The following is a 131,333-nucleotide window of genomic DNA, read 5'->3' as shown; positions in this document are numbered from 1 at the left end:
TTGGGCTAAATACATGCCTTGAATGCAAATCAGATGCAAATTATGTATTAGTCCCTAATCTAAAATTTGAATGCAAATTGAAGCACATGGATGCAGCTAGCCATAAGTATACGTACATGAGTTTTGTACAGCAGGAGACATTGGCAGCGCTTCCAAAAAGAGGCTACACCCGAATTGACTACATGCAACAGATGTGCAGAACTCCACAATGTGGACAAAATTACGCAGCTTGCCTTGCATGCAGGGCCGGGCCGAGGCATAGGCTGGAGAGGCTCCTGCCTCAGGGCGCAGTGTAGGAGGGGGCGCACAATTCATTCAGCTGTCATTCCTAATTGTGTATGAAGCAGGAAGAAATAAGAAATGGGGATACATGGCAGTGACTGCAAGCCAGATAACTAGATATTGAGGTGTTGGGGAGGTTGTGGGCCCTGTGGCCCTCTTAGTCTAATAGCAATCAGTGTGTGACGGCTGGGGTGGGAGGGATGGAGGGGCGCACTTTGGTGTCTCAGCCTTGGGTGCTGGAGGACCTTGTCCCTGCTCTGCTTGCATGCATTTGCTGTACTTGTTTTGAATGCAAGTTGTGTAATTTTGTCCACATTGGGCTCTATTCATAAAAAAACTTGTGGCGTAAATACTCGTAGAGGTAAAATGCCGCAGCGGTATTTTACACTTCTGGGTGGTCATTCAAAAAAATCTTGCCAGCTGCGATGCAACAGCGGAGATCTCCCGCTGAAAGCTGTCGGTAAGCTGTCGGAAGGCATGCGGAAACACTTCAGCCGGCAGAGTCCCTCCATGCGCTGCTCTCTCTGGGAGGTCTGTCCCATTCACTTGTATGTAATCCTCAGGCTTCTCGCTAAATCAGAGGAAGCGGTATTTCCCGTCCACATACCGCTTCCTCTAATCTTTATGAATGGCCATTTTGTTACTTTTTTCTAGATAAATCTAGAAAAACACTGGAGAAGGCAAAAATTTCTCGCTCTGCTGGGGGATTGTAGATTTTCATGCGGGAACAGCTTTTATGAATGCCCACTTTGCTAAATGGATGGGAAAATCCGCTGTTTTGAGCGGAAAACTTGCGGTAAGGTTTTATGAATAGAGCCCATTGTGAAGCTCTGCACATCTATTGCAGGTAGTCAATTGGGGTGCAGCCTCTTTTTATAAGATTTGTAGACAGTCCTTATTCAGTGTTCAGCAGGCTCTTCTGTACAATGCCCTGCCCCCAACCTCTCTACCCACAGCTTTTCTACCCTTTCCCAAGTGCTGTGAACTGTAGTAATGCTTCAGGGCCCGTTTCTACTATTGCGAATCTGCATGCGTTTCCTGCATGCAGATTCGCACAGCCAATACAAGTGGATGGGCCTGTTTCCACTTGTCAGTTTTCCTGAGCGTTTTTCTGTGCAGGATTTTTCTGCACGGCAGAGCTCTCAGAATTCGCCTGCGTGTGGAATGCATGTGAATCGCCGCTAATGTATTTAATAGGGAAATCGCCTGCGGCTTTGGTATGCGAATTTTCATGCGAATTTGCATGGAAATCAATGGAAAAGCACACCGGCACTGCCATGGTTAAATTCGCATACAGCGTCATCCATGCGAATTTTCATGCAAATTCGTACGAAAATTCGCATACATTCGCACGCGAAATTCGCATCCGCATGCGAATTTTACAGCGGCGATTCGCACCGCACAAGTGGAAACGGGCCCTCAGGAGTCTGGGCACGGAGAGAAAAAGATTTCTGCTCTCTGCACGATTGTTCTAATGACTGCATCTGCTCAGCCACTGATAAAAAAAATCATACAAAGTTTTGTAGACATATATTTGTAGACAGTCCCTAGTCAGTGTGCAGCCAGCTCTTATGTATAAAGCCCTGCCCCCAGCCTCTCTACCCCTCCCCAAGCTCTGTGTACTGTAGTGATGCTGGAGGAGTCTGCAGAGCCAGTTCCGCTCCATCAGAGATGGCCAGAGTGAGTGTAATAAGCTGAGGCTGGGAGCACACTCGTCTGTCAGGTTGCTGAATGCGTTTTCTGCACACCATGTGTGTCTGTATGTGTGAAATGCACGCTTTATCACAGAAGCTAATGTAATTGATAGAGAAAATGTCCCCAGTGCTTCACTGCTGTCTGTTTTTACCTGTATGGGGATAACACATTCAAGTGTTCACTAGCAAATTGAATTGATTAAAATTGGTTCTCAGTTTACCTGTGCAGAAAGTGAGGAGGAGCGCATCCAAAGTTTTTTTTGCAGGGGGGGGGGGGAGGTAGGAGCAGTGATTTCTAGTTACGCCCCCTGCCCCGTATCATATTTACTGGCAGGTTTACAGCACTGAGGCTGCCTCCTGGAAGGTAACTGACCCGGCGGTGATCATCTGTTTTGCTTTCTAAACTGTAACCTTCGGAATTCCCTTTCTATGTGAGCCGCATACATGGCCTGAGCTGCGTGTGGCAGCCTGCAGCAAATCTACGGTTGGGAAAAAAGGGGCTTCTCCCACTCCGCAGAGGGGAGTGCTGTGTTCCTATTTCAGTCATTGCTTCCTAAATTTAAAGGATATCTGAAGTGAGAGGGATATGGAGGCTGCCATATTTATTTCCTTTTAAACAATACCAGTTCACTGGCAGCCCTGCTGGTCTATTTGGCTGCAGTAGTGTCTGAATCACACCAGAAACCCGCATGCAGCTAATCTTATCACATCTGACAATAATGTCAGAAACACCTGATCTGCTGCATGCTTGTTCAGGGTCTATGGCTAAAAGTATTAGAGGGAGAGGATCAGCAGGGCTGCCAGGCAACTGGTATTGCTTAAGGCTGGTTTCACAGTGGGACGTTAAAGTCCCACGTTACAGCAGCCAGTAACACAGCCTAACTCACAGCACTGTAAAATCAATGTTGCTGTTCACAGTAACACGTTGCGTTACATCGTAACGCAGCACGTTAAAAACAAAGTGCTGCATGCTGTACGTTATGCTGGGCTAAGCCACGTTAGACTGTTTGCACATGCTCAGTAATGTTGGAGGAGGAGGTCTCCCCTCCTCCTCCATGGCCAGCCACATGGCTAATTAATATTTACTGCACTGTGGTGACTCATGGTGAGACTGTAGTGTTGTCCGGATCATGAACGAATCGTTCCGGATCTTTTTTGTGAGTCGAATCATCCGGATCATCACAATGAAAGATTCAGTTCACAGTGGATGTCTGTCTGGAAGAAACAGGAACATACAGAATGTACAGTGCAGGGAAAGTCCTGTCCTGCTAGTCATTTCACCCAGTCTGCTTCCCTAGTAAAATGATTCAAATGATTTGGTTCAGAGATCCGGATCTTTTCAATGATCCGATTCAAATGATCCGAATCCTTAAAAAGATCCGGACTTCCTATCACTAACCTGGAGCGGCTGCTTTGAGAGCCGCATAACGCAGCTCAATCTGACGTCCAACTTCAACATCACCATACATTGCGTTAGGGGCACGTTATGCGACTATAACGTCCCCTAAAACGCAACGTCTTGGTGTGTAAGTAGCCTAAAGGAAATAAATATGGCAGCCTCTAACCACACAAAGTGGGTTTTTTAATTATTTTTTTTTAATAATAATCTTTATGTTAAAATGTTTTTGTATAAAAATACATTATTTAAAAAAACCCGTAAATAAGCAAAATAGGAAATCCGGATTTACCTGGGGCTTTCTCCAGCCCCCTGTAGCCCGGGAGGTCCCCCGGCATCCTCTGGGTCCCTCCACGGTCCCGCTGCACTTTTCCTGAGACCTCGTTGATCCTCCTTGGTTTTAACATGACCTCTGGATGTCCCTGAGACAGGATAAAAAAGATGGGCGGGACTTGTAACTTCTCCCCTTAAAGAAAGCCCAAGGTGGGCTCATTTAATTAAAAAATACCTAGGCTGCCTGATCCGGGGGGCTGAGCGGATTAGGTAGCTGCAATCCCCACTGCTCTCCGCTGCTCCTGTGGGTCTCACTGCCCGACTTTCACTTTCGTAACCTCTGGGTCACGACGCTGGAAGGAGAGAGATCGCTCTCAGCGTGTAGGGAGGTGGGGGAGCCCCATGACCTGACACGCACGTGTCATAAGAGGGCGACAGTAAACAAGGCTGTACGGAAGCCTCAGAGGACTCTGTCGCTATCGCGGCTGAATTTACTTGTGGGCTGAGATCACGCTGATTACCGGGCACTAAACAAAGGATCAAAGGGCCAGCATTGCGGGCAATTACAGCGGCTGCTAATGTCGCTTTGAAGCACTGTGAATAGCGCTGCTGGGGGCTGATGTCGGACATAATGGAGGAGGAGGATCAAAGGGCGAGCATTGCAGGACATTACAGCGGCTGCTCCAATGCGCCAGGATGGGTAAGAATGCTACATTCGGACTATAAGACGCAGTCACTTTTTCTCCCCACTTTTGGGGGAGAAAAAGCGTGTCTTATAGTCCGAAAAATACGGTATGTATTTTTCTACTGAAAATTTGTGTTTAATTGGCTCCAAACTTTATTCCCATCCTTTAAATTGGTATATTTCTCATTTTCAAATGTTAATATGAAGGAGGAACACTAATGATGATAGAGTGGACCAGTGTGGTTTGAATTCTAAAATCCCATCTTTTGCTTATGAATTTTTAGTGGTTTTCTGGCTAGGGGTGTGGTGGGGGCATGATTACAGGTGGGGCAGGGGTGTGTCTTAATGTGTCCCTCTTTCTCATCTCAAAAAGTTGTGAGGTATGTGCACTTCCATTCACGGCCACTGCTGTGCTTTGTTACAGGAGCCGATGGTCTAGTGGGAGGGGCCATGGCTCCGTCATTGGGGCCAATCACTGCACTCGCCGAGACTCAGTGAGTGCAGTGATTAGCCACAGTGGCGGAGCCGTAGTCCCACACGCAAGACCATCGGCTCCAGTAACAAAGGCAGCCTCTTAGATACTAACTTAAACATGATCAGCCACCGCTGCCGGGACAGAGGGTGAGCCGAGAGAGGCGAGATGCAGACTGCTACTGTACATTTGCACTATAAGACGCACTGACTTTCTCTCTTCATTTTTATGGGAGAAAAAGTTTGTCATAGGCCGATGTATGACGATGCTCTTGCATTTTGAAAAGACTGTCATGTCAGATCTAATTGGATCTATTCACTCAGGCTGGTTTCAGACTGCACATTGGTGGCTGCACCGTCAAAAACAGGCCTTCAAGGATTACCGCGTTAGTATGCAGTAATACCCTTCTGGCGGTCATCCAAACAGGAAATGATGCTCGCTTGCGTTCACTTCCTGTTTTGGAAGTGCGTGGAAGTTTATTGTAGGAACAGTAGATGTAGAACTGCACCGACCCCTAAATGGTGAGTTGGATGTGCCACGGCTAGCCCAGCACCACCTGGGCGAAAATCTTCAGAAAGGATGAAGCCGGCACCATCGAGTTGCTCTTAAGTAATTTATTAAAAGACTGCCATCAAGTCAAGATGAATACAGTGTGCGACGTTTCGTTTCATTGGTTAAGACTTCATGTAACAAGTTCCCCATTAGGTCCACTTCATACATAGTGGATGGGGATTGGCTAGTGAATTAGATAGCCTGTGATTGGTAGGTCTGAATATGATGTACTATCTAAACTCATTACTCCTATGATAGATTGAGACTGTCATGGCTTGATAAAGGGACATGTCTTTACGCTCCGAAACGTTGCACACTGTATTCATCTTGACTTGATGGCAGTCTTTTAATAAATTACTTAAGAGCAACTCGATGGTGCCGGCTTCATCCTTTCTGGAAGTTTATTGTAAGAATAAGCTTCCACGCATGTGTGCCTCAACGCCCCCTCACATTTGTAAAATCCCCTGCGTCGCCAAAGACTTACATGATCGCCGAAGGTCACTGCAGAAGCCGCATGGTAACGTAGGTATGAGCACGCGTTAGAGCACTTCCGGCGCCGGGTAAAGCACCGTGAGTAGTGTGAACTACCCCACAGACTTTCATAAGGCTGCGGTGGGTTGCGGTAAAATGACCGCCCTGCCCCGGTGTGAAAGGGCCCTCAATGTCCCCCCGTGTGTACAGAGCTTTAAAATATTGTTCCGCTAAAGACTACGGAACTGTCCCCTGTATCCTTCATCGTTTAATGATCCTATCGTTGGTAATCTTCTTGCGGCCTATAGCTGTTGTCCACATAACATCATTTAGGCTACTTTCACAGTAGGACGTTGCGGTTTGATGCGACGTTAAAGTCGCAACGCAAACTAACAACGCAACGTCCCAAAAATGTCACAACGCAACTTAATGCCCTGTTATCGTCGTATACAGTAGGCATACAGGCAATGAAAAGTATGCTTCCAGGTCATTACTGAGCATGTGCAAACAGTCTAACGCAGCTAATAACGTGTATAACGCACAGCATGCAGCACTTTCTAATAACGCGACACGTTACACACAAACGCGACGTGTGCACTGTGCATGTCACACAGACTTAGCATTGCTGCGTGTTAGTCTGCGTTAAAACTTTTTCTAACGTGCGACTTTAATGTCACACTGTGAAAGAGGCCTTAGTGTAAAGATCGTGGAAACTTCATTCATCAGCAGTTTGCAGCAATTCCTCCCCCCCCCCCCCCCCATTTTTTTCTAGCCATTCATTTAACCATGTTCAGGGGCTTTGCAAATACCTTGAACAGCATCACAGAAACAGCCGCCTGTAGACTTCTACGGAGATTGATGGGAAATGAAATTCAAGCTCATATATTTGACAGATTTGGGCCCTTAATCCTGACGAATTTGCCCCCCTCAGACAGCAATGCAACGTGGTCAAAGTACCATAGCTCCCAAATGTACCTCTTTGGGAGCCCTGTCCCTCTTTCCTCCTCATTTGTCCCCCTTTCAGGACTTTGTCCCTCTTTCTATGTATATATATATATATATATATATATATATATATATATATATATATATATGTATATATATATATATATATATATATATATATATATATATATATATATATATATATATATATATATTTCTCTACTAAAAAATGTGATTGACTCTAAACTTTATTCCCATCTTTTAATTGATATATTACTAATTTTAAAATGTTAATATGAAGGAAAATGAACCAGGATAGAAAGGACCAGTGTGGTTTGAATTATGAAACAACCTATTTTGCTTATGAAATCTTTATGGTATGCGTCACTAGGGGGCAGGGGCGTGATCGGGGGTGTGACAGGGGCGTGGCTTAAGTGTCCCTCTTTCTCATATCAAAAAGTTGGTAGGTATGAGTAACACTCAGGCAGGGAACACACTTGACACGCGTTTTCTGTACGGAAAAACTGAGAACTCATGTTAATCAATGGGCTAGTACACACTTAATATGTTGGTCGCGCGCAGAAAAAAACCTGACATTCTGCATGAGGACTGCACATTTTGTCAGTTTTCTGTATCAATTACATTAGCTGCTGTGAAAAAACGCGTGCGTTTTCCTGAATAGAAACACACTTGCTGTGCAGAAAAAGTATGCAGGAAAACACGTGCAGAAAACTGAAAGACAAGTGTGTTCCCTGCCTTAATCAGTTGGTAGTTTTTTTTTTTCTTTTTTCCCTTCTCCAGTAGAGATGTCCCGACCGGTTCGCCAGCGAAAGGCTCCCGGCGAACTTCGGTGGTTCGCGTTCGCCTGCCGAAGGCGAACTTTCCCGGAAGTTCGATTCGCCCCATAATGCTCCTCTATTGAGCAAAACTTTGACCCTCTACATCACAGTCAGCAGGCACATTGTTGCCAATCAGACTGCACTCACTCTTGGAGCCCCCCCCCCCCCCCTTATACAAGGCAAGGTCCTTGTGCCATTTGACTCACTTGTCTGCCTACACTAATTAGTTAAGGGACAGCTGCTACACACACTCTGCTAGGGAGAGTTTAATTAGCCTCTCCTCCCTGAGGGAGGAGGGTCTTATCTGCCAGGGAATTACAGTATTTCAAAAACCAGCTTACATACCGTGGCTGGGAATTGAACCCAGGTCTCAGTGTATGGTAGGTAACTAACATATCCATTATAACACCAACACTACTAGCTGAAGCTAGCCTAGCATGTACCATTTATGCTCAATCCAAAAGAAAAATTAGACAAGACAAATAACATTTATATCACGCTTTCTCCTGGCGGACTCAAAGCGCCAGAGCTGCAGCCACTAGGGCACGCTCTATAGGCAGTAGCAGTGTTAGGAAGACTTGCCTAAGGTCTCCTACTGAATAGGTGCTGGCTTACTGAATAGACAGAGCCGAGATTCAAACCCTGGTCTCCTGTGTCAGAGGCAGAGCCCTTAACCATTACACCATCCAGCCACTGCTTAAAGGGATACTGTAGGGGGGTCGGGGGAAAATGAGCTGAACTTACCCGGGGCTTCTAATGGTCCCCCGCAGACATCCTGTGTTGGCGCAGCCACTCCCCGATGCTCTGGCCCCGCCTCCGGTTCACTTCTGGAATTTCTGACTTTAAAGTCAGAAAACCACTCCGCCTGCGTTGCCGTGTCCTCGATCCCGCTGATGGCACCAGGAGCGTTCTGCGCAGTCCCAGTATGGTCTGTGTCTGCGCAGTACACTCCGGGTAAGTTCAGCTCATTTTCCCCCGACCCCCCCTACAGTATACCTTTAAGGATTCGTAGCCAGGCATGGCCTTGCCTTTTGTGTTCAACAGTTGTCCAAAGAGAACCCCAGATAGCCAGAAGATTCATCTCTCTCTCTCTCTCTCTCTTTCTCTCTTTCTCTCTCTCTCTCTCTCTAGTAGGGATGGTCACCATTTTACATGCTAGGCTGGCTTCAGCATGTAGTGTTGGTGGTACAGTGGCCCTGTACCACCAACACTACATGCTGAAGCCAGCCTAGCATGTACCATTTATGCTCAATCCATTTATGCTCAAAAATACAATTCCGCGGAAAGCGTTGACCATCCCTACTAGAGAGAGAGAGAGAGAGAGAGAGAGAGAGAGATGAATCTACCTGGCTATCTGGGGTTCTCTTTGGACAACTGTTGAACACAAAAGGCAAGGCCATGCCTGGCTACGAATCCTTAAGCAGTGGCTGGATGGTGTAATGGTTAAGGGCTCTGCCACTGACACAGGAGACCAGGGTTCGAATCTCGGCTCTGTCTGTTCAGTAAGCCAGCACCTATTCAGTAGGAGACCTTAGGCAAGTCTCCCTAACACTGCTACTGCCTATAGAGTGTGCCCTAGTGGCTGCAGCTCTGGCGCTTTGAGTCTACCAGGAGAAAAACGTGATAGAAATGTTATTTGTCTTGTCTAATTTTTCTCTTGGACAACTGTTGAACACAAAAGGCAAGGCCATGTCTGGCTACATATCCTTAAGCAGTGGCTGGATGGTATAATGGTTAAGGGCTCTGACACAGGAGACCAGAGTTCAAATCTCGGCTCTGTCTGTTCAGTAAGCCAGCACCTATTTAGTAGGAGACCTTAGGCAAGTCTCCCTAACACTGCTACTGCCTATAGAGTGTGCCCTAGTGGCTGCAGCTCTGGCACTTTGAGTCCGCCAGGAGAAAAGTGTGATATAAATGTTATTTGTCTTGTCTAATTTTTCTCTTGGATTGAGCAAAAATGGTACATGCTAGGGTCATTTCAGCTAGTAGTGTTGGTGGTATAATGGATATGTTAGTTACCTACCATACACTGAGACCTGGGTTCAATTCCCAGCCATGGTATGTAAGCTGCCTTTTGAAATACTATAATTCCCTGGCAGATGAGACCCTCCTCCCTAATAGGTAGAAAGGGAGGAGGGAGGAGGGAGGTCCTCCAGGTATTAGAGCTCTTGAAATATGTTTTACATCATTTTTCCAGCCAGTAGAAATTTTTCAAAATTTTGAAGTTCGCCTCCCCATTGAAGTCTATTGCGGTTCGCGAACTTTTTCGTGAACCGAACTTTCCGCGGAGGTTTGCAAACAGGGTTCAAGAACCGAAAATCGGAGGTTCGCGACATCACTACTCTCCAGTGCATTATAAAAAATCTTTCAGTTAAAACGCGTATACTGTAAACTGAGCCATAGGAAAACATGGCCATTACTTTGAAAATCTGTTTTCTTTCAGTTATAACAGATCAACTGATTAAGTGTAAATGGGGCCTAATAAGTGGGAATTATGGTCGGAAATTAAATGGTTTCAGAAGAGATAATTAAGATGCAATGCAGCTCTAGGCAAGGTAGAAGATTTGGGCCCCCTTGTGGTCCTTTTGGTAAGCTGAAGTGGAGAGAGGTCAAAGAAGGTCGCAGGTGGATCACTTGACACCTCGTAGGCCCCGAGCACCTGCCCAGCCTGCCTGGTGAATGATCCTTTCGGTGGAACACTGTCAGAATTGTAAAGTGCCAAATCCAATGATCTCTGCTTATTCATTTTTAAATATAACATTTCAATATTTTTAGCACATAATGTAATGATTAACAATTCGCAGTGCGTTCTGTAAACATTTAGTAAAGCAGAAGTATGTGAAGTATTCGCCGCCGCGGGTTCGGTGAGGCAGAACTGGCGGGCTCCAGATAGTCAGTGAGTTTATACGGTCTTATATTATGGGAGCGCTGCAGTGTGCAGAACGTACAATGGCTGCTGGGGAGATGCTCTGTACTAGTATCGATCTCACAAAGATTGGCAACGTTTTATTGGCCGTTAAACCTTTCCCACGAGACCGGCGTGAAAGGCCAACCTAGCAATGAATTTCAGCCTGTTATTGTTTACAAGTCCTTTTTCTTTCACAGAATGAACCAGCAGCATGGACTCTGGACAGAAAACATTCTCCCATTCTCTTGCTGAACACACTTCGCTGACCTCTGTGTCGTTTTCTGTGTCATTGACAGACTTCAAGGCCGCAACCCTTCTCCGCTCTTCCCTTCTGTCCACTTCATTAAAGAGGAACTCTAATCCAGGATTGAACTTCATCTTAAAGAGGAACTCCAGTGAACATTTTCACTGTTGGAAGCTGCTGCATGTTTTTTTGGCAGTTGGAAACAGCTGTAAACAGCTATTTCCCACAATGCAGCAAGGTTCACAGACAGGAAACTGCCAGGAGTACATTCCCAAGAGTTTCTTGTGGGAGGGGTTTCACCACAATATCAGTCATACAGCACCCCCTGATGGTCTGTTTGTGAAAAGGAAAAGATTTCTCATGTAAAAGGGGGCATCACCGCTCACTCCGCTCCTCCAATGAACTTCACCTAACCGTCCCCCGCATCACCCAGTACCATGCACGCCTCCAGGACTTCTCAAGAGCCGCTCCAACACTATGGACAGGGCCGGCCCGAGGCAGAGGCTGGAGAGGCTCCAGCCTCAGGGCGCAGTGTAGGAGGGAGCGCACAATTCATTCAGCTGTCATTCCCAATTGTGTTTGAAGCAGAAATAAATAAGAAAAGGGGATACATGACAGTGACTGCAAGCCAGATAACTAGAGATTAAGGTGTTGGGGAGGTTGGGGGCCTTGGGGCACCTATTAGTCTAATAGCAATCAGTGTGTGAAGGCTGGGGTGGGAGGGATGGGGGGGCGCACTTTGGTGTCTCAGCCTTGGGTGCTGAAGGACCTTGTCCCGCCTCTGACTATGGAACTCCCTACCTCCACCCATTAGGGCAGCCCCCTCCTTCAAGATCTTCAAGAAGGCCCTCAAAACTCACCTTTTCACTCTGGCCTACTACCCCTCACAATTGCTCTAAACCCACAGCTGAACTCTGGTCCCCTACCTTTTGTGTCCTTACCTCTCCCTCTAGATTGTAAGCCTTTGGGCAGGGTCCTCCTCCTTTTGTGTCCTACCTGATCATGCACCACCATTACTATGTACCTATGCTATGCATTTGACTGAACCTAACCTGCTCCATTGCTCCATGCTCCCATCCAGGAGATGAATAGAGATGTAGCGAACGGTTCGCCGGCGAACGGTTCCAGGCGAACTTTGGGGGTGCGGAAGTTCGATTCGCCCCATAATGCACTATGAGGGTCAACTTTGACCCTCTGCATCACAGTCAGCAGGCACATTGTAGCCATTCAGGCTACACTAAACCCTGGAGCCCCACCCCCCCTTATATAAGGCAGGCTCGCTGGCCATGACACTCACTCGTGTGCCTGCTAGACAGACTAGGGACAGCTGCTGCAGACTTGTTCTCCTAGGGAAAGATTAGTTATTATTATTATTATTATTTATTTATATAGCGCCAACATATTCCGCAGCGCTTTACAAAGCACAATAAGATGACAAGGGGAACATAGGTATACTAACAAATGTACAGCAGAGTTCCAAGCAGCACAAGAACAGTAAACATTAGGAGGATGAAGCCCCCCTTGCGAGCTTACAATCTAATGGGTTGTGGGGGACACACTAGGTAGGGGGGTGGAGGATGGATGAGGCAGTGATTCTTTGCCTCTGATTACATTGTGACAGAGAAGTAAATAAGGGCTATAGAATGTTATAAGCTTGTCTGAAAAGGTGTGTTTTAAGAGTGCGTTTGAAGATGCCCAGGTTTGGAGCATGACGTACAGGCTGTGGAAGAGAGTTCCAGATAAGGGGTGATGCTCGTGTAAAGTCCTGGATGCGAGCATGAGAGGAGGTGATCAGCTTAGAGGCCAGGAGAATTTCTTGGGAGGAGCGGCGGTTGCGGGAGGGACAATATCTTGAGATTAGTGAGGAGATGTATGGAGGAGACAACTCGTGGAGGGCTTTGTATGTTAGAGTCAGGAGTTTGAACTGGATCCTCTGGGTAATGGGTAACCAGTGGAGAGAATGGCACAGTGGGGCTGCATCGGAAGAGCGTGTGGAGAGGTGAATGAGGCGGGCCGCTGAATTTAGAAGGGATTGGAGAGGTGCTAGCCTGTTTTTTTTGGTAGGCCACAGAGCAGGGTGTTGCAGTAGTCTAGGCGGGAGATGATTAAGGCATGAACAAGCATTTTGGTGGCTTCTTGTGTGAGGAAGGGACGGATACGGAATATATTTTTGAGCTGGAAATAGCAAGTGGTGGTTAATGAGGCAATGTGAGGTTTAAAGGAGAGCTCTGAGTCAAGTATAATCTCCAAGCAGTGGTTAGTGGTTGAGGTTATTGGGGTGTTGTCTACCGTTATGGTTGCAATTGGTGGGGGTGAAGATAGCGATGGTGGAAAAAAATCACAATTTCCGTTTTAGTCATGTTGAGTTTGAGGAAGCAGGAGGACATGAATGCAGAAACGGCACGTAGACAGTCGGGGACTCTGGATAGTAGTGAGGACAGGTCAGGAGCTGAGAGATAGATTTGGGTGTCATCCGCATAGAGGTGATACTGGAAGCCAAAAGAGTTAATTAGTTGTCCCAGGCCACGGGTGTAGATTGAGAAAAGAAGTGGCCCAAGAACAGAGCCTTGAGGTACACCAACAGACACTGGGTGTGGAGAGGAATTGGTGTTAGAGAAGGAGACAGTGTAAGAGCATCCAGAGAGATAAGAGGAGATCCAGGAATGTGCTTGTCCCTTGATTCCTAAAGATGACAGTGTCTGCAGAAGCAGAGCATGATCAACCGTGTCAAAGGCAGAGGAAAGGTCAAGGAGTATTAGAATGGAGAACTGGCCTTTGGATTTAGCTACCAGTAGGTCATTAGCAACTTTCGTGAGGACAGTTTCAGTGGAATGGTGTGTGCGGAATCCAGATTGAAAGGGGTCAAGTAAGGAGTTGGTAGAGAGAAAGGCAGACAATTCTGAGTGGTTAGGCTCTTGGCTTGCTCCTGGCTGATTGTTATTGCTAAAATAGCACCCCTCAGCTCTCTTTTGAGAGATAATGTTTTCCTGATGTGTTTTTTTGTGTGTGTTGCTCGCTGACACTGACATTATACAGCCCTATCTGTTGCAGCTGGACCTTGGTAATTGCTATTACTGTGCCAGCCAGGCCCTGCCTAACTATCTATACTGGGACACCTACCTATGCCTACCTAACTACTGGGACACCTACCTATGCCTACCTAACTACTGGGGAACCTACTTACCTATATGGGGACACCTACCTACCTATACTAGGGGACCTACCTATGCCTACCTACCTATACTTGGTCTCCTACCTATGCCTACCTACCTATACTGGGACTCCTACCTATGCCTAGCTAACTACTGAGGCACCTACCTATGCCTACCTACCTATACTGGAACTCCTACCTATGCCTAGCTAACTACTGAGGCACCTATCTATGCCTACCTACCTATACTGGGACTCCTACCTATGCCTAGCTAACTACTGAGGCACCTACCTATGCCTACCTACCTATACTGGAACTCCTACCTATGCCTAGCTAACTACTGAGGCACCTACCTATGCCTACCTACCTATACTGGGACTCCTACCTATGCCTACCTACCTATACTGGGACTCCTACCTATGCCTACCTACATACAAGAAGATAATAAGGTCCTTGCTTCATTGTGGACAGACCAAATTCGATCAGCTGGACAGTCACTGTTGTTCTATCATTGAGCTACCACAGCCCGGCGACCATATGGGCTGGAAAACTGCCACGGCCTACACTCTGGCCATGGTGCGCACCAGTCCAGCACGGCCGTCACTACGCAAACAGCTGTTTGCGGTGTGCTACACAGTGAGTTTGGTGTGTCAGTGTGAAGCAGAACTCTAATTACACTCCCTGATTGATGTATACACATGCAAGATGTTTGAAAGCACTTTAGCCCTGCAATTTAGCATTCAATGTGATTTCTGCCCTTAAAATGCTGCTTTGCGTCAAATCCAGATTTTTCCCTGGGGCTTTTGGTGTCTATCCCACTCCGCCATGCCCCCCTCCAGGTGTTAGACCCCTCGAAACATCTTTTCCATCACTTTTCTGGCCAGCATAATTTTTTCTATTTTTCAAAGTTCGCCTCATCTCTATTAATGAAGAAATACAGTGGGGTTGATTCACTAAACAGCGCTATTTCATAACGCGTGTACGCGTAATGCTGTGTGCGGTATCGGCATAACGCCACAGGTGCTATCAGCAAGTACGGTGGAGCGCGTTCCTTAGATAGGGGTTGGTAGGGAAATAATCAGCAGCGGTGATGTTTTCAATGCGCGTAATACTTTGCGCCGTTAAAGTATTACGCACATACAAAATTATGTGTTATTAATTTAAATAGTGTGTAGTTTAACCACTTCAGGATTCTGCGTACGCTTAAGTACACCCCTGAATCTTGAAGTGGATTCCAACGAGCGGCCGTTCCATGTCAGTTCACGGAGGGTGTCTCGCAGGGTAAATGTAAACACACGGGGAAGGTCTTCCCCTCTTTCTACATATATACGGCGCTGCTGCGGAGCAGCGCCGTAGCGGAGATCGGCGATCCCCGGCCTCTGATTGGCCGGGGATCGCCGGCACCTGATAGGCTGAAGCCTGTCTTCACAGGGGGAGGGAGAGGGAGGGAAGGGGAAGGAGGCCAGAAAGCGCTGCAGAGGGGGGCTTTGAGGAGCCCCCCCCCCCGCAAGCGCAAACAGCCGGCGGCGATCAGACCCCCCCCCCACCAGGACATCCCCCTAGTGGGGAAAAAAGGGGGGTAGTCTGATCGCCCTTGCTGCTATCTGATCTGTGCTGCGGGCTGGAGAGCCCACGCAGCACCGATCAGGCAAACCACCCCCTGGCACAGAAGTGGTTAATAGTGTATGCTTTAAAAACATAGTAAAGTTAGCATTCATTACTTTCCATGCACTCATCCAGCCAAACCTCAAACGGTTCCATCACTGAAGGAAATTTTAAACAAAAATATAGAAAAAAAGATTAACATTTGTCCAGGACTATTCATACTTTTTAAATGTCATAAATACTAATTTATGTGATGGAGTATCTGTAAAGGGCCAACAACACCATGTAAATTTATTTATTTTAAGTATTTATATAGCGCCGACATATTACGCAGCGCTGTACAGAGTATATGGTGTTGCCACTAACTGTCCCTCAGAGGAGCTCACAATCTAATCCCTACCATAGTCATGTGTCTATGTATGTATCATGTAGTGCATGCATCATAGTCTAGGGCCAATTTAGGGGGTAGCCAATTAACTTATCTGTATGTTTTTGGAATGTGGGAGGAAACTGGAGTGCCTGGAGGAAACCCACACAGACACGGGGAGAACATAGAAACTCCTTGCAGTTGTTAACCTGGCTGGGATTTGAACTAGGGACCCAGTGCTGCAAGGGAACAGTGCTAACCACTACGCCACCATGCTGCCCGGTAAATACATGTTCCCTATGGGGTGAACCTGGGGTGCAGGAGGAGGGACAGGCGACTTGGGGTCCAGCAGTGCAGGTGCCCCTGCAGAGTGTCCCCAGCAGTGTACTGCAGCTTCACAGTCAGGGACGGATTCTTACTTTCCAGTGCCCTAGGCCTGCTGTCACCTACCTGATAGTGTAGCAATGAAAGGGAAGCAAACTACATTTTTATTCCTGCAGTTCTCATAGATGGTAGGAGCAGGACAGAAAATGAGTCAGGAAAGAGTTAACTGAGACCACTGATGGCTAGGAAGAGAAAAACCTAAAGCCATAAATTAGGTAGAGATAAGAAAGTGTAATTTACAGCTGCTGGGGTCAGTGTGACAGCTGTAAAAGAGAAGGTGAAGAAACTAGCAGAGCTCACTGATGTTTGGGAATGCCTGCATTGAAACTCAGCAGAACTTAGTTCTATCTGCTTTGTAATGTAAATATGTAAATCCCTGATATTTCTCACATCACACGAGGAATTGTGAGAGAGATGTAGGGATTGGGGAACTCTGGAATTCAGCTATTAGTGCAGAGCAGGGCGTTGGCTGGCTGCGCTGCGGGACCAGAAAACATGATTTACTTTGACATATGACCTCTTCTCTCTTCAAGTCTGCCGCCCTTCTGATTTTATCTGATTTTATCGCCCTAGGCCATGGCCTTTGTGGCCTTCCCAGAAATCCGCCCCTGTTCAGTGTCCCCAGAAGTGTTCTGCAACTTCACAGTGTCCCCAGCAGTGTGCTGCAGCTTCACAGTGTCCCTAGCAGTGTGCTGCAGCTTCACAGTGTCCCCAGCAGTGTGCTGCAGCTTCACAGTGTCCCCAGCAGTGTGCTGCAGCATCACAGTGTCCCCAGCAGTGTGCCGCAGCTTCACAGTGTCCCCAGCAGTGTGCTGCAACTTCACAGTGTCCCCAGCAGTGTGCTGCAACTTCAGTGTCCCCAGAAGTGTGCTGCAACTTCACAGTGTCCCCAGTAGTGTGCTGCAGCTTTACAGTGTCCCCAGCAGTGTGCTGCAACTTCACAGTGTCCCCAGAAGTGTGCTGCAACTTCACAGTGTCCCCAGAAGTGTGCTGCAACTTCAGTGTCCCCAGCAGTGTGCTGCAACTTCACAGTGTCCCCAGAAGTGTGCTGCAACTTCACAGTGTCCCCAGAAGTGTGCTGCAACTTCAGTGTCCCCAGCAGTGTGCTGCAACTTCACAGTGTCCCCAGCAGTGTGCTGCGGCTTCACGGTGTCCCCAGCAGTGTGCTGCAGCATCACAGTGTCCCCAGCAGTGTGCTGCAGCTTCACAGTGTCCCCAGCAGTGTGCTGCAGCTTCACAGTGTCCCCAGCAGTGTGCTGCAGCTTCACAGTGTCCCCAGCAGTGTCCTGCAGCTTCACAGTACACACACATTACACAGCACACAACACTACACAGTATCTACATGTTACAATGCATACAGTGATATACAATTGATAAAAGTTATGGTTGCTTGGCATTGTACAGATGACCAACACAATTTAATTACTACTTTAAAAAAATCAAAAACTACACAGAGGCCAAAAACAGTTGAAAATTGTAAAGGACACATACAAACAAATAACACTTACTTGCCTGGTCTCAAACGATTCTGAAGCAGGTGCTGCTGGGCAAAGCTTATATAGGCAAACAGCTGACAAATGTTAACATTACACGCTTAAACTTCTACGCGCTCAAATTAATGCCCGCTATCAGTTTTAAAGTTTACGTGCACAATTCATAATTCATGTAGCGCTATAGCGCTATTCAATAGCACTGTCTAGTGAATCAACTATATTGTATTTATTCATTTCCGGGACAAAGAGTTCACTTCCTGAGTGACGTCAGGAAGTGAAGAAAAAACATCGCTCCACAAAGCGCTTAGAAAAGCGATTTTCCAAGGAAAAAATCGCTCAGAAATCGCTTGTAAAAGCTCTTAAAAAAACCCCTATAAATTGCTCAGTGCTTGCAATAGCGCTGGCGATTTACAATGTGAACAAGGCCTTAAACTGATTACACTGGGAGGACATTGGTTTGATGTCACACAAAGATCAGTGGGACCTGTGAACTTCTGCAATGAAATCCACAAGGTGGCAGAAGTGCTCAACTCAAAGCAATCCACAGCCAGAGAGCCTGAACTCGTACCATTATAGAGATAATATCCACAGCGGAAATACATATCTGCAGCTGCACCCACTTTTTTGTTCTAGAAGTTGTTTCATCACTCCTGCAGACAACTCATTCAAGTCTTATGGGGGGGATTGGTAAACCTGTATGAATAAACTAATACTTTACTAACTTCAGCAAACGATCGTCTGGATCGGGTGTCATTAATGGCGCTGATCGACGACTATCATTGATTCTGCTGATCCGAATTTTGGAATGCTTCATTGGGTCTTATTGGATAGCTTATCATTTTCCCCTCCGTTAGTGCGCACAAACGCAACAAAAAAGGCAATTGTGGTTTAATATAGGTTGCAATAAAAAGTACAGTAAAGTACACTCACTTTTGTGGGTCCTAAACCAATTAGGACCCACCAGCAAATAGCGCTTCCCACGTCAGTGGTACTATGATAAACGTCATCCAAATCACCAGACAGTCATGCCCGCGCTCAGCCCGACCGGTTTTGGCATCCTTTCATTGCCAGGGGTGCTGAGACCAAGCTGGCAAATGTCCTTGTATAATAATTTCCTAATTACTTACTGTCCCCCCCCCCCCCATATGTTCCAGCATGTGCTTTCCAGCACATAATCGCTGTCACCACGCCGGTGGCATCAAGGCCACGAAACTCGGCGCCCGCTAATCCAGCACCTCTAACCTCTCATTGTTGACAAGCTGCCGAAACCGGTCGAGATGAGAGTGGGCATTACTGTCTAGTGATTTGGATGACTTTTATCATAGTACTACTGGTGTGAGTAGCGCGATTTGCGGGTGGGTCCTAAATGGTTTAGGACCCACAAAAGTGAATGTACTTTACTGTACTTTTTATTTCAACCTTTATTAAAGAACAATTGCCTTTTTACTCAACACTGAGGGAGTCCCCTTTCTCTTTTTGTCTCCCAGAGGCGTAGCAATCAATATAGCAACCATAGCGGTTGCTATGGGGCCCGCGGCAGCCCTACGTCAAAGGGGGCCCGGAGTCAGAGGACTTTTTTTTAAACTATTATAATAATGCCGGCCCACGGCCCTGGAAGGTCGTGAGGGGGGAGGGGGCATAAAAATGCTTTGCTATGGGGCCCAGTCATTTCTGGCTACGCCCCTGTTGTCTCCATACATGCTTTGTATAACTTTATAACAAAAGTCAAGGGGGGCATCCTGAGGACAGTGAAAGGACTAGCTACATCTATTGGTAGAGGCAACAGGGCGACAGAGTGTTTTTATGGTGTGAAGGTAAGTATCAGACTTTCTTTTTCCAGCTTCAGTTTTACTTTAACATTTCTCAAAGTTGTATAAAACTAATCAGAAAATTTGGTTGGAGTTCCACTTAAACGCCCACCTGTTCCCACCGTCCCATTTACAGTTAATCTAAGCGGAACTGAAATCGGATATTGCGGTGTAATGGGCTGACCTCTTTAGGGACGACCTGGATGCGCTTGGCGCTGTGAGGAACGTCGTCTCATGTTTACATGCTTGGTGCCAACGTAACTGGAGATGACCCAGTGCCATCCATCATCTCCTTATGGCATGAGATGGAAGGAAAGCTGAGCCACTTCTGCAGACACCTCTGTCCTCAGGCACCTCATGGGAATAATAGACCATTCTCTGCAGATGCAGAGGCACCATGGTAACTGGGAGAGGAAGAGCGGGGACTGTGAACAACTTTGTGGGTATCATCTCCGCTCAGTCTTACTGGGGCAGCCGTGTCCACCGCCACTCCAGCCATGAAGTATCACTGTCTTTGCCCGCTGCTCATCCTGCACTTTACGGCGCTAATTGGTGAGTTATGTTTCTGCTTTCTCCTCTAAGAAAACTCTAGAGTGTCCTGTTGAGTTAATGTCTTTGTGTGCATGGGGTGGCTTTGTCTAGGAGGACTACTTAGGGTTTCCACCAAAGGATAGGTTTATTAAGATTCTCCATGGCAAGGAGACTTGAGGACTAGTTCAGATGGACAGTTGGTCTGCACAGTCAATGTACGTATCACCTGTCCAGCAGTCTTCAACAGGCAACCAAGTTGATGCATCAATCATGGGTGATTGGAGCTAGCAGTTTCCAGGTGGTGATCAACCACGTACAGATACCATGGTTTTCACTCCATGGTGACTGATGGTGGGTGGTTGGTGACCACCTGTTAGCACTGTACTACCGACATCTATAGTCGCCAGAGACTGCCGCACACATAGGAATGACTGACAGGCGGTGCATCTGCAAAGCTTTACCGTCCATACAAACTAGCCCTTAGAGATGTGCAAACTTGGCCTGTATTTATTAAAAATGACCTGCTATTTTCAAAGTTCATAGGTTACATCAGTCCATAATAATAGCGGGTGAAAGATTAGAGGAGTAGCGGCGGGGTGGTCGTGTAAAGCAACGCAAGGTTTTTTTTAATAAAATTCAGCCAGTTTTCAATTCTTTTTTGAGCAGTTGTTCTCACGGGTGCTGCATGTTTGCATTTATACCACCGCAAATTCACCGACCTGTCATCTGTCACTCTCTGCTTACTGCTTTTGTGTTCCAGTGTGTCATGTGAGGCATTGTAACCAATGGGAGACTGAGGAAGGACAGCCCACTTTTACCATCACAGCACGAAAGAGGAGATGAGTCTGTGAGCACCCACTGGGCTTGATTCACTAAATGTGATAACTCAAATATCACACCTTATGAAAAGATTTCACACCTTAGGAAAATATATCACACCTTCTGAAAATATATCACACCTTATGAAAAGCTATCACACCTTATCAAAGATAGCACACCTTATGAAAAGATATCACACCTTATGAAAAGATATCACACCTACAAACGTATGCCTGCTAATTGGCAATGGCACTTGTTCTGCCTTGAGCCCCTGCGGGTTCGTAGCGCTCGCTATGCTACTCTGATAAGGCGGGTTAACTTTGATAAGTTGTGATATCTTTTCATAAGGTGTTTTATATTTTCATAAGGTGTGATATCTTTGATAAGGTGTGATATTTCAGTTATCACGGTTTAGTGACTCAAGCCCACTGATTGGAGCTCTCGACCCACTGAAATGTGACATCTGCTGTGTGGTCAAGTGAGTTCTGGACTACAAGACAGGCTAAAATAATAGACAGATGCAGTAATAATTATCTCTGAGCAATATCAGTGGTGAATAATCCTTCACTTCAGTAGCTTATGGCCGGCAAAGAATTTTGCTGAGTTTTGTGCAAAAAAGCACTAAGATAGTGCTTTAGCCACATTTATATATACTGTCCCCCCAAAACATACTACATTATCATGTTAGACTATGACTATGGTAGACCATTACACTTGGGCTATGGTGGGACAATAGACTGAGACTGTGGTAGGACATTAGAGTAGGACTATTGTAGAACATTATAATTGAGCTATGGTAGAACAATAGACTGGGGCTGTGGTAGAACATTAAAGTTCTATGGTAAGACATTATTGGGCTATGGTAGGACTGTTGTTGGGCTATGGTAGGACATCAGGCATGGGCTATTGTGGGACTTCAGTAGTACAACAGGTTTTTTTCGCTTAAAAACCAAAACAATTTTCACTTTTCAGCGCTCCTTTTTTTCTGTAAAGGTGATTATGCTGTTGCTTATATTTTAGAGCAGAGAGGAAGCTCGGATATTCAGGTCCACTTTAACAATGGCATCCGGCTCTCCCTTTATCCTCAGTATCTGCATCTGAAGAGCTCTTCTCCACCTCATTATCCCCCACCTCCCCACCCGCGCTCTGCCAGCCTGTTTCTCACCTGGCGGAGACCTGTGTGAAGGGAGAATGAACACACTGGGGTGCCTGATAGGAGAAATTCCTGGAATCTTGGCCAGCGCCAGCCTGAACATTTCCAGGAATAAAGAGCGGAACGGTTATCGTAACGGGAGATTAGTCGGCTCAGAAGAACGTCTTTGTGTTTCTCGACGTGCAACGCTCCAGATATCGTCTTCTGCGGAGGGATCGCCCTCTGCATCTCAATCGTTTTCATATACCTCCTGGTGACTTGTCACCCAGACAATGAGAAGAAGACGTCGGCGGATTGTGTTCCCACACAGACAACTGTTTGCAGAACAGTAAATGTGGCCACACATGATACAATGAAATGATCCAAATTACAGCAATTCAATAAAAACACTCAGTTGTATGCAGGGCCGGTTTAAGCAACAATGGGGCCCCAGGGCAAAATAAACCTGGGGGGCCCCCCAGCATATACCCCGGAACAAAAATCGGCACTAGGGGACCTTTTTTGCAGCTGGTATAACAGGGTGTGAAGCCCCAATCGGTCGGAGCTCCACATTCTGGCTACCCCAGCCTGCATCGGGGACAAGGGGTTAAAAAGTTTCAGGAGGGGGGACCCCACATAATTTTTTTTTTAAATTCCCACACTCCAGGGATCTTCATACAGCCATATTGCGGCTGTATAGCAATCCCTGGCCAAAGCGCTGCGGCTGCGTATAGACCCCTGGAAACCCCGTCAGGAAATTTATTGCTTTCTTTTGATGCATGTAAAATTACACTACCGTTAGGTTTGCTACTAAAAGTGACATTTACCGCATTTAAAAGTATACTTTTTTCCTTCTAAACTTTAAAATCGATTTTCTCAAAAACTATAAGGTCTTTTTGAAAAATTATTTTTTCCTCTTATTCCTAATGAACTCCTTAACATATCCTGCAAATTTAGGGTTTCTAGAATTTAAGGTGGATTTGCTATTAACCATTAAAGTCGACAGGTTTTTAAATGTTTTTCTTTTCCTTTGAAACTTTAAAATTGATTTTCTCAAAAACTATAAGGCCGATTTGCAAATTTTTTTTTTCCTCTTGTAGCCACTGGGGGCCCCTACAAGCTCTGGGGCCCTGGGGCAGCTGCCTCCTTTGCCTTAATGGTAGCGCCGGCCCTGGTTGTATGCATGAAAAATTTAATTCATTTTTGTTGTTGTTCATCTGAGGAATTTGATTGAATTGCTGTTTATCTCAAGAATTAGATTATTTTGTCCACAAATGAAGTGGCGTGTGGTAGGTTGTATGAAAGTCATTCAATCAAAAAAACTGTATGGTTAAATTCAAGATAAAAGAAACTTTATTAGCTGTAGAAGTTAGAAACAAACAAACAATAATAGTAAAGAAGAATGTTATTGTAATAGATACTGTATAATGTTTTTTGGCCCATACTCACGGGCTACAATTGTCGCCCGTGAGTATGGGCCGTTGCATGGGCGCGCACCCTGAACCGTCGCTCGTCGCTGCTGTCGCCGGGCGATTGGCGCGGTCAATCGCCTGGGGCCAGTTGCCGCCGCAACTCCGCCGCAGCTGTCGCTAGTCCGCGTGAGTATGCGGACTAGCGATAGCAACCTCTTACAACAATACAGCGGTTCCGGCGGCGGGGAAGGAACGTCGGCGACAGCTTCCGTCGCAGAGCTGGTCCCTCTTCCGCGTGTGTACCCGGAGGGACCTGGCGACAAGCTGTCGCCGGCCTGTCGTGCACATGCTCACGTGTGCTGGCGACAGGCCACTTTTTCCGCCCCGTGAGTATGGGCCATGAGAGAAAAGTTGAAGGTGAATGGGAAAAATTATTTATTGTGTGTGGCATGGGGTGAGATGATAGAACGGTGAAGACTTATTTGAAAAATGCAATACTTCTGGCCAAGTTATACATTTTCCCCAAACTGGAGTTTTCCTCAGGCATTCTGTGCCGCGATGAGGGATAGTGCCAAAACTGTTTTTGCATTCATTTTTGCAAAAATAACGTTAAATTCGACTTTAGAGTGAAAATGCCATTGAAAATCCTTTTGTAATAAGTCTGGGATTTTTCACGTTAAAAACAAGCGTTTATGCGCTTTTCATGAACTTGTTTCCCTTGAGCGTTTTGCAAAAATACAATGTATCTTCGTGAATATTTTTCTGGAACCCGAAAATTACATTTTCAATATGAAAATGACTTTGGCAACAATTCTCAACCAGCACTGATTCTGAGGAAGTTCTGGTAATAAGTTGGATTCTCATTCCTAGGCTCTCATAAGAAAGGCATATGGGAGAATTGGTCTCTATTTCTCAGCCAGATTTTGCTCCACATCGTTTTGGCTTTACCTGGTAAACAAACAAAGCAAAAAATAGCCTCACCTGTTGCAATGACTTGCTGTGTGATATCTTGGAATTATTCCCAATGGAACATGCAAAAAAGACCAATCTTTTCACTGCCGACACACTCCCTGCCTACCATGAACTCCCCTGCCTACTATGCTCTCTCTCTCCCTGCCTACCATGTACTCTCCCTGCCTACCACTCACTCTCCCTGCCTACCACTCACTCTCTCTGCCTACCACTCACACTCCCTGCCTACCACACACTCTCCCTACCGATCATGCACACTCCCTGACTACCATGCACTTTCCCTGCTGATCATGCATACTCCCTGACTACCATGCACTCTCCCTCCCTGACAATCATGCACACTCCCTGCTTACCATGCACACTCCCTGCTTACCATGCACTCTTTCTGCCTACCATGCATTCTCCCTGCCTACCATGCTCTCTCCCTGCTTACCACGCACATTCCCTGCCTACCATGCACTCTCCCTGCCTACCATGCACTCTCCCTGCCTACCACGCACTCTCCCTGCCTACCACGCACTCTCCCTGCCTACCACGCACTCTCCCTGCCTACCATGCACACTCCCTGCCTACTACGCACTCTCCCTGCCTACCATGCACTCTCCCTTCCTACCACGCACACTCCCTGCCCACCACGCACTCTCTCTGCCTACCACGCACTCTCCCTGCCTACCATGCACTCTCCCTTCCTACCACGCACATTCCCTGCCTACCATGCACTCTCCCTGCCCACCACGCACTCTCCCTGCCTACCACGCACTCTCCCTGCCTACCATGCACTCTCCCTGCCTACCATGCACTCTCCCTGCCTACCACGCACTCTCCCTGCCTACCACGCACTCTCCCTGGCCACCATGCACACTCCCTGCCTACCACGCACTCTCCCTGCCTACCATGCACTCTCCCTGCCTACCACGCACTCTCTCTGCCTACCACTCACACTCCCTGCCTACCACACACTCTCCCTACCGATCATGCACACTCCCTGACTACCATGCACTTTCCCTGCTGATCATGCATACTCCCTGACTACCATGCACTCTCCCTCCCTGACAATCATGCACACTCCCTGCTTACCATGCACACTCCCTGCTTACCATGCACTCTTTCTGCCTACCATGCATTCTCCCTGCCTACCATGCTCTCTCCCTGCTTACCACGCACATTCCCTGCCTACCATGCACTCTCCCTGCCTACCATGCACTCTCCCTGCCTACCACGCACTCTCCCTGCCTACCACGCACTCTCCCTGCCTACCATGCACACTCCCTGCCTACTACGCACTCTCCCTGCCTACCATGCACTCTCCCTTCCTACCACGCACACTCCCTGCCCACCACGCACTCTCTCTGCCTACCACGCACTCTCCCTGCCTACCATGCACTCTCCCTTCCTACCACGCACATTCCCTGCCTACCATGCACTCTCCCTGCCCACCACGCACTCTCCCTGCCTACCACGCACTCTCCCTGCCTACCATGCACTCTCCCTGCCTACCATGCACTCTCCCTGCCTACCACGCACTCTCCCTGCCTACCACGCACTCTCCCTGCCTACCATGCACACTCCCTGCCTACCATGCACTCTCCCTGCCTACCACGCACTCTCCCTGCCTACCACGCACTCTCCCTGCCTACCACGCACACTCCCTGCATACCATGCACTCTCCCTGCCTACCATGCTCTCTCCCTGCCTACCACACACTCTCCCTGCCTACCATGTACTCTCCCTGCCTACCATACACTCTCTCTGCCTACCACGCACTCTCCCTGCCTACCATGCACACTCCCTGCCTACCACGCACTCTCCCTGCCTACCATGCACTCTCCCTGCCTACCATGCACACTCCCTGCCTACCACGCACTCTCCCTGCCTACCATGCACTCTCCCTTCCTACCACGCACATTCCCTGCCTACCATGCACTCTCCCTGCCCACCACGCACTCTCCCTGCCTACCACGCACTCTCCCTGCCTACCACGCACTCTCCCTGCCTACCATGCACTCTCCCTGCCTACCATGCACTCTCCCTTCCTACCACGCACACTCCCTTCCTACCACGCACACTCCCTGCATACCATGCACTCTCCCTGCCTACCATGCTCTCTCCCTGCCTACCACACACTCTCCCTGCCTACCATGTACTCTCCCTGCCTACCATACACTCTCCCTGCCTACTACGCACACTCCCTGCCTACCACGCATACTGCCTGCATACCACAAAATCTGCCTGCCTACCATGCACTTTCCCTGTCTACCATGCACACTCCCTGCCTACCAAGCACAGTCCCTGCCTACCACGCATTCTCCCTGCCTACCACGCACACTGCCTGCTTACCACTCACTCTACCTGCCTACCATGCACTCTACCTGCCTACCATGCACTCTCCCTGCCTACCACGCACATTCCCTGTCTACCATGCACTCTCCCTGCCTACCACACACATTCCCTGCCCACCATGTACTCTCCCTGCCCACCATGTACTCTCCCTGCCTACCATGTACTCTCCCTGCCTACCATGTACTCTCCCTGCCTACCATGTACTCTCCCTGCCTACCATGCACACTCCCTGCATACCATGCACATTCCCTGCCTACCATGCACTCTCCCTGCCTACCACACACATTCCCTGCCGACCATGCACTCTTCCTGCCCACCATGTACTCTCCCTGCCTACCATGTACTCTCCCTGCCTACCATGCACACTCCCTGTTTACCAAGCACACGCCCTGCCTATAATGCACACTCCCTGCTTACCAAGCACACTCCCTGCCTATGATGCACACTCCCTGCCTATGATGCACACTTCCTGCTTACCAAGCAGTCTCCCTGCCTACCATGTACTCTCCCTGCCTACCACGCATTCTCCCTGCCTACCACACACTCTCCCTGCCTACAATGCACACTCCCTGCCTACCACACACTCTCCCTGCCTACAATGCACACTCCCTGGCTACCACACACACTCCCTGCCTACCATGCACACTCCCTGCCTACCACGCACACTGCCTGCCTACCACGCACACTGCCTGCCTACCACCCACACTCCCTGCCTACCATGCACTCTCCCTTTCTACCATGCACACTGCCTGTCTACCGTGCACTCTCCCTGCCTACCGTGCACTCTTCCTGCCTACCATGCACACTCCCTGCCTACCATGCACACTCCCTGCTTACCAAGCACACTCCCTGCCTACCACGCTTACCCTCTGTCTACCATACACACTCACTGACGCTTGTTGTGCGCTATCCTTCATCCATACACATGCCCTACATGGTTGCCGGAGTAACGCAGGCGTATGTGTGATGTCACACACGCACCCATGTTACTCCGGCAACCACATGGGCCGCGTGTATGGACGAAGGATAGCGGCTGGATGCAGCGGAAGACAAGCGTCAGACACGAACAGGTATTGTGTAGTGCACTGGGCACCGCGGGAGGTACATTGTACATTAGGGGGACAGCGAGGGCCGGCGAGGTGGTGGATGCGGCAACACAAGGCCTATTCAGGATTGCTTTAAGCATGAAATTAATCGGGAATCGGCCTGCGGTATATGGGCAGCCGACAGATCTCTCTCTAATCAGATTCAATTAGAGAGAGATTTGTCTCTTGGTCAAATCTGCCCATCATCGCTAGATGTATGGCTACCTTAAAGAGAACCTGTAACATAAAAAAGTTCCCCTGGGGGGTACTCACCTCAGTAGGGGGAAGCCTCAGGGTCCCAATAAGGCTTCCCCCTCCCCTGTAGCTGCAGGCAATCCAGCGCTGGCTCCCCTGAAGTGTCCCGCAATCCTGCCTCGACAAGCCTGACAAACGCTAATATATTTACCTTCCCTGGCTCCAGCGGGGGCGCTGTTGCAGCTCTCTGCACAGAGATAGGCGGAAATAGCCGATCTCTGTAGGGTCCGCTCTACTACGCAGGTGCAGGAGACTTGCGCCTGCGCAGTAGAGTGGCCCGCCAGCGATCGGCTATTTCCAGCTATCTCAGAGCGGAGAGCCGATACTGCGCCTGCGCTGGAGCCGGGAAGGTAAATATTTACATCCCCCCTGTTCGGAGGGGCACAGTGAGACCGCCGTGGGACACAGGAGGACGGGGGGAAGCCTCATTAGGATCCGGAGGCTTCACCCACCCGAGGTGAGTACCCCCCAGGGGAGGTTTTTTCGTTACAGGTTTTCTTTAAGTCCTTCTCCCAGTCTGATGTTCCCAGCTGTATGTCATTTATTTTTTATGGTGCTCTACCATTGGTCCAAGATGCATGACTTTACATGCATCAAGATTAACTTTCAGCTCAGTGGCGTAGCTAAGGAGCTATGGGCCCCGATGCAAGTTTTACATTGGGGCCCCCCCAAGCACTCTATACATAGCAATTAATACAGCGCACCAAAACCTGCCAATGGCAACCACAGTGTCAGAGGTGCAAGAAGGGGATGGGGAACAGTTTGTTAATGATTACTACATAGCTCCCAACTGTCCCTCTTTTGGAGGGACTGTCCCTCTTTGGGAGCCCTGTCCCTCTGTCCCTCTTTCCTCCTAATTTGTCCCTCTTTCAGGACTTTGTCCCTCTTTCTATGTAAATATATATATATTTCTCTACAAAAATGTGTTTGACTCTAAATTTTATTCCCATCCTTTAAATTGATATATTACTAATTTTAAAATGTTACTATGAAGGAAAATGAACCAGTATAGAAAGGACCAGTGTGGTTTGAATTATAAAACAACATAATTTTCTTAAGAAATCTTTATGGTATGCAGGATTAGGGGTGTGTTGTAGGAGTGGTTAGGGGTGTGACAGGGGCGTGGCTTAAGTGTCCCTCTTTCTCAACTTAAAAAGTTGGGAGGTATGTTACTACTATTCTAAGCATCTATTGAAGTAATTATTATAAGCACAGGACCAATAGAGAGCTAACACTGCAGTTGAGGGAAGGCCCCGCGGGCCCCTCTGGCCCAGGGGCCCCGATGTGGTTGCAACCTCTGCACCCCCTTATTGCTACACCCCTGTTTCATCTGCCTACCCATATTGCCATGTTGTCAAGATCCTGTTGTAATATGTCACTATCAGTGGCGTAGCTAAGGAGCTGTGGGCCCCGATGCAAGTTTTACAATGGGGCCCCCCATGCACTCTATACATAGCAATTGATAAGGCGCACTAAAAGCTGCCAATGGCAACTACAATGTCAGTGGTGCAAGAAGGGGATGGGGAACAGTTTGTTAATGATTACCACTATTCAAAGTATATATAGAAGTGCTTATTATGAGCACAGGACCAATAGAGAGCTAATACTGTAGTTGAGGGAGGGCCTTTCGGGGCCCCTCTGGCCCAAGGGCCCCGATGCGGTCGCTACCTCTGCACCCCCTATTGCTACGCCCCTGGTCACTATCTGTCTTTGATAACATTCTGCTTCATTTTATATCCTCTGAGAAGATGGCTACATTGGCTGGCATGAGGGCCAACAGATTTTGAATACTATAAACAGATTGCGTAAGCTAAGCTCTCCTACTGCATGTGGGTGGTAAAATTGGCCAGTGATTGGCCAATCTAAATTGGGCCTGTGTATGCACCCTGAGTGTGTGATTTTGTTGCAGACTTTCTTGACATGTTTTTATCCCGGTGAATTTCCCGTGTTGATCTTGCAGGCGAGGGGCAGCGCGGCATGACGAGGATTATCGGGGGCTACATAGTGACGCCGTACTCCGCGCGCTACCTGGTCTCCCTGAAGAGGAACACCGGGGTCCACTTCTGTGGGGGATCCCTGATCAGCCGGTTCTGGGTCCTCTCTGCTGCCCACTGCAAGATCGAGTAAGTTCAATGTGTGCAATCTGCCATCTGATTGTAGAAGGATGTGATCTGCCTTGTGGTGCCCATACATGGTACAATTTTTTTCATCCAATCGTACCATTTCTATGTAAAGGTAAATTAAGTGAATATACTGAAAGGATCAGTGGCGTAGCTAAGGCGCTGTGGGCTCCGATGCAAGTTTTACATGGGGCCCCCCAAGCACTCTATACATAACAATTGATACGGCGCACCAAAACCTGCCAATGGCAACTATAGAGTAAGAGGTACAAGAAGGGAATGGGAAGCAGCTGGTTAATAATTACCACTATTTAAAGTATCTATAGAAGTGGTTATTATGAACACAGGACCAATACAGAGCTAATACTGTAGTTGAAGAAGGGCCCTTCGGGGCCCCTCTGGCCCAAGGGCCCTGATGCGGCCGCAACCTCTGCAACCCCTATTGCTACGCCCCTGGAAAGGATCATTTAGGCAGTTCCCTTATATTACATAGAAATGTTAAGATTGGATGAAAAAAATTGTACCATGTATGGACACCATCATGTGAATAATCTTATCCATGTCCCATTAGCCTTTTGTAAGTTGTAACAACGTCTGTTCGAGGTGTCTGAAATAATATATGTACGTTCAACATAATGGATGGTCGGAAAGTTCCATCGGAAGGCCGATTTCTGAGTTTCCGATCGGAAATTGGCTTTCCACAAGTGGTAATCAGAAATTGGCACTCGGAAACTCATCGGAATGCCGCATTACTGCAACTCAGACATTTTGGGCCAATCACAGGACTTGGGAGCATTGGACCAATCAGAGAATGTTTCCGTGGAAATCAGATTCCTGCAGTAACTTTAGACCAATCAGAAGACTGGGATACTGCTGAGTTTTTCCGAATCCCTTTTTTTTTATCAATGCGAGCAATTTCAACAGCGAATGTGATGTGTGATTTCCTTTTTCTTTTGGCCAATTGATTTGTACGAACGATTGAAAAGCGATTGTGCAGCAATACTATATTTTGTACTGGAGCGCTCCAAAAATACTGCAGGACCCGGGATTGTGATTTGGGGAAATTGCAATTGCTCCTGTGGAATCACCTAATTTGCCTTTTATTAGGCCAGCGCTGTCCGAATCGCCTGGCGACTCCAAAGGGGCACAGCAACAGCTCCTGTGAGTCGCAGTTAGTGATGAGCAAAAATGCCAATATTCTTTTCACATTCATTTTCGCAAAAATAATGTTAAAGAGACACTGAAGCGAAAAAAAATATATGATATAATGAATTGGTTGTGTACTATGAATAATTACTAGAAGATTAGCAGCAAAGAAAATATTCTCATACTTTTATTTTCAGGTATATAGTGTTTTTTCTAACATTGCATCATTCTCTAATATGTGCAGATTACACAACATTCAGCATTCAAAATGATTCTTTCAGAGCAGTCTGTGAAGTAATGACCTCTCCTCTAGCAGAGGAAAAGTAAACAGTTGAGATAATAAAAGTCAGAAGACAGCCCTCTCCACGACTTTTGAAAGTCGTAGAAATGAATGGCTTTTTTGCATAGAGATAACAACTGGAGTTTCTTAACTCTTCCTGTACTGGAAACAATTAGACTGATGTATCTGATCTTAATCTTTTATTTCTTAGATGTGCTACACATACAAATCATAATATCATCATTTTTTTTTCGCTTCAGTGTCTCTTTAAATTCGATTTTCAAACGAAAATGCTATTGAAAATAATTTGCATTGTTTTTCACGTTGTATGCGTTGTTTTGTGAATTTTCACGGTTAAAAAAAAAATAGATATTTTTTTGCGTTTTCACTGTAAATATATAGTTTTCCACATGTTGGTGCTTGCATTGTAAAACAACGATGCGAAAATACAAGCTATTTTCGCTAAAATTTGCTCGAAGTCAAAAATAGCATTTTCAATGCGAAAATGACTAGGGTGAAAATCCTCAAGTAACACTGGTCGCCGCCCTCATACGTACGTCTCTGTCTATAGCAATGTGCTCTCATCTCCCCAGCGATCCTCTGTAACTTCTCTTCATTCCCCAGGCAGAAGCAGATGATGATAGTGGCTGGGGAGTATTCACTGTCCACCTTTGAAGGAACAGAACAGATCTTCCGTCCGGTACGGCTGGTCGCCCACCCCGAATACTGCGCCTCCTCCAAGAACGCCGACATCATGCTGATAAAGGTAAGTGGTCCTCCATGCCCCCTCAGGGGCGTAACTGGGTAATGTAACGCCTAGGGCAAACACTGAAATTGTCTATATTTGTTAGGGCTCGTTTCCACTATAGCGAATCCTCATGCGGGCACTGCATGCGGATTCGCATAGTCAATGTAAGTGGATGAGGCTGTTTCCACTTGTGCGGCGGCGGGAGCGTTTTTCGGTGCGGCAGAAATGTGCACGACAGAGCCGTCAGATTTCGCGTGCGGGAGGAATGCAGGCGAATCGCCGCTAATGCATTTAATAGGGAAATCGCATGTGGCTTTGTCATGCAGATTTCCCCGCGATTTCGCATAGTTTGCTATGGAGCTTTACTCAGGCAGTGACATGGTTAAATTCGCCTGGCTCCTTGCCATGCGAAATCGCGGGTAAATCCGCAGGCGGAAACGCAGCCGCATGCGATTTCTTCTGCGGTGGAATCCAGGCGATTCCGCACCGCAACAGTGGAAACGAGCCCTCATGGTTGCCTGTTTTTTTGGCTCAGGATATTGCCGAAGTACACTTTTTGGGAAATATCTCTTCCTCTTCCCTCTTTGTATTCTTACACTAACCTTCCCCTTAAAGGGGAACTGATGTGAGAGTGATCTGATGGCTGCCATATTTATCTCCTTTTAGGCTGCTTTCACGCTCCCCCAACGTACAGTAATGTAACACAAGTGGGCTGTTCACAGTGCCCACGTTGCGTTACATGTAACGCTGCACGTTGTAGTGAAAGTGCAGCATGCTGTGCATTCTAGCGGCTTTAGCCGCGTTAGACTGTTTGCACATGCTCAGTGGGGGGCGGAGAGGAGGCGGGGAGATGCCGCTACAGTAGCCGCGCACATGGCTACTTAATATGCACTGCACTGGCGGCCGCTGATTGGCCGGTGGGACCACGTGATGCGGAGTGTCTCGCTCCGCATCACGTGGTCCCGCTGGCCAATCAGCGCCACTCTGGGAGACCTTATGCGCGGCTCACTCTAACGTCCTCTCCCGCACCAGCAGGCATTGCGTTAGGGGACGTTATGCGGCCATAACGTCCCCTATAAAGCAACGTCCTGGTGTGTAAGTAGCCGTAAACAATACCATTTGCCTGGCTGCACTGTTGATCTATTTGGCTTCAATAGTGCCTGAATCACATCAGAAACAAGCATACAGCTAATCTTGTCAGATCTGACATTAATGTCAGAAACACACCTGATCTGCTGCATGCTTGCTCAGGGTCTATGGCTAAAAGTATAAGGGCCCTTTCACACCAGAGGGCTTTTTCGGCGTTTTAACGCCACGGCCGAAGTTGGCGTTTTCCTAGGTAAAAGAAAGTCCATAGACTTTCATTTTACCATTCACACTAAACGCTGCGTTTTGGAGCGTTGCGTTTCAACGCTCCCAGGCGCTTTTTCTGGGCCTACCGCGGCGTTTCTCATTACAATTGACTGTAATGTAGAGGCGTTAAAACGCCTTCAAGACGCCTTCAAAACGCCTGCAGCCAAAACGCAGCGTTTTAGCCTTTCACCGCTGCCTGTAGTGTGAAAGAGCCCTTAGAGGCAGAGGATCAGCAGGACAGCCAGGCAACTGGTATTGCTTAAAAGGAAATAAATATGGCAGCCTCCACATCTCTCTCATTTCAGTTGCCCTTCAAACAAAAACCTCCTACTCCAAACCTAACCTTCCCTCTTGACTCGTAACACTAACCACCCCCTCTCCATTGATCACCCTCTTTTCCCCACTAACTGCCCCCTTCTCCACTCCTAACACTAAGGGCCCTTTCACACCAGAGGGATTTTTTGGCGTTTTAACGCCACGGCCGAAGTTGGCGTTTTGCTAGGTAAAAGAAAGTCCATAGACTTTCATTTTACCTTTCACATCTAACTCGGCGTTTTGGAGCGTTGCGTTTCAACGCTCCCAGGAGCTTTTTCAGGGCTGTTTACAGCCGAAGTTGGCTGTTGGCGTTTCAATGATAGTCAATGGAAAACGCCAACTTCAGCGTTTTCAAAGCCTTTTCAAAGCGTTTTACAGCTAACTTGTTCACTTATTTTTATAGAAGAAAAAAAAAAGGACGTTTTCATATGGGCAGTAAAACTCTTTGAAAACGCTTTGAAAACGCTATGTATTGGCGTTAAGCAAAAGGCTGACTTTCAGCCTTTTCTACCGCAGCCTCTAGTGTGAAAGAGCCCTAAAGGCCTGTTTCCACTACACGCAGCACAATGCAGCTACATAGCCACATTGCACAGCGGCTGAACTGAAACCAAAGCACGGCAATGGAACAGTTTCCATTGCGTGCTGGTTATCCGGAGCGGTGTGGAGCGATCAGAGAATCTGCAGCACGCCCGCATTCTGCCCACATCCTCCCTCATCTCCTCCATTCGAGGGATGCGGAAGTGAAGCGAATGGGAGCGGAGGTGATGCATTGCCGCATTGCATCCCTTTGGCTCCCATTCGCAATTGGAAATGGGCCCTAACCTCCTCCCTCTCCACTCTTAACACTAACCTCCCCCCCCCCTCCACTCCTAACATTAACCTCTCTCCTCACCTAAAGCGAATTAGTTTGGTCAACGGAAACAGATTAAGACCATGCAGGGCCCTGGGAAGACCAATTCATTTGTGCCCCCTCCTTTTCCCCCGCCTTCCCTGTTTATTGGTTGAAAGGTCACTTAGGCAAATTGGAATATCTCAGTCCAACAAGAAATAGGAGACCACAATGCAATACTGTCGGAGAGGCAGTTTAAAGAGGAACTCCAGTGAAAATAATGTAATAAAAAAAAAGTGTTTCATTTTTACAATAATTATGTATAAATGATTTAGTCAGTGTTTGCTCATTGTAAAATCTTTCCTCTCCCTGGTTTACATTCTGACATTTATCACATGGTGACATTTTTACTGCTGGCAGGTGCTGTCACTGGAAGGAGATGCTGCTTGCTTTTTTGGCTGTTGGAAACAGCTGTAAACAGTAAAATAGCTGTTATTTCCCACAATGCAGCAAGGTTCACAGACAGGAAACTGCCAGAACCATGGTCCTCACAGTTTCCTGTGGGAGGGGTTTCACCACAATATCAGCCATACAGCGCCCCCTGATGATCGGTTTGTGAAAAGGAAAAGACTTCTCATGGGAAAGGGGGTATCAGCTACTGATTGGGATGAAGCTCAATTCTTGGTCACAGTTTCTCTTTAAGTTTTATCTGTAGGCTGCACTACTGTTGTAAGACAGTTGTGTTGACCCTGGATACCAGAATTAAGCAGCTGGGTTCCCAAAATACCAGAGTTTAATATGCCCCAGATACATAAGTACCTAGAACCCATGGTAGATATTAGAATTAAGTAGCCAAGTGCCTCACAATTAAATAAATAAATAGCCACATGCCTCCAGATAATTAATGCAGTGGCAGGGGCTGCTCGCCATAGTTACGCCCCTGTTCCCCAGATAACAGAATTAATTTGGTCTGAGTGATGGAAGTGGGGCAGGCATGGGGGCGCAGCACGGGGGCAGGCATGGGGGCGCAGCACGGGGACAGGCATGGGGGCACAACACAGGGGTAGGCATGGGGGCGCAGCACGGGGGCAGGCATGGGGGCACAGCACAGGGGCATGCACGGCGGCACAGCACAGGTGCAGGCATGGGGGCACAACACAGGGGCATGCACGGCGGCGCAGCACAGGGGCATGCACGGCGGTGCAGCACAGGGGCAGGTGTGGGGGCGCAGCACAGGGGCAGGCATGGCTGCACAGCACGTGGGGGCAGGCATAACGGCACAGCACGTGGGGGCAGGCATAGCGGCAGAGCTCGGGATTGTATATATAATTTTCATTCTTCCTTTTCCTCTTGCAGCTGAACCGCCCAGCCACGTATAACTCCTTTGTGTCGATAGTGCCCCTCCCATCTCAGGGGATGTCGCCCAGCGAGGGGCGCCTGTGTCAGGTCTCTGGGTGGGGCTACACCACAGCTATCAGCGGGAAGACCTCCGACACCCTGCGCAGCGTGAAGATACCCATAGTCTCCGCCTGGCGGTGTAACAGCTCCGCCTCCTACTCCGGACACATCACCAGCAACATGATCTGCGCTGGATTCCACAATGGGGGGAAAGACGCCTGTCAGGTGAGTGCGATGCCCACAAACCACCTGCAGGGGACAGCAAGGAGCAGAGAGACAAACTTACAAAGACATCTGTCACTAGGGATGGTCCGAGAGATGCAAATCATTCTGTCCGGCATGCAGATTTAAAGGGACTCTGTAAAAAAATTGTGCCCCTGGGGGGTACTTAACTCGGGAGAGGGAAGCTTCTGGGCCCTATCGCAGGTTTCCCCGTCCTCCTCCATCCCACAGTGGTCTCTCTCTGCTATTCCCAATGCACAGCTGACAATTTGTCAGGCTGTGCAATATTTACCTTCCCGGGCACCAGCGGGGGAGCCATAGAGGCCCTCGGCTCGGAAATAGGCGGAGATAGCCGATCCCAGTCAGATCTGCTCTAGTGCGCAGGTGCAGGAGACTTGCGCCTGTGGACCAGAGTGGACCCGATGGGGATCGGCTATTTCTGTTTGTTTCCAAGCCGAGAGCCGCTACTGCGCTTGCGCTGGGAAGGTAAATATTTAAATGGCCTCCAAACTGGCATTGCAACACCACCAGGGCCGGAGTTAGGCCAAGGGCTCCACATGAGGAAGGGCACCTAAGCAGCAGGCTAAACTGGCGCAAGCTTGCAAATGCTGCAATGCAGGGAGATCAGACGAGCGCCTGCCCGCGGTACTCTGCTGTTTACTGCCTGTGCAGCAGCCATCTTGCTCTCTGTACATGTTTGCATTGTGGCCGGTGACTATGGACTTGGGCAGCATTGTAGATGGAAAGGAAGAGGAAGCTTCTACACTGGAGATGAGAAATTAGTGACACTGATGGCTGCTGCGATGTGAAGGCGAGCTGGCTACCTATACTGAAAGGTGTGTGTGGGGGGTAGAAAAAGGAGGGATTAAGGGAGTCATCTGGCTACCTATACTGAAGGGAAAGGGGGAAGGAGTCATCTAGCTACATATACTAGAGGGAAGGGGTCATCTGGCTACCTATACTGGAGGGAAAGGGGGAGGAGTCATTTGGCTACCTATACTGGGGGGGGGGGCATCAGGTTACCTATACTAGAGGGAAGGGGTCATCTGGCTACCTGTGCTGAAGGGGGGCGGCTGATGACAGTGGCCTAGGGCGGTAAAGAGTACAAATCCGGCCCTGAGGAGGATGGGGGAAGCCTTGATTGGATCGGGGTTTCACCACAGTAAGTATTAGCCATACAAAGCCTTCTGATGCATAGATCCCTTTCGGAGGGACAGTCCCTCCTAGGGAATCCTGTCCCTCTTTCCTCCTCATTTTTCCCTCTTTCAGGACTGATGTACAGATCTATGTAAATACATGTATTATTCTACTGAAACATGTATTTAACTGACTCTAAACTTTAACCCCATCAATTAAATTAATATATTTATTATTTACAAGTGTTAAAATGAAGAAAAACATATTATGATAAAAAGTGTAGTTTGAATGATAAAACGACATATTTTGCTTCTGAATTCTTTGTGATATGTGTGACAAGGGGTGTGGCGGGGGCGTGGTTAGAGGTGTGGCATGGGTGTATCTTAAAGTGTCCCTCTTTCTTATCTCAAAAAGTTGGGAGGTATGCTGATGATCTATTGGAGAAAAGGAAAAGATTTCTCCTGGGAAAGGAGGTATCAGCTACTGATTGGGATGAAGTTCCATCCTTGGTTAGAGTTCCTCTTTAGTGATGTGTTTATTTTGAGAAAGGTTAGTTGAGTCGGCAAAGTGATTCTGATTGGCTGTTAAAGGCAGATCAGTTTTTATGAGCCACTTCCACTACAAGGTGCTAATATTGTTTGTCTTGTTGTAGGGGGACTCCGGGGGACCCCTGGTGTGTGACGGCAGAGTCTTCGGCATTGTCTCCTGGGGCCACAGCTGCGCCAACCCCAAATATCCCGGAGTGTACACGGCCGTGCCCAATTTCCAGAAGTGGATATACAGGACAATCTTCTCCGGAGAATTCCACAACTTCCCCTGAGCGCCCAACAAGCGGATTCTAGAGACGGAAGGATCCGGGGAATGGCGGGAGCAACAATCTGACTGAAAGATCCCCAGTATCCCAGCGACCCCCAATAACCCCCCTTTCATGTGCAGCAGCATTAAAGGGAATCTGAAGTCAAACTAAACTTATGAGATGATGAATTTTATGTGTAGTACAGCTAAGAAATAGAACATTCGTGGCAAAGAAAAGAGCATCATGATGTTTTCCAGTACAGGAAGAGTTAAGAAACTTCACTTATCTATGCAAAAGAGCATCTCTGAGCTCTTCAACCCAACTTGGGTGGAAGACAGCCCTGTTTCCTGAAGCACTCAAACAACCAAGAAACATTGAGATACAGCTTGAGATAAGGTTTTACTGCAGGAAAGTTCAAAGGGTCATTAGCTCTGCTCCGTTTCATTGTTTGAAATACAGAGTGTGGTTTGTAAATTGCAAATATGACACAATGATGCCATGTTATAAAAAAGCTATATAAATGAAAATGAAAATATGAGACTTTTCTTTGCTACTAATGTTCTATTTATCATCTGTACTGTACATACAATTCATTATATCATTTTTTTTTTTACTTTTCGCTTTAGTGTCACTTTAAAGAAAACATGTAACAAAAAAACAAACCTCTGGGAGGTACTCAGCTCTGGATCCTAACGAGGCTTCCCCCGCCCTCCTCCGTCCCGGCAATCCAGCACTGCGACCCCCCGAACAGCGGCGAGGTAAACACTTACCTACGATCAAGCGCAGGCGCAGTAGTGGTTTGGGCTAAGGCAGAAACAGCAGAGCCCGATCGTATCCGCTCTACCGTGCAGGTGCGAGTCCTTTTGCGTCTGCGCAGTAGAGCGAATCGATCGGGATTGGCTAGTTCCACCTTAGCCTGAAGGAAAAGCCGCTACTGCGCCTGCGCTGGATCCCGGTAGGTAAATATTGCCGTGCCTGCGCAGTAATTGTCAGGCTTTGTTGATCCCCCAGGATACGGAGGACAGGGGAAGCCTCATTGGGACCCTGAGGCTTCCCCCTCCCGAGGTGAGTATCTCCCAGAGGGAGAATTTTTTTGTTACAGAGTCTCTTTAAAGAGAACCAGAGATGAAGCACCCTCTTGTATTTTACCGTATAAATCAGTGGGAAAATGACAGTAAACACCTAATCTGCTCTTTGTTTCATTGTTTTCTGTTTAATCCGACTGTTATCACCTCTGATAAGAATCCCCGACTGAGCACTCAGTCTAGCTTTGCTACAGAATGATTATAGCTGAGTTTGTTTTCTCTGGTGTCTTTTCAAGCCCCAGCCTGCCCCCTTGTGGCTCTGCTATAATGACTCAGCTATAATTATTCCCTGCAAAGCCAGACTGAATGCTCAGTCCGGGATTCTTATCACAGCTGATAACAGACACTTTTAGCAGTGAGGATGAAACAGAAAGCATGGTAAGTGTTTTCTCTAATGTTCTTACTGATATATATGGTAAAATACACAAGGGTGCTTCGTCTCTGGTTCCCTTTAAGGGGGACAATGGGGTGAAAGTGACATTTAGATTAGCGATACAATTCTGACCACTTAAAGCAGTATAAAACCCTGACATAATATTCAATAAAAACATGTTTACCTACCTTTTATATGCCATACGGTTATCATATTTGCATTTATGCATAAGTATTATTATTCATTTCGAAATTATAGGTTTCCAAAAGTATAGTTTTTTGCTTTGTGAGCTGACTTTGCATTTTATTAATAACTGGTTTTATTCATTGCTGTTTTGCAGACAGACAAGCTTTCAGTGTCTCTCTGTCTCCAGCAGCTTCTCTGCAGTCAGAGAATGTGTCACATTCCTCACTTGATACATTTATGTAAACACAAGATAACATTATCTGAAGTTCGGATGCGTCTGCATTTCACTGCACTGAACTTTCCAGCTCTGCGTGTAACTCTTCCAATGCTGGTCTAGTAAAAAAAAAATGCTGGTTGCATATATAATATGCTGTAAATAATGTTTTAGTGCAAAGATGAAATGCAGGGTTATATTTCACTTTAAGACCTGTTTGTAAAGATCATGTTTGTCATTTTGCAGGTTATTTGGGGGGGGGGGGGGATACGTTTTCTAAACATTTTTGCCGCTTTATATAAAGTTGCTTGATACTCATGAGCCTTCTTATTTTCACCATATATGTCAATGGATGACTCCATAATGCGTCAATACATTCGACATTGGCCAGAATTAAAATGTGTCACTAAAAGTCATAAGACTGTTATTCTAGGGTTTGCATATTGGGGCATAATAAAATCCTCTAGTGTTAAAATTAGATAAACACTGCCTCAATTGGAAAACAACACTAGATATTATACCAGGTCATTATTTATTAACCACTTCACCACTGAGGGGTTTTACCCCCTGAGCACCAGAGCAATTTTCACCTTTCAGCGCTCCTTCCATTCATTCGTCTATAACTTTATTATTACTTATCGCAATGAAATGAACTATATCTTGTTTTTTCCGCCACCAATTAGGCTTTCTTTAGGTGGGACATTATGCCAAGAATTATTTTTTTCTAAATGTGTTTTAATGGGAAAATAGGAAAAATGTGGGGAAAAAATTATTATTTTTCAGTTTTCGGCCATTATAGTTTTTAAATAATGCATGCTACTGTAATTAAAACCCATGAAACGTATTTGCCCTTTTGTCCCGGTTATAAAACCATTTAAATTATGTCCCTATCACAATGTTTGGCGACAATATTTTATTTGGAAATAAAGGTGCATTTTTTTCAGTTTTGCGTCCATCCCTAATTACAAGCCCATAGTTTATAAAGTAACAGTGTTATACCCTCTTGACATAAATATTTAAAAAGTTCAGTCCCTAAGGTAACTATTTATGTATTTTTTTTTTATTGTAAATTTTTTAAATTTTTTTTAATTACAAAAAAAAAAAAATGGGGAGTGTGGGGGGTAATGAGTTAATTTTATGTGTAAAAGTCATTTATTTGTATGTGAAAAATGTGTAGGGTGTAGTTTACTATTTGGCCACAAGATGGCCACAGTAACTTTTTGTTTTAATGCGACCTCCAAGCTTCCTTCCGGAAGCTTGGAGGAAGAATAAGGAGGCTGGACACGTGAGTTTTTTCTCACAATGATCGCGCTGCCCATAGGAGAGCAGCTGATCATTGCGGGGCTTAGATCAACGAACGGGAATGGATTTTCCCGTTCATTGATCTCTGGGCGAGCGGGCGGCGGCGGTTTTACTAGCGGCGGGCGGCGTGTTTACGAGCGGGAGCGCGGGCAGCGTCGGGAACGCGGAAAGTACGTGTTTCTCCGTCCCTGGTTTTTAAAGGATGGAAAAAGGGGCGGAGAAATACGTACGCGCAGGGGTAAAGTGGTTAAACAAGGTCTACGTCAAAATACAGAAGCCGTGTGTGAAAAATGAAGTACCCTCTTACTTTCATAGAGATTAAAGGGAATCTGAAGTGAAAATAAAATATGTATTGTATGTGTAGTACGCTAAGAAATAGAACATTAGTAGCAAAGACAATAGTATAACATTGTTTTCCAGTACAGGAAGAGTTAAAGCGGACCCAAACCAAACATTTTTTAATTCAAAATATTTAGTTGCACCACTCTGACACATACAAAGATAAATAAACACTCCTTCAAGCCTATGAGCATTTCAGTGCATGCTTTTCACCCTTCTCTTTGCATAACTAGGGTTATACAGGTGGCAGCCATTAGCAATTCCTCCTTTGCTGGACACCTCCTACTCCACCAGTCTGCCGGATTCTGTCCCGGCAATATGAAAGGAAGGGAGGGGTTCCTCCAATAAATGTAAAATATTTTATTTTTGTCATCATGCAGCTGAAAAAAAGCTGCTATTTATTATAATTTAGAAAATAGATTTTATTTATTTCTGAAATCTTGTATTTTTAATTTGGGTTCACTTTAAGAAACTTCACTTCTTATCCATGCAAAAGAGCTTCTCTGAGTTCTCTGATCAAGCTTGGGTCCTATTTTCTGAAACACTTATACATCAAAGAAACATTCAGAGATAGATTGAAATAAGGTTTTACTGCAGGAGAGTTCAAAGGGTCATTAGCTCTTCTCTGTTTCATAGCTTAACTACTTAAAGGAATCATCAGGCTGTAAGGCCCCCTCCCCGATCTACTTACCAGTGGCTTCCTCCAGCTCGTTCCCGCCGACATGTCCCACAACGCAGCTCCGTTCGCAGCACGGTATCCCCTGACCTCAGGGTTGGCCTCGTACTGCGCCCACGCGAGCGGCGAAGTCAATCACCGCCACTGGTAAGTAGATCGGGGAGGGGGCCTTACAGCCTGATGATTCCTTTAAAGGGGCACTACAGCAAAAAACTGTAAAATTTTAAATATGTGCAAACATATACAAATAAGAAGTACATTTTTTCCAGAGTAAAATGAGCCATAAATTACTTTTCTCCTATGTTGCTGTCACTTACAGTAGGTTGTAGAAATCTGACAGAAGTGACAGGTTTTGGACTAGTCCATCTCTTTATAGGGGATTCTCATGGGGAATATTTATTTTCAAAAGCACCTAGTGAATGGCAGTTGCTCTGTCCAACTGCCAAAAAACGGTGTAGCAAGCAGGGATGCTGGCCAGCATCATTGTTTAAATCCTTTTTAGGGAATATCTTTATAAAGAATAAAGGCCTTGCTGAGAATCCCCTATGAAGAGATGGACTAGTCCAAAACCTGTCACTTTTGTCAGATTTCTACTACCTACTGTAAGTGACAGCATTATAGGAGAAAAGTGTGACCTTCTCTATAATAGCAGAAGTTTGGGGAGTTTGCTGGTCTGGAACTTTTAACCTTCCTAGCTTATGGACGAGCCTGACTCCTCCTCCTAAAAAAAAATGCTACTATCGTTAACCTTCCGAGCATTACGCCACTCAGAAGGTTTTGCAGCCTCAGAGTCCCCGGGATTAATCTAATAGATTTATTGCCTGCAAAAGGTTTAGCTAGCAGTAGGCTAGCTAGTATAGGTTGCCAGAACCCAGGGCCGGATTTAAGACAAGGCCACATAGGACATGGCCTAGGGCACCACAGGATTAAGGGTAGGGTGGGCAGCAGGCTATACTGGGGGAGGGGAAAGGATCATCTGGCTACCTATACTTGAGGAAGGTGGGTCCATCAGGTTATCTATACGGAAGAGGGGGGTGAGCTTCTTATACTAGAGGGGGGGGGGGGGGGTGTAAGGGCTCATCAGGCTACTCTATACTGGAGGGAAAGGAAGGGGGGGTATCTAAACTGGAGGAGTTGAGGAAAGGGTTATCTATACTGGGGGAGAAGCCTCATCTGCCTATACTGGAGGTAAGGCTACCTATACTGGAGGGAGAAGGGTTCTCTGGCTACCTATACTGGAGGGAAAGGAAGGGGGGGGGGTATCCAAACTGGAGGAGTTGAGGAAAGGGTTATCTATACTGGGGGAGAAGCATCATCTGCCTATACTGGAGGTAAGGCTACCTATACTGGAGGGAGAAGGGTTCTCTGGCTACCTATACTGAAGGGGGGCGGCTGCTGACAGTGGCCTTGGGCAGTAAAGAGTACAAATCTGGCCCTGCCAGCACCCCCTGATTGCCTCTGATGCCCCCGATCCAGCCGTTTATAAGTTACTCAGCCTGGTTCCAGCGATCGCTGCAGCCTCCCGCACATCTCCAGTCTTCTCTATGGGGAGGATCGTCCATGACGTTATGCACAGTCCCGATCCTCCCCATAGAGTACACCAGGCTGGGTAATGTATAAACGGCTGGATTGGGGGGATCGGAGGCAATCAGGGGGTGCTGGCAACCTATACTAGCTAGCCTAGAGCTAGCTAAACTTTGTGGAATTATTAAACTTACTAGATTTATACTGGGGGACTCCTGATGCTAGCGAGCGGCATGCCCGACACATTGTCAGGAATACCGCTCAGGAGGTTATGGACGAGTCAGGCTCATCCAGTAATTGCTAGTACTCACCTGCAGTGTCGCTGGCGTGTGGGATCCCTCGCCAACACCTCGTGGCTTCCATGTGTGCAGATTCTGTCTGCTTCCTGTCCTTAGCCGATCACGTCCCCTCTGATGATGCTACGTGCGCCCCCTGGTGGTCGGCCGGGTGCTTGCAGCGTCATCACAACTGGCGGCAAATTCAAATTTTTTGTATTGGATAGAATACAAACATCTGTATTGGATCCAATCTAAAACATTCTAAGTGTAAAAAAAACCTACTTCCCAGAGCAGCAAAGTCGCCAGTGTAACGGAGCTGCCAGTGGAACCACAGAAGGGGACCAGAGGACGGCGAGGAATCTCGCAGGCTACGGGGGGCTGGAGGGCCCCAGGTCATTTCAGATTATCATTTGTATGCACTGCACAGGGGCCCTTTAAAGTACTACCTGGGCCCTGGGGAGCACATGATACTGTATGCTGAGAACCAAAAATATAGAACAAGCCTGCAGACCTGGACGTCCCACTTAATTCCCCCTCAGTTCTACCACTTATTTTAGCACCCCCAAAAATCATCCATTTTAAAAAGAACCCGAGGCGGGGGGTGTTATAAATCTTAAGAGACCACAAAGGCATGTCCTGTGCATAATGACATGCCTCTGTGTCTCGCTATGGCTGCCTCTAGTCCCCCTCCCCCCCCCCCCCACACACACACACATGGGGTCTGCTGTGCCCCTCTGAAACAAGCGCTAGGGAAGCGACAATCTGCTTGTCACTAGCTCTGCAGGCTGTCAGTCTATCAGCGCTCCCCCGCCTCTGCCCCCGCCCACCATGAGCTTAATCCAATCAAAGGCTAAGCCTCCACCCAGGAAGTACCTCCCAGGTTGCGCCTTAGCTTCTGATTGCTATTAGACTAAGAGGGCCACAGGGCCCCCAACTGACCCAACACCTTAATATCTAGTTATCTGGCTTGCAGTCACTGCTATGTATCCCATTTTCTTATTTCTTTCTGCTTAAAACACAATTAGGAATGACAGCTGAATGAATTGTGCGCCCCCTCCTACACTGCGCCCTGAGGCTGGAGCCTCTACAGCCTATGCCTCGGCCCGGCCCTGGCGCTGATAGACTGACAGTCTGCAGGTAAATACAGTGACAAGCAGATTGTCATTCCCTAGGGATTTTTTACAGGGGGGCACAGCAGACCCCGGGGGGGACTAGAGGCAGCCATAGCGAGACCCAGAGGCACGTCATTATGCACAGCACATGCCTCTGTCGTCTCATAAGATTTAAAAAACCTGCGCTCTTTAAGTGCCCAATAAGTACAAAAAAAGACAAGAATCATAATTAATCAGAGACAATTTATTTTGAGTTCTTTTCTTTTTTGCTTGCTTGGTAGATCCTGAGAAGATATTCATAGCGGAGTTGAAGAATAATTAAGGAGAAGTAATTTAAGTTATGTGACGCATCACCTTATTATCCTCTGTGCAGCGCTGTGGGCGAGTCAGACCAGCAGGTGGCGCTCCACACCAATGTCACATTTTAATTTGTGAGTCTGAGCAGTTTCTGAGGTGTTCTGCCAATCAGTTCCCCCGCCACTCACAGGCAACATCTGAAGAAATAAATGATGACATTATTATTACAATTTGTATTTATATAGCGCCAACATCTTCCGTAGCGCTGTAGAGAGAGAAGCCCAGCCAGGTACCTTATTGCCTGTTTCCAAAACTCCAGGGCAGGGTGAGCAGAGAGCAAAAGGCCATTGGTCGTCGCTTAGCCTAAAGGTGGCCACTAATGATCCAATTTCTAGTGAAAAATCGTTAGAGCGATCAGAAATTACTGATCGTAAGTGAAATCGTTTACTATACCATCAACGAACCAATCTTTGCTTCCTATCTAGCACAACCAACAAGAAAATCCAAATTTTGGTTCCACGAAAATCCTATCGTTTTTATAATCCTTTGTAATTGATTGTGCCCATCAACGGAGATTATTTACAACTGATCCGATCAGAATTTCTGATTGCTCAAACGATTTTTCGCTAGAAATTGGACTGTTAATGGCTACCTTTATTGATCCATGTGGATCGCTGTCCGCGGAGGGGGGGCGATTGCTGCTGTACACACATCAGACTATCATTAGAGGCAGTTGTTATTGACCATCTCAACTTTAATCTAGCATGTGTAGGGACAGGTCCGATTATAGACTGTTTGCTGTCCGAGGCAAACTTAGAGGATGAACAAGATTTGGAATGACCGCACAGCACCTGGCAATTTGCACGGGACGTTATACAGTAGCTGTGGTGCGAGTTTTGTTACAAAATGCTATTATGCCATGTACTATTTTTGCTTCATTTAATGTTCTCAGTCAGCAAGGGAGCATTTGCAACAACTTGAGACATGACATGCTGCAGCTCAACACAGTAACACACTGGCTGGCTGCAAGTCTGTGACAAACAAACTGCTCACCCTCAGCCAGTCGGCCATCCTCCATTCCTCCTCAGTCAGGACAGCAGTGCCACCTCCTGCCTTCTGCTGTGCAAGTGAGACACTGCTGCTCTCCCGCCTCCCCCCTCCTCACTGTCAGACTCCTCACACAGCACAACAAGCTGCTTTTCCCCAATGATGCTCTCCTGCCTCCCCCCTCCTCACTCACTGTCAGACTCTCCACACAGCACAACAAGCTGCTTTTTCCCAATGATGCTCTCCTGCCTCCCCCCTCCTCACTCACTGTCAGACTCTCCACACAGCACAACAAGCTGCTTTTTCCCAATGATGCTCTCCTGCCTCCCCCCTCCTCACTCACTGTCAGACTCCTCACAAAGCACAACAAGCTGCTTTTCCCCAATGATGCTCTCCAGCCTCCCCCCTCCTCACTCACTGTCAGACTCCTCACACAGCACAACAAGCTGCTTTTTACCAATGATGACCTCTTCACCTCTCTCTCCTCTCGCTCCTCCTCCTACTCTGACTGCATGCTGTTAGTGTAAACACAGTATAAACATGACACCCCTGTAATCTCTGCCGCCCGATGCAAATGTTTCACCTTGCTTCATGAGAGAACCGGCCCTGTGTATGGGCCTTAGATGGGGCAGGTTAGAGTTAAAATAGGATGAGAAAGGCTGATAGTCGAATATCTGTAATTTTACAGATATTCTACTACCGATAACAGGTGATAGTAGTATAACCATAAAACAACTCATATCTCGCGTAGTGATAATCGTAATCTGCTAATTACGATTACATGAAATTTCATGTAAATTTTCGTAATTACAGCCATACATAGTTACGAATTGGACGTTCAACTGATTTCATGCAATCCATTCATAATTTTGCATAATTTGCGCGTAATTTTGTGCTAAGAGGTTAATAGCAAAGACGACACGCATGCTATTATAAAAATTGCTACGCATGTTAAAGTGGACCCAAATTAAAAATACAAGATTTCAGAAATAAAATCTATTTTCTAAATTATAATAATAAATAGCAGCCTTTTTTAGCTGCATGATGACAAATATAAAATATTTTACATTTATTGGAGGAGCCCCTCCCTTCCTTTCATATTGCTGGGACAGAATCCGGCAGACTGGTGGCGGAGATAAAAAACAAAAACAAAACACAGGCTGCTACTGATGATGTCACAGGGGAGGTGATCTCAGCTTGTGTGAGACTTCACATAGACGACGCCGATGTGAGGGAGGGTAGCTGATGACAAAAAACCAATGATATAAAACCTCCTACTAAGCTCAGAAGTAATGGCTGCCACCTGTATAACCCTAGTTATAAAAAGAGAAGGGTGAAAAGCATGCACTGAAATGCTCATAGGCTTGAAGGAGTGTTTATTTATCTTTGTATGGGTCAGAGTGGTGCAACTAAATATTTTGAATTAAAAAACATGTTTGGTTTGGGTCCACTTTAAAGGACTTACGAGGCCAAATATCGAAATTTTGGTCATTACCTGTTTCATATTAGAATCCATAGATGATTTCCTCCGCTCCCTCTGTCCCATTCCGCCTCAAATGTATTTATTACATGTCCCCCAGGCTGCGACCCGACCCCACAGCACGGGTCGTCTCGTATGCCACAATCAAGATGGCCGCCGCCAAGATCCGCGCCTGCGCAGTACGCATGGCGGAGAGTGCGGCTGCGCAGCTCTCCGCCCTCGCCCAGCCGCGTACTTGATGTCAGCATAAGCGATGTGAGGGCGCCCGCTGCCACGCTAGGAGGACGCTGACATCGAGTACGCGGCTGGGCGAGGGCGGAGAGCTGCGCAGCCGCACTCTCCGCCATGCGTACTGCGCAGGCGCGGATCTTGGCGGCGGCCATCTTGATTGTGGCATACGAGACGACCCGTGCTGTGGGGTCGGTTCGCAGCCTGGGGGCAGGGCCGGCCCGCCCGCCCATGAGGCGGGGTGAAACGTTTGCCTCAGGCGGCGCTTCTGAGGGGGCGGCACCCGCCCGTCCGTGGGTGTGGAGTGCCGCCCGAGCTGGAGGTAATAGCGGGCAGGAAGGGTGTATTGGGGCTAGCGGCGGGGAGGGGGGTCGGACCCCCCCCTTCCCTCGCCTGGGTCCCCCGTCCTCCGCTCCCCTCCAGCTTGTTATGCGCGCTGGCTGGCTGGCTGCGGCTGTAAGAGGCAACGGGCGGGGATCACTCACCTCTTCCTCGTTCCAACGTGCGCTCCACTGACGTCACTTCCTGCGGCGTAGCAGGAAGTGACGTCAGTGGAGCGCAGGCTGAACGAGGAAGAGGTGAGTGATCCCCGCCCGTTGCCTCTTACAGCTGCAGCCAGCCAGCCAGCGCGCATAACAAGCTGGAGGGGAGCGGAGGACGGGGGACCCGGGCGAGGTAGTGGGGGGGTCCGATCCCCCTCTCCGCCGCTATCCCCAATACCCTCTTCCTGCCCGCTATCCCCTGCAGCTCGGGCGGCCCCCCCACACCCACGGGAGGGGGGGGGCGCAGCGGCGATTTCTTTAAAGTTTGCCTCAGGCGGAAAATGGTCTAGGGCCGGGCCTGCCTGGGGGACATGTAATAAATACATTTGAGGCGGAATGGGACAGAGGGAGCGGAGGAAATCATCTATTAATTCTAATATGAAACAGGTAATGACCAAAATTTCGATATTTGGCCTCCTAAGTCCTTTAAGAAGGGTGGGAACAAGGCAAAAAAGACCTTGTAGTTTTGGAGAAAATCGATTTTAAAAAGGCAAAGGAAAAATGTTTTTTTAAACTCAGAAAAATTACAGTTTAAAAACCATTTTTCCCGTGCATTTTTAAAATCAATTTTCTCAAAAGCTGCAAGCTGGTCTTTTTGAGAAATCCTTTTTTTGGTCTTATTTCCACTATTCCCATTGAATGGACTCAGAGATCAACTTAAAAATAAAAATTGTACTCACCCGGGGCTTTCTCCAGCCCAGTGCTGGTCGGGAGGTCCCACGACGGCGTCCTGGCTCCTCTCCTAGTCCCCACTCCGGAATGGCTGCACGGCGGTAGCCCGGCGACACTCGGCCGAGTATGACGCGGCTGACGTCACCAAGCTGGCCGCCTCGCGTCATCACGGCGGCCGGCGTGATGACGCGAGGCGGCCGGCGTGGTGACGTCAGCCGCATCATACGCGGAAGAAGGAGCCCGACACTCGGCCGAGTGTCGCCGGGCTACCGCCAGGCAGCCATTCCGGAGCGGGGACTAGGAGAGGCGCGAGGACGCCGTCGTGGGGCCTCTCGACTAGCACTGGGCTGGAGAAAGCCCCGGGTGAGTACTATTTTCATTTTTAAGTTGAGCTCAGTGTACCTTTAATATAAGTAGTGATTTTGGTGATGACAGCGCATATGGGGTCAGGAACTTTATTATTAAAGTGGCCTGAAAGTCAGCATTTCTACTTTGCTCTAAAAGATTCCTCACAGCTTGAAAGCTACTGTCCCAGAAATATTTTTTAGCAGAACATCACTGAAATGGCTAAACAAAGTACTTTGTCCTGCTATTCAGCTTCAAATCCGCATCCAAACTAGAGATAACAGTATCTTTGTTCCAATGTTGATACATGTGTGTAAACACAGTGTAACAAGTGAAAATGAGCTCTCTGTGAAGCTCTCTGTGCTTTAAAGAGACTCCGTAACAAAAATTGCATCCTGTTTTTTATCATCCTACAAGTTCCAAAAGCTATTCTAATGTGTTGTGGCTCACTGCAGCACTTTCTGCTATCACAGTCTCTGTAATAAATCAATGTATCTTTCCCCTGTCAGACTTGTCGGCCTGTGTCTGGAAGGCTGCCAAGTTCTTCAGTGTTGTGGTTCTGCTATGAACTCCCCCTTCCAGGCCCCTCTATGCACACTGCCTGTGTATTTAGATTAGAGCAGCTTCTCTCTTCTCTCTTATCTTTTACAAGCTGGATAAATCGTCCTCTGAGCTGGCTGGGCTTTCACATACTGAAGAATTACAGACAAGGGCAAAGCTGTTTGCAGGAGAAAAACAAGCAGCCTGAAACTTCAGTGCATGAGAGATGCAGGGGGAAAGAAACACACAATGATCTCTTGAGATTCAAAAGGAAGGGTGTATACAGCCTGCTTGTTTATGGATGTATTTTCTATGTGTGGACATACTGTACATCAACCTACTTCCTGTTTTGGTGGCCATTTTGTTTGTTTATAAACAAACTTTTTAAAACTGTTTTTAACCACTTTTAATGCGGCGAGGAGCAGCGAAATTGTGACAGAGGGTAATAGGAGATGTCCCCTAACACACTAGTATGTTTACTTTTGTGCGATTTTGTGCGATTTTAACAATACAGATTCTCTTTAAGCACACAAACAGCTCAGAACAGCTTATTAAAAGATGTTAACCACTTTACCCCCGCCCGTACGGATTTCTCCGTCCCTTTTTCCATCCTTTTACCCCCAGGGACGGAGAAATCCGTACTTTGCGCACTCCCGCCGCTGCCCGCGCTCCCGCTCGTAAACACGCCGCCGCCCGCTCGCCCGGAAATCAATGAACGGGAAAATCCATTCCCGTTCGTTGATCTAAGCCCCACAATGATCCGCTGCTCTCCTATGGGCAGCGCGATCATTGTGAGAAAAAACAAACACTCACAGCCTCCTTGTACTTCCTGCGAGCGTCCGGAAGGTCGCAATAAACAAAAAGTTACTGTTGCCATCTTGTGGCCAAACAGTAAAACTACACCCTTAGCATTTTTTACATAGAAATAAATTAGTTTTAAAAATTAACTCATTACCTCCCACACTCCCCATTTTTTTTTTCTGTAATTAAAAAAAAATTAAAAAATTTACAATTAAAAAAAATACATAAATAGTTACCTTAGGGACTGAACTTTTTAAATATTTACGTCAAGAGGGTATAACACTGTTACTTTATAAACTATGGGCTTGTAATTAGGGATGGGCGCAAAACTGAAAAAAATGCACCATTATTACCAAATAAAATATTGGCGCCAAACATTGTGATAGGGACATAATTTAAACGGTTTTATAACCGGGACAAAAGGGCACATAAATTTCATGGGTTTTAATTACAGTAGCATGCATTATTTAAAAACTATAATGGCCGGAAACTGAAAAATAATTATTTTTTTTCCCCACATTTTTCCTATTTTCCCATTAAAACACATTTAGAATAAAATAATTCTTGGCATAATGTCCCACCTAAAGAAAGCCTAATTGGTGGCGGAAAAAACAAGATATAGTTCATTTCATTGTGATAAGTTATGATAAAGTTATAGATGAATGAATGGATGGAGCGCTGAAAGGTGAAAATTGCTCTGGTGGTCAGGGGGTAAACCCCCTCAGTGGTGAAGTGGTTAATATATAATAAAAAGCAATTTGAATAAAATGCAATGGCAGGTTTCCGGGCAAGATAAACTACACTTTGGGAACGTGTAATTAAACCACTAAAATCTGCACAAAATTACGCACAATTGTGAAATTACAGTTCCTCCTGATTACGTTTACAAACACAATTAATTACCATTTTACCCAAAATTTGTCATTACAATTTTGCATCCTAATTGCGAATTACGATGCAAAATTATGATGATGAGAAATGTTTGCTCATCACTAATCTCACGCCGATGTTTCTTCACGGCGCTTTTAATTGTAAGCTCAGCACAGCAAAGTATTTATTTCCTTTCGTATTTGAAAAAACTTTTTCTGATGCATAATTAATTTAAAAGCATATTGTAATAAATCCATAGACAATAGCCCAGCGCCTGGGCAGCGAGGACTCCGGCGGCTGCCGTGGGGGGGGAGGGGGGGGGGAATTGGGGAACAGCCTAATCTTGCAGGAAATATATGAGCAGCCATAAAGCATGTACTGTGCATCGATCGGCGGTGACAGCCGTGGATGTAGGTGACTGTGACATCATCGGCCATCATATTAATGTCTTCCCACTGCGATGTGAGAGGTCAGGGGGTCCCCGGGGGGGGGGCAGACCACCATCGCTTCCTTGTCGATAACACATCTCAGGCCCCTCGCCGGGGGATGGACCCGTAATGAAATACAGAAAAACTTTATTGATTCGCCTTCCTGACCTTTTTACCACTTGGAGAGACGCAGCTTATTAACCTTTCTCTTGCCAGGCGACTCAACCCCAGGAACTACAAGAACCAGCATGCTTTGCTGGATAAATTCGAAGTCAGAAATGGTAAGGTCAAGTGGGCAATACGAACAGACTGCAATACATGTTATGCAAGTACTGTAACTTGCATTGTGCACAGAGATACGCATTCAGATTCAGCGAAATTGAAGCGAGGGCCCGGGGAGAGGGGGATGGGAGAATTTGGGCCCCCCTCCCCATGGCTGTGTCCCAGTGTTCCCACTGCTTCCCCCTCCTTCACTGTAATCCCAGAGCCTGCCAACGCTCTTGGCAAGGGGGGAACCTATTCCTGGCAACTTTACTGGGGCATCTATACCTGGCTACCTATACTGGGGGCAACTATACCTGGCTACCTACACTTGGGGCATCTATACCTGGCTACCTATACTGGGGGCACCTATACCTGGATACCTACAGTATACTAAAGGCACCTATACCTAGTTACCTATGCCTGGCTACCTATACTGGGGACAATTATACCTCACTACCTATACTGGGGGCACTTATAACTGGCTACCTACACTGGGGGCACCTATACCTGGCTTCCTATACTGGGGGCACCTATACCTGGCTACCTATACTGAGGGCACCTATACCTGGATACCTATACTGAAGGCACCTATACCTAGTTACCTATGCCTGGCTACCTATACTGGGGACAATTATACCTCTCTACCTATACTGGGGACACTTATAACTGGCTAACTATCCTGGGAGCACCTATACCTGGTTACCTATGCCTGGCTACTTATACTGGGGACAATTATACCTGGCTACCTATACTGGGGACACCTATACCTGGCTACCTATACTGGGTGCACCTATACCTGGTTACCTATGCCTTGCTACTTATACTGGGGACAATTATACCTCGCTACCTATACTGGGGGCACCTATACCTGGCTACCTATACAGGTCCAATCTGATTTACAATTGTTTTTCTGATCGATTTTGCGAAGAAGTGATAGTAAAATCCATCAGAAAAATTATCAGAAATAAGATTGGACCTGACAGAAATGATCGATTCAATTGTCAATCTGATGTGAAATTGCATGGTGTGTACCAGGCATTACACAGAATACAACAAGATCTGCTGCTAAGTGACACGTTACAGGATCGGGGGGACGTCTGGAATTTCTGGGACGTAGGGAACGCCGTGGCACTTGCAGAGTTGGCACGTTCCCTGGTTGCAGCCTGGGAATCCTCAGTGCCGTGCTTGCCACTCGCAGACGGAGGCAGAACAGTAACGTCAATAAGGGCGCAGTAAGTAGGTTACATCGGAAAGTAGGTCAGAGAGAGAACCTGCATTGTGTACCAGCTGGATTTGCATGCAGGAACTTCTGGGCAACACAACATACACATCCTGCTCCACCAGTCACATTCAAACCACCGCTACCAGAGCCAAACATTCCTCTCATTGTGCCCGCTCCGAAACTCCGCCTCCACTCATTGCCAACTCACTGCAAAGGAGAACTCTAACCACAACTTTTTTTAAGGTAAACATTGGGTCAAAAGATGGATACTTACCACAGTTTTTGAAATATAAAAGACACACTTTTTCTCCTCCAAAAATGGGGAGAAAAAGTCCCTGCGTCTTATATTGTAAAGGCAGCGAGTCCGTGACATACGATCGCCCACTGGTATGAACCGGACGATCAGAGGGGGACGGGAAGGGGGGGGGGGGTGCATAAGGGGGTAAAGGAGGACACAGTGGGAGACACGGGGACAGAAGGGGACACACAGGGGAAGGAGGAGGACACAGGGGGACAGAAGGGGGCAATGGAGGATGCAGTGGGAGACACAGGGACACCATACCTGCCTACCTATACTGGGGGAAACTATACCTGCCTACCTATACTGGGGGCACCTATACCTGGCTACCTATACTGGGGGAAACTATACCTGGCTACCTATACTGGGGGAAACTACATCTGTCTACCTATACTGGGGGAAACTATACCTGGCTACCTATACTGGGGGAAACTATACCTGGCTACCTATACTGGGGGCAACTATACCTGGCTACCTATACTGGGGGAAACTATACCAGGCTACCTATACTGGGGGAAACTATACCTGGCTACCTATACTGGGGGCAACTATACCTGGCTACCTATACTGGGGGAAACTATACCTGGCTACCTATACTGGGGGCAACTATACCTGGCTACCTATACTGGGGGCAACTATACCTGGCTACCTATACTGGGGGAAACTATTCCAGGCTACCTATACTGGGGGAAACTATTCCAGGCTACCTATACTGGGGGAAACTATACCTGGCTACCTATACTGGGGGAAACTATACCAGGCTACCTATACTGGGGGAAACTATTCCAGGCTACCTATACTGGGGGAAACTATACCTGGCTACCTATACTGGGGGAAACTATACCTGGCTACCTATACTGGGGGAAACTATACCAGGCTACCTATACTGGGGGAAACTATACCTAGCTACCTATACTGGGGGCAACTATACCAGGCTACCTATACTGGGGGAAACTATACCAGGCTACCTATACTGGGGGAAACTATACCTGGCTACCTATACTGGGGGAAACTATTCCAGGCTACCTATACTGGGGGAAACTATACCTGGCTACCTATACTGGGGGCAACTATACCAGGCTACCTATACTGGGGGAAACTATACCAGGCTACCTATACTGGGGGAAACTATACCTGGCTACCTATACTGGGGGAAACTATTCCAGGCTACCTATACTGGGGGAAACTATACCAGGCTACCTATACTGGGGGAAACTATACCTGGCTACCTATACTGGGGGAAACTATTCCAGGCTACCTATACTGGGGGCAACTATACCAGGCTACCTATATTGGGGGAAACTATACCAGGCTACCTATACTGGGGGAAACTATTCCAGGCTACCTATACTGGGGGAAACTATACCTGGCTACCTATACTGGGGGAAACTATACCAGGCTACCTATACTGGGGGAAACTATACCTGGCTACCTATACTAGGGGTAACTATACCTGGCTACCTATACTGGGGGAAACTATTCCAGGCTACCTATAATGGGGGAAACTATACCAGGCTACCTATACTGGGGGAAACTATACCAGGCTACCTATACTGGGGGAAACTATACCAGGCTACCTATACTGGGGGAAACTATTCCAGGCTACCTATAATGGGGGAAACTATACCAGGCTACCTATACTGGGGGAAACTATACCAGGCTACCTATACTGGGGGAAACTATACCAGGCTACCTATACTGGGGGAAACTATTCCAGGCTACCTATACTGGGGGAAACTATACCTGGCTACCTATACTGGGGGAAACTATACCTGGCTACCTATACTGGGGGAAACTATTCCAGGCTACCTATACTGGGGGAAACTATACCAGGCTACCTATACTGGGGGCAACTATACCTGGCTACCTATACTGGGGGCAACTATACCTGGCTACCTATACTAGGGGTAACTATACCTGGCTACCTATACTGGGGGAAACTATACCTGGCTACCTATACTGGGGGCAACTATACCTGGCTACCTATACTGGGGGAAACTATTCCAGGCTACCTATACTGGGGGAAACTATTCCAGGCTACCTATACTGGGGGAAACTATACCTGGCTACCTATACTGGGGGAAACTATACCTGCCTACCTACACTGGGGGAAACTATACCTGTCTACCTATACTAGGGGTAACTATACCTGGCTACCTATACTAGGGGTAACTATACCTGGCTACCTATACTGGGGGAAACTATACCTGGCTACCTATACTAGGGGTAACTATACCTGGCTACCTATATTGGGGGAAACTACATCTGTCTACCTATACTGGGGGAAACTATACCTGGCTACCTATACTGGGGGCACCTATAACTGGCTACCTATACTGGGGGCACCTATACCTGGCTACCTATACTATGGGGCAACTATACCTGGCTACCTATATTGGGGACACCTATACTTTGCTACCTATCCTGGGGGCACCTACACCTGGATACCTATACTAGGGGCAACTATGCCTGGCTACTTATAATAGGGGCAACTACACCTGGCTACCTATACTAGGGGCAACTATACCTGGCTACCTATACTAGGGGCAACTATACCTGGCTACCTATACTAGGGGCAACTATATCTGGCTACCTATACTGGGGGCAACTATACCTGGCTACCTATACTGGGGGCACCTATAACTGGCTACCTATATTGGGGCACTTATACCTGGCTACCTATACTAGGGGAAACTATACCTGGCTACCTATACTGGGGCAATTATACCTGGCTACCTATACTGGGGGCACCTATAACTGGCTACCTATATTGGGGCACTTATACCTGGCTACCTATACTGGGGCAATTATACCTGGCTACCTATACTGGGGGCACCTACACCTGGATAATTATACTGGGGGCACCTATACTTTGCTACCTATACTGGGGGCACCTATACCTGGCTACCTATACTGGGGCACCTATACCTGGCTAATACTAAGAAGACACCTGGCTACCTATACTGGGGATAAATACAGCATCACAATTAACATTCTCGAGCCCCTGGGGGGTGCAATTTTTACACCCTCACCCTGGGAGCAATTTAGCCTAGAAACTACCCTGGTTACACCCCTTCATGTAATCATACAAGTGTTAATTTGCTAATCTTTCAGCATCCACCACTGTGCTCCAATATGACCCATGTGTGAGGGCTGCGCACGTTCCCCACCTAGTAAAAAGATAACTGATGAGTTATTCCATCCAGGTTTGCTTGTAGACTTGCTTTACTGATGCTGAATTCAGATAACCAGAGAGTATCAGCAGTGATCACCCCATGTCTCTGGCAGATTGCTGCTCGCTCGCCTGCGCATCCCTGCGCACGCACAGACCTCACTTCACCTCGACTGACCGCAGAGTCAGGTCATGGCATGTGCAGCCCAGTCTCAGGGTCTCTCATAGGTGATGTTGCATTGCATTGTGGGATGCCGGGGGAGAGGGTGGTGAGTTGGTCCCTCGGAATGCTGAATCTGGATTCTGACGGTAAGAGGCCAGAGATGACTAATGTGGTAACATTTATAGTAAAACGTCCTATTCTTACGTGACAAGTGCACTTTAAAGGATACCGAAGTGACATGTGACATGATGAGATAGACATGGGTATTTACAGTGCCTAGCACACAAATAACTATGCTGTGTTCCATTTTTTCTTTCTCTGCCTGAACGAGTTAAATATCAGGTATGTAAGTGGCTGGCTCAGTCCTGACTCAGACAGGAAGTGACTACAGTGTGACCCTCACTGATAAGAAATTCCAACTATAAAACATTTTCCTAGCAGAGAATGGCTTCTGAGAGTAGGAAAGAGATAAAAAGGGTCAATAGTTCAGAGATTTTAGCTCTGGCATACTTCAATGAATTTGTCATTGAGCAAAAACAATAACACAGTTAAAACTTAAAAGTAGATTTAAACATAAAATATAACTGCGGAATATCTTAAAAAGTCAAGCATTTGTTATTTTAGCCTCGGGTGTCCTTTAAGAGGGAAGCAAGGTCTGGATGCGAAGTGGTTACATTTATATACGTATGTCAGCCTCCATATCCCTCTCAGTTCAGGTGTCCTTTAAGCATTATCTCAGGGATGCAGATTTGCGTTGCTGGACTCATTGAAGCATGATGAGATATATGACGGAATCAGGTCTCTAGTGAAGATTTGTATACATAATTCACAGCTTTGCCGAATAATTAATGCCTTTTATTCCAGTAAAGATTCCACTGAATGCGGAATATGCAAAGCTGTCACCCCTCCCCTGTGAGCTTCAATGCAGAACTTATACATGATGAGAAGGATAATATGTGTGATCTGTACAGTCACTGCAAGAGGTGGGATGGAAGAATATTTATTTAAGTATTTATATAGCGCCGACATATTACAGAGCGCCGTACCGCGTATATTGCCTTGTCACTAACTGTCCCTCAGAGAGGCTCACAATCTAGTCCCTACCATAGTCATGTTTATGTATGTGTGTATCGTGTAGGGCATGTATCATAGTCTAGGGACAATTTTTTAGGGGGAAGCCAATTAATCTGTGTGGTTTTGGGATGTGGGAGGAAACCGGATTGCCCCGAGGAAACCCACACAGACACGGGGAGAACATACAAGCTCCATGCAGATGTTGACCTGGCTGAGATTCAAACTGGAGACCCAGCACTGCAAGGCGAGAGCACTAACCACTACACCACACAATCTGGATCATTGTATTGTCTTATCTTGTGTTGTATTGTCTTGTATTGTATTGTCTTGGGTTGTGTTGTCTTGTATTGTTTTGTATTGTCTTGTCTTGTCTTGTATTGTCTTGTATTGTATTGTCTTGGGTTGTGTTGGGTTGTGTTGTCTTGTATTGTATTGTATCAGGGCCCCTGATGAGTCACCGGAAGTGACGAAACCGGTCGGGCTGGGACGCACGTACGTGGAACGCGGGAGGCGGAAGTGTGCTTGGCGTGGTGTGTCGGATCCGGAGCCCAGCGAGACAGCACAGCTGAGAGCCTGCCGGACGGCCCACGATCGGGGTTGAGCCCGTTAAAACTCAATGCCTTAATATAACGGATACAGCATGTGAGTGGATCGGCTTAATATTTTAATAAATATTTTTACGGTTTTACGCTATGGAGCCTATTGGTTTCTTTTGAGGTGCTTTTGGGTATGGAGCCAGCATTGAGTTTGTGAAGTGGACTACTGATGATCGTTACAGGCAGAGGGTGGCCTTGATATCCCTGCAGGCGCTGTTTGACCCAGTCTGACAGTGGGTCATATAATTGCGGTGAGTGATCCATCCTTAGGGTGTGGTGGTGGTACGCACTGTAAAGGCACTCTCCTGTTCCAGTCACAGCTGCGAGTCAAGTACAATAAAGGACTTGTGGACTTGGGTCTTAAACTCATGTTGGACTCTATATGTGCGCTGTTTACGATATAATAGATTTGTGCATAGATAATTAGATAGCGCACCACTGTTTTTTACACTCTGTATATTAGCGCAGTGTTTATATTTATACTAATACCAGTTATTTGGCTGTCCTGCTGATCCTCTTCTTTTCCTGCTGATCCTCTTCTTCTCCTGAACCAGCATGCAGCAGATCAGGTGTTTCTGACATTGTCAGATCTGACAAGATTAGCTGCATGCTTGTTTCTGGTGTGATTCAGACACTACTGCAGCCAAATAAACCAGCAGGGCTGCCAGGCAACTGGCATTGTTAAACAGGAAAGAAATATGGCAGCCTCCATATTCTTCTCACTCTGATCGGACATGTTGGAAAAATATTTATTGATTTAACGGAATAATCAAACAAAATTATCTAATCGAGAAAAATGAAAAAAATGTACCATGTATGGGCACCTTGAGGCAACCCCCCTCCCCCCAATTTAGGATGATCGAACAGCACCTGCCAATTTGCACTGCACGTTATAGCTGCAGTGCAACCTAAACAGAACACCCTCAGTATACTGGTAGGTAGTTAAGTGCCCCCAGTACAGGTAGCCAGGTATAGGCCCCCTTAGTTTAGGTCATCCAGGTATAGTTGCCCCAGTATTGGTAGCCAGTAGTGTAGTTGCCCCTAGTATAGATAGCCAGTATAGTTGCCCCTAGTATAGGTAGCCATTATAGTTTCCCCAGTATAGTTAGCCAGTATAGGTAGCCAGTATAGTTGCCCCCATATAGTTACCCAGTAAAGGTGCCCCAATATAGTTACCCAGTATAGTTGCCCTTAGTATAGGTAGCCAGTATAGTTGCCCCAGTATAGATAGCTAGTATAGTTGCCCCTAGTATAGGTAGCCAGTATAGTTGCCCCAGTATAGATAGCCAGGCATAGTTGCCCCTAGTATAGGTAGCAAGGCATAGTTGCCCCAGTATAGTTAGTCAGTATAGTTGCCCCAGTATAGATAGCTAGTATAGTTACCCTTAGTATAGGTAGCCAGGCATAGTTGCCCTCAGTATAGGTAGTCAGGTATTGGTGCCCCCAGTATAGGTAGCAAGGCATAGTTGCCCCAGTATAGTTAGTCAGTATAGTTGCCCCAGTATAGATAGCTAGTATAGTTACCCTTAGTATAGGTAGCCAGGCATAGTTGCCCTCAGTATAGGTAGTCAGGTATTGGTGCCCCCAGTATAGGTAGCAAGGCATAGTTGTCCCAGTATAGTAAGCCACTATAATTGCCCCAGTACAGGTAGCCAGTATAGTTGCTCCCAGTTCAGGTTAGCCAGGTGGCTGTATATGCACTATTACCAGGGAAACCGCTCTCCTGTTCCTTCATCACGTGGCACAGGGGGTAGCCGCTGATCTCAGGTCTTAAAGCTAGCAAGGGGACCGGGGACTGTCCAAGAGGAGGCGGCCGCTGCTCAAAGGTAAACAAGCGGCCAGGGGGAGGGAGGGGGGGTGGTCAGGAAGCTGCTCTAGTGTCCCTGCCGCCTGATGCACACCAATCATCTGGCGTCATGGGCGGACCGCCCTGAGCGACTGCGTGGGATGACCCCTCTCCTGGGTGTCCTTTAAAATGTGCCCCTCTTTCTTGTCTCAGGAAGATGACAGCCACACCCCAAGTGGTTTTATGTGCTTTCCTTATTGCAATAATTTCTCTTTCCTGCAGAGTTCTAGAAATCAGCCTCTATTTTTACACACAGCTCCTATTGAGACAAAAATGGGGTCGGCGGTGGGGAGAGAGGAGGGGAGAGAGGAGGGGGGAGAGGAGAGGCTGGTGACACACCCGGAGAGGTAAGGACGGGCGTGTGGATTAATATGACAATCCTGCCATGGATGCCAAAATCTGAGGGGAAATTACTGCTGTTCTCCAAATCGATCCAGCCTTTGAGAAGGGGGAAGCAAACTGGAAGCTGTTGTCATGGCAACAGCGGTGACATCATCAGGAGAATTGGGATGCGGCTGTGTGATTCCTGGCTGCAGTGACTGACGGAATTGCGCTGGCTGGAGACGGGCCGTATCGTTATAGAAACCGTTAACCCTTTCCTTCCTCCCGAAGGTCTCCATGGAAATTAGAAGAGGTTTGTGCGTCTTAAGGGCAGATTTTTACCTTCAACAGTGAAATGGTATATAAATAAAGAAAAACAACCTGCCCACAAACCAGCAATACAACATAGCATCCGTAGGCGTGCTGCTTATATCAATAAATCAATCAATTAACCAATCAGCCATCAGATTTAGCTGACTCCTACTGGCCACGCATGTAGCAATCCGATCCTTGTGCAATCATATTGTGCATGCTGTGCAATGGGCGTCTGACACTGCAGGGTTGGTTCCGTGGTGCACTTGGTCCCGCCGTAAAAATTGTTCTCTTCTGAACAACATTAAAGGTATATACATGTAGCAACTTGGCGGCCAATCGACCATCTGATTCAATAATGACTGTATACTAGCTGGTGGCTCGGCATTGCTCGGGTATGTATTTGGCCGGTGTTGGCTCCGCCCACTTTTCCTAACCATAACACACAATTACTCAATTACTTAATGATCAAGTTTGTGAGCTTTGCGGTCTTTGGCATCAATAATTTGCATTGAAATAAATCTGATTGGATGTTGCTCCACCCCTTTTCTGAATTTGAACCCCAATCACCCAATGTCTGTACCAGGTACAGGTGATTAACAGTGCAAGAGGCTTGTGCCATTAACAGTGCAAGAATGGCAGCAATTAAATATTCCCCTTAAAAATCAATAGGTGGATTTTGATTGGGTTTTGTAGGCTCCACCTACTTTTCTGAATATTAATCCCAGTCACCCAGTGATCAACTGTGCAAAGTTTGAGAACCCTGCCATTAACAGTGCAAGAATGGCTGCAGTTTACATTTTTCTAATTAAATTTGTATTTTTATCCGCCCACTGATGTCCTGACATTGTTCGGGAATGTATTTGGCTGGTGTTGGCTCTGCCTACTTTATCTAACCCTAACACACAATTACTCAAGACCAAATTTGTGAGCTCTGCGGTCTTTGGCATCAATAATTTGCATTGAAATGAAACAAATCTGATTGGCTGTTTGTGGCTCCACCCCCTTTTTCTGAATTTAAACCCCAGTCGCCCACTGACCAACTGTACCAGGTTTGAGGCTTGTGCCATTAACAGTGCAAGAATGGCAGCAGCCAGGTACATATTCCCCTTAAAAATCAATAGGTGAATTTTGATTAGCTTTTGTAGGCTCCACCCACTTTTCTAAATATAAACCCCCGTCACCCAGTGACCAATTGTGCAAAGTTTGAGAACCCTACCATTAACAGTGTAAGAATCGCTGCTGTTTACATTTTCTCTGTGAAATTTGTATTTGTCTCCGCCCACTGATGACCCAGCATTGCCCGATTATGTATTTGGCTGGTGTTGGCTGCGCCCACTTTTCCTAACTCTAACACACAATTAATCAATTACTCAATGACCAAGTTTGTGAGCTTTGCTGTCTTTGGCATCAATAACCTGCATTAAAATGAAACAAATAAGATTGGCTGTTTGGGGCTCCACCACTTTATATAAATTTAAACCCCAGTCACCTAATGATCAACTGTACCAGGTTTGAGGCTTGTGCCATTAACAGTGCAAGAATGGCAGCAATTACATATTCACCTTGAAAATCAATAGGTGAATTTTGATTGGCTTTTGTAGGCTCCACCCACCTTTCTGAATATTAATCCCAGTCACCCAGCGACCAACTGTGCAAAGTTTGAGAACCCTGCCATTGTAAGAATGGCTGCAGTTTACATTTTCCCAGTGAAATGTGTATTTGTCTCCGCCCCCTTTTTGGTTATGGGAATAAAAAGTACCCTATACTTTATTCCAGGTAATGTACTATGTGTGTGCCAAATTTCATTCAAATCCATTCAGCCATTTTTGCGTGATCGAGTAACAAACATCCAAACATCCGATCTTTCCCATTTATAATATTAGTAGGATATGCGACTATAAGTCTAGAAATTTTAGGTCTGATTCACTACAGTAAATAAAAGTACAGGGGTTGACTTATACATGAGTCACGGGCAACACTGAGCACACTGAGTAATGTTCGTACTATTAGTGACATTCCTATTGGCTGCAATTTACCCAGTGGTAAGTGACACGTTCTTGATAAACGAAATGCCAAGAAAACAACACAGGTCTGAAAGTCCTGGCCACAACAATTACCAAGGAAAGGGGCAGAGGGGAAATACTGGGCTGCAGGAAGGGGAGTAAATAATTGCTGCAAGTAGATCGATTCAAGGAGTAAAAGGTTGCCGGCACTACAAAGTCTGTAACCGTATCACTGGGAGTAAGGAAGGAGAGATGTTCTAAAGGCCACCTTATTATTGTAATAAATACTGCGTGCTCATGACAAATGAATAGAATACACACATTGGATCAGCATCAATAGGAAAAACAGTTGAGTCAGGCACTGCAGTGATTGCTGTTTTAATGGTGTTTCAGGTTGAAGTAAATCACCATAGTTGTATCAAAAATTGTGACATTTAAAAGGTAGGTACAGAACATCATCATCAATGAAAAATTCGTCAAGTGCAAAATTCGTCAGGTGCAAACATCTTGTGCATTCAAACAGTTGCAAGAGGAGGATGTCCTACCATGTCAGAAGGTGGCGGTGGTGGGTGCAGGGCAAAAACGGTAGCCTAACAGCCGTTTCGCACGGCGGTGCTTCTTCCGAGGCTGATCCACGTTTATACACATGAAAACACAGGCTTTTATTTCCTGTGTCATGAACTGGGGCGGGTACGCTATGACGTACGCATTTCCGGCCGCATGCGTAAAAACGTTGGCATTAACCAGGCGTTTACGCGTACAAAAGAAAAACGCGTTACCGTACGCGTAAAAAACGCGCGTCAAACGCGAACCATGCATGACAGCATGGAACGCATGCGGACGCGTAATTCCGTACGCGTGCAATCTAATAAAGAGGCGTATTCACCATCTAAAAGGAGCAACTTTCTCCGGATTGCAAAATTAATCGCGAGAAAATAGAGGGGCCGTTTGAGGCTAACTGTGATGTACAGTGACTCAAACGTGCATGTGGAACGTGAGATTGCATAAAAACACCGAAAATGCGAGGGGGATAAATAGGAGGAAGAGATTACTGGACAACGGGAGCAATGTTTTACAAGGATCATCCGTCCTTGTTGCAAACCTGTTTGCGGAAAGTAGCAAAAATCTAAAAATACATATAAAGAAATACATATTTGCTTAAAAAATAATCTCAATGCATAGATGGCTGCAGTTATGGGTCTAGGAAACATGCCAAATCATTGTGATCGTTGAAACCCAATGGACCTAGGGCTTCACTTTTAATAATCAATAGTGACTCTTTTCTTAGTAGGAGTCGAGAGCGATCTCCTCCCCGTTTGGGGATCATAACTTGTGCCAGACCACAAAATTTTAATACATTTGGGTTGCTTTCATGTATTTCTCTGACATGCTCTATCATTCTCGTGGTGCCTTTACCGTTTTCAACGGAACGCCAATGTTCTTGTATTCTCTCTTTTAGGGGGCGAGTAGTTTTACCAATGTAAAAACGGCCACAAGGGCACCACAGAGCGTAGACCACAAATTTAGTATTACAGGTAATTAAGTCACGCACTTTCCACTGCAAGGCACCTACACGATAAAACGTGCCGGTGCACATAAATTGGCAGTGGGAGCAGAATTGACATCTGTGGTTGCCCTTGGGCCGACATCTTTGTAACCAGTTCTCGGTAGAACTAGGCGTGCATTCACTTTTAGTGACATAGTCCCCAATTGTGGGCGCAGGCCTGAATGCAACTAGTGGGGAAGGAGGCAACAAAGATTTCAAAATGGGATCTTTGACTAGGACGGACCAATTCTTTTTGATGACGTTTCTAACTGTGTTGGCCATTTGTGTATAATTAAACGTAAAGGCGATTTTGTCATCGCGTTTAGGGCCTCGGTCCTTAAATAGGAGGTCATCTCGATTTTTATGCAGAGCTTCACGGAAGGCAGTATCTAGATCATTCTCAGAATACCCTCTACTACTAAGTCGCTTCTTCAAAGCATTTCCCTGAACTATGAAGTCTTCCAATTCTGAATTATTTCTCCTCAGACGCGTTTAAATTTGATGGCGTGTGGTATATGCAAGTGTCAGGTACCGCAATGGGAACACCGGTCGCATGCGCATACGCTAATATATTTCTAGCGGCCTGGGAGGAGGATTACGTCTACAGTAGACGTAATCCCTACAGAAGCTGTATTAGGAGATGGTCCAGGTACGTGGACGACGTCCTGGTGTTCTGGTCCGGGTCCCCTTCAGAATTTACCCAATTTGTAGATTATCTCAATTTGAACGAGGTCAATATGGCCTTTACGTTTGAAATAGGCCTTGACAAAATTGCCTTCCTTGATTTGGAGCTGCGGGTTTGCGGTTCTCGCCTTATTGCGAGAGGTCACCGCAAACCCACAGCAACCAATTCGCTTCTGCGAAGAGACAGCTTCCACCCTGACCATGTTACTAAATCATTGCCTTACGGCCAATTCCTCCGTCTGAGGAGAAATAATTCAGAATTGGAAGACTTCATAGTTCAGGGAAATGCTTTGAAGAAGCGACTTAGTAGTAGAGGGTATTCTGAGAATGATCTAGATACTGCCTTCCGTGAAGCTCTGCATAAAAATCGAGATGACCTCCTATTTAAGGACCGAGGCCCTAAACGCGATGACAAAATCGCCTTTACGTTTAATTATACACAAATGGCCAACACAGTTAGAAACGTCATCAAAAAGAATAGGTCCGTCCTAGTCAAAGATCCCATTTTGAAATCTTTGTTGCCTCCTTCCCCACTAGTTGCATTCAGGCCTGCGCCCACAATTGGGGACTATGTCACTAAAAGTGAATGCACGCCTAGTTCTACCGAGAACTAGTTACAAAGATGTCGGCCCAAGGGCAACCACAGATGTCAATTCTGCTCCCACTGCCAATTTATGTGCACCGGCACGTTTTATCGTGTAGGTGCCTTGCAGTGGAAAGTGCGTTACTAAATTTGTGGTCTACGCTCTGTGGTGCCCTTGTGGCCGTTTTTACATTGGTAAAACTACTCGCCCCCTAAAAGAGAGAATACAAGAACATTGGCGTTCCGTTGAAAACGGTAAAGGCACCACGAGAATGATAGAGCATGTCAGAGAAATACATGAAAGCAACCCAAATGTATTAAAATTTTGTGGTCTGGCACAAGTTATGATCCCCAAACGGGGAGGAGATCGCTCTCGACTCCTACTAAGAAAAGAGTCACTATTGATCATTAAAAGTGAAGCCCTAGGTCCATTGGGTTTCAACGATCACAATGATTTGGCATGTTTCCTAGACCCATAACTGCAGCCATCTATGCATTGAGATTATTTTTTAAGCAAATATGTATTTCTTTATATGTATTTTTAGATTTTTGCTACTTTCCGCAAACAGGTTTGCAACAAGGACGGATGATCCTTGTAAAACATTGCTCCCGTTGTCCAGTAATCTCTTCCTCCTATTTATCCCCCTCGCATTTTCGGTGTTTTTATGCAATCTCACGCTCCACATGCACGTTTGAGTCACTGTACATCACAGTTAGCCTCAAACGGCCCCTCTATTTTCTCGCGATTGATTTTGCAATCCGGAGAAAGTTGCTCCTTTTAGATGGTGAATACGCCTCTTTATTAGATTGCACGCGTACGGAATTACGCGTCCGCATGCGTTCCATGCTGTCATGCATGGTTCGCGTTTGACGCGCGCTTTTTACGCGTACGGTAACGCGTTTTTCTTTTGTACGCGTAAACGCCTGGTTAATGCCAACGTTTTTACGCATGCGGCCGGAAATGCGTACGTCATAGCGTACCCGCCCCCAGTTCATGACACAGGAAATAAAAGCCTGTGTTTTCATGTGTATAAACGTGGATCAGCCTCAGAAGAAGCACCGCCGTGCGAAACGGCTGTTTGGCTACCGTTTTTGCCCTGAACCCACCACCGCCACCTTCTGACATGGTAGGACATCCTCCTCTTGCAACTGTTTGAATGCACAAGATGTTTGCACCTGACGAATTTTGCACTTGACGAATTTTTCATTGATGATGATGTTCTGTACCTACCTTTTAAATGTCACAATTTTTGATACAACTATGGTGATTTACTTCAACCTGAAACACCATTAAAACAGCAATCACTGCAGTGCCTGACTCAACTGTTTTTCCTATTGATGCTGAAATAATTGCTGCACTTGGGTGCCCATAAGGGACAGGAGGAGTTAATGGCTGCAGTACTGTCTGCAGCGCAGTCATTAGCACCTCCTGGGCCCCAAGTGCAGCTGTTAATTCTTCCAGGTCCCCAAGCGCCACCATTAACTTTGCTTGGTAGACTTATACTCGAGTCAGAAAAACTTCCAGGGTCAAATATTGGAGTCGACTTATACACGAGACCGACATATTCGAGGATGTACGGTATTATCAAATCGGATGAAAATCGGTGCAACTAAGTGCATGCCCAATCGACAATGCAATTTCGGGTCAAGCTTGTCGATCGGACATGCTGTAAGATGTAGGGCCGACACGGTGGGCCAGGTGCACGGCACTAAACGGCAAGCGATATCGGGACAAGCGATGAATGCAACGGTACCCCCGAGGCTGTCCCCCCTAATGTTCAAGGTGCTGCCCAGTGCACTACACGTTACCTGTCGTGTCCACTGGCTCTGGGCTGGCTCCAGGCGTTGTCCTCCGTCCATACATGTGCCCCATGTGTTTGCCGAAGTAACGTGGGTATGCATGTGACATTACACACGCGCCTATATGTACCCCGGCAGCTACGTGAGGAGCGGGTATGGACGGAGGCCGGAGAGAGACCTGTCTCCTAGACGATATGCCCATACAGCATCATCTGCATCACCAATTAATGGATATGAAGTAGCGTGTGTGGTGACCTCACACTTACCATGAGGTTAGGACGCTGTTTGGGAGTTTGTTCTTCCCGGGTTTGCGGGGGCTTCCTCCCCATACTCCGGTCTCCTCTCAGACCCTAAAAACATACAGATAGGTAAATTGAATTGGTCACTCCCAATAATGGCCGTAAGCACTACAGGAACATACATGATTGACTATGGTAGGATTAGATTGTGAGCTCCTCTGAGGACAGTCAGTGACATGCCTATGTACTCTGTAATGTGCTGCAGAAGATGTCAGTGCTATATAAATACATAATAATAATTATAATATGGTAGGACATTAGTCTATGACTAGGATCAGATTGTGAGCTCCGAGGGCTGTCAGTGACATGACTATAAACTCAGTAAAGTGCTGCAGAAGATGTCAATGCTATATAAATACATAATAATAATTATTATTATTATTTATGACATTAGACTATGACTATGTTAGGATTAGATTGTGAGCTCTGAGGACACTCAGTGACACGATTATGTACTCTGTACAGTGCTGCAGAAGATGTCAGTGCTATATAAATACATAATAATATTATGGTAGGACATTACACTATGACTATGGTAAGGATTAGATGGTGAGCTCCTCTGAGGACAGTCAGTGACATGACTATGCACTGTAAAGTGCTGCAGAAGATGCCAGTATATATGGCAGTATTTGTGAGCTCTGAGGACACTCAGTGACACGATTATGTACTCTGTACAGTGCTGCAGAAGATGTCAGTGCTATATAAATACATAATAATATTATGGTAGGACATTACACTATGACTATGGTAAGGATTAGATGGTGAGCTCCTCTGAGGACAGTCAGTGACATGACTATGCACTGTAAAGTGCTGCAGAAGATGCCAGTATATATGGCAGTATTTAGTATATGCCAGTAGTAGATGCAAGTATTTATGTGTATAAATAATAACAATAATAATAATATAGTAAGACATTAAACTATGACTACGGTAGGGATTAGATTGTGAGCTCCTCTGAGGACAGTCAGTGAAATGACTATGTACTCTGTAAAGTGCTGCAGAATATGCCAGATAATAATAATAATATATTGGTAGGATTAGATTGTAAGCTCCTCTGAGGACAGTCAGTGACATGGCTATGTACTCTGTAAAGTGCTTCAGAAGATGCCAGTTAATAATAATAATAATATGGTAGGACATTAGACTACGACTATGGTAGGATTAGATTGTGAGTTCATCTGCGGACAGTCAGTGACGTGACTATGTACTCTGTAAAGTGCTTCAGAAGATGTCAGTGCTATATAAATACATAGTAATATAATGGTAGGACATTAGACTATGACTAGGGTAGGGATTAGATTGTGAGCTCCTCTGAGGACAGTCAGTGACAGGACTATGTACTCTGTGAAGTGCTGCAGAAGATGTCAGCACCATCATCCAGAGAGCTCTGTGCAGTCAGTGTATGGATCACCCATCACCGTTACAGGCTTCGCAGAGTATCACAGCCGTAGCCCCAGGAGGAATCACCGCGGCTGAACTATCGCATCCTTCCAGCGGACAGGTCAAGACAGATTGGATGCAAAGCGCTCAATATCTACAGCAATTTGTCAATATGTAATCCAATTTGCAGTGGCAGTGCTCCACGGCCAATCTCGATATTAACATCACCTTGTTGTGGAATTCGGTGAGTGGATCAGGACAGCGTAGCCCAAAACTCCCCCCCCCCCCCTCCTTCCTTTTTTTAGGGGTTTGTCTATTTTTAGCATAAAATCTCCAGTTCCTCTTTCCTTTGCTAAATCTCCTCTTTTGGCCCGATGTACAGATCTGCTGGGATATATAAATGTACCCACTAAAGAAGATTACATTGTTCTGAATTGTAGATCCAGTTTCCACATTATCTTGTGTATCTTTAAATAATAGGAGATTCATGTTGGGAAAAAGCCAGTATGATCTGAAGAAACAAAAAAAATGTCTTTCGCCCTTGAATTCTCCAGAGCATGCCTGTGAAATGTGATTAAAGGACAACTGAAGTGAGCGGGATATGGAGGCTGCCATGTATTTCCTGTTATCCAATACCAGTTGCCTGGCAGTGCTGCTGATCTATTTGGCTGCAGTATTGTCTGAATCACACCAGAAACAAGCATGCAGCTAATCTTGTCAGATCTGACAATAATGTCAGACACACCTGATCTGCTGCATGTTTGTTCAGGGTCTATGGCTAAAAGTATAAAAGGCAGAGGATCAGCAGGGCTGCCAGGCAACTGGTACTGCTTAAATGGAAATAAATATGGCAGCCTCCATATCAGTTTCAGGGGCACACCCAGGATTTCCCTCAGCCACGCACAATACAGCATAATAATATAGTAGGACATCATGCTGGGTACACATAATGCAATTTTCCAACCGACTGACAGGATCTGACAATTATTTCCTAAATGTCCGATCTGTTCCCGATTGACAACGGGATCGATCAGGAGCAGTTTGGATACAGATAATAATGAGGACAGCCGACATTGCTAATGAAAGGGAAAGTAAGGCATTCACACAGCAGGGCACAGGGCTGTGCTCATACCTGACTCTGTGCTCTGTTAAGTTCCCGTTCCCTAGAATTGCTCCATGCTCTGTACACATACACACTGCTGCTCCATGCTCTGTACCCACGCTGCTGCTCCATGCTCTGTACACACACTGCTGCTCCATGCTCTGTACACATGCTGCTGCTCCATGCTTTATACACACACTGCTGCTCCATGCTCTGTACACATACACACTGCTGCTCCATGCTCTGTACCCACGCTGCTGCTCCATGCTCTGTACCCACGCTGCTGCTCCATGCTCTGTACACACACTGCTGCTCCATGCTCTGTACACACACTGCTGCTCCATGCTCTGTACACACACTGCTGCTCCATTCTCTGTACCCACGCTGCTGCTCTATGCTCTGTACACACACTGCTGCTCCATGCTCTTTACACACACTGCTGCTCCATTCTCTGTACACATACACACTGCTGCTTCATGCTCTATACACACACTGCTGTTCCACGCTCTGTACACACGCTGCTGCTCCATTCTCTGTACACATACACACTGCTGCTCCATGCTCTGTACCCACGCTGCTGCTCCATGCTCTGTACACACACTGCTGCTCCATGCCCTGTACACACACTGCTGCTCCATTCTCTGTACACATACACACTGCTGCTCCACGCTCTGTACACACACTGCTGCTCCATGCTCTGTACACACACTGCTGCTCCATTCTCTGTACACATACACACTGCTGCTTCATGCTCTATACACACACTGCTGCTCCACGCTCTGTACACACACTGCTGCTCCATTCTCTGTACACATACACACTGCTGCTTCATGCTCTATACACACACTGCTGCTTCACGCTCTGTACACACGCTGCTGCTCCATGCTCTGTACACATACTGCTGCTCCATTCTCTGTACACATACACACTGCTGCTTCATGCTCGATACACACACTGCTGCTCCCCGCTCTGTACACACGCTGCTGCTCCATGCTCTGTACACACACTGCTGCTCCATTCTCTGTACACATACACACTGCTGCTTCATGCTCTATACACACACTGCTGCTCCACGCTCTGTACACACACTGCTGCTTCATACTCTGTACCCACGCTGCTGCTCCATGCTCTGTACACACACTGCTGCTTCGCTCTGTACACACACTACTGCTCCATGCTCTGTACACACACTGCTGCTCCATTCTCTGTACACATACACACTGCTGCTTCATGCTCTATACACACACTGCTGCACCACGCTCTGTACACACACTGCTGCTCCATGCTCTGTACACACACTGCTGCTCCATTCTCTGTACACACGCTGCTGCTCCATTCTCTATACACACACTGCTGCTCCATGCTCTGTACACACACTGCTGCTCCATGCTCTGTACACACACTGCTGCTCCATGCTCTGTACACACGCTGCTGCTCCATGCTCTATACACACACTGCTGCTCCATGCTCTGTACACACACTGCTGCTCCACGCTCTGTACATATACACACTGCTGCTTCATGCTCTATACACACACTGCTGCTCCACGCTCTGTACACACGCTGCTGCTCCACGCTCTGTACACACACTGCTGCTCCATGCTCTATACACACACTGCTGCTCCATTCTCTGTAAACATACACACTGCTGCTTCATGCTCTATACACACACTGCTGCTCCACGCTCTGTACACACACTGCTGCTTCATGCTCTGTACCCATGCTGCTGCTCCATGCTCTGTACACACACTGCTGCTTCATGCTCTGTACCCACGCTGCTGCTCCATGCTCTGTACACACGCTGCTGCTCCATGCTCTGTACACACGCTGCTGCTCCATTCTCTGTACACATACACACTGCTGCTTCATGCTCCATACACACACTGCTGCTCCACGCTCTGTACACACGCTGCTGCTCCATGCTCTGTACACATACTGCTGCTCCATTCTCTGTACACATACACACTGCTTGCTTCATGCTCTATACACACACTGCTGCTCCACGCTCTGTACACACGCTGCTGCTCCATGCTCTGTACACACGCTGCTGCTCCATGCTCTGTACACATACACACTGCTGCTTCATGCTCTATACACACACTGCTGCTCCATGCTCTGTACACACGCTGCTGCTCCATGCTCTGTACACACACTGCTGCTCCATGTTCTGTACACACACACACTGCTGCTCCATGCTCTGTACACACACTGCTGCTCCACGCTCTGTACACACACTGCTGCTTCATGCTCTGTACACACACTGCTGCTTCATGCTCTGTACACACACTGCTGCTCCACGCTCTGTACACACGCTGCTGCTCCATTCTCTGTACACACACTGCTGCTCCATGCTCTGTACACACACTGCTGCTTCATGCTCTATACACACGCTGCTGCTCCACGCTCTGTACACACGCTGCTGCTCCATGCTCTGTACACACGCTGCTGCTCCACGCTCTGTACACACACTGCTGCTCCATGCTCTGTACACACACACACTGCTGCTTCATGCTCTGTACACACACTGCTGCTTCACGCTCTGTACACACACTGCTGCTCCATTCTCTGTACACACGCTGCTGCTCCATGCTCTGTACACACGCTGCTGCTCCATGCTCTGTACACACGCTGCTGCTCCATGCTCTGTACACACGCTGCTGCTCCATGCTCTGTACACACGCTGCTTCTCCACGCTCTGTACACACGCTGCTGCTCCAAGCTCTGTACACACGCTGCTGCTCCACGCTCTGTACACACACTGCTGCTCCAAGCTCTGTACACACACTGCTGCTCCATGCTCTGTACACACGCTGCTGCTCCATGCTCTGTACACACGCTGCTGCTCCATGCTCTGTACACACGCTGCTGCTCCATGCTCTGTACACACGCTGCTGCTACATGCTCTGTACACACGCTGCTGCTCCATGCTCTGTACACACGCTGCTGCTACATGCTCTGTACACACGCTGCTGCTCCATGCTCTGTACACACGCTGCTGCCCCATGCTCTGTACACACGCTGCTTCCCCATGCTCTGTACACACACACGCTGCTGCTCCATGCTCTGTACACACGCTGATGCTCCATGCTCTGTACACAAGCTGCTGCTCCATGCTCTGTACACACGCTGCTGCTCCATGCTCTGTACACACGCTGCTGCTCCATGCTCTGTACACACGCTGCTGCTCCATGCTCTGTACACAAGCTGCTGCTCCATGCTCTGTACACAAGCTGCTGCTCCATGCTCTGTACACACGCTGCTGCCCCATGCTCTGTACACACACACGCTGCTGCTCCATGCTCTGTACACACGCTGCTGCTCCATGCTCTGTACACACGCTGCTGCTCCATGCTCTGTACACACGCTGCTGCTCCATGCTCTGTACACACGCTGCTGCTCCATGCTCTGTACACACGCTGCTGCTCCATGCTCTGTACACACGCTGCTGCTCCATGCTCTGCACACACGCTGCTGCTCCATGCTCTGCACACACGCTGCTGCTCCATGCTCTGCACACACGCTGCTGCTCCATGCTCTGTACACACGCTGCTGCTCCATGCTCTGTACACACGCTGCTGCTCCATGCTCTGTACACACGCTGCTGCCCCATGCTCTGTACACACGCTGCTGCTCCATGCTCTGTACACACGCTGCTGCCTCATGCTCTGTACACACGCTGCTGCTCCGTGCTCTGTACACACGCTGCTGCTCCATGCTCTGTACACACGCTGCTGCCCCATACTCTCTACACACACACGCTGCTGCTCCATGCTCTGTACACACGCTGCTGCCCCATGCTCTGTACACACGCTGCTGCTCCGTGCTCTGTACACACGCTGCTGCTCTATGCTCTGTACACACGCTGCTGCCCCATACTCTCTACACACACACGCTGCTGCTCCATGCTCTGTACACACGCTGCTGCCCCATGCTCTGTACACACGCTGCTGCTCCGTGCTCTGTACACACGCTGCTGCTCTATGCTCTGTACACACGCTGCTGCCCCATACTCTCTACACACACACGCTGCTGCTCCATGCTCTGTACACACGCTGCTGTTCCATGCTCTGTACACACGCTGCTGCTCCATGCTCTGTACACACGCTGCTGCTCCATGCTCTGTACACACACTGCTGCTCCATGCTCTGTACACACACTGCTGCTCCATGCTCTGTACACACGCTGCTGCTCCATGCTCTGTACACACGCTGCTGCTCCATGCTCTGTACACACGCTGCTGCCCCATACTCTCTACACACACACGCTGCTGCTCCATGCTCTGTACACACGCTGCTGCTCCATGCTCTGTACACACACTGCTGCTCCATGCTCTGTACACACGCTGCTGCTCCATGCTCTGTACACACGCTGCTGCCCCATGCTCTGTACACACACTGCTGCTCTATGCTCTGTACACACGCTGCTGCTCCATGCTCTGTACACCCGCTGCTGCTCCATGCTCTGTACACACGCTGCTGCTCCATGCTCTGTACACACGCTGCTGCCCCATGCTCTGTACATACACTGCTGCCCCATGCTCTGTACACACGCTGCTGCTCCATGCTCTGTACACACACCGCTGCCCCATGCTCTGTACACACACCGCTGCTCCATGCTCTGTACACACGCTGCTGCTCCATGCTCTGTACACACGCTGCTGCTCCATGCTCTGTACACACGCTGCTTCTCCATGCTCTGTACACACGCTGCCGCTCCATCCAAAGTCAGCTGTAGCAGGGAAATAAAGGGGGCAGTGCTGTGAGCTGCAGGATACCTGCAGATATTCTGCTGTCTCAACTTGGAGTACGAGAGGATTTGCCGCCGGGTGACGTGGGCGCAGGATACAGCCAGTATAGCTTATCCTGCTGCTGCACAAGCTCCCGGACGTGTTAATTACTATTCCCCCTCCAGGTCAACGTGGACGGTGGGGAATGATGTAACTCGGCTTCTAGCTATTGCTGGCGGCCGAATTACAGTGTTTTAAAAGTAACTTCAACTCCGTATTCTGACGACTCTGAAGTTACTCACTGTGCGCCGCTATAGCTGTAATTCCTATTACGGCCTATGGTGGCGCCAGCTGCGCCTAAATCTCCTGTACTGAATTGTGAGTGTTGGCTCAACTTGTGCCTGTCCCCATACACACTGCACTGCCCTGGTCTGAGGGGGGATTCTGGGCAGCTGTAATTCCCCTCCACACCCTCCCATGTTTGCCTATGACTTTCACCTTGGTTGACTTTAATGTTGTTGTAATATCTCCCCTATCTATTGTATAGCGCTGTGAAATATGCTACCGCATTATAAGTAAAGTTTATTAATAATAATAAGTTACACACCCTGGGTCTGATGTTACATAAAAAAATGCCATTATTGTTCAATATTTCATTTCTAAACAAATACAGCAGAGAAAAGGAAATAATACTTATGCTGGTATGTCTACATCAACAACATGCACAGGTTGTCCGGATAGATGGAGGTCTGTGAGGACTTTGCTTGGCGTGACTCTATACAAGGTGACGTACTATTATGTGTGGGAAAAGTCACACGCCTGATGCTACACAATGGCAGACCTTGTCTGTCCGCTCGCACACCGCGCACGGCTTACACACAAACACACGTGTCAGCGATAATCCTTTCCTCAGCAACAAAGGGTTATAAAACCCCAAAACTATCTGACGTAAGAGAAAGAGAGTGCATGAGATAGGGGCGCGAGGAAAAGTGGGCACCCGTTTTTGTTAATAAAATTATCCTCATTATCTACTAATCTTTTTTTTTTTTTTTTTTACGAGTGAATCGTGTAAATTATCGTAATCAAATATCAATATATATTAACAATATTTTACTACAACCTAAACTTACTCTCACACAGAACCCTCTCTCCTCCGATGCTTAACCCTAATACCCCCCCCCCCCCCTTCCTGATTACTAAAGCTAAATCCCCACGTCCTTCCTGAAGCCTAACCTTAGAACCCCCCTTCCTGCCGCCTAATTCTAAAACTCCCCTTCCTTACGCCTAACCCTTAAACTTCCCTTCCTGATGCCTAACCCTAAAGGTGGCCACTAACTATTCAATTTCTAGCGAAAAATTGTTCAAGCGATCAGAAATTCTGATCGGATCGGTTGTAAATAATCTCCATTGATGGGCACAATCGATTATAAATATAGTCGTCCCGCGGTCTGATTGGATTTTTGTGAAACCAAAATTTGGATTTTCTTGTTGGTTGTGCTAGATAGGAAGCAAAGATTGGTTCGTTGATGGTGTAGTGAACGATTTTTCTTCCGATCAGAATTATCTGATCGCTCAAACGATTTTCGCCAGAAATTGGATCGTTAGTGGCTACCTTAAGACCCCCCCCTTCCTTACGCCTAACCCTAAAACCCTCATTCCTGATGCCTTACCCTAATTTTCTAATAATTTTTTTTAAAAAATTGTACCATATATGGGCACCATAATGTTTGCTGTAAAAAGAATCACAAATAGGATTAAAATGTTAATACGCTCTTTTCATTCATTTTAGCCCTTATTACCAGCAACCAAAAGACGCGATTTATCAATCCTTTCACCTTAATTTGCGAACTCACATTTATACTTTTAGGCTGCTTTTACATCTAATTTTTGCGTTGCGGTGGTCATGCGATGCCTATGCCACATCCCACCGCAACGCAAAAAAACGGCAGGAAGTACGTCACTGGGATTCCTGGCAGCGGCGTAACTAGAAATCACTGGGCCTCCCTGCAAAACTTTGTATGTCCTCCCAGGGGCGTAACTAGAAATCACTGGGCCCCCCTGCAAAACTTTGTATGCCCTCCCAGGGGCGTAACTAGAAATCACTGGGCCCCCCTGCAAAACTTTGTATGCCCTCCCAGGGGCGTAACTAGAAATCACTGGGCCCCCCTGCAAAACTTTGTATGCCCTCCCAAGGTGTAACTAGAAATCACCACTGGGCCCCCCTGCAAAACTTTGTATGCCCTCCCAAGGTGTAATTAGAAATCACCACTGGGCCCCCCTGCAAAACTTTGTATGTCCTCCCAAGGTGTAACTAGAAATCACCACTGGGCCCCCCTGCAAAACTTTGTATGCCCTCCCAGGGGCGTAACTAGAAATCACTGGGCCCCCCTGCAAAACTTTGTATGTCCTCCCAGGGGCGTAACTAGAAATCACTGGGCCACCCTGCAAAACTTTGTATGTCCTCCCAGGGGCGTAACTAGAAATCACTGGGCCACCCTGCAAAACTTTGTATGTCCTCCCAGGGGTGTAACTAGAGATCACTGGGCCCCCCTGCGCTGCTTCCCTTGCAGGGTCTATTGTTACACCCCTGTGCCCTTGTTATGTCTGATTGCGCTGCCCGGAAGCTTCCTTCCACACTGCTACGCAGTGTGGAAGGAAGCTTCCGGGCAGCGCAATCAGACAATTTGGCATAGAGGTTGTTCTGGGGGTTCCCTCCCTACCGTGAAAATGTGGGGAGTGGAAGAGGTGTGGGAGCGGAGATATCTAGTATTTTACCACCAGCAGCATCATTCTATAGGAACTGTGGCCGCACAGTCTCCTACTGCGCATGCGGGGCAGCGCAAATCAATAGGCAGCGTAAACACCCTCCCACCCCCCTCGCATTCTGCACAGGTAAACTGAGAACCAGTGTTATTCAGTTGGCTAGTGAACACTTGAATGTGTTTTCCCCATGCAGATAATAATAGACAGCAGTGAAGCACTGGGGGCATTTTCTCTACCAATTACATTCGCTTCTGTGATAAAACGTGCATTTCACACATACAGACACACATGGGGCTTGATTTACTATTGTGTGATAACTGCTATCACAGCAGTTATCACACGAGGCGCCGCACGCAAAGGTTTGCGCGAACAGCGTTACTTCGCGTGGTAAGCGTGCAAACCTTCGCTTATTACGCGAAGTAACGCCGTAGCGGCAGCTCGCATGATAACTGCTGTGATAGCAGTTATCACACAATAGTGAATCAAGCCCATAGTGTGTAGAAAACGTATACAGAAAACCGACAGACGAGTGTGCTCCCAGCAACAGCTTCTTATTACACTCACTCTGTCCATCTATGATGGAGCAGAACTGGCTCTGCAGACTCTTAGGCCCCGTATACACTTAATCAGTTGCTCTCAGTTATAACTGAAAGAACAACTGATTTTCAAAGTAATGCCCATGTTTTCCTATGGCACCTTTCACACGTAACGCATTTTAACTGAAATCTTTTTCATAATGCACTGCTATGGAGAAGGAAAAAAAACACGTGCCAACTGATTAAGTGTAAACGGTGCCTTACAGTATCACTGCAATACACAGCAGCACTTGGGAAGGGGCCGGGGGTAGAGAGACGGGAGTAGCGCTTTGTACACAAGACCCTGCTGAACACTGAATAGGGACTTCCTTATCACTGGCTGTGCAGATGCAGTCATTAAAACAAACGTGCAGAGAGCAGAAAGCTTTTTTTTTCTCTCCGTGCCCTTAGTTGTTAGTCTCTTAGGACAGGGAAAATAAACTTCTCACCCACGGGGCCCCCTGCAGCTAGTGGGCCCCCCTGCGACTGCATCCCTTGCAGGGGCTACTGTTATGCCCCTAATTCCCGGGGATCCCTGTCATATCTCTATTGTTCCGTGCATGCGCGCCAATACACTGCCGACCTTTTTAAAAAGTATGCATTGCCCATTGACTTAAATTACTTTCGCCACTGTGGAAGTCTGGCCGTAACACACTGCTGTCCCTGCGCCGGCCGAGCAGCGAATCGGGCTTTTCCGTACGCAACATGACGCGGTAAGTATGGTAAGCGCCATTGCCTTGCATGGCTTACTCTGCGGTAAAACAGGGTAAGGGCCTTTTTCCACTAGCCTGCGATTTGCGATTTGCTTCTGATCGCAAACCGCGAGGTACATTAAACTAATGGAAACTGCAGCAGCAATTTCCATTAGTGCGATCCGATTGCGATGCGATTTTGGTCAAATCGCAATCGTTGTCCTGCCGCGTTTTGTATGCGATTGAGCTGGACTATAATGAGTATAGTAGCTCAATCGCAATCGCATGGTGGAAATTGAAACGCGATTGCGATCGGAATCGCGATCGCATTTCATAGTGGAAAAGAGCCCTAATGCAGCGCACACTTGGGCCTCGTTCACATCTACCAACGCCGTGCGATCCGAACGCAGCGCATCCGATCGCACGCCATCTGTGCTGCTGCCCTGCTGATCCCATCCATTGACAGTGATGGGATCAGCTCTGCGCTTCCGGGCAAAATGCATGCAGCAATACGCAAGCGCTTCCCAGCGCATCGTACTGCTGCTCAGCGCAGTAGATGTGAACGGTAGAAGGGCAGTCTATGCCCTTCTGCCGTTCCTGCGTTTCAGCACATCATACGCGTTTCCATATCCGCACGGAAGCGCGTATGATGTGAAGGAGGCCTTACAATGCAATTGTAAAAGGGGCCTGAAGGGTTAAAAAAAAGTGGGTTTCGCCCAGTGAGCTACTGGCGGAAGAAGCATAAGTCTCTCATCGGCCCCTGAAAGCCAGAATAATAACGGGATTAATGTGTTGTAACCCTCGGCTGCACTGGTGTCATAAGTGGCAGGCTAGAAGATGTCTCTATTGCTGGGACAGAAGAGCCATTGTCCTCCCGCTGTCTGCTCTCCCATTACCATGTCGGGCTAATCTCTTGCCTCTGTTTAACCGCAAACACACCTGTCGTCACCTGATGTCGCTGGCGGGGTGCTGGCGAGTTCACACGTGGCCAATAGTGGGCACAGGCTGGTTGTCACAACACGAGACACAAGCACAGAAGTTTCATCCACAAACACAAGCTGCCGTCTCTCCAGTCATCCTGGCGGCATTGCCAAACATGCTTCCGCTGAAAGGATTGTGTTAGGATGAGACGAATCTGAAGACGAGCAGCGCTACAGACCCCAGAGTCCTGCTGCATGTGGCCGCTTTTATCAAACCATCTCCTGTTCATATATAGATATAGTTACAGGGGCGTAACAATAGACCCTGCAAGGGATGTAGCTGCAGGGGGCACCATCCTGAGAGACTGACAACTAAGGGCAAGGAGAGAAAAAGCTTTCTGCTCTCTGCACAATTGTTCTAATGGCTGCCTTTGCTCAGCCACTGATAAGGATTCATACAAAGTTTTTCAGACAAAGGTTTGTAGACAGTCCCTCTTCAGTGTTTAGCAGGGTCTTGTATACAGTGCTGCTCTACCCCCAGGAGAGGGAGCTATTGGCCAGAGGCGGCCCCATCCAAAGTTTTGCAGGGGGGCCCAGTGATTTCTAGTTACCCCCCTGTATAGTTACTGGTAAAAAGGACTGTCCTAAAAAAAATGGGCACTAAGCCACTACCCTAACACTCCCTCCCCTCCCCCCCCCCCCCCCCCCCCCCCCCCCCCCGGCAAAGCATGCATGGAGGTGACATCTTTAGTTCTGCCAGGTGATCTGTACAGAATGTTCATTACTGAGAGTCAGGCCTGGATTTACATCACAGGAGCCTATAGGCACAGATGTCCTGGCACCCTAGACTCCGCCCTCCATGAACCTACAAACACCTGCCGAAGTGCACCACATGTGTGCTAGCTGCCCCAGCTGTCACTTCTCCCTTACTTCCCTTGCCTGTCATAGGTAGCTACAGGTGTCACTTAGCATTAGGTAGCCAGAGGTATCCTTGGTATTAGTATTAAGCTATTAGCTAGAGGAGTCCCCAAGTATTGGGTAGCTAGAGGTGCCCTGATTTAAAGAGGAACTCCAGTGAAAATAATGTAATAAAAAAGTGCTTAATTTTTACAATAATTATGTATAAATGATTTAGTCAGTGTTTGCTCATTGTAAAATCTTTCCTCTCCCTGATTTACATTCTGACATTTATCACATGGTGACATTTTTACTGCTGGCAGGTGATATCAGTGACAGGAGATGCTGCTTGCTTTTTTGGCAGTTGGAAACAGCTGTAAACAGTAAAACAACTGTTATTTCCCACAATGCAATGATGTTCACAGACAGGAAACTGCGAGGACCATGGTCCTCACAGTTTCCTGTGGGAGGGATTTTACCACAAATATCAGCCATACAGAGTCCTCTGATGATCCGTTTGTGAACAGGAAAAGATTTCTCATGTGAAAGGGGGTATCAGCTACTGATTGGGATGAAGTTCAATTCTTGGTCGGAGTTTCTCTTTAAGAGAGATCTGGTCAGTGGAATGTAACTCTCAGGACTCTGCATATGGAAGGAAGGAGGGAGGCACTTGGGGAAAGGTGTGGGCCGCCTTTCCATCATCAGGCGCCTGGAGGCGGATGCCTACAGTGCCTTATGGGAAATCCATATTACAACTCTGTGGACATAAAAATGTAAAAACAGGTGGAGAGGGGTCTGACTGGAAGGTGTGCAGGAGTTGGTACAGATGTTCAGAGGTACAAATGGAAGGTGTGTAGAAATTGGTCCAGGTGTATAGAGATCTGGGTGAAAGGCATGTAGTAAATGGTACAGGCGTCTGACTGGAAGGTGTAGTACTGCATACCTCCCAACTTTTTGGGATGAGAAAAAGGGACACTTAAGCCACACCCCTGCCTCACCCCTGATCACTCCCCCACCACGTCCCTAGTCACTCATACGATAAAGATTTCCTAAGAAAAATAAGTTGTTTTATAATTCAAACCACACAGGTCCTTTCTATCCTGGTTAATTTTCCTTCATATTAACATTTTAAAATTAGTAAAATATCAATTTAAAGGATGGGAATAAAGTTTTCACATTGGTGCAACTAAGGAGCTTGGGGCCCTGGTGCAAGCTTTACTTGGGGCTCCACGTGAGTGTGGCAGACTCACCATTTCACTGGCCTGCTCGGCCTGTGTTTTGGGTCTTTCCCACCAGGATGGGGATGGGGGGAGGGGCTGGGAATCTGTACCACATGACCCTGCTGCATGTACTGAGGGGGGGTGGGGCCATGGAGAAAGAGGAGGGACACAAAAGAAGCCCATGCCAGTGGATAGGTGACCCTGAAACATGTCGGATGATGTTCCAGAGACGGATTAAGGTGAAATGGTGCCCTAGGCAAGCAACAACTTTGGTTCCACCCTTGATAGCCATCTGGCTTTTTTTTTTTGGTAAGATTTGTTGGGGGGCTAGCATAAACCCCTAGACTCTCTCCAAGCCCTAGGCACCTGCCTAATGTGCCTTGTGGATGATCCGGCTCTGTGTTATCACAATGGCTACTTGGGATGTTCAGTGAGATACAAATCATTCTGGGCTGTTACAAAACCGTTTTCATACTAATTTCATGAAAATTCATGTAGCTTGAAAATGGACCAATTAAATGCAATCACGTGCGCAGAAGCGTATTGCTAAAATACACCTCCGCGCATGCAAAAAAATTGCATTGGGTCCTTTGAAAACACGCGCATTGCCACAGACATACATGACTTCCGGTCCGTGTGGCTCTTGCGCATTCGCCGCCGCAAGGTCCCCACAGCAACCTAGGTATGCGCTTGTGTTATCACTTCCGGTGTTGGCACTTCCGGAGCAGGGCTCTGCACCATGGCTAGTATGAACTATGAATAGACTTTCATTGCCCGGGGGCGTGGTGCTGTAAAAAATACCGCCCCGTCCCTGTGTGAGAGGGCCCTAAAGGTGGACTTACACGATTCAGTCTCATTTTTTCATTTGTATTTCAACCAGAGAAAACCTGATCGGTTTTTCCACTTGAATGAATAAATCAGAAAAATCAAATGAATATGCCATACACTTATGATCGATTTTTCCAAAAGTATGAAACAAACTATTGAATAAAATTGACAGTTTTTATATTTTTCTATTTGATCTTTTTTTAAAAAAAAATGAAAAATAAATAATTTTTTCTTGTTAAAAAAATAAAAGTTTTGTTTCTATTTTTTATACAAACGATCGTTTTTATTGAAAAAAACTGGAAAAGCGGTCGGCTTGATTGTATCCTGTATGGCCACCTTAGCAGAGACTATACATGATGCAATCAAATTGATCGATTTTCCGATTTTTCAAGAAAAACTAATACTGTAATGGTTTAAAAAATTGAAAATAATTTTCTTATTGTTTGAGAAAAAAATTATACATTTTTTGGATGTTTTGGGAAAAAAAACAAGTAACGTAAACTTGACAGTTTCCAATATACCAATAGATGGTATATTGGTTAGATTTTTCTGATTATTTGATAAATATGGTAGGACATATGACTATGACTATAGATTAGATTGTGAGCTCCTCTGAGGACAGTCAGTGACATGACTATGTGCTCTGTAAAGTGCTGCAGAAAATGACACTGCTATGTAAATACATAATAATAATATGGTAGGTCATTACACTATGACTATGGTAGAATTTACATTGTGAGTTCCTCTGAGGACAGCCAGTGACATGACTATGTACTCTGTAATGTGCTGCAGAAGATGCCAATGCTATATTAATACATAATAATAATATGATAGGACATTAGACTATGACTATGGAAAATTAGATTGTGAGCTCCTCTGAGGACAGTCAGTGACATGGCTATGTACTCTGTTAACCATTTCAGCCCTCACTGTTTTTTCACCTTATGCATCCGAGCAATTTTTACCTCTCATTCATTCGCCAATAACTTTATCACTACTTATCACAATGAATTGTGATCTATATCATATTTTTTCCGCCACCAATAAGGCTTTCTTTGGGAGGTACATTTTGCTAAGAATTATTTTTTTCTAAATGCATTTTAACAAGAAAATTAAGAAAAGAAAATTGAAAAAAAAATATCATTATTTCTCAGATTTTTGCCCATTATAGCTTTAAAATTATACATGCTACCTGTGAGAAAACGCGGAAAAGCCGCCGCGTGTACTGACAGCAAGGCGGCTGATTCCGCGTCCAACACGGCGGTCTGCACGCTGAAGCGTGCATCTAGTGACATGGCAGAACGCGGAAAAGCCGCCGCATGTACTGACAGCAAGGCGGCTGATTCCGCGTCCAACACGGCGGTCTGCACGCAGAAGCGTGCATCTAGTGACATGGCAGAACGCGGAAAAGCCGCCGCATGTACTGACAGCAAGGCGGCTGGTTCCGCGTCCAGCGCGGCGGTTTGCACGCAGCAGCGTGCAGCTGGTGTGGCTGAGCCTGTTAGTTCACACAGGTTTAGGAATAAGCGTGTGTGCGCGCGCTGAAAGGCAGAACTTTTTTCAGGCTGGTCAGCTGACCTCAGAGCTGATAACCATTGGTTGATCACTTTAGGGTGGCGCCAGAGAGCAATGCACTATATATGCTTACTGCTGGCCACTCTCAGGTTGTCTGCCGTTGCGATCACTACGTGGAAGCACTCAGACCTTAGTCAGATCCTACAGTGTGTTTGAACCAGGAGGACCTGGGAATTCACACTGAGCCAGATTACTTGTGTTATCATTCTGTTATACTTCAGACTAGTTCCAGGGTGTAGAGACCACGGACCTCACACCCAAGACTAGGGAACTTGTGTTATCATTCTGTTATACATCAGACTAGTTCCAGGGTGTAGAGACCATGGACCTCACACCCAAGACTAGGGAACTTGTGTTATCATTCTGTTATACATCAGACTAGTTCCAGGGTGTAGAGACCACGGACCTCACACCCAAGACTAGGCATTGTTTGATATTTGTTATGACCTGTTGCTTTCCTGACTATCCCTCTGCTTTCTGATTCGGTACCACGCATATCTGATATCACGTTGCCAAACCCTGCCTGACTAGGATACCGAATCAGCCTTCTGTCTTTGTACTTTGTCTGTGTGTTGCCGACCTGGCTTGCCCGACCTCGAGAGCTATCTCTCTCCTCTTAAGAGATAGTCTCCAAGATCAGTCAGTGACATCCACCTTCAGGTGTCACTTACTCTCTGGTCCTTCCTACCTTCAGCCTGACTCCACCCCTTGGAGAGTCTCAGGCTGCTGGAAGGTTTCTGTACTCTCCATAGCAGTGTCTTCTGTACTGCTTAGGGTCACCTGTTCATCAGGTGGGTTGCTCAAAGTCATACTGTTACACCAAACACTCACCATATATATATCTAGAGGTGTCCAGAGGTTAGCACTATATCTGTATTATTGGTGATTCTGCAGATCATCCATAATCAGATTCTCTCTGCGTGCTGACACCGATCATTACACTACCATAATTAAAACCCACACATTTTATTTGCCCATTTGTCCTGGCTATTACACTGTTTAAATTATGTCCCTATCACAATGTATAGCTCCAATATTTTATTTGGAAATAAAGGTTCATTTTTTTCAGTTTTGCGTCCATCACTATTTACAATCTTATAATTTAAAAAATATTAGTAATATAATCTCTTGACATGCATATTAAAAAAAGTTTAGGCTCTTAGGTAACTATTTATGTTTTTGTTTTGTTTTTTCAAATTGTAATTTTTTTTACTTTTTTTTTGTGTAAAAACATTTATTTGGGTATTTTTTGGGTGTGGGGGGTAAACAGTTAATTTTAAATGTAATTTATTGTGTTTTATGTGAAAAAAATGTATGTACATGCAGTTTTACTATTTGGCCTCAAGATGGCCACAGTCATTTTTTTTGTAATTCTATCCTGTAAAGGAGGTTACAGGAAGTATAAGGAGGACATGTTTTTTTTCCTCTCAGAAAGACCGAGCTTCTCATAAGAAGCTGTCAGTCTTTCTACCGGGGAATTAGATCAATGAATGGGAACTATGATCCCATTCATTGATCTCCAGGCTACTGGGAGTCAACACGGCGCTACAGCAGCCGATTGGACATGACAATCATGTCCAAGCGGCTAAAATGGTTAACTGCTGCAGAAGATATCAGTGCTATAGAAATACATAGTAATAATAATAATAATAATAATAATAATATCATGGTAGGACATTAGACCATGGCTATGGGATTAGATTGTGACCTCCTCTGAGGACAGTCAGTGACATGACTATGTACTCTGTAAAGTGCTGCAGAAGATGTCAGTGCTATATCAATACATAATAATAATATGGGAGGACATTAGACTATGGTAGGGATTAGATTGTGAGCTCCTCTGAGGACAGTCAGTGACATGACTATGTAGGAAATACGAAGGAGGTGCACCTGATGAAGGGGATATGCCCCGAAACATGTTGTGTATTACTGGGATTTGATAAAACGCAAGTTTGAAGCCAATTGAGTGCCTCCTTCGTATTTACTACATTGAACCGTGTGTGGAGTGGTGACCCACAGAGGGATTGTGCACCGGCAACATAGACCTGACTAGGCCTATTCCACAGGGACCCGCTGCAGTTTGCTTGTAGTGACATGACTATGTACTATGTAAAGTGCTGCAGAAGATGTCAGTGCTATATAAATACATAATAATAATAATATTAATATGGTAGGACATTAGGCTATGACTGTGGTAGGGGATTGTGAGCTGCTCTGAGTGTGGTCTATGTGACTATGTACTTTGTAATGTGCTTCAGAAGATATCAGTGCTAATAGACTGAGAAAAAAAAACACAATTTCTGTGCTAGAGTGTGGAATTCCTAATCTACAAAGCTGAGACAGTTAGTTTTTCCTGTTCCTTGCACACTGCTGGAGCCTGAAAACAGTTAAATATATGTCACTCAGCAGGGAGGGTGGGCCCGGTCACTGCACGGGGCCCCATACTCCTGTAATGGGTGTTACTACCCTGACAACAGCCCTGTGTGTAAGGCCAATTTACTGTCAGATAGGAGTGTTTTAAAATACTGGCATGTCACTCCTATACAGGCACAGAGTTACAGCTTAAACTGAAGGTAGCAGAGATCAGTACACACAGCAGCTAGTTTACTTTCAGTACAGATACAGAGTAACAGCCTATACTGGAGATATTAGAGGTCAGAACACACTGCAGCTAGTTTACTATCAGAACAGGCACAGAGTAACAGCTTATACTGATACTGGAGGTAGCAGAGATCAGCACACGCTGCAGCTAGTTTACTATCAGTACAGGCATAGCGTAACAGATTACACTGTACATACTGGGGTTAGCAGAAGTCAGCACACACTGCAGCTAGTTTACTATCAGTACAGGCATAGAGTAACAGATTACACTGTACATACTGGGGGTAGCAGAGGTCAGCACACACTGCAGCTAGTTTACTATCAGTACCAGGCACAGAGTAACAGCTTATACTGTACATACTGGAGGTAGCAGAGGTCAGAACACACAGCAGATAGTTTACTATCAGTACAGGCACAGAGTAACACCCTATACTGTACATACTGGAGGTAGCAGAGGTCAAAACACACAGCAGCTAGTTTACTATCAGAACAGGCACAGAGTAACAGCCTATACTGTACATACTGGAGGTAGCAGAGGTCAGAACACACTGCAGCTAGTTTACTATCAGTACAGGCACAGAGTAACAGCTTATGGGGGTAGCAAAGGTGAGCACACACTGCAGCTACTTTGCTATCACTACAGGTACACAGTAACAGCTTATACTGTACATACTGAATGTAGCAGAGATCAGCACACACTGCAGCTAGTTTACTACCAGTACAGGCACAGAGTAACAACTTATACTGTACATACTGGAGGTAGCAGAGATGCACACACTGCAGCTAGTTTACTATCAATACAGGCACAGAGTGACAGCTTATACTGTACATACTAGAGGTAGGGGAGATCAGCATACACTGCAGCTGGTTTACTATCAGTACAGGCACAGTGTAACAGCTTTTACTATACATACTGGAAAAAGAAGATATCAGCACACACTGCAGCTAGTTTACTATCAGTACAGGCACAGAGTAAGAGCTCATACTGTATCTACTGGAGGTATCAGAGGTGAGCACACACTGTAGCTACTTTGCTATCACTACAGGCACATAGTAACAACTTATACTGTACATACTGGAGGTAGCAGAGATCAGAGATCAATACACACTGCAGCTGGTTTACTATCATTATAACACTGAGTTATGGCTTCTAATTTGCATATTTAAGGTGACATGGCTAAATCTTGAGAGCTGTTCATTTAAATACATTCTAGGCATATGCAGTTATAAGTACATTGGGAGTTTAAACTCCAGGCATGCAGAGAAGACAAAACTTAACCATATACAGTTGCTGATCCATTTTTTTGTCAGCCTGTTGTGATAAAACATTACACAGAGACAGAAGCAGACAGGAAGTGCAGTGCTGGGATGGCAGCATTTATTGGTACACAGCAGGGTGATTGGCTACACAGTGGTATTGCTGAATATGGCTCCGGTACAGCATGACTTCTGTTCTAAAGACTCAGCTACTGCAGAACCTCTTGGCAGAGCAGACATAGCCGGCCATACACTGGCAGATCCGAAATATTGCACATCGTTTATTCGTTACAGCATCAGCAGCTGGCTGGAGAGTTCTCGGTCTCTACCTGCAGAAATGTTGGCACGGCAACAGATTTTTTAAAAGAAAATCAAGGTGAGAAACATATGAAGGCTGAAATATGTATTTCCTTTTAAAGTGGACCTGAACTCTTGCTCAGGACAGAAGGAAAACAAAGAGAAATGCATCCTGAATGTATTTAGAGCGTTTAGCCCAGGCATGGGCAAACTTGGCTCTCCAGCTGTTAAGGAACTACAAGTCCCACAATGCATTTGCCTGTATGAGTCATGAATGTGGCTGTCAGACTCCTGCAATGCATTGTGGGACTTGTAGTTCCTCAACAGCTGGAGGGCCAAGTTTTCCCATGCCTGGTTTAGCCTGTGTAATTCCCTCTCGTGTGTTTTTAAACACAAGTTGTAATTTAATCTGTCAGCTGGCTGCCCCAGCAGAGCAGCTAACTGGTAAACGCAGGATGTTAACCCTATGCCTGGTTCCACGAAAGCAGGAAGTAGACACAAATCAGATTTATTACAGGATTTGTATCAGCTGTAACAAAGAAATGTTTTTCTTTAAAGGTTATTGTGCTGTTGCTTATCTTTTAGCGCAGAGAGGAACTTCTAAGTTCAGGTTTGCTTCAACCAATGCACATTGTCTGGCTGTCCTGCTGATCCTCTGCCTCTAATACATTTAGCCATAAACCCTGAACAAGCATGAAGATCAGATGTTTCTGACTCAAGTCTGACTGGATAAGCTGCATGCTTGCTTTAGGGGTGTGTTTCAGACACTACTGCAGCCAAAAAAGATGAGCAGGACAGCCAGGCAACTGGTATTGTTTAAAAGGAAATAAATATGGTAGCCTCCTCCATAGGTCTCTCACCTCAGGTTCCGTTTAATGCTGGTTTCAGAATTTTCTCATCTGGGATATGCTTATAGTAAATTAGGGACAAGTTGGGGTTGATCAGAAAAAGAATCGAGCTGCATCTCAACAAACGATTGCTAGCTTAGTTGCCGACAAGTCCGGCAGAATCCTTATAAAAAATGACTGGAAAGTCACAGTGATGTTCCAGAGTTTTTTTTTTTTTTGTGCCCAGCAGAAGGGACGATAGTCTACCCGTAATCCAAACAGTTTCCGATTATCCTGGGTGGAACTGGAGGTTTTGGAGATGGGGGTGGAGGCAACAGTATTTCAGGTGGACAAACCTCAAGGGCTACGGGGTGCCTGGTCAGCAGATCGTCCGAACTGGTCGCTTCCACTCCGACGTGTGTGTGGGGGGAAGGTAGGTGATTTTCTTGGCGATTGCCCGCTGAATGCTCAACCTCCTCAGTTCCTGTGCCAGTTCCAGAATAGTGTCCCTTTCCAGCTGATGCGCACTGAGATGGTCCCTTATGTGATCGGGGGTCTTGTGGGTGCGTGTCCTTTCTTCTTCCCCATCCTCCTCTTCCTCCAGGATGGAACTGAGTCTGGGTATAGTCTTACTTCTCTCCGCCGGTGGGTTGTAAGAGCAGATCCCGTTGATCACCTTCCTCAGGGGCATCATGGGCACCACAAACTCCCCCAAAAGTTCCTGCTGTTCCCTCCTGAAGTCACTTTGCCTCTTTAGCCTCTTGAACTCCTTAAAGGCTGACAGGGAGGTCTGGCATAGAGTACGAGCCATGGCCCTCGCCTTCTCCGACTTGGACACCAGTACGGCGTGACACCTTAGGACCACCGCCTTGTTCTTGATCTGGTGCCTGTAGACCCAGGAGAAGAGTTTGGTGTGGCCAGTCTCGGCCGCGCAGTAGGTGATACGGTGCAGGAGGTAAGAGTGGACCGTCTTCCGGGACCCCTTCTTGCAGGGGGTCATCCGGATGCCGTAGGAGCCTAGGGTGAGCTTCATCTTGGTGCTGTAGCCCCCGAACTCGCTCTTCTCCCAGATCTTGTTCACCACCTCGGACGTGCATCCTTCTCCCTTGGCGTGGAGGGTGACGGCGTTGCCCAAGTACCACACCGTATACGAGGGGTCTTCCCGGTTCAGTTCCACCGACTGTCTCCTGGTGCTGAAGAGGCTACCCAGGCGCACCACGGGGACCTGGGGCAGGAGGTCGGGGCAGGAGTGCAAGAAGGAGGACAGCAGAGAGGAGTAGCTCAAGCCCTTGGTCTTCTTGTCTTTCTTCACCAGGACAAACTTGCTCCTCTTCCAGGGCAACATGGTTGTCGGCTGCAGAGCGGAGCGTCTCATCCAGAGGATGGAGAATGAGTCCCTGGTGGAATAGGGCTCGCCTGCTTCTAGTAGAGCGAGGAGGAGAGAAAGGCAGCCGCCAGCCCCTTTTCCTCCTGCCACACCTCTGTCTCTCTCTCCAACTTCATACACATGGAGACAGAAGCCACAAGTGCACCAGTCTCTCTGTATGACAATGCTCTGTCTAGGCTTCCATCTGCCTGTCTATTCTCGCCACGCGAATGTGAGTGAATGACAGGCTGCGAGGCGCATTCACTGCGATGTATACACAGCACGGGAGGCTGCAGGCTAGAGATTCTGCAATTATTCTTGTACAGATATTCACAGCAGAGGAGGCACTGCCTGGATTGTAGCTGTTGTTGTTGTACAGTTCAGGAGTAAAGGTGGCCACACACCATACAATTACATTTTACGGCAATTCGATAGAAAAGATCGGATTTCCTGAAAAATCTAAAGCTTTTTTTTTTTTTATTATTCGAGCAAGAAATCGGATCGGATTTCCCATTTTTATTCGATAGAAGTCAATCGGGAGTGCTGGATTTTTCTGATCAATTTTTATGAAAATTGAATGGTGTGTGGTAGATTGTCTTTTTCCTTATACAGGTAGTTCCCGATTAACGAACGAGATAGGGACTGTAGGTTCGTTCTTAACCTGAATCTGTTCTTAAGTACAGGGAATCTCTGTCCCCTGTACCTCCTCTGTTCCTCCAGTGTCCCCCTCTGTGTCACCTCTGCCCTCTGTACCTGCTTATACAAGTTTAAAGAGAACCCGAGGTGTGTTTAAAGAATGTTATCTACATACAGAGGCTGGTTCTGCCTATACAGCCCAGCCTCTGTTGCTATCCCAAACCCCACTAAGGTCCCCCTGCACTCTGCAATCCTTCAGAAATCACAGCCGTGCTGTGAGGCTTTGTTTACATCGGTAGTGTCAGTCTCAGCTGCTCCCCCGCCTCCTGCATAGCTCCGGTCCCTGCCCCCGTCCCTTCCCTCCAATCAGCAGGGAGGGAAGGGAGGGAAGGGATGCAGGCGGGGACTGGAGTTCTGCAGGAGGCGGGGAGAGCAGCAGACTGACACTATAGAGATAAACACAGCTAGCTCTGACAAGCTGTTTGTCAGCAGCATAGCTGTGATTTATGAGGGATTGCAGAGTCCAGGGGGACCTTAGGGGGGTTTGGGATAGCAACAGAGGCTGGGCTGTATAGGCAGATCCAGCCTCTGTATGCAGATAATATTCTTCAAACCCACCTCGGGTTCTCTTTAAAAGCCATTTTTTCTTTGAATTTTTTTAAATCGATTTTTTCAAAAACTACAAGTCCAATCTGAAAAAATGTTTTTTGACTTGTTCCCATGGTAACACAGAATCCCTGCCGTTTATATCGGCGGGTCGTTCATAAGTCGAGTGTTCGTAAGTCGGGGACTGCCTGTATATACTTCCAAGCAGGTTTCTTAGAGTTTCTGATTATTTTTATCATAATTGGGGAAAAATTTGACATATGTGTGTGGTACATTGGTCAGATTTTTTAAATGTTACAATCAGTTAGAAAAATTGATTGCTATTCTTGAATTGAACAGATATTTTAAAAATTGTATGGTGTGTGGCCACCTTAAGGCTCAACACACACCATACAATCTTGGTTGTTCAATCTTACCACTTTCATGTAGTATAGGAGCTTATCCAATCAATCATTCAAGGTATTTTCAATCTGTTGGCCCTTATACTACATAGATTTGGTAAATCTGTACAACCAAGATTGTATGGTGTGTGTTGAGCTTAAAGAGGAACTCCAGTGAAAAGAATGTAGTAAAAAAAGTGCTTCATTTTTTACCATAATTATGGATACATGATTTAGTCAGTGTTTGCTCATTGTAAAATCTTTCCTCTCCCCGATTTACATTCTGACATTTATTACATGGTAACATTTTTACTGTGGGCAGGTTATGTAGCTGCTCCTAGCTGTTTTGGCTGTTAGAGACAGCTGTAAACAGCTAATTCCTGTCTGTGAACATTGTTACATTGTGGCAGTTTGCCCAGAGTACCGCGGTACTCAGAGCTTCTTGTGGGAGGGGTTTCAGCACAAAATCAGTCATACAGCGCCCCCTGATGGTCTGTTTGTGAAAATCCTTATATTTCTCATGTAAAAGGGGGTATCAGCTACTGATTGGGATAAAGTTCAATTCTAGGTTGGAGTTTCTCTTTAAGACAGAGACAATGCTGCCATTTATGCCATAAATCCCATCTGGAGTCAGTGGTAACAGCTAAAATGTTTATTATTTTTTTCTTTTACAAATTCTTTGCAGGCAAGTGAGGGCCGAGGTCTGGAACCCACTCGGATGCTTTTTTGAGCGTTTAGGGAGCGCTTTAAATCGCTAGCGATTTCCCTAAACGCTCTGCCAATGTAAATAAATGTAACAAATTCCACAGTAGCGATTGTGATTAGCAAAATCACAGTCGCAGGACATGCAGCATTTTGCGAACTCTAATCGCAAATCGCTATCACAATCGCTGGCAAAAAGCTTACACTTTTTAAAATTGCTATCAAAAATAGCCGGAAGACGCGCATGAAATCGCTTACAAAATGCTAATTAAAAACGCGAGCGATTTGCAGTGGGTCCCAGGGCTCAGATTGACTCTGTTGTGTTTGCCGACACGCTGCAGATCAAATTGTACCCAGTCCCTGTAATGTGCTGCTAGAATAAGTAACAGGGAGAATGTACAGGGTGTATAGTAAGTACAAAATCACATGGGATCTCTGCAGAGCACCACATTTCAGCAAGTCTCTAAAGAGCAATAAGTCTCAGTGACTTTCTGAAGAGCAGCAAATCACAGTGACTCTCTGTACAGTAGCAAATCTCAGTGACTCTTTGAAGAGCAACAAATCTTAATTAATCTCTGTTCAGCACCAAATATCAGAGACTCTCTGTACAGCAGCAAATCTCAGTGACTATCTGAAGAGCAGAAAATCTCAGTGACTCTCTGCAGAGCACCAAATATTAGTGACTCTCTGCAGAGCACCAAATCTCAGCAACTTTCTGCAGAGCACCAAATCTCAATGACTCTGTGCAGAGCACCAAATATTAGTGACTCTCTGCAGAGCACCAAATCTCAGTGACTCTCTGCAGAGCACCAAATATTAGTGACTCTCTGCAGAGCACCAAATCTCAGTGACTCTCTGCAGAGCACCAAATATTAGTGACTCTCTGCAGAGCACCAAATATTAGTGACTCTCTGCAGAGCACCAAATATTAGTGACTCTCTGCAGAGTACCAAATCTCAGTGACTCTCTGCAGAGTACAAAATCTCAGTGACCTTTGCAGAGTACCAAATCTCAGTGACTCTCTGCAGAGTACCAAATCTCAGTGACTCTCTGCAGAGCACCAAATCTCAGCGACTCTCTGCAGAGCACCAAATCTCAGCAACTTTCTGCAGAGCACCAAATCTCAATGACTTTCTGCAAAGCACCAAATCTTAATGACTCTCTGCAGAGCACCAAATCTCAGTGACTCACTGCAGAGCAGCAAATCTCAGAGACTCTCTGCAGAGCACCAAATCTCAGTGACTCTCTACAGAGCACCAAATATTAGTGACTCTGCAGAGCAGCAAGCTTCAGTGACTCTCTGCGGAGTACCAAATCTCAGTGACTCTCTGCAGAGCACCAAATCTCAGCAACTTTCTGCAGAGCATCAAATCTCAGGCCCAGTGCACACCGAGCGGTTTTTGGAGCGATCCGCCGGCCGCAACCGCCTGGAAAAATGTTTGGCTAATGTATTGCAATGGGATGGTGCACACCGGCGGTTTGAGGTTTTTGCCAAGCCGCAAACGCGCCTCCTGCTGCGCATTTGCGGTTTGCTAAAAAACCTCAAACCGCCGGTGTGCACCACACATTGAAATACAATAGCCAAGCGTTTTCACTGGCTGATGCGGCTGGTGGATCGCATACAAAATCCGCTTGGTGTGCACCCGGCCAAATATCTGCTCTCTGCTCCCAAAACCGCTAGCGTTTTGACGATCTGCTAGCGGTTTTGGTGTGCACTGGGCCTCATTGACTCTCTGCAGAACACCAAATCTCAGCGACTCTGTATAGCACCAAATCTCAGTGGCTCTATGCAGAGCACCAAATCTCAGCAACTTTATGCAGAGCACCAAATCTCATTGACTCTCTGCAGAACACCAAATCTCAGCGACTCTGTAGAGCACCAAATCTCAGGGACTCTCTGCAGAGCACCAAATCTCAGGGACTCTCTGTAGAGCACCAAATCTCAGGGACTCTCTGCAGAGCACCAAATCTCAATGACTCTCTGCAGAGCACCAAATCTCAGAGACCCTCTGAAGAGCTCCAAACCTCAGTGACTTTCTGCAGAGCACCAAATCTCAATGACTCTCTGCAGAGCACCAAATCTCAATGACTCTCTGCAGAGCACCAAATCTCATTGACTCTCTGCAAAACACCAAATCTAAGCGACTCTGTATAGCACCAAATCTCAGGGACTCTCTGTAGAGCACCAAATCTCAGGGACTCTCTGCAGAGCACCAAATCTCAATGACTCTCTGCAGAGCACCAAATCTCAGAGACCCTCTGAAGAGCTCCAAACCTCAGTGACTTTCTGCAGAGCACCAAATCTCAATGACTCTCTGCAGAGCACCAAATCTCAATGACTCTCTGCAGAGCACCAAATCTCATTGACTCTCTGCAAAACACCAAATCTAAGCGACTCTGTATAGCACCAAATCTCAGTGGCTCTATGCAGAGCACCAAATTTCAGCGACTCTCTGCAGAGCAGCAAATCTCAGAGACTCTCTGCAGAGCACCAAATCTCAGTGACTCTCTGCAGAGCAGCAAATCTCAGGGACTCTCTGCAGAGCAGCAAATCTCAGGGACTCTCTGTAGAGCAACACATCTCAGAGACCCTCTGAAGAGCTCCAAACCTCAGTGACTTTCTGCAGAGCATCAAATCTCATTGACTCTCTGCAAAACACCAAATCTCAGCGACTCTGTATAGCACCAAATCTCAGTGACTCTCTGCAGAGCACCAAATCTCAGTGACTCTCTGCAGAGTACCAAATCTCAGTGACTCTCTGCAGAACACCAAATCTCAGCGGCTCTCTGCAGAGTACCAAATCTCAGTGACTCTCTGCAGAGCACCAAATCTCAATGACTCTCTGCAGAGCACCAAATCTCAGGGACTCTCTGTAGAGCACCAAATCTCAGGGACTCTCTGCAGAGCACCAAATCTCAATGACTCTCTGCAGAGCACCAAATCTCAGAGACCCTCTGAAGAGCTCCAAACCTCAGTGACTTTCTGCAGAGCACCAAATCTCAATGACTCTCTGCAGAGCACCAAATCTCATTGACTCTCTGCAGAGCACCAAATCTCATTGACTCTCTGCAAAACACCAAATCTAAGCGACTCTGTATAGCACCAAATCTCAGTGACTCTCTGCAGAGCACCAAATTTCAGCGACTCTCTGCAGAGCAGCAAATCTCAGAGACTCTATGCAGAGCACCAAATCTCAGTGACTCTCTGCAGAGCACCAAATCTCAGAGACCCTCTGAAGAGCTCCAAACCTCAGTGACTTTCTGCAGAGCATCAAATCTCATTGACTCTCTGCAAAACACCAAATCTCAGCGACTCTGTATAGCACCAAATCTCAGTGACTCTCTGCAGAGCACCAAATCTCAGTGACTCTCTGCAGAGCACCAAATCTCAGTGACTCTCTGCAGAGCACCAAATCTCAGTGACTCTCTGCAGAACACCAAATCTCAGCGGCTCTCTGCAGAGTACCAAATCTCAGTGACTCTCTGCAGAGCACCAAATCTCAATGACTCTCTGCAGAGCACCAAATCTCAGGGACTCTCTGTAGAGCGCCAAATCTCAGGGACTCTCTGTAGAGCGCCAAATCTCAGGGACTCTCTGTAGAGCGCCAAATCTCAGGGACTCTCTGCAGAGCACCAAATCTCAATGACTCTCTGCAGAGCACCAAATCTCAGAGACCCTCTGAAGAGCTCCAAACCTCAGTGACTTTCTGCAGAGCACCAAATCTCAATGACTCTCTGCAGAGCACCAAATCTCAATGACTCTCTGCAGAGCACCAAATCTCATTGACTCTCTGCAAAACACCAAATCTAAGCGACTCTGTATAGCACCAAATCTCAGTGGCTCTATGCAGAGCACCAAATTTCAGCGACTCTCTGCAGAGCAGCAAATCTCAGAGACTCTATGCAGAGCACCAAATCTCAGTGACTCTCTGCAGAGCAGCAAATCTCAGGGACTCTCTGTAGAGCAACACATCTAAGAGACCCTCTGAAGAGCTCCAAACCTCAGAGACTTTCTGCAGAGCATCAAATCTCATTGACTCTCTGCAAAACACCAAATCTCAGCGACTCTGTATAGCACCAAATCTCAGTGACTCTCTGCAGAGCACCAAATCTCAGTGACTCTCTGCAGAGCACCAAATCTCAGTGACTCTCTGCAGAGCACCAAATCTCAGTGACTCTCTGCAGAACACCAAATCTCAGCGGCTCTCTGCAGAGTACCAAATCTCAGTGACTCTCTGCAGAGCACCAAATCTCACTGACTCTCTGCAGAGCACCAAATCTCACTGACTCTCTGCAGAGCACCAAATCTCACTGACTCTCTGCAGAGCACCAAATCTCAGCGACTCTCTGCAGAGCACCAAATCTCAGTGACTCTCTGCAGAGCACCAAATCTCAGTGACTCTCTGCAGAGCAGCAAATCTCAGAGACTCTCTGTAGAGCACCAAATCTCAGTGACTCTCTGTAGAGACTCTAGAGAATGTCAGTGAGATGGAATATATGTGAACTGGTTAAAGTGTTATCTATTTGAACTGCTACTATACAGATGAAACGCAAAAAACTAGAATATTGTGTAAGTCCATTTATTTCAGTAATATGACTTTAAAGGAGAAAGTGATATATGAAATAGACTCATTACATGCAAAGCGAGATATTTCAAGCCTGTATCTATATATATAAAAGTGTGTGTGTGTGTGTGTGTGTGTGTGCGTGTGTATGTATATGTGTATGTATGTGTGTGTGTGTGTGTGTGTGTGTGTGTGTGTGTGTGTGTGTGTGTGTGTGTGTGTGTGTGTGTGTGTGTGTGTGTGTGTGTGTGTGTGTGTGTATATGTGTGTGTGTGTGTGTGTGTGTGTGTGTGTGTGTGTGTGTGTGTGTGTGTGTGTGTGTGTGTGTGTGTGTGTGTGTGTGTGTGTGTGTGTGTGTGTGTGTGTGTGTGTGTGTGTGTGTGTGTGTGTGTGTGTGTGTGTGTGTGTGTGTGTGTGTATATGTGTGTATGTGTGTGTGTGTGTGTGTGTGTGTGTGTGTGTGTGTATGTATGTGTGTGTGTGTGTGCGTGTGTCTGTGTGTGTGCGCGCGTGTGTGTGTGTGTCGATCACTCGAAAACGGCTTGACCAATTTGAACGAAACTTGGTATACAGATCCCTTACTACCTGGGATGATATGTTCTGGGGGTCTGGCGCCCCCCCCTGCACACGTGGGCGTAGCTACAAACAGCCAATCAGATTTCACCCATTCAAGTCAATGGAAAAATGTAAAAGGCTGCCATTCTCACAGTAATCAAGCCAGAGTCCCCACACTTGGCACAGTTGGTCACTTGGTGACCGAGGTTACAAATTCAGGAAAAGTGGGTGGAGCATAAAACAGCCAATCAAATTTCAGCCATTCATTTTAAATGGGAAAATGTAAACTGCAGCCATTCTTAGACTGTTAATCGCAGGGTTCTCAAACTTGCCACAGTTGGTCACTGGGTGAATGCGATTAAGATTCAAGAAAGTGGGTGGAGCCTACAACAGCCAATCAAAATTCACCTATTGATTTTCAAGGGGAATATTTAAATTGCTGCCATTCTTATGGTGCGTACACACATGCGACTATAGTCGTTTGTAACGATCGTTCCCCGATCTTTACCAACGACGATCGTTACAAAAAACGAACCACCGACTATTAAGGCAAACGACGAACGAGCCAAATCGCTACAAAAGAAAGTTCTGTCTCGGCGGATTTTAACCAACGACGATCGTTTGCAAAAGTAGTACATGGTTGGAAACGGTCGTTCGTACTAGGCTTGACATGCGCATTTCACTATTTCTCCATGAAACTTCTCATTTTTATGCGCAGGCGCAATAGTTGCTTTCTGTGATGTAACGTTCGTTCTAACGATCAGATCGTTACACACATTTTAAAACTACCTTTACTTAGGTCGTTCTTTCATCAATTAAAAGTTCGTTCGTCGTTCTTAACGAACGATCGTTGTCGCATGTGTGTACGTAGCATAACAGTGTTAATGGCAGAGGCTTCAAACTTGCTACAGTCGGTTATTGGGTGACTGGGGTCCAAATTCACTAAAGGGGTGGGGCCACATACAGCCAATCAGATTTCCTTGGTGGATAAACTGCTTCCAGTCACGCATTTTTGATGCCAGGAACCTCTAAGCTCACAAACTTGGTCATTGAGTGACTGTGTGTCAAGGTTACAAAAAGTGGGCGGAGCCAAAAACAGCTTTTACTGGCAAAATACAAACTGCAGCCATTCTTACGTCGTTAATGGCAGGGTTCTCAAACTTTGCACAGTTGGTCACTGGGTGACTGAGATTAAGATTTTGGAAGGTGGGTGGAGCCTACAACAGCCAATAAAAATTCACCTTTCAATTTTCAAAGGGAATGTTTAAGCTGCTACCATTCTCTTATACTGTTAAAAGCAGATGCCTCAAACCTGGTACAGTTGGTCACTGGGTGACTAGGGCCCAAACTCAGAAAGGGGGCGAAGCCACAAACAGCCAATAAGATTTGTTTATTTTTAAATGGGAATATACAAAGTATTGATACCAAGGACCCCAAAGCTGATAAACTTGATAATTGAGTGTCTGTATGTCAAGGTTAGAAAAAGTGAGCGGTGCCAACAACTACATTTTTAACATGGCAGGATTCCCAAACTTTACACAATTGGCCACTGGGTGACTGGGATGAATATTCAGAAATGTGGGTAGAGCCTACAACAGCCAATCAAAATGTACCTATTGATTTTCAAGGGTAATATTCACATTGCTACCATTCTTACACTGTTAATGGCCTCAAACCTGAAACAGTCAGTCATTGGGTGACTGGGGTCCAAATTCACTAAAGGGGTGGAGCCACAAACAGCCAATCAGATTTGTTAGATTGATTTCAGCCATTCTGTTATTGGCAGGGTTCTTAAACGTGACACAGTTGGCCACTGGGTGACTGGGACTAATATTCAGGAAAGTGGGTGGAGCCTACAGCAGCCAATCAAAATTCACCTTTTGATTTTCAAGGGGAATATTGCAACTGCAGCCATTCTTACACTGTTAATGGCAGAGGCCTCAAACCTGCTACAGTCGGTCGTTAAGTTTTTGGGGTTCAAATTCAGTAAAGGGGCGGAGCCAAAAACAGCCAGATTTCTTTGCTGGATAAACTGCTTCCATTACCACAATTTTGATGCCAGGAACCCAAAAGCTCACAAACTTGGTCATTGAGTAGTGACTGTGTGTCCAGGTTACAAACAGTGGGTGGAGTTAAAACAGATTTTTCTGTTAATGGAAAGGTTCTCAAACTTAGCATAGCTGCTTACTAGGTGACTGGGATTAATGTTCAGAAAAGTGGGTGGAACCTAAAAATGCCAATCAAAAATTACATGTCACTTTTTAAGGAGAATATTACAATTGCTGCCATTCTTGCACTGTTAATGGCACAAGCCCGAGACCTGGTACAGTCGGTCATTGGGTCACTGGGGTTCAAATTCAGAAAAGGGACAGAGCCACAAACAGTCAATCAGATTTGTTTCATTTCATGGGAAAATACAAATGATTGATGCCAAGGACCCCAAAGTTCACAAACTTGGTCATGGAGTGACTGTGTGTCCAGGTTACAAAAAGTGGGCGGAGCCAAAAACAAATTTCACTGGGAAAGTGTAAACTGTAGCCATTCTTACACTGTTTATGGCAGGGTTCCCAAACTTTGCCCAGATGGTCACTGAGTGACTTGAGATTAATATTCAGAGAAGTGGGTGGAGCCTATAATAGCCAATCAAAATTCACCTGTTGATTTTCAAGTGGAATATTTCAATTGCTGCCATTTTTCCACTGTTAATAGCAGATGCCTCAAACCTGCTACAGTTGGTCATTGGGTGACTGGGGTTCAAATGCTGGAGAGGGGTGGAGCCACAAACAGCCTGATTTGTTTAATTTCTATGGGAATATACAAATTATTGATGCCAAGGACCCCAAAGCTCACAAACTTGGTCATTGAGTGTTTGTGTGTTAGGGTTAGAAAGTGGGCGGAGCAAACACCAGTCAAATACTTACCAGAGCAACGCCGGGTCATCAATGGGTGGAGAAAAATACAAATTTCACTGGGAAAATGTAAACTGCAGCCATTCTTACACTGTTAATGGCAGGGTTTTTAAACTTTGCACAGTTGGTCACTGGGTGACTGGGATTAATATTCAGAAAAGTGGGTGGAGCCTACAAAAGTGAATCAAACTTCACCTATTGCTTTTCAAGGGGAATATTTAATTGCTGCCATTCTTGCACTGTTAATGGCACAGGCCTCAAACCTGGTACAGTTGGTCATTGGGTGACTGGGGTTCAAATTCAGAAAAGGGGGTGGAGCCACAAACAGCCAATCAGATTTTTTCATTTCAATGCAAATTATTGATACCAAAGACGGCAAAGCTCACAAACTTGGTCAGTGAGTAATTGTGTGTTAGGGTTAGAAAAAGTATGCGGTTCCAACACCAGCCAAATACATACCCGGGCAACGACGGGCAATCAGCTAGTTTGTTATAATGTCGATGATGATTATGGCTTACAGCTTATGAGAACATCAAAATCTCAGCCCATTAGAATATTGTGAAACTGTTCCATATTCCAGGCTCAAAGTGTCAGACTCTGGTCAGCTAATTCATCCAAAACACCTGCAAAGGGTTCCTATTTCATATATTAAAGGTGAAACTAATGCCTGGTACACACTATCAATTATTATTGTCCAATATCACTGAACAGTTTTACCACCATTTACCACCATTATGTTGCGTAAAGATTTACCTATCCTACACAATCTGCTCATAGTGTTCAATATCTCTTGACCCTCATACTACTTGGAGGTGGTAATATTGGTCAGTGACTGGCCAATCAAAATTTTTTAGGGGCCCTAGTACAACGGAGAACATTTTGCGGGTCATTTTCGTTTACTAAAAAAAACGGTACTTATCCGTTAGCCGGCCGCATCCGGCAGGTGGCGACAAAACTCCACCAGAGTTACATCTTTCCCTACTATTCATGTCGGCCTGGAGGGGGAATAGTAATTCGCGCCACCTGCCGGATGTGCCCGGCTAACGGATAAGTACCAAAAAAAAACCTTCCATTGCCTTGCATTAAAATAATGTCAAGATTGTCACGATATTTAAAAAAAAAAAAAAAAAAAAAAAAAAAAAAAAATCGCAATCGCGCCTATTTTGCCGCAATTTTAATGCCAGTCAATACAAACTTTTTTTTATAAAACAAAAACGACCTTCAAACGCTCTCCAGTGTGCCAGGGCTCTTAGTTGAATTACTGAAATAAATAAAATGTGCACAAAATTCTGATTTTCGAGTTTCACCTGTATACTTTGACCTTTTAGCAGCTATTTGTTTATTATTATTATATGTTGGCCCTAAAGGCCGGTTCATAGCAACATCTGTTGACAGTTTTCTTTCTCGTTTGTCGCCGGGATCTGCCGCATCTCCCATTGAGATGAACGGCAGCGTTCATCTCAATGTGTTTACCTGTTGAATTGCGCAAGTGCTGCGGTCCATAGAATTCTTTAGGGACACTGCGTGTAGCTTCTAGTGTCATTTGTGGTTCCGTTTACTCCTAGGGGCTCAAAACGCGAAACATTGAGGGTCCTTTTCCACTACACAGCTGAATCGCTAAACCACAAATCACTAGTGATTTTTAAATCGCTAGGGTTGCTACTTTATCATAGAAATCATGAGAAGTATTTTCCGCTATAGTTATTCGATTTGTAAATCGCAAATCACAATCGCTTTCTGGAGTGATTTTTAGAGGGATAACGCAATGCAAATGAAAATCGCAATCGCATAACAAAATGAATTAAAAAAAAAAAAAAAAAAAAAAAAAAAAAAAATCGCTGGCGTTTGTGGTTGGTAGTGGAAAAGAACCCTGACGCGGACCATTTGAGCACGCCCAGAGCAGGACCATCCACTAGGCAACCTAGGCAGGTGCCTGAGGCCTAGTGGGTGTCAAGGGCCCAATAGCCACTTTCTCTGACCTCTCTCCACTTCAGCTTATCAAGAACACCACAAGGGGCCCCAAATTTACTACCTTGACATTACATCTTAAAGGGGAACTGAGGTGAGAGGAATATGGAAGCTGCCATATTTATTTCCTTCTAACCAATACCAGTTGCCTGGCAGCCCTGCTGATCTATTTGGCTGCAGTAGTGAAAGGTTGTAATAATGTGCTGCTTAAATCACCCCGATATTAAAATATATACAGCACATCACAATTTCTTAAAAATGACATCATTGCTTCAGCAGCACATTCCTCCAGACAGTGCTTTACAGATACATTAATAATTAACACTCTAGAAGTTCCAGGCACCTGAATACAAAACCTGTATTTCAATACCCAGTTGGTATATTACCATACAAGCCACTGTGACAGAGATCTGAAGACTCAGACCTATTCATGCATTGTTGTTAAAAAACCTGGTCTATTGAGAAATTAACACATGTAACAAAGTCTACCTCTGCCAGTTGTTTACAGAATAACAAATCCTATTGTCTCTGCTGTCTGTACCATGTCTATGCTATTGTTTCAAATATTTTCTATGTGCACTCCGGTCTAATCTGGTTTTTTCCCTAACATCAGGGTGTATATAAGATTGACCTGTAAATAAAGATTTCAGATGCTGTTCCACCAATTTAAGTGTTTGTGGTTCTGTATCTCCCAGCTGGAAGAGAGGGTATTCACTTGGATTGGGGGAGAACTTTAACCTGGGTTGCAGATTATTCTGCTAAGTCATCTTGTAGCTGCCTCCGCTGAAATTGAGCTAACAGTTTGGTGTCGAGAAGTTGGATCCGCCATATACAGTATCGGGTGAGTAATTCTATTTTTTGATTACCACCCTATACTGTCAGAGCGGATTAATAGAACCCGGAGGGAAAGTGCTTCTGTAGCGCCTCTCCCAGGAATCTGATATTCCTAAAGTAAATAGCGGGTCTGATGCCCCAATTAAGAAAGCAGTACTGTGTGTCTAAGTGAATATTCTCTCTAAACCTTGTATATTGTTGTATAGTCGCTTAAGTGAATTTTAGTTATATAAGATTGCATGTTACTGTATAGATTTGTGTAGATTGTATGTGAGGTTAAGCTGAGATTGAAGGTATAAACTTGTCCACAGAGGATAGTTAAAATTCAAACCATAAATCGGGTGTATTTAAACCTGATTAGAAACTATAGAAGAATCACATAAGCTGGAGACCAGGTTTGCCAGTAAAGTCTAATACTGACGTCACCATCCCTAGATAAACCTTCAAACTCAGCTAATCTCACTCTATTTTTTTTTAGCTTGGCATAATGGGAAAGTCTCAAGGTAAGGGGACTCCCACGGGTTATTTTTGATTTATGATGTATCATATTCTGTGATGCTGTTTAATGCGGATATATAGATTTGTAAGTTTTAGAAAGAATCATGTTCCACAATTTGCTTTGAATCTTATTTCTGACTAACTCTATTTAGGAGTTTCATTTTTTTTCTCGGAGACACTCAGCAGTTGCAGGTGTCTCTCTGGACCAGGACATTTTGAATGGGCATTGCGGCCGCAGGTTAACTTTTTTTATCAGTCCCTCCAAAATGTTCTGGCCTGGCTACTAGATGTTTCTGAGCCTTTTCTTCTAATTACTATAAATGTGTTTGTCTATCTCCTCTCACTGTAGTTTCTGTGGAACTGTGATTTAAATTGCTTGTGTATGACTGGTTGCACTTTTTCAGCTAGGTTGTACTTTAAATATGCATCTCTGGACATCTGCTCAGAGTTGTTGCAGGTTTCTACCCCTTCCCTCAATGTATTAGGAGAGACTTGTGTTAATACTTTTGTTTTTTCTCTTTCCTCTTCCCTGAAAAGACTGGGGGCAATGAGGAGAGTGTCAGGAAACAGAAACAAAAGAAGATCCCAGCTATATGTTGTTTGTCTGTTTGTGTATGTGTCTGTGCACAGAGAGTATCCAAATATTTTTTTTAGAGTTAGGAATAAACCTCTTAATTTAATTGATCGTTTTTTTCTACAGTCAGAAAAGTCAAAAGCTAAATTATTGTTGGAGTCTAAGGTATGCGGACTGTGGTTATGTAAATGTGCATGTGTTGTCTTTCTTTGTCTACTATAGGAGAGGGTTTGTAAATTGTCTTGAGGCAAGGCAGGTGAGATTGAATGTGTAATTGGTTTTCACCTCATATAATGAATGACCCATGCACAAAGTTGCTGGCCATTGTGATGTTTTGAATTTAGTGTTTTGCATAGGAAACAATTTATTTCAGGTGAACCAGATGTAACATGTCTTAAAATTTGTAATTTAAAGTTGGTTATAAAAAATTAACATACGGAAAGGCATGTTCCATCTGAAGTTTTTTGTTTTTTTATGTGGGTTTTTTTTTTTTGTCAGGTATTTTTGCATATACCTGAGAATTCAAAGCACACAACAGTTTTGCTGTCAATGGGTGAATTAGGTTTGTAAATCTTCCAGTAGGAATTAAGTTGCTGTGAATGAAATGTAATCATTTTAACTTGAGCTTGCACTCATGCCGATATGAATGTAATGTAGAGATTGTGTCCAAAATCATCTTGCTCAAATTACTAGAAGTTATGCTCATGCCAGGTTTTCTGTTCATATTGCCAATAATAATGCAAACAATTGTGTGAATGTTTGGGTACGTGTATAATATTAATGGTGATGAGTCCCTTAAGCAAAGTGACATGCTTATATTTTTTCACTTGTAATTGTGTAAAATTCTAACAAATGCTTTTACAGCAATTTCTTTGTTGGTTTCTGGTCTGTCTCTGGTTACAATCTGAGGGGTGTGGGAAACAAACCCTGGTGTTGTGCATTTGGGGAGGGTTTTGAACAGCAGACGTTGACCCCCTGTACCACCTACTGTGCACGGGGTGAGATGGGGGGCCAACTAAACCTGCAAGTGGCTGAATCACACAGCCTCATAACCGGGCCCACATCAGTGTTCTAACATGCCTGGAGAGGGTGGAGACAAATATGTCATGTAAAATACTTATTGGTTGATTTGATTGTAATTGTCTCCATATGTCTGTTTGTATTGATACTGTGCTGTATAAAGCAAGGTCAGAGAAATGTGTTTAAGTGTCAGAACTCTATAGTACTAGGATTTACAGACAGTATGATGTTAGTAAAAGAAATTTGAATAGAGAGAGTAACCTTTGTCAAAAATATTGTTACATAGCTACGCATGTGGTAAATAGGTTGCACACACCCACTAAGCTGTTTAACTTCTTATTACCATTGAGGACCTCTACATAACTGCTTTGATTGAGACTGAGCTATCAATTACTTGGCTCATGCAGTTTGACAAACCTTGAACTCTTGTCTGATTCATCTTTACTAATTTGCCTGCACAAGTGTTCTTTATTACCTGTTCACTTGGAGACCTGCCTGTGATATCACCTGATTATGGAGTACTTTGGAGATCATCTGATATGATTCTCCTGCACTGATGCAGCCCTAGAAGGATGACCCTCTGCTGTAAGGATGAGCCCTTCCTGCACCTGCCCTCCTCCTGTGTTGGTGATGGCTGCTTCAAGCCTTTCTTTTGTGTCATCCTTTGGGAAGAACTCCGCCTCTGCTGTTGCAACTGTGAGGTTTCTCAACTGGGATGAGAAGTTGAGTCTGCCCTTCCCTGCCTTCTACAACCTGGCTGCAATTGCTACATCCTTGTTATAAATCTGTTTCCATTTCTTTTGTGGGTGCCCAATGCCATACAATGAAATTGCTAACAAAAAGGCACTGGGTGTAGCCACGGTGATTACACGGCCAGCTCTCAGCCGCCACTGTCTGTTTGCCCCGAGACAGTGAGAGCTTGGCAGAAAAACATCTGCATTCATCATGAGGGCTTGTGGTGATGAATTCACCGTCCTCCTTCACCCTTCAAATGAACAATATTCTACTCTGCAATAATGAACTGACATTTCCTGGACCCACTCGAGGATCATTTTTTTTTTCCAAAATGCATTAAGGAGTTCTAACCTTATGGGTGAGGTGTGGCTTTAGGCAACCTGTTACAGTTTACCACATTCAGTTTTCCATTAAGTTATGCAGGGCTAGATTAGGATGATATACTAGCAAAGCTAACTACTGTTAATTCATCGTGTAGTTGTGTAACCCTTTAAACTGTATATTGTATTTGTGTACCAATGACAACACTAACTCATTGATCTCTAACATACATAGAGCTGTGCATAGTATCTAAGTGATCCCGCCCTTTCCTTTAGAAAAGGTTGGGATCAAAGGTTGGGTTGAAAGGTTGTAATAATGTGCTGCTTAAATCACCCCGATATTAAAATATATACAGCACATCACAATTTCTTAAAAATGACATCATTGCTTCAGCAGCACATTCCTCCAGACAGTGCTTTACAGATACATTAATAATTAACACTCTAGAAGTTCCAGGCACCTGAATACAAAACCTGTATTTCAATACCCAGTTGGTATATTACCATACAAGCCACTGTGACAGAGATCTGAAGACTCAGACCTATTCATGCATTGTTGTTAAAAAACCTGGTCTATTGAGAAATTAACACATGTAACAAAGTCTACCTCTGCCAGTTGTTTACAGAATAACAAATCCTATTGTCTCTGCTGTCTGTACCATGTCTATGCTATTGTTTCAAATATTTTCTATGTGCACTCCGGTCTAATCTGGTTTTTTCCCTAACATCAGGGTGTATATAAGATTGACCTGTAAATAAAGATTTCAGATGCTGTTCCACCAATTTAAGTGTTTGTGGTTCTGTATCTCCCAGCTGGAAGAGAGGGTATTCACTTGGATTGGGGGAGAACTTTAACCTGGGTTGCAGATTATTCTGCTAAGTCATCTTGTAGCTGCCTCCGCTGAAATTGAGCTAACAAGTAGTGTCTGATTCACACCAGAAACAAGCATGCAGCTAATCCTGTCAGATCTGACAATAATGTCAGAAACATAATTTCTAAAAAAGCAAATCCTCAAAAATACCGCACCACATTCAAGTAGTCAAAAAAATTATTATGAGCTTTATTGAAGTTTATAGTTGCACAATAAAACCAATGAAAACCAAAAGATTCCAGGTTACACACAAATGTACATAATATATAATGATATAATTTCATATATGAGCCTAACCCCTTTCCAAGAATAATAGCATAGGTAGAGCGTGCGGTGGGTAATGTGACAAGGGCTAACAAGAAATAACAATCCATAAGCAAAAAATACAAATAGTAGTGCAAATAGTGTGACCAAGGCACTAACAGAGGTAGGTTAGAGGCAAGAGAGCCAAAGTGTAGCAAAGAAATCCCCAGAGGGGGTAGAAGAAGTGTAAAGGTGGCCATACACTGGTCGATTGGCCATCAGATTCGACCAACAGATAGATCCCTCTCTCGTATGGCCACCTTTACTGCAAACAGATTGTGAATCGATTTCATCCTGAAACCGATCACAATCTGTGGTGGTGCTGCTGCTGCCTCGCCCCCCCTCCCCCCGCATACATTACCTGCTCCGGCCAGTGCGACTCCCCCCAGTCACCGCTGTCTTCTTCTCCGCTGGGTTCCGAACCGGCAGGCTTCACTTCTTTCTAGTGATGGGTCGTTCGCGAAAGAGCCGATGCCTCAGCCACCCCACACAGCTCTGATTTGCTCTGTAATAAAGGGCGCTGAGGCATGCTGGGAGATGTAGTCTTCCTTTTGCAGCTTGTAGGAGTGTATGGGGCGGAGCAGAGCAGTAGCAGGAGGGATTGCCCGAGTCAGAGAAGCAGTCTGGAGTTGTCATGGAGACAGGGGCGGGGTTTTTACTCCGATTCGGAGTGGTGTCTAGTGATATTTAATGAAGAGCCGATTCAGAGCCGTAAGAGCCGGCTCTTTAATGGGAGCCGATTCAGAAGAGCCGATTCTCCGAGAAGAGCCGGAATTCCCATCACTACTTCTTTCTGTCCGGGGAAGTTTAAACATTAGAGGGCGCTCTACTGTTTAAACTTCCTGCCGGGACAGGAAGTTCAGTGAAGCTGCAGCCCTGGAGCCCAGAAGAGACAGCGGTGACCGGGGGGACTCACAGCGGCCGGAGTAGGTAATGTATTGCCGCTGTATTGCGTCGGTCTACGGGCATTTGAACGCCGCTATCGACGCACTCCCGACCCGCCCATGATCGAGCGAAATCTTCCGCACAGACGGCTCGACGGGAACGATTTATTTCGGACGGAAATAAATCGTTTGCACAACGATTTCACAGCAGAATCGATCACAGTGATTGAATCTGCTGTATATCGGCGGGAAAATCGTTAGGTGTATGGGCCCCTTAAGTGGTCCAACAGGACCAGAACAAAGTGAACCAGAGCGTGCTGAAGAGAACTCACCACTGCGACAGGAGGAGGAAGGGTCGTTTGCACCGGGAGATCTGGCAGATCTTTATCAGCTGTAAGGGCCCTTTTCCACTTGCAATCGCTAGCGTTCACGCTGAACGCTAGCGATTGCTGAATCGCAATTACCGGCGATTCCCCGACGTTCGCCGCCGCGATTTTGCTATGCTATGCACTGCATAGCAAAATCGCGGCAAATATCGCTCCGCCGCGCGTTCGCGTTCCTGACAAAAACGAATCGCGGTAGTGGAAATGACCTACCGCAATTCCTATGTTAAAAAGCAAACCGTAGCGATTGTAAAATCGCTAGCGGTTTGCGTTTTTGCGATTCAGCCAGCGCAAACGCGCTGGTGGAAAAGGGCCCTAACAAAGAATTGTTGTTCTGTAAAGGTTATTATGCTGTTAGCACCTGTCACTACACCCACCCCACACTCTACCTATGCTATTATTCTTGGAGTAGTGGAAAGGGTTTGGGCTCATATATGAAATGATATCATTATATATTATATACATTTGTGTGTAACCTGGAATCTTTTGGTTTTAATTGATTTTATGGTGCAACTATAAACTTCAATAAAGCTCATAATAATTTTTTGACTACTTGAATGTGGTGCGGTATTTGTGAGGATTTGCTTTTTTGTAAATTATGCTTAGACTTTGGATCCTTTTTCTGCACACATTGCTTTGATTATTACCAATAATATTGATGAGCTTTCTTATTTTGATACTGGTGCTGCCCTATTTCTCTGGTTTAATAATGATCTGCTGCATGCTTGTTCAGGGGCTGTGGCTAAAAGTATTAGAGGCAGAGGATCAGCAGGACAGCCAGGCAACTGGTATTGCTTAACCTCCCTGGCGGTAAGCCCGTGCTGAGCACGGGCTATGCCGCCGGGAGGCACCGCTCAGGCCCCGCTGGGCCGATTTGCATAATTTTTTTTTTTGCTGCACGCAGCTAGCACTTTGCTAGCTGCGTGCAGTGCCCGATCGCCGCCGCTACCCGCCGATCCGCCACTATACGCGTCGCCGCAGCCGCCCCCCCCCCCTAGACCCCGTGCGCTGCCTGGCCAATCAGTGCCAGGCAGCGCCGTGGGGTGGATCGGAGTCCCCTTTGACGTCGGTGACGTCACCCCGCCCCGTCGCCATGGCGACGGGGGAAGCCCTCCAGGAGATCCCGTTCTTTGAACGGGCTCTCCTGATCTCCGATCGCCGGCGGCGATCGGAGGGGCTGGGGGGGATGCCGCTCAGTAGCGGCTATCATGTAGCGAGACCTCGTCTCGCTACATGAAAAAAAGAATTTTTTTTTTAAAAAACGTATTTGCTGCCCCCTGGCGGATTTTGACAAACCGCCAGGAGGGTTAAAGGGAACCTAAACTGAGAGGTATATGAATGTTTCCTTTTAAACAATACTAGTTGCCTGGCAGTCCTGCTGATCTCTTTGGCTGCAGTGATGGCTGAATTACACACCTGAAACAAGCATGCAGCTAATCCATTCTGACTCCAGTCAGAGCACCTGATCTGCATGCTTGTTGAGGGGCTGTGGCTGAAAGTATTAGAGACACAGGATCAGAAGGAGAGTCAGGCAACTGGTATTATTTTAAAAGGAAAAATCCACATCCTTCTCCGTTTAGGTTCCAAATAAACATGGCAGCCTCCATATCCCCTCACTTCAGTTGTCCTTTAATCCATCTCTGAGCAAGCCGAAATGACTTGCTGGCAGCCAGCCGCTTGAACTGGTGATTTGTGTGCTCTTTATTGATCGCAATCATCTGCATGGTTGTAATCAGTTACTGAATAAACGTATTCTAGGATTTTGTCAGCGCAATTCACGCTCTTAGAAAGGCCTTTATTGTGTATATTATGTAAACAGGCAGAGATTAGTGTTTTGCAACCGATCTGCTGAACTGAAGAGTTTTGGATCATTAGAAGATCAGCAGGAGATACATTTGAATGGCCCATTTGCAAGATGCATATGATTTGCATGCAGTTATCGTCTTTGTTAGAGATCTCTCCAGGTACGTGGAAAGGTTATACGTTTAGTGAAAAGCTTTTATTCAGCCTGTGTAGAAGGACACTTATTCGGTAAATAACGGTGCGGCGCTGCAAGGACATGAGTGCGTCACATCACTCCTTCGGAAAAACGCGTAATGCGAAAGTCTCAGTCATTTCGCTCCTAACAAATTATCTGCCTACGCCTGAGAGACTCTCCATTGTTCAGGGTCGGACGGTCGCCAGCCTCGAGCACCTCCAGAAAGCAACGCAAGGGCGGCTGATTCGCAGCCCGCGTCACCCAGTGACACTCGCGTCAACAGCGAGACAAATAATGAGGAAATGGAAAACTATCCTCCCATAAAGTCGATTATTAGAGAGTGATGGCAGCAGCGATGCCTCATTCACCAGCCAGGAAAAAAGTCCCCATATATTCAGAAGTCAGATCTGATAAGGGGGGCGGTTTGTTTCAGCTCAAAATTCTCCATTATAGTGGACCTGAACTCTTAAGGTGCGTACTAGTCGTTTTAAACGATCGTTCCCCGATAATTTCAAATGACGATCGTTTAAAAAAAAGCAGCCAACGACCATTAAGTCTAACGACGGGCGAGCTAGATCGTTAAAAAACGAACGATCTAGCTTGGTCGGATTTTTCCCAACGACGATCGTTTGCAAAAGTAGTACATCGTTGGAAACGGTCGTTCGTACTAGGCTTGACATGCGCGTTTTGCTATTTCTCCATGGAACTTTTCATTTTTATGCGCAAGCGCAATAGTTGCTTTACGTGACGTAACGTTCGTTCTAACGATCAGATCGTTACACACCTTTAACAGCTAACTTTACTTAGGTCGTTCTTTCGTCAATTAAAAGTTTGTTCGTCGTTCACAGAGAACGATCGTTGTCGCATGTGTGTACGTAGCTTTACACAAGACCGAAGGTAAACTTAGGCTGGATGCACACATAACATATGGATGCGTTTTATGTCATGTTTTATGTCAATGTTGTGTGCGTTTTTACTGCTTTTTTTGTGATGCGCTTTTCATGCATTTTGCATGCGTTATCAATGCATTAGTGGTTCGCATATGCTTTTTTGTATGCGTTTTTTAAAGTGATCCAATAGTAAAAAAAAACGAGTTTTACTCACCTGGGGCTTCCCTCAGCCCCCTGCAGCTGTATCGTGCCCTCGCCGTGTCCCTCCGATCCTCGTGTCCCCGCCGGCAGCCACTTCCGGTTTCGCCGTCAGGTGCCGACAGGCTGGGAACGCGAGTGATTCTTCCCGTTCCCAGCCACAATATCGCCCTCTATGCTGCTATAGCATATAGCATGAAGCATATAGCAGCATAGAGGGAGCTATTATGGCTGGGAACACGAAGAATCACTCGCGTTCCCAGCCTGTCGGCACCTGACGGCGAAACCGGAAGTGGCTGCCGGCGGGGACATGAGGATCGGAGAAACACGGCGAGGGCACCGGACTGCTGCAGGGGGCTATTGGAAGCCCCAGGTGAGTAAAAGTCATTTTTTTTTTTTTACTTTAGGATCGCTTTAAATTTCCATTTATGCAAATCACAAGGAAGACAGCAGGAAGCGGAAATACAGCATAAGAAAAAATATTTTTTGGGAAAAAAACATAAAAATGCATGAAAAACTCATACCATTGCGTTCCCATTGACTTTCATTATGTGAGTTTTTGATGCCTTTATGAATATTATGCAACAAAACCAGCGGTTTTAAAAATGCAGGTTTGAAAACGCATAGAAAACGCATGTGCGTTTTTTCCTGTGGCCGTTTTCCGCAATGCTAACGTTTCTGCTATGTGTGCACCTGGCCATAAAGAAATGCACCCTGTATTTATTTAGAGAGTTTAGTCCAGGGGTCTCAAATTCGCGGCCCGCGGGCCATTTGCGGCCCTCGATACAATATTTTGTGGCCCGCACCAGCAAAAGCTTCCTTATAGTTCGCTTCAGTGCTCCCAAGTAAGCCGCCGCATCCCCGCCGCTAAACGATGGCTGCAGAGCCCCCAAATCGCCTGGGGGCAATCCGCAGACATTTCCTGGAAGGGGCAGAGCTTTCAGCTTCAGCTCTGCCCCTCCTGACGTCAATCGCCGCACGGATCGCCGCCTCTCCCCTCCCCTCTCTGTGAAGGAAGAGTGAGAGGGACGGGCAGAGGCGGTGCCGCGATTGACGTCAGGAGGGGCAGAGCTGAAGCTGAAAGCTCTGCCCCTTCCAGGAAATGCCGGCGGATTGCCCCTTGGATGATTTGGGGGCTCTGCAGCCCTCGTTTTGCAGCGGGGACACGGCGGATTACTTGTAATGGGAGCACTGAAGCGAACTATATAATAGGCAAAATAGTTCGCTTCAGTGTGAATTTGATTTTGAAATAAAAATCCATGCAAGGGACGTGGGGGGGTTCGCCTTGGAGCTGCTGATTGTGAAATCCCTTATGCGGCCCAGCCTCATCCTGACTTTGCCTCCTGCGGCCCCCAGGTAAATTGAGTTTGAGACACCTGGTTTAGTCTGTCTAATTCCCCCTCATCTGTGTCTAATCTCAAATTGTAATGTAATCTCTCCCCTGTGTCTCCTGACTGCCACGGCAGATAAGTTAATTTGAAAGCACAGGATGAAAACAATATGTCTGCTCCCATGAAAGCAGGAAGTAGACACTGCAGATTTATTGCAGGATTTGTATCAGCTGTAAAAAAGAAATGTTTTTCTGTAAAGGTCATTATGCTGTTGCTTATCTTTTAGAGCAGAGAGGAAGTTCTGAGTTCAGGTCCACTTTGAGGGCCCTTTTCCACTGCCCTGCATTTTGCAATATGATTCCAAACGCTAACAAATCGCAAAACGTACAGTAAAAGACAATGGCCATTTCCATTAGTGCGATCTGATTGCGTTGCGATTTTGTCCCGAGCGCAATTGTCGTCCAGCCATGTTTTGGATGGGATTGATCTCTTAAATGATACCCGAAGTGACATGTGACATGATGAGATAGACATGGGTATGTACAGTGCCTAGCACACTAATAACTAGGCTGTGTTCCTTTTTTTCTTTCTCTATCTGTAAGAGTTAAATATCAGGTATGTAAGTGGCTGGCTCAGTCCTGACTCAGACAGGAAGTGACTACAGTGTGGGCCTCACTGATAAGAAATTCCAACTATAAACCACTTTCCTAGCAGAAAATGGCTTCTGAGAGCAGGAAAGAGATAAAAAGGATCAGTAGTTCTTAGGTTTTAGCTCTGGCATACTTCAATGAATTTGTCATTGAGCAAAAAACAATAAAACAGTTAAACTAGATTTAAATATAAAATAAAACTGTGGAATATCTCAAAAAGTCATTTTTTAGGAGAAGGAAGATAGATACAATTGTTTATTTCATTAGTTTATTCTGTGTCCTTTAATACTGAGTATAGCAGCTGAATTGCATTAGAGGAAATTAGCATGAAACACATCACAGCGACATTGCGTTTCATAGTGGAAAAACGAGCCCTAATCCCTTCTCCTGTCCTTTTTGGGCAGATGTTCTGATCTGAAGATTCTGAAGCTTTCACATCCGTTTGTAGATATTTCTCCTTATATTTTAAGGGAACCTGAAATGCGATCCTGGATTGCACAGTTATCGGTCATTTTACACGATTCTATCTTTCAGGGCCCGTTCACACTAAGGGCGTTTTTGCCCTTTTTTCAAGCACAGGCGAGTTTCAAAATCTCCCTAAAAACGCTTGCGCAATGATTCCCTATGGGCTGGTTTTGTGAGCATTTCTGGAGCGTTTCAAAACGCTAGCGTTTTGCCAAAATGCTCAGCTAATGTTAATGGATGGGCCAACTTCCACTGGAGCGATTGCACTTCCTGAAATCGCAAGCGCAGGACATGCAGCATTTTGGGAGCTTTAGCGCTTCAATGTTAAGTATATCATCGCTGGCGTAATCGCTCATCAAAACCTGCAGGGAGCGATTTTGCTAGCGTTTTAAAGTTACTGCACACTGTAACAAAATTAAAATTAATTGAACGGGCCAATCAGACTTTAAAACGCTAATCTCTAATCGCTACACAACCGCTGGCAAATTGATACACTTTGTAAAATCACTTCCTAAAACGCTCATGAAATCACTTACAAACTGCTAATACAAAACGCTAGCGCTTGCGATTAGCGATAGCGTTTTGCAGTGGGTTCCAGGCCTAAAAGAGTGTTCACATCTGAGCAGTTCGTTTGCGATCCGCTCAGCAGAGCGCTGCCCGGACCATTTTTGGGGCGATTTACCTCAATGGAAGGTATAGGAAAAACGCAAAACGCTCACAAAATCACTTTGTGCAGCGATTGCGTTTGCGTTTTTAAGAATAAATACATTGTATTTATTCTTTTCCGGGTCAAAAAGTTCACTTCATGACTTGCGTCAGGGAGTGGATTACAAAACCGCTCTGGAAAACCGCTCGAAAAAGTGCTTTTATCAGAAATGCAGCACGCAGTGGAGAGCCGGGAGGGGGATAAAAGCGCACAAAAAGGCAAAACGCTTGCGTTTTCGATTTTAGGTGTGAATGGGACCTCAGTATGTTCGTAGCTTAACAGATCTGCTGTCTTGATGACAGTAAGTTAGATCTGATGACAACTTCCTGCTTTGTTTTAGTATTTGGAGGCATCTGGCGGGTTTTTTTTTTTTCTTTTTTTTTTTTTACAGTACAGGAGCAGTGCGGTGTACAGCAGCTTAAATTTATGTATAGAAAGGCTTTAAAGAGAACCCGAGGTGGGTTTGAAGAATATTATCTGCATACAGAGGCTGGATCTGCCTATACAGCCCAGCCTCTGTTGCTATCCCAAACCCCCCTAAGGCCCCCCTGCACTCTGCAATCCCTCATAAATCACAGCCACGCTGCTGACAAACAGCTTGTCAGAGCTGGCTGTGTTTATCTCTATAGTGTCAGTCTGCTGCTCTCCCCGCCTCCTGCAGAACTCCGGTCCCCGCCTGCATCCCTTCCCTCCCTGCTGATCGGAGGGAAGGGATGGGGGCAGGGACCGGAGCTATGCAGGAGGCGGGGGAGCAGCTGAGACTGATACTACAGATGTAAACACAGCCTCACAGCACGGCTGTGATTTATGAGGGATTGCAGAGTGAAGGGGGACCTTAGGGGGGTTTGGGATAGCAACAGAGCCTGGGCTGTATAGGCAGATCCAGCCTCTGTATGCAGATAACATTCTTTAAACACACCTCGGGTTCTCTTTAAAGCCTTTCTATACAATGCATTACATTTATACTATTTCTTTTTTCTACCATCATCATGGATAATTCATCCAAGGTGGCAGGGACCGGAAGAGTTTACTGTTTATAGAGCCCAAACAGGAAATTCAGCATGTCCCATTTTCCATTACTTTCATTGCGTCCATCAGTATATAAAGCATATGCGGGGTCCGGAAAAGTCATGCAAGACTGGGCTCTGCGTCGCGCTGCCGCAGTGGTCTGAATGGATCCTATATAGATAACAAAGAGTCCGTCAATGTGCCCGTCTATGTGCTTGTCTCCATTCATAAAAACAGGTCGGCTTTAGATCTAGTCACGACTGCCGTCAGAGTGGTACAGCCAGTACCGCTGTATGGGGCCCGACCGCAGTCTGGGGTCTGAGGAGCGGCCCCAGCTGTGATAATGCAGCGTAGGACTCCTCTCTTCTCTGCTTTCTCCTGCAGCCCTCCGATCATTCTGCTCTGTACCCAGGGCCGGCGCTACCATTAAGGCAAAGGAGGCAGCTGCCCCAGAGCTTGTAGGGGCCCCCAGTGGCTACAAGAGGGAAAAAAAATTCAAATCGGCCTTTTAGTTTTTGAGAAAATCGATTTTAAATTTTCAAAGGAAAAAAAAATACACATTTAAAAACCTGCCGACTTTAATGGTTAATAGCAAATCCACCTTAAATGCTAGAAACCCTAAATTTACAGGATATGTTAGGGAGATCATTGGGAATAAGAGGAAAAAACAATTTTTCAAAAAGACCTTATAGTTTTAGAGAAAATCGATTTTAGAGTTTCGAAGGAAAAAAAGTATACTTTTAAATGCGGTAAATGTCACTTTTAGTAGCAAACCTATCGGTAGTGTAATTTTACATGCATCAAACGAAAGCGCAATAAATTTCCTGACAGGGTTTCCAGGGGGTCCATACGCAGCCGCAGCGCTTTGGCCAGGGATCGCTATACAGCTGCAATATGGCTGTATGGAGATCCCTGGCATTTTTTCCTATTTTTCCAATTTTTTTTTATGTTTAGAGTGTGGGATTTTTTTTTTATTTTTTTTTTTTTTTTAATTATGTGGGGTCCCCCCTCCTGAAACTTTTTAACCCCTTGTCCCCCATGCAGGCTGGGATAGCCAGAATGTGGAGCTCCAACCGATTGGGACTTCACACCCTGACTATACCAGCTGCAAAAAAGGTCCCCTAATGCCGATTTTTGTTCCGGGGTATATGTTGGGAGGGCCCCCCAGGTTTATTTTGCCCTGGGGCCCCATTGTTGCTTAAACCGGCCCTGTCTGTACCTCTCTATCAGGGCTGCTCAAATCTGGATCCGGGAGACATCCGGATAGTTCTATCCAGATATTTCCCAGATGCCTGTGCGGGGTCAATCTTACCTGTCTGACGTCTTCTTCAGTCCGTCCCTCGGCGCCTCCCACGATGCGGTCCAAGCGGCGGTCACGTGATTACAAACACTTCCTCCTTCCGGGTTGAAGGAGGAAGTGTTTTAATCACGTGACGCGCGTGGACTGCATCGTGGGAGGCGCCGAGGAACGGACGAAGAAGACGTCAGACAGGTAAGATTGACCCGTCACCCGCCCACCCCGCACAGGTTTACTGGGAGGTATCCGGATAGCAACTATCGCCCGAGTATCCCAAGCAGGAGATGCACGCGATCGCCTGCAAACTGCAGCCCCAGGACTTGACGCCAATTGGTGTGAAGCGGTCGTATAGCAGTTAAAGTATAACGCACTATCACCTCCCCAAAACTGAGCCTCAGGTTGAATGGACAAATGGATGCCAAATAATGTAGGTTTCTACAAGCTATAAATGAATTAGGATGAAATAGGGTCCTAGCCAAGATAGCAGTTTTTCCTTACCACTGATGGTCACCTGGCTTTTTTAGTTAGATTTGGTGAGTATAGCATCCACCAGGCCCCTAGACCCTCTTCAGGCCCTAGGCAACTGCCTAGGGTTGCCTTGTGGATGATCTGGCCCTGCTACAAGCAGGAGTCCCAGGACCCCAGTGCTGCAATGGCAAAGTGTCATGGTAATATTACCAGTTGCAGGAAGGCTGACCCCCCCCCCCCCCCACACACACACACACACACACACACCTGCGCCTATCTATCCATCCATCCGTCTATCTATGCCAACGCCGGGAATCATCACTTTAAGACTGTGGAAAGTGGCCATTAATCACCTTCCCTGGAGATGAGAAGATGGTCTGTTTCCAAGAAATCATTCACATCTAATCCTGCATTGTAACAAATGACCAGGCAGGTATTGATCCCTGACCATCAATCACTGTGATAGATGGGCAATGCCTCCTCTGTACAGGAAACCCAGCAGCTCAGGAGAGACCGACAGTCCTAGTACAGCAAACAGAGCCGAGTCCTCCAGCAGTGCAGAGTATATCAGGAGAGGAGAGTTAGATAGAGGAAGGAGCAGAGTCCTCCAGCAGCACAGAGTATATCAGGAGAGGAGAGTTAGATAGAGGAAGGAGCAGAGTCCTCCAGCAGCACAGAGTATATCAGGAGAGGAGAGTTAGAGGAAGGAGCAGAGTCCTCCAGCAGCACAGAGTATATCAGGAGAGGAGAGTTAGATAGAGGAAGGAGCCGAGTCCTCCAGCAGTGCAGAGTATATCAGGAGAGGAGAGTTAGATAGAGGAAGGAGCAGAGTCCTCCAGCAGCACAGAGTATATCAGGAGAGGAGAGTTAGATAGAGGAAGGAGCAGAGTCCTCCAGCAGCACAGAGTATATCAGGAGAGGAGAGTTAGAGGAAGGAGCAGAGTCCTCCAGCAGCACAGAGTATATCAGGAGAGGAGAGTTAGATAGAGGAAGGAGCAGAGTCCTCCAGCAGTGCAGAGTATATCAGGAGAGGAGAGTTAGAGGAAGGAGCAGAGTGCTCCAGCAGCACAGAGTATATCAGGAGAGGAGAGTTAGATAGAGGAAGGAGCAGAGTCCTCCAGCAGCACAGAGTATATCAGGAGAGGAGAGTTAGAGGAAGGAGCAGAGTCCTCCAGCAGCACAGAGTATATCAGGAGAGGAGAGTTAGAGGAAGGAGCAGAGTCCTCCAGCAGCACAGAGTATATCAGGAGAGCAGAGTTAGAGGAAGGAGCAGAGTCCTCCAGCAGCACAGAGTATATCAGGAGAGGAGAGTTAGAGGAAGGAGCAGAGTCCTCCAGCAGCACAGAGTATATCAGGAGAGGGGAGTTAGATGAGGGAGTAGAGTCCTCCAGCAGCACAGAGTATATCAGGAGAGGAGAGTTAGAGGAAGGAGCAGAGTCCTCCAGCAGCACAGAGTATATCAGGAGAGGAGAGTTAGAGGAAGGAGCAGAGTCCTCCAGCAGCACAGAGTATATCAGGGGAGGAGAGTTAGAGGAAGGAGCAGAGTCCTCCAACAGCACAGAGTATATCAGGAGAGGAGAGTTAGATAGAGGAAGGAGCAGAGTCCTCTAGCAGCACAGAGTATATCAGGAGAGGAGAGTTAGAGGAAGGAGCAGAGTCCTCCAGCAGCACAGAGTATATCAGGAGAGGAGAGTTAGAGGAAGGAGCAGAGTCCTCCAGCAGCACAGAGTATATCAGGAGAGGAGAGTTAGAGGAAGGAGCAGAGTCCTCCAGCAGCACAGAGTATATCAGGAGAGGAGAGTTAGAGGAAGGAGCAGAGTCCTCCAGCAGCACAGAGTATATCAGGGGAGGAGAGTTAGAGGAAGGAGCAGAGTCCTCCAGCAGCACAGAGTATATCAGGAGAGGAGGGTTAGAGGAAGCAGCAGAGTCCTCCAGCAGCACAGAGTATATCAGGAGAGCAGAGTTAGAGGAAGGAGTAGAATCCTCCAGCAGCACAGAGTATATCAGGAGAGGAGAGTTAGAGGAAGGAGTAGAATCCTCCAGCAGCACAGAGTATATCAGGAGAGGAGAGTTAGAGGAAGGAGCAGAGTCCTCCAACAGCACAGAGTATATCAGGAGAGGAGTGTTAGATAGAGGAAGGAGCAGAGTCCTCCAGCAGCACAGAGTATATCAGGAGAGGAGAGTTAGAGGAAGCAGCAGAGTCCTCCAACAGCACAGAGTATATCAGGAGAGGAGAGTTAGATAGAGGAAGGAGCAGAGTCCTCCAGCAGCACAGAGTATATCAGGAGAGGAGAGTTAGAGGAAGCAGCAGAGTCCTCCAGCAGCACAGAGTATATCAGGAGAGCAGAGTTAGAGGAAGGAGTAGAATCCTCCAGCAGCACAGAGTATATCAGGAGAGGAGAGTTAGAGGAAGGAGTAGAATCCTCCAGCAGCACAGAGTATATCAGGAGAGGAGTGTTATATAGAGGAAGGAGCAGAGACCTCCAGCAGCACAGAGTATATCAGGAGAGGAGAGTTAGATAGAGGAAGGAGCAGAGTCCTCCAGCAGCACAGAGTATATCAGGAGAGGAGAGTTAGAGGAAGGAGCAGAGTCCTCCAGCAGCACAGAGTATATCAGGAGAGGAGAGTTAGATAGAGGAAGGAGCAGAGTCCTCCAGCAGCACAGAGTATATCAGGAGAGGAGAGTTAGAGGAAGGAGCAGAGTCCTCCAGCAGCACAGAGTATATCAGGAGAGGAGAGTTAGAGGAAGGAGCAGAATCCTCCAGCAGCACAGAGTATATCATGAGGGGGGAGTTAGAGGAAGGAGCAGAGTCCTCCAGCAGCGCAGAGTATATCAGGAGAGGAGAGTTAGAGGAAGGAGCAGAGTCCTCCAGCAGCACAGAGTATATCAGGAGAGGAGAGTTAGAGGAAGGAGCAGAGTCCTCCAGCAGCACAGAGTATATCAGGGGAGGAGAGTTAGAGGAAGGAGCAGAGTCCTCCAGCAGCACAGAGTATATCAGGAGAGGAGAGTTAGATAGTGGGATGAGTAGAGTCCTCCAGCAGCACAGAGTATATCAGGAGAGGGGAGTTAGATAGAGGAAGGAGCAGAGTCCTCCAGCAGCACAGAGTATATCAGGAGAGGAGAGTTAGATAGAGGAAGGAGCAGAGTCCTCCAGCAGCACAGAGTATATCAGGAGAGGAGAGTTAGAGAAAGCAGCAGAGTCCTCCAGCAGCACAGAGTATATCAGGAGAGCAGAGTTAGAGGAAGGAGCAGAGTCCTCCAGCAGCACAGAGTATATCAGGAGAGCAGAGTTAGAGGAAGGAGCAGAGTCCTCCAGCAGCACAGAGTATATCAGGAGAGGAGAGTTAGAGGAAGGAGTAGAATCCTCCAGCAGCACAGAGTATATCAGGAGAGGAGAGTTAGAGGAAGGAGCAGAGTCCTCCAGCAGCACAGAGTATATCAGGAGAGGAGAGTTAGAGGAAGGAGCAGAGTCCTCCAGCAGCACAGAGTATATCAGGAGAGGAGAGTTAGAGGAAGGAGCAGAATCCTCCAGCAGCACAGAGTATATCAGGAGAGGAGAGTTAGAGGAAGGAGCAGAGTCCTCCAGCAGCACAGAGTATATCAGGAGAGGAGAGTTAGAGGAAGGAGCAGAGTCCTACAGCAGCACAGAGTATATCAGGAGAGGAGAGTTAGAGGAAGGAGCAGAGTCCTCCAGCAGCACAGAGTATATCAGGAGAGGAGAGTTAGAGGAAGGAGCAGAGTCCTCCAGCAGCACAGAGTATATCAGGAGAGGAGGGTTAGAGGAAGGAGCAGAGTCCTCCAGCAGCACAGAGTATATCAGGAGAGGAGGGTTAGAGGAAGGAGCAGAGTCCTCCAGCAGCACAGAGTATATCAGGAGAGGAGGGTTAGAGGAAGGAGCAGAGTCCTCCAGCAGCACAGAATATATCAGGAGAGGAGAGTTAGAGGAAGGAGCAGAGTCCTCCAGCAGCACAGAGTATATCAGGAGAGGAGAGTTATATAGAGGAAGGAGCAGAGTCCTCCAGCAGCACAGAGTATATCAGGAGAGGAGAGTTATATAGAGGAAGGAGCAGAGTCCTCCAGCAGCACAGAGTATATCAGGAGAGGAGAGTTAGATAGAGGAAGGAGCAGAGTCCTCCAGCAGCACAGAGTATATCAGGAGAAGAGGGTTAGAGGAAGGAGCAGAGACCTCCAGCAGCACAGAGTATATCAGGAGAGGAGAGTTAGAGGAAGGAGCAGAGTCCTCCAGCAGCACAGAGTATATCAGGAGAGGAGAGTTAGAGGAAGGAGCAGAGTCCTCCAGCAGCACAGAGTATATCAGGAGAGCAGAGTTAGAGGAAGGAGCAAAGTCCTCCAGCAGCACAGAGTATATCAGGAGAGGAGAGTTAGAGGAAGGAGCAGAGTCCTCCAGCAGCACAGAGTATATCAGGAGAGGAGAGTTAGAGGAAGGAGCAGAGACCTCCAGCAGCACAGAGTATATCAGGAGAGGAGAGTTAGAGGAAGGAGCAGAGTCCTCCAGCAGCACAGAGTATATCAGGAGAGGAGAGTTAGAGGAAGGAGCAGAGTCCTCCAGCAGCACAGAGTATATCAGGAGAGGAGAGTTATATAGAGGAAGGAGCAGAGTCCTCCAGCAGCACAGAGTATATCAGGAGAAGAGGGTTAGAGGAAGGAGCAGAGTCCTCCAGCAGCACAGAGTATATCAGGAGAAGAGGGTTAGAGGAAGGAGCAGAGACCTCCAGCAGTACAGAGTATATCAGGAGAGGAGCTTTAGATAGAGGGAGGAGCAGAGTCCTCCATCAGCACAGAGTATATCAGGAGAGGAGAGTTAGATAGAGGAAGGAGCAGAGTCCTCCAGCAGCACAGAGTATATCAGGAGAGGAGAGATAGAGGAAGGAGCAGGGTCCTCCAGCAGCACAGAGTATATCAGGAGAGGAGAGTTAGAGGAAGGAGCAGAGTCCTCCAGCAGCACAGAGTATATCAGGAGAGGAGAGTTAGAGGAAGGAGCAGAGTCCTACAGCAGCACAGAGTATATCAGGAGAGGAGAGTTAGAGGAAGGAGCAGAGTCCTCCAGCAGCACAGAGTATATCAGGAGAGGAGAGATAGAGGAAGGAGCAGAGTCCTCCAGCAGCACAGAGTATATCAGGAGAGGAGAGTTAGAGGAAGGAGCAGAGTCCTACAGCAGCACAGAGTATATCAGGAGAGGAGAGTTAGAGGAAGGAGCAGAGTCCTCCAGCAGCACAGAGTATATCAGGAGAGGAGAGTTAGAGGAAGGAGCAGAATCCTCCAGCAGCACAGAGTATATCAGGAGAGGAGAGTTAGAGGAAGGAGCAGAGTCCTCCAGCAGCACAGAGTATATCAGGAGAGGAGAGTTAGAGGAAGGAGCAGAGTCCTCCAGCAGCACAGAGTATATCAGGAGAGGAGAGATAGAGGAAGGAGCAGAGTCCTCCAGCAGTACAGAGTATATCAGGAGAGGAGCTTTAGATAGAGGGAGGAGCAGAGTCCTCCATCAGCACAGAGTATATCAGGAGAGGAGAGTTAGATAGAGGAAGGAGCAGAGTCCTCCAGCAGCACAGAGTATATCAGGAGAGGAGAGATAGAGGAAGGAGCAGGGTCCTCCAGCAGCACAGAGTATATCAGGAGAGGAGAGTTAGAGGAAGGAGCAGAGTCCTCCAGCAGCACAGAGTATATCAGGAGAGGAGAGTTAGAGGAAGGAGCAGAGTCCTACAGCAGCACAGAGTATATCAGGAGAGGAGAGTTAGAGGAAGGAGCAGAGTCCTCCAGCAGCACAGAGTATATCAGGAGAGGAGAGATAGAGGAAGGAGCAGAGTCCTCCAGCAGCACAGAGTATATCAGGAGAGGAGAGTTAGAGGAAGGAGCAGAGACCTCCTGCAGCACAGAGTATATCAGGAGAGGAGAGTTAGAGGAAGGAGCAGAGTCCTCCAGCAGCACAGAGTATATCAGGAGAGGAGAGATAGAGGAAGGAGCAGGGTCCTCCAGCAGCACAGAGTATATCAGGAGAGGAGAGTTAGAGGAAGGAGCAGAGTCCTCCAGCAGCACAGAGTATATCAGGAGAGGAGAGTTAGAGGAAGGAGCAGAGTCCTACAGCAGCACAGAGTATATCAGGAGAGGAGAGTTAGAGGAAGGAGCAGAGTCCTCCAGCAGCACAGAGTATATCAGGAGAAGAGGGTTAGAGGAAGGAGCAGAGACCTCCAGCAGCACAGAGTATATCAGGAGAGGAGAGTTAGAGGAAGGAGCAGAGTGCTCCAGCAGCACAGAGTATATCAGGAGAGGAGAGTTAGATAGAGGAAGGAGCAGAGTCCTCCAGCAGCACAGAGTATATCAGGAGAGGAGAGTTAGAGGAAGGAGCAGAGTCCTCCAGCAGCACAGAGTATATCAGGAGAGGAGAGTTAGATGAGGGAGTAGAGTCCTCCAGCAGCACAGAGTATATCAGGAGAGGAGAGTTAGAGGAAGGAGCAGAGTCCTCCAGCAGCACAGAGTATTTCAGGAGAGGAGAGTTATATAGAGGAAGGAGCAGAGTCCTCCAGCAGCACAGAGTATATCAGGAGAAGAGGGTTAGAGGAAGGAGCAGAGACCTCCAGCAGCACAGAGTATATCAGGAGAGGAGAGATAGAGGAAGGAGCAGAGTCCTCCAGCAGCACAGAGTATATCAGGAGAGGAGAGTTAGATGAGGGAGTAGAGTCCTCCAGCAGCACAGAGTATATCAGGAGAGGAGAGTTAGAGGAAGGAGCAGAGTCCTCCAGCAGCACAGAGTATATCAGGAGAGGAGAGTTATATAGAGGAAGGAGCAGAGTCCTCCAGCAGCACAGAGTATATCAGGAGAAGAGGGTTAGAGGAAGGAGCAGAGACCTCCAGCAGCACAGAGTATATCAGGAGAGGAGAGTTAGAGGAAGGAGCAGAATCCTCCAGCAGCACAGAGTATATCAGGAGAGGAGAGTTAGAGGAAGGAGCAGAGTCCTCCAGCAGTGCAGAGTATATCAGGAGAGGAGAGTTAGAGGAAGGAGCAGAGTCCTCCAGCAGCACAGAGTATATCAGGAGAGGAGAGTTAGAGGAAGGAGCAGAGTCCTACAGCAGCACAGAGTATATCAGGAGAGGAGTGTTAGATAGAGGAAGGAGCAGAGTCCTCCAGCAGCACAGAGTATATCAGGAGAAGAGGGTTAGAGGAAGGAGCAGAGACCTCCAGCAGCACAGAGTATATCAGGAGAGGAGAGTTAGATGAGGGAGCAGAGTCCTCCAGCAGCACAGAGTATATCAGGAGAGGAGAGTTAGATAGAGGAAGGAGCAGAGTCCTCCAGCAGCACAGAGTATATCAGGAGAGGAGAGTTAGAGGAAGGAGCAGAGTCCTCCAGCAGCACAGAGTATATCAGGAGAGGAGGGTTAGAGGAAGGAGCAGAGTCCTCCAGCAGCACAGAATATATCAGGAGAGGAGAGTTAGAGGAAGGAGCAGAGTCCTACAGCAGCACAGAGTATATCAGGAGAGGAGAGTTATATAGAGGAAGGAGCAGAGTCCTCCAGCAGCACAGAGTATATCAGGAAAGGAGAGTTAGAGGAAGCAGCAGAGTCCTCCAGCAGCACAGAGTATATCAGGAGAGGAGAGTTAGAGGAAGGAGCAGAGTCCTCCAGCAGCACAGAGTATATCAGGAGAGGAGAGTTAGAGGAAGGAGCAGAGTCCTCCAGCAGCACAGAGTATATCAGGAGAGGAGAGTTAGAGGAAGGAGCAGAGTCCTCCAGCAGCACAGAGTATATCAGGAGAGGAGAGTTAGAGGAAGGAGCAGAGTCCTCCAGCAGCACAGAGTATATCAGGAGAGGAGAGTTAGAGGAAGGAGCAGAGTCCTCCAGCAGCACAGAGTATATCAGGAGAGGAGAGTTAGAGGAAGGAGCAGAGTCCTCCAGCAGCACAGAGTATATCAGGAGAGGAGTGTTAGATAGAGGAAGGAACAGAGTCCTCCAGCAGCACAGAGTATATCAGGAGAGGAGAGTTAGAGGAAGGAGCAGAATCCTCCAGCAGCACAGAGTATATCAGGAGAGAGCACCTGTCCATATACAGCAAACAGAGCAGAGTCCTCCAGCAGTGCAGACTACATCAGGAGAGGAGAGTAAGGCCCAGTGCACACCAAAACCGCTAGCAGATCCGCAATACGCTAGCGGTTTTGGGAGCTGATTTCAGAGCGATTCTAGGTATGTTTAGAGAGGTTTTCTAAACATACCTAGCGGTTTTGGGTGCGTTTTTGTGTAGCAGATTACACATATTGTTACAGTAAAAGCTGTTACTGAACAGCTACTGTAACAAAAATGCCTGGCAAACCGCTCTGAACTAGCGTTTTTCAGAGCGGTTTGCGTTTTTCCTATACTTTACATTGAGGACGAAACGCTTCCGAAAACCGCAAACGCGCAGCAGGAGGCGCGTTTGCGGCTTGGCAAAAACCGCAAACCGCCGGTGTGCACCATCCCATTGCAATACATTAGACAAGCGTTTTTATAGGTGGATGCGGCCGGCGGATCGCTCCAAAAACCGCTCGGTGTGCACTGGGCCTTAGATAGAGGGAGGAGCAGAGTCCTCCAGCAGTGCAGAGTATATGAGGAGAGGAGAGTTAGATAGAGGAAGGAGCAGAGTCCTCCAGCAGCACAGAGTACATCAGGAGAGGGAAAAGAGTCCTCCAGCAGCACAGAGTCTATCGGGAAGAGAGTCATCCAGCAGCACAAAGTATATCAGGATCGGAGAGGGAGCAGAGTCCTCCAGCAGCACAGAGTACATCAGGAGAGGGAGCAGAGTCCTCCAGCAGCACAGAGTACATCAGGAGAGGGAGCAGAGTCCTCCAGCAGCACAGAGTACATCAGGAGAGGGAGCAGAGTCCTCCAGCAGCACAGAGTACATCAGGAGAGGGAGCAGAGTCCTCCAGCAGCACAGAGTACATCAGGAGAGGGAGCAGAGTCCTCCAGCAGCACAAAGTATATCAGGATCGGAGAGAACATTACCATACCAGTTTTTACTGATATTGTTATATTTTGCTTTCTCTAGAAAGGGTGTTGAAATAACCCCTTTTCCTTACAGGACTAGCTAGAGTTAGATTTGTGAATTTGCACACTAATGCGAATCTCTATAGGAGATCTCTGTGACAGGAGCTTCTTCCGAAGCAAATTTTCCACCATTTTTACCTCGGAAGAAGCTCCCAGTAAGAGAAACGGCCATCAGGCAGAGCCAGTGCCTCACACCGACCGCCCCGCTCATAGAGCCGCTACCTTTATGTCCACTTATAGTGCATTACACAACTATAAATAAACAGCAAAATAATAAGTTAAATAAACAGCAAAAAACTGTTAAATAATAAAGTGCCCCCTGTGGTTAAAGAGGAACTCCAGTGAAAATAATGTAATAAAAAAGTGTTTCATTTTTTACAATAATTATGTATAAATGATTTAGTCAGTGTTTGCCCGTTGTAAAATCTTTCCGCTCCCTGATTTACATTCTGACATTTATCACATGCTGACATTTTTACTGCTGGCAGGTGATGTCACTGGAAAGAGATGATGCTTGCTTTTTTTTGTAGTTGGACCTAGCTGCAAACTGCTGTTATTTACCACAATGCAATGAGGTTCACAGACAGGAAACTATCAGAACCATGGTCCTGACATCACACTGTGGGAGGGGTTTCACTACAATATCAGCCATAAAGACCCTCTGATGATCCATTTGAGAAAAGGTAAGGATTTCTCATGGGAAAGGGGGTATCAGCTACTGATTGGGATGAAGTTCAATTCTTGGTCACAGTTTCTCTTTAACTTTTAATCCCTACCTAATTAACCCCATTGGGTCACCTATACTTGGCCTTAGGATTCTCTGACACCTGTAATGGTTGCGTTCACTATGGGGGCGGTTCGGGGACCCATCACTGTATAGATGCATCGTTATGCTGTTCCCTAGCAATGTATCAGTACTGGGGTATCCTGTGAAGGAATTGCTTGCTCCAGAAGCGCAACTGGCATGAGAGTACGCTCACAAAGGCGTGCTTTGGAATTCCCCTTAATGTTTAAGTTTTGCTCAAAAAGAAAAGTATAGGGTTTTACACTCTCTGCAATTATAAAACACTTATAAACACATTATTTGACTTGTCCCGATTAAAATGATACCATACATGCCATATTTCATCGCTAGTTGTTATATAATGTTATATCTACTCGCATATAATCCTAATTTATCAGCTCATAAAGGGCTTGATTCACAAAGCGGCGCCAAGTCTTAGCTGTGAAAAGCCACTTCGTGCTCCATAAGTAGCTTTGCGGGCACTAATTGCCCCGCAAATCTACATCGCGCATAGCCCAGGGCAGTGCGCGCAGCCCTGCATAGTGTGCGGTGCGACGATAACAACGCACCCGCCGCTGCCATGGAAACGCCTGACCGGTAAAACAGGGCACCCAATGCGCTGTTTTCATCGCACACCTAGCGCTGTGGTTTGTGCCCACAAACAGATTAGGCTTAGCGCCGGTTAGTGAATCGTGCCCAAACTGTGCTGAAAAGTTACGCCCTCGGCTTATATGCCAGTCAATGGAGCAGAACGGATGGTGGAGCGGATTTTGTTAATGGCAGAGGAGCGTAAGGATTGTGCACTAGTGATCCTGCTCTTGCCAGCTGGCTCGCTGCTGTGTCGGTGCCCCCATCCACTGCTACATGGTGTGCAGAGCTGCTCAAGACTACCTGTGTCCCCTGGCTTGTGGAACGGAGCGTGCAATGTGTCAGCGGTGAAATGATCGGGGATTCTGCCTGTATGGCAATCGCTGTGTCTCATACCTATGACGTCATCTAGTGGCGTCTTGAGATACACCTGCATCTTCCTTAGGGCACATTTGGCTATGGGGAGGGGGGCTGACTTGTACTGAGGGCACATCAGGCTACTGTGGAGGGGGCTATATTGGGGAGGGGGACTTATACGCGAGTCAATCACTTTTTCCTGGTTTCTGAGGGAAAAGTGGGTACCTCGGCTTATACGCGGGTCGGCTTTGTGCGAGGATATACGGTAACCTTTTTTTTTTCTATGGGACTAGCTAGAGTTAGAATTGTGTATTTGCACGCGAATGCGAATTTGTGGCATCCAGTCACTACAGATGCACAGATTGGTGATTATGGTGAGCTACATGCCCAACTAGTGATGAAATATGGCATGTATGGTATCATTTTAATCGGGACAATAATATATTTTGAGATGTTTTATAATTGTGGCACAAGTCACATGTAAATTAGGGAGGATTAAAAAAGAAAAAATGTTTTTTATTATTAAATTATCTGCATTTTCCCCTGTAAAATGCCTAAAATAAAAAAAAAATTACACAAAGAAAGTCTAGACAACATATATATATATTAAAAACAGAGTTAGTAAGATTTAGTAACAAAAAAAAAACGTTATTTCTGTATTAATAGTGAGGCCCAGTGCACATCAAGCGGTTTTGGATGCGATCCGCCGGCCGCATCCGCCTGTAAAACCGCTTGGCTAATGTATTTCAAGGGGCTGGTGCACACCGGCGGTTTGAGGTTTGTAGAAGCGTTTCTGCCTCAATGTAAAGTATAGGATAAACGCAAA

General features: G+C 46.5%; 2 protein-coding genes and 1 long non-coding RNA gene across 3 annotated transcripts; 1 reads left to right on the top strand and 2 right to left on the bottom strand.

Annotated features, from left to right (window-relative positions):
* Positions 1 to 30,083: 30,083 nt before the first annotated feature.
* LOC137523034 (trypsin-3-like) lies at positions 30,084 to 39,009 on the top strand. The gene is made up of 4 exons (XM_068243219.1): positions 30,084 to 30,238; positions 32,286 to 32,427; positions 36,263 to 36,529; positions 38,316 to 39,009. Exons 1-4 carry the CDS (start codon positions 30,093 to 30,095, stop codon positions 38,481 to 38,483), a joined length of 723 nt encoding a protein of 240 aa, XP_068099320.1. The 5' UTR covers positions 30,084 to 30,092; the 3' UTR covers positions 38,484 to 39,009.
* A 6,768-nt stretch (positions 39,010 to 45,777) lies between these two features.
* LOC137523033 (uncharacterized) lies at positions 45,778 to 109,979 on the bottom strand. Its single transcript, XR_011022498.1, has 3 exons — positions 109,848 to 109,979; positions 68,952 to 69,035; positions 45,778 to 46,042 (listed from the first exon to the last, which is right to left on the bottom strand). It is a non-coding gene; the product is annotated as an uncharacterized lncRNA (long non-coding RNA).
* On the bottom strand, positions 89,614 to 92,018 carry FAM43B (family with sequence similarity 43 member B). The gene has a single exon (XM_068243218.1). The coding sequence runs from the start codon at positions 92,016 to 92,018 to the stop codon at positions 91,023 to 91,025; it is 996 nt and encodes a 331-aa protein (XP_068099319.1). The 3' UTR covers positions 89,614 to 91,022.
* Positions 109,980 to 131,333: the final 21,354 nt, after the last annotated feature.

The sequence above is a fragment of the Hyperolius riggenbachi genome, chromosome 6 (assembly GCF_040937935.1).
Source record: "Hyperolius riggenbachi isolate aHypRig1 chromosome 6, aHypRig1.pri, whole genome shotgun sequence".
NCBI classification, from domain to species: Eukaryota; Metazoa; Chordata; class Amphibia; order Anura; family Hyperoliidae; genus Hyperolius; species Hyperolius riggenbachi.
The sequence above is the reverse complement of the archived record's forward strand: the minus strand, read 5'-3'. Positions and strand labels throughout refer to the sequence as shown.

What these genes read in the sequence shown, in the direction of transcription:
- FAM43B (XM_068243218.1), bottom strand. Translation starts at nt 92,018, where the DNA reads ATGAGACGCTCCGCTCTGCAGCCGACAACCATGTTGCCCTGGAAGAGG.
- LOC137523034 (XM_068243219.1), top strand. Translation starts at nt 30,093, where the DNA reads ATGACGAGGATTATCGGGGGCTACATAGTGACGCCGTACTCCGCGCGC. An exon ending in CCGACATCATGCTGATAAAG is followed by an intron (nt 32,428 to 36,262) that starts GTAAGTGGTCCT and finishes TTCCTCTTGCAG; the next exon opens with CTGAACCGCCCAGCCACGTA. An exon ending in GGGGGAAAGACGCCTGTCAG is followed by an intron (nt 36,530 to 38,315) that starts GTGAGTGCGATG and finishes GTCTTGTTGTAG; the next exon opens with GGGGACTCCGGGGGACCCCT.